Source organism: Manis pentadactyla, chromosome 3 (assembly GCF_030020395.1).
Source record: "Manis pentadactyla isolate mManPen7 chromosome 3, mManPen7.hap1, whole genome shotgun sequence".
Taxonomy (NCBI): domain Eukaryota; kingdom Metazoa; phylum Chordata; class Mammalia; order Pholidota; family Manidae; genus Manis; species Manis pentadactyla.
In genome coordinates this window covers 23,537,058-23,681,236 of record NC_080021.1, presented here as the reverse complement: position 1 = coordinate 23,681,236, position 144,179 = coordinate 23,537,058, and the positions used below count along the sequence as shown (strand labels likewise).

General features: G+C 38.8%; 1 protein-coding gene and 2 long non-coding RNA genes across 7 annotated transcripts; 2 read left to right on the top strand and 1 right to left on the bottom strand.

The window, feature by feature from the left end:
• The first annotated feature begins 44,758 nt into the window (after nt 1-44,758).
• LOC118907549 (uncharacterized) lies at nt 44,759-62,746 on the top strand. The gene is made up of 3 exons (XR_005022863.2): nt 44,759-45,080; nt 56,017-56,194; nt 62,701-62,746. It is a non-coding gene; the product is annotated as an uncharacterized LOC118907549 (long non-coding RNA).
• A 41-nt stretch (nt 62,747-62,787) lies between these two features.
• Nucleotides 62,788-112,750, top strand: LOC118907548 (uncharacterized). Of its 5 annotated transcripts, XR_008996214.1 has the most exons (7): nt 78,048-78,130; nt 80,069-80,797; nt 83,603-84,350; nt 85,802-85,857; nt 90,148-90,587; nt 108,675-108,792; nt 110,568-110,703. It is a non-coding gene; the product is annotated as an uncharacterized LOC118907548 (long non-coding RNA). The 5 variants fall into 5 exon arrangements; XR_008996213.1 differs by lacking the exon at nt 78,048-78,130 and adding an exon at nt 62,788-62,894 and having other exon boundaries at nt 80,069-84,350; XR_005022861.2 differs by lacking the exon at nt 80,069-80,797.
• On the bottom strand, nt 107,273-134,271 carry TNFRSF11B (TNF receptor superfamily member 11b). The gene is made up of 5 exons (XM_036876269.2): nt 134,118-134,271; nt 116,335-116,704; nt 112,528-112,719; nt 110,578-110,802; nt 107,273-108,847 (listed from the first exon to the last, which is right to left on the bottom strand). Exons 1-5 carry the CDS (start codon nt 134,145-134,147, stop codon nt 108,459-108,461), a joined length of 1,206 nt encoding a protein of 401 aa, XP_036732164.2. The 5' UTR covers nt 134,148-134,271; the 3' UTR covers nt 107,273-108,458.
• Between the last annotated feature and the right edge of the window lie 9,908 nt (nt 134,272-144,179).

Below are 144,179 nucleotides of genomic sequence, written 5' to 3'. Positions count from 1 at the left end.
AAAGAGCCTCAGAAAATTCCAAAAGATTGAAATCCTACCAACCAACTTTTCAGACCACAAAGGCATAAAACTAGAAATAAACTGTACAAAGAAAGCAAAGAGGCTCACAAACACATGGAGGCTTAACAACACGCTCCTAAATAATCAATGGATCAATGATCAAATCAAAATGGAGATCCAGCAATATATGGAAAGAAATGACAACAACAACAACACTAAGCCCCAACTTCTGTGGGACACAGCAAAAGCAGTCTTAAGAGGAAAGTATATAGCAATCCAAGCATATTTAAAAAAGGAAGAACAATCCCAAATGAATGGTCTAATGTCACAATTATCGAAATTGGAAAAAGAAGAACAGATGAGGCCTAAGGTCAGCAGAAGGAGGGACATAATAAAGATCAGAGAAGAAATAAATAAAATTGAGAAGAATAAAACAATAGCAAAAATCAATGAAACCAAGAGCTGGTTCTTCGAGAAAATAAACAAAATAGATAAGCCTCTAGACAGACTTATTAAGAAGAAAAGAGAGTCAACACAAATCAACAGTATCAGAAATGAGAAAGGAAAAATCACGACAGACCCCACGGAAATGCAAAGAATTATTGGAGAATACTATGAAAACCTATATGCTAACAAGCTGGGAAACCTAGGAGAAATGGACAACTTCCTAGAAAAATATAACCTTCCAAGATTGACCCAGGAAGAAACAGAAAATCTAAACAGACCAATTACCAGCAACGAAATTGAAGCGGTAATCAAAAAACTACCAAAGAACAAAACCCCCGGGCCAGATGGATTTACCTCGGAATTTTATCAGACATACAGGGAAGACATAATACCCATTCTCCTTAAAGTTTTCCAAAAAATAGAGGAGGAGGGGATACTCCCAAACTCATTCTATGAAGCTAACATCACCCTAATACCAAAACCAGGCAAAGACCCCACCAAAAAAGAAAACTATAGACCAATATCCCTGATGAACGTAGATGCAAAAATACTCAACAAAATATTAGCAAACCGAATTCAAAAATACATCAAAAGGATCATACACCATGACCAAGTGGGATTCATCCCAGGGATGCAAGGATGGTACAACATTCGAAAGTCCATCAACATCATCCACCACATCAACAAAAAGAAAGACAAAAACCACATGATCATCTCCATAGATGCTGAAAAAGCATTTGACAAAGTTCAACATCCATTCATGTTAAAAACTCTCAGCAAAATGGGAATAGAGGGCAAGTACCTCAACATAATAAAGGCCATCTATGATAAACCCACAGCCAACATTATATTGAACAGCGAGAAGCTGAAAGCATTTCCGCTGAGATCGGGAACTAGACAGGGATGCCCACTCTCTCCACTGTTATTTAACATAGTACTGGAGGTCCTAGCCATGGCAATCAGACAAAATAAAGAAATACAAGGAATCCAGATTGGTAAAGAAGAAGTTAAACTGTCACTATTTGCAGATGACATGATACTGTACATAAAAAACCCTAAAGACTCCACCCCAAAACTACTAGAACTGATATCGGAATACAGCAAAGTTGCAGGATACAAAATCAACACACAGAAATCTGTGGCTTTCCTATATACTAACAATGAACCAACAGAAAGAGAAATCAGGAAAACAACTCCATTCACAATTGCATCCAAAAAAATAAAATACCTAGGAATAAACCTAACCAAAGAAGTGAAAGACTTATACTCTGAAAACTACAAGTCACTCTTAAGAGAAATTAAAGGGGACACTAACAGATGGAAACTCATCCCATGCTCGTGGCTAGGAAGAATTAATATCGTTAAAATGGCCATCCTGCCCAAAGCAATATACAGATTTGATGCAATCCCTATGAAACTACCAGCAACATTCTTCAATGAACTGGAACAAATAATTCAAAAATTCATATGGAAACACCAAAGACCCCGAATAGCCAAAGCAATCCTGAGAAAGAAGAATAAAGTAGGGGGGATCTCACTCCCCAACTTCAAGCTCTACTATAAAGCCATAGTAATCAAGACAATTTGGTACTGGCACAAGAGCAGAGCCACAAACCAATGGAACAGACTAGACAATCCAGACATTAACCCAGACATATATGGTCAATTAATATTTGATAAAGGAGCCATGGACATACAATGGCGAAATGACAGTCTCTTCAACAGGTGGTGCTGGCAAAACTGCACAGCTACGTGTAGGAGAATGAAACTGGACCATTGTCTAACCCCATATACAAAAGTAAACTCAAAATGGATCAAAGACCTGAATGTAAGCCATGAAACCATTAAACTCTTGGAAGAAAACATAGGCAAAAACCTCTTAGACATAAACATGAGTGACCTCTTCTTGAACATATCTCCCCGGGCAAGGAAAACAACAGCAAAAATGAGTAAGTGGGACTATATTAAGCTGAAAAGCTTCTGTACAGCAAAAGACACCATCAATAGAACAAGAAGGATCCCTACAGTATGGGAGAATATATTTGAAAATGACACATCCGATAAAGGCTTGATGTCCAGAATATATAAGGAGCTCACACGCCTCAACAAACAAAAAACAAATAACCCAATTAAAAAATGGGCAGAGGAACTGAACAGACAGTTCTCCAAAAAAGAAATACAGATGGCCAACAGACACATGAAAAGATGCTCCACATCGCTAATTATCAGAGAAATGCAAATTAAAACTACAATGAGGTATCACCTCACACCAGTAAGGATGGCTGCCATCCAAAAGACAAACAACAACAAATGTTGGCGAGGCTGTGGAGAAAGGGGAACCCTCCTACACTGCTGGTGGGAATGTAAGTTAGTTCAACCATTGTGGAAAGCAGTATGGAGGTACATCAAAATGCTCAAAACAGACTTACCATTTGACCCAGGAATTGCACTCCTAGGAATTTACCCTAAGAACGCAGCAATCAAGTTTGAGAAAGACAGATGCACCCCTATGTTTATTGCAGCACTATTTACAATAGCCAAGAATTGGAAGCAACCTAAATGTCCATCAATAGATGAATGGATAAAGAAGATGTGGTACATATACACAATGGAATACTACTCAGCCATAAGAAAAGGGCAAATCCAATCATTTGCAGCAACATGGATGGAGCTGGAGGGTATTATGCTCAGTGAAACAAGCCAAGCGGAGAAAGAGAAATACCAAATGATTTCACTTATCTGTGGAATATAAGAACAAAGGAAAAACTGAAGGAACAAAACAGCACCAGAATCACAGAACTCAACAATGGACTAACAGGTACCAAAGGGAAAGGGACTGGGGAGGATGGGTGGGTAGGGAGGGATAAGGGGGGGAGAAGTAGGGGGGTATTAAGATTAACATGCATGGGGGGGTAGGAGAAAAGGGAGGGCTGTACAACACAGAGAAGGCAAGTAGTGATTCTACAACATTTTGCTATGCTAATGGACAGTGACTGTAAAGGGGTTTATAGGGGAGACCTGGTATAGGGGAGAGCCTAGTAAACATAATATTCGTCATGTAAGTGTAGATTAGTGATACCAAAAACAAAGCAAAAAAAAAAAAAAAAGGGCATTTCCTGTGTGGTAACCTCCAACGAGTTCTACACAAGGGTATAAAGGGCATATAAAAGTGTAGGCAAAGGGTCTGTTTGTGTTTATACACAGGATCAAAGCCTAATTGGGCTACCCCGAAAATGAACTAAGATACGATATGAAAAAGAACTTCCAACATCAGCACTCTCTGGAAGACTCATGCCAGAAGATGATCATCAAAAAACCCCAACAAAGATCCACGCACTGCTACAGCTGTAGATGCACACATCCCACCAGTTCCTGGACTTGCCATGGGAATGAGGAAGGAGATATCTAAGCTGGCCTGTGCGTACAGTAAAACAACAAATTTGACTGGATCTATACTGTTGGAACTCAACCAAGAATTTGGAGAAGTGCAAATTGTAGCGCTCCAAAGTCTTACAACTACAGACTATTTACTGTTAAAAGAACATATGGCATGTGAACAGTCCCCAGGAATGGGTTGTTTTAATTTGTCTGATTTCTCTCAGACTGTTCAAGTTCAGTTGGACAATATCCACCATATCATAGATAAGTTTTCACAAATGCCTAAGGTGCCTTAATGGTTTTCTTGGTTTCACTGGAGATGGCTGGTAATTACAGATATGCTTTGGTTATGTAACTGTACTCCTATTATGTTAATGTGTGTGCGCAATTTAAGTAGTAGCTTAAAACCTATATATGCTGAAGTTACTCTACAAGAAGATTTGTCAAAGAAATAATCAATCTTCCCATGTTTTCTTCTGCCTGCTACTTCTATAGCTTTTCTTCTTCCTTCCTAATTACAACCCTTAAATAGAATTCGTGCCTCATATCAAATTTACCGAGTATCATAACTCCTCCAAGTGGTAAAGATACCTCAAGACAAATGCTGGGCATAGAAGCCACAGGGCATAAATATGCAAAGAAGTAAAAAGCTAACCTTTTCAAACAATAAGGCTTCCCTCTCACTTACCAACTTCACATTTCCCTGTATGGCCCCGGAAGATGACTGGTTAGCCAGAGACGGGTAAGATTCCTCAAGGGAGGAACAACCTAAGACAGGCACAGTCGCAGGGGGGCCATCAGGTGAGAAATTGGGGATCAACAGAGGTGAGGCTTAGAACCTCATCCCCCTTTTCTGAGAGAAATCTTCTGCATACGTGGATGTTTTATTGCCCTTGTCTAGCTTGGATTAACACATAGTCTACAGGCACACACCTGATCATCTACATTTGCTCTCTTACAACACTAAACTATGTTTTCTACCTTTATCTTGTATCTACCTACCACTTCAGCATTTTATTAAAAATAATAATAATAGAGAAATGTGGTATCCACATATAAATCAGGTTTAAAAATCAAATGAGTATTCATATTTGAACTGACTGTTTAGAGTTCATAATGCATGAGCAAAACCGAAAGTTTCTGTGATGACTGCCCTTGTACTGTTCACTATGTAACTTATTCACTATGTAAGAATTTGTTCTCCATGTAAGAACTTGTTTGTTATGCCTCAGAAGATTGGAGACTGACGAAAATTAGGCTTGGGGTGGATTAATGATTGTGCATTGAGTACTGACTCCCCTATACAGAATTTTATTGTCGTTAACAACCATTTGATCAATAAATATGAGAGATGCCCTCACACACACACAAAAAAACAAGTACACACTTCCAATGGTAAAATAAATAAGTAACCGGGATGTAATGTATAGCATAAGGAATATAGTCAAGATATTGTAACAGCTTGGTAGGGTGATAGCTGGAACCTAGAATTATGAATATAAATGTTCTACCACTGTGTTGTACACTTGAAACTAATGTAATGTAATACTGTGCGTCAACTACCCTTCAATAAAAAATAATTATTAAAAAAAAAAAAATGACAGAAAAACTATCTTAAAGATAAAGCAGTCTGATTGTCATAGGCACTATGATTTGAAGCACCCTTACCCCAAAATTTCCCTCCCTACTTCCAGTGTCTAAAATTTCACTCTTAGAGAGTTACTCCTTGGACTAAGATATTGATCCTTAAGAACTTTACTATATCAGTTTATTCTGTCTCCGTAGTTCACACATAGGAGACAAAAATAATAATAATAGTCAGTTACCAGAACATCAAGCTCCAAGCAGGTCAACCTTTTACATCACCTTTCATTTTATCTACCTTTGTTTTATCCTTACTCAAGGCTGGGCTGGAGTCTTGATTTGAAATAACAAAGATCTTATTAGAAATTATAGCTAAACAAAAGAGCAGTTTTTCCTTAGGATAGGATGAATTCTGTTCCTTTCCTGGAATCATATTCATAGGATTACTGTGAGATCTGGGTGACTTAACACCTGCAAACCACTTAGGAGACAGCCAGACACAAAGTACATCATTCCTAATAATATTTTGCCATGGCATCTGCATCATTTTATTGCATTTATTTTTGAGGTTGTCTGTCTCTTCTTGTTAGATAGAAGTTTTTTGATATTCCTAGAAAAATTCATAGCAAATAATATGTGCTACATATTTATTAATGACTAAACTTGTTGAACATTCATATGTGTCAGAACCATGCAAGGCACTGGCAGTGCAAAAAAATAATACAGCTAAAACCTGCTCTGGAGGAAGGCATAGTCTGAGAAAAGACACACTTCTACAAATCATAAAATATAATAAGAAAATAGGTAGAGCAGGTAATAGAAAATAAGAAAATATAGCAAGCAGTAGGGGGGACTGGAAGCAAGAAAGACATTTGGATGATCCCACAGTTTTCTCTTGAAAGGCAGGAATGTTGTCTAGGCAATTAAGAAAATGAGTTAGAGAAGTCCTCGTCAAACTTTACATGAATCAAAATTATCTGGAACAGTTGTTAAAACACAGATTTCTGGGCCCTATGCCCAGAGTTTCTAACTTAATTGGTCTGAGAGGGGCCTGAGAATGTGCATGTCTAAGAAGTTCCCAGATGGTGCTGATAGTACAGTTCTAGAGAACACACTCTGAGAACCATGAAGGAGTGGGGAGGTAACACTATAGATAGAGTTCTTGAAACTGTTGTCATACAGGGAATACAGAAGTGCACACATTGAAAGAGGGGAAGGCTCCTATCCTATAAGGTATTCCACATTTATTCTCATATATTCCTCCAGCAATGTTATCAGGTAGGTTTGTTGGCAGAGTAGACTAGGCTATGTTACTAACAAACTAAACATGAAATCTCAATGTTAAACACCCACATGCACATGTACACATACACACTCACACAAATTAGTCTACTTTTATTTCTGCAGGTAGATGGGAGTGTCAGGGTCCAGGGGTTGACTATGAGGTCTTCGGGCAACACGAAGTGCAAAGAAGGCAACGGGAGTCATCATGGAGGGTGCTCAAAGAGGCTGCTTTATTCTGCTTAAAGCTCTACTTCTTTTTTTAAAATTTTATTTTGGTGTCATTAATATACAATTACATGAGCAACATTTTGGTTATTAGATTACCCCCATTATCAAGTCCCCACGACATAATCCATTATAGTCACTGTCCATCAGTGTAGTAAGATGCTAGAGTCACTATGTGTCTTCTCTGTGCTATACTGCCTTCCCCACGCCCCCAACCCTACATTATGTGTGCTAATTGTAATGCCCCTTATTCCCCTTCTCCCTTCCCTCCCACCTACTCTCCCCACGGCCTTTCCCTTTGACAACTGTTAGTCCATTCTTGGGTTCTGTGAGTCAGTTGCTGTTTTTTCCTTCAGTTTTTGCTTTGTTGTTATACTCCACAGATGAGTGAAATCATTTGGTACTTGTCTTTCTCGACCTGGCTTATTTCACTGAACATAGTACCCTCTAGCTCCATCTGTGTTGTTGCAAATGGTAGGATTTGTTTTCCTCTTATGACTGAATAGTATTCCATTGTGTATATGTACCACATCTTCTTTATCCATTCATCTACTGATGGACACTTAGGTTGCTTCCATTTCTTGGCTATTGTTAATAGTGCTGCAGTAAACATAGGGGTGCATATGTCTTTTTGAAACTGGGCTCCTGCATTCTTAGGGTAAATTCCTAGGAGTGGAATTCCTGGGTCAAGTGGTATTTCTATTTTTAGTTTTTTGAGGAATCTCCATACTGCTTTCCACAATGGTTGAACTAATTTACATTCCCACCAGCAGTGCAGGAGGATTCCCCTTTCTACGCATTCTCACCAACGTTTGTTGTTGTTTGTCTTTTGGATGTTAGCCATCCTTACTGGTGTGAGATGATATCTCATTGTGGTTTTAATTTGCATTTCTCTGATGATTAGCGATGTGGAGCATCTTTTCATGTGCCTGTTGGCCACTTGAATTTCTTCTTTGGAGAAGTGTCTGTTCAGATCCTCTGCACGCTTTTTAATTGGATTATTTGTGGGGTTTTTTGTTGAAGCAGGTGAGCTCTTTATATATTTTGGATGTCAGCCCCTTATCAGATCTGTCATTTATGAATATATTCTCCCATACTGTAGGATGCCTTTTTGTTCTACTAATGGTGTCCTTTGCTGTGTGGAAGCTTTTCAGCTTGATATAGTCCCACTTGTTCATTTTTGCTTTTTTTCCCTTGCCTTTGGAGATATGTTCATGAAGAAGTTGCTCATGTTTATGTTCAAGAGAGTTTTGCCGATGTTTTCTTCTAAGAGTTTTATGTTTTTATGACTTACATTCAGGTCTTTGATCCATTTCAAGTTTACTTCTGTGTGTGGAGTTAGACAGTAATACAGTTTCATTCTCTTACATGTAGCTGTCCATTTTTTGCCAACACCAGCTGTTGAAGAGGCTGTCATTTCCCCGTTGTATATCCATGGCTCCTTTATCATATAGCAATTGCTGATATATGCTTGGGTTAATATCTGGACTCTCTATTCTGTTCCACTGGTCTATGGGTCTGTTCTCGTGCCAGTACCAAATTGTTTTGATTACTGTGGCTTTGTAGTAGAGCTTGAGGTTGGGAAGCAAGATTGCCCCTGCTTTATTCTTCCTTCTCAGAATTGCTTTGGCTATTCAGTGTCTTTTGTGTTTCCATATGAATTTTAGAACTATTTGTTCCAGTTCACTGAAGAATGCTGTCAGTATTTTGATAGGGATTGCACTGAATCTGTAGATTGCTTTAGGCAGGATGGCCATTTTGACAGTATTAATTCTTCCTACCCAAGAGCATGGGATGAGTTTCCATTTGTTAGTGTCCTCTTTAATTTCTCTTAAGAGTGTCTTGTAGTTTTCAGGGTACAGGCCCTTCACTTCCTTGGTTAGGTTTATTCCTAGGTATTTTATTTTTTTTGATGCAATTGTGAATGGAATTGTTTTCCTGATTTCTCTTTCTGCTAGTTCATCGTTAGTGTATGGGAATGCAACAGATTTCCTTGTATTAATTTTGTATCCTGCAACTTTGCTGAATTCAGATATTAGTTTTAGTAGTTTTGCAGTGGATCCTTTAGGGTATTTTATGTACAATATCATGTCATCTGCAAACAGTGACAGTTTAACTTCTTCTTTACCAATCTGGATGCCTTTTATTTTTTTGTGTTTATTGATTGCCGTATCTAGGACCTCCAGTACTTTGTTGAATAGAAGCAGGGAGAGTGGGCATCCTTGTCTTGTTCCCAGTCTTAGAGGAAAAGCTTTCAGCTTCTTGCTGTTAAGTATAATGTTGGTTGTGGGTTTGTCGTATATGGCCTTTATTATGTTGAGGTACTTGCCCACTATACCCATTTTGTTGATAGTTTTTATCATGAATGGGTGTTGAATTTTGTCAAATGCTTTTTCAGCATCTATGGAGATGATCATGTGGTTTTTGTTTTCATTTTTGTTTATGTTGTAGATGATGTTGATGGATTTTCAAATGTATACCATCCTTGCATCCCTGAATCCCACTTGATCATGGTTTATGATCCTCTTGATGTATTTTGAATTCAGTTTGCTAATATTTTGTTGAGTATTTTTGCAACTATGTTCTTCAGGAATATTGGTCTGTAATTTTCTTTTTTTGTGCGGTCTTTGCCTGGTTTTGGTATTAGAGTGATGCTGGCTTCATAGAATGAATTTGGAAGTATTCCCTCTCCTTCCATTTTTTGGAAAACTTTAAGGATAATGCATATTATGTCTTCACTAAATGTTTGATAAAATTTAGCAGTTAATCCACCTGGTCCAGGAGTTTTTTTCTTGGGTAGTTTTTTGATTACCCATTCAGTTTCATTGCTGGTAATTGGTGTGTTCAGATTTTCTGTTTCTTCCTTGGTCAGTCTTGGAAGGTAGTATTTTTCTAGAAAATTGTCCATTTCTTCTTGGTTATCCAGTTTGTTAGCATATAGTTTTTCATAGTATTCTCTAGTAATTCTTTGTATTTCTGTGGTGTCCATCATGATTTTTCCTTTCTCATTTCTGATTGTGTTTTTGTGTGTAGATTCTCTTTTTTTCTTAATACATCTGGCTAGGGGTTTATCTATTTTGTTTATTTTATCAAAGATCCCACTCTTGGTTTCATTAATTTTGGTATTGTTTTATTCTTCTCAACTTTATTTATTTCTTCTCTGATCTTTATTGTGTCTCTCCTTCTACTGACTTTGGGCCTCATTTGTTCTTCTTTTTCCAGTTTCAACAATTGTGAATTTAAACTATTCATTTGGGATTGTTCTTCCTTCTTTAAATAGGCCTGGATTGCTATATACTTCCCTCTTAGAACTGCCTTTGCTGTGTCCCATGGAAGTTGGGGCATTGTGCTGTTGTTTTCTTTTGTCTCCATGTATTGCTTGATCTCTGTTTTAATTTGGTCATTGATCCATCGATTATTTAGGAGCATGTTGTTGTTAAGCTCTCATGTGTTTGTGGGCCTTTTTGTTTTCTTTGTACAATTTGTTTCTAGTTTTATACCTTTGTGATATGAGAAGCTAGTTGGAACAATTTCAAACTTTTTGAATATACTGTTGCTCTTTTTGTGGTCTAGTATGTGGTCTATTCTGGAAAATGTTCCATGTGCACTTGAGAAGAATGTGTATCCTGCTGCTTTTGGTTAGAGTGTTGTATAAATGAATGTTAGGTCCATCTGTTCTAATGTGTTGTCAGTGTCTCTGTGTCCTTACTTATTTTCTGTTTGGTTGATCTGTCCTTTGGAGTGAGTGGTGTTTTGAAATCTCCTAAAATGAATGCATTGCATTCTACTTCCTCCTTTAATTCTGTTAGAATTTGTTTCACATATGAAGGTGCTCCTGTGTTGGTTGCATAGTTATTTATAATGGTTATATCTTCTTGTTTGACTGATCCATTTATCATTATGTAATGTCCTTCTTTGTCTCTTGTTCTTTTCTTTGTTTTGAAGTCTATTTTGTCTGATACAAGTACTGCAACACCTGCTTTTTTCTCCCTATTAGTTGCATGAAATATCTTTTTCCATCCCTTCACTTTTAGTCTGTGTATGTATTTGGGTTTGAAGTGAGTCTCTTATAGGCAGCACATAGATGGGTCTTGCTTTGTTATCCATTCTGTAACTCTTTGTCTTTTGATTTGTGCATTCAGTCCATTTACATTTAGGGTAATTATCAATATGCATGTACTTATTGCCATTGCAGGCTTTGGATTGTGTTTACCAAGGTTCAAGAGCAGCTTCTTTGTTATCTAACCATCTAACTTAACTCACTTATTACAGTATTATAAACAGTCTGATGATTCTTTATTTCTCTCCCTTCTTCTTCTTCTTCCTCCACTCTTCATATGTTAGGTGTTTTATTCTGTACTCTTTGTGTTTCACTTTATTCACTTTGCGAATAGCTGACTTTATTTTGCAATTAGTATTTAGTTGGTCTACTTCCTTTGCTGTGGTTTTATTTCCTCTGGAGATAGCTGTGTAGCCTTAGGAGCACTTCCAGCTAAAGCAATCCCTTTAAAATACACTGTAGAGATGGTCTGTGGGACATAAATTCCCTCAACTTTTGCTTATCAGGAAATTGCTTAATCCCTCATACAAATTTAAATGATAGTCTTGCAAGACAGAATATTCTTGGTTCGAGGCTCTTCTGTTTCATTGCATTGAATATATCATGCCATTCCCTTCTGGCCTGTGTGGTTTCTGCTGAGAAGTCTGATGATAGCCTGATAGGTTTTCCTTTGTATGTGATCTTTTTTCTCTCTCTGTCTGTTTTTAATACTCTGTCCCTGTCTTTGTTCTTTGCCATTTTAATTATTATATGTCTTGGTGTTGTCCTCCTAGGGTCCCTTGTGTTGGGAGATCTGTGGACTTCCATGGCCTGAGAGACTATTTCCTTCCCCAGATTGGGGAAGTTTTCAGCAATTATTTCTTCAAAGACACTTTCCATCCTTTTTTTCTCTCTTTTCTTTCTGGTACTCTTATAATGTGAATATTGTTCCATTTAGATTGGTTACACAGTTCTCTTAATGTTGTTTCATTCCTAGAGATTCTTTCTTCTCTCTCTGCCTCAGCTTCTCTTTATACCTGTTCTCTGATTTCTTTTCCATTAACAGTCTCTTCCACCTCATCCAGTCTGCTCTTAAATCCTTCCATTGTTTGTTTCATTTCTGTTATCTCCCTCCTGAATTCATTCCTTAGCTCTTGAATGTTTCTCTGTAGCTCCATCAGCATGCTTATGACTTTTATTTTGAATTTTTTTCAGGAAGATTGGTGATTTCATTCTCACTAAGCCCTCTTTCTCGTGTTTGAGGGATTTTGGATTGAACAATGTTCTTCTGCCTTTTCTTGGGAATGGGAGTGGTCACTGGTGAGTGGCGCATGTGTCAGCTGGGAGAACAAAGTTCCTTCCTGTTTGCCATTTGCCTTGTTTTTCTCTGCTGTTTGTGCCAGTTAACCATGCCCAGGGAGCAGCCTCTGGGTTATTCCCTTAAGCTGCCATGGGTGGGGCTGCCTGCAGGATGGCCTGGGGCACTGGCTGGGTTTTCAGGCCAACAGTATGTGTTCTATCATGAAATCAGAGCCACTTTGTGCCTTCTGGACTCTCCGCCCTTCTCCTCTGTCTGTACCAGTCAACCTTTCACAGGGAGAAGCCTCTGTGTGGTTGCTGTAGGCAGAGCTGCTCCCTGGCTGGTCTACAGAAATGGTGGGTACAGCCTGCTTGCTCAAAGATGCTGGCAGGGAGGAAGGAATAGCAGGCTGCCTATCGACCTGCCATGAGGGGCCTCAAAGCTGCGCTGCCACCCAGGGGGACAGGGCACCTGAAATTCCTTAAAGTTCCCAGCCTGCTGGTCTGAGTATGTCCCAACGATTTTGTAACCTTTGTCCCTTTAAGACTTTTAAAGCGCCTGCTTTTCTTTTGTCCCAGGGCAGCAGGCTGTGGGAACCTGTTTGCAGTCTTAGTCTCAGATTTTACTTTTCCACTCCTCTGATATCGAGAGCACCATGGGATATGTGTCTGTGCTCCCTGGGCAGATTACTAGGGCTGGTTATTTAGCAGTCCTGTGCTTCCACTCCCTCCCCACTCTGACTCTTTTCCTCCCACTGGTGAGCTGGGGTGTGGGGAGTGCTTGGTTCCCAGAGGGTCATGGCTCTGCACCTTACTCTTTTCCGTGATATGTTTGGTTCTTATAGATGTAGCCTGGCTGGTATACTGTATCTCTGGTCACTCTTTTAGGAATAGTTGTATTTGCTGTATTTTCAAAATATATATGGTTTTTGGAGGAGATTTCTGCCACCCTACTCCACACTCCCATCTTTGGGTGGAGTTTAAAGCTCTACTTCTTATACTGCTATAGTGCTAGTTCATGGTTACAGAAGTGTTGAAGATACACATTTGTGTAGCCTTCCTGGCCAGGTGCCTGGCCTTCAAGGCCCTTATCTAGCTCCTTTCTCATGGGTACAATATGCTGTGTTTTCAGCTTTCTCAAGGCCAGACATATCTGGCTCCATACAAGGCCAGACATATTTGGGGTGAAGCAATGGACAGCTGTCCTCATAGAACAGTAGGGAAAGTGGAGAGGGGAGGGCTTCCCTACAGGGATTCTGCTCTACACAGTCACTCAGGGACTACAGTAGATGCTATGGATCATCACCCATAGGGCTTAGATACCCAATGCCCTCAGCAGTTGGGACTTTGAACAGCTGAGGAGAGCTGCCATGCCCAAGGGCTCATTCACCCACACACAACTGGGCAATGTGAGGAATCAAGACCTGGCCCACGTATGGGATGTTAGGGCATTTCAGCTCTAGAACTTGATTGAATTGAACTGATTTAAACCTGGACCTGTGGGCCCCTGTATTCAGCCAGATCCCCAGGAAACAGACTGACATTTTCTTGTTCAGGAATTTTACTGGTAAGTGCTCAAAGTATCACTGTCTGGATGGAGTGAAGAAAGTAGGACTGGGAAGAGGATGTTACTGGGTTTTGAGCCTGGAGCTGAGAAGGGTCACCAGCAGGGGTGCTCAGCTCAGAAGCAGGGGCATGGCCGCAGCAGAGGTGGCTCCTCACCATCCTCTGAGAACAGCAGCACCCATGGATGAGAACAATGGGTTCTGCTTTGGTCGGCTGAATCTTTGGAGAGGCACATTGGCCTTCCCCATGGATTTCACTGTTCTCTTTCTTATAAGAAGTTAATTAGAGCATCAGTACCACCTGGGGAAGTGTTTTGTAGTATATGTAATCTAGGCTCTGCCCCATAAAAATCTACATCTCATATTCACCAGAACTGAGTATTGTGTTTCATTCTAGGCAATCCATTGTTCAGATGACCACTGAGAAACAGAATCCCACATAGAAAAGGCTGACTAGAATAATAAAGAGGTTCTGTAAACCATTTCAAATGAAAATATATAACCTAGAAAAGAGATGCAGCTTGAGGGAAACTGATCATTATCTAAAATGCTGAGATTGTCCTGAGAGAGAGGTATCGATGCACTCTGGCGTGCAAGAACAGTTCTTAGCTTGATGTATAATCTCCAGTAGGTCAGGAACAGTGTCTGTCACAATTGCATTGTATCCCGAGGCCTGGTATAGCAGAGGCCACAAAGTAAGTGCTCCAGAAATATTTGATTAAATAAAAGAAATTGGATAAATATTACATGAGTTCAGATTTTAACTTAGCAAAATGAAGGTCTGCACACTTAGGACCCTCTCTAAAACAATGGAAGAGGCTGCCTTTACCAGTTGTCAGGACCTCATCATACATATGGCCCAGATGTAGGTGGGATGACTTTCTCTCATGGAGGAATGTTGCAAGATCAAATTCCTGTTCTAGATTTTTAAGGCTTCTCTCAATTTTAGGATACTTATTATTTTAAGGATAGAAAATGACTATTTCTTGTAGAAAGAACTGCCAGATGACATAGTGGATATTGGACCCAGGAAGTTTTGAATTTCCTACTCTTACTGAATTCCCACAGGGATTCCAAAAACAAGTTGAAGGAAGTCACATTTACTCTTTGACATTCAACCTAAAATATCAATTATTCTTTGACCTATTCTTTTCCTGCACTCAGAGATGGCTTCTTGGTGAGGACCATGGGATCCCCAGAACCTCTAGACAAGTGGTGATAAAGGTTGTAGATCTAAGGATGCTTCCTGTTGTCGCCCACCCAGAATCTCAAGCTAGTATAAGGGAGAGTATGATTTCTAAATTCAGGAACCTTAATTACATTTGAGGATTTGAAGAAGGCTTGCTTAAATTATATGAAGAAAAATGCATACCTGTATGAAATTTTAATTATGCATTTTTGGGCCTCTTAAAACCCATTCATGAATTAAGAACCCATTGGATAAAGATGCAGATTTTTAGAGGCACCTATGCCTCTAGGCATTCTCCTTTAAGCAAGAAAAGCCACTTCCATTCCTGATATCTTACAAGGAAATAATTTACAGAGATATGATTCACCGCATTAATGAAGTCTAAGGAGAGAGATCTGACTCAGAGTCAAACAAGATGGGTGGGAAACTGATGTCTTTATGTGGCTGGATATATTAAAGCAAGTTGGGCTTTAGCTTACATATGATGCTTCATCATAAATGATATTGATTGGCACCTGGTCTTGGGAAGACTTGCCTGCTGAGTTATAGTTGCAAGTCCCCTTAGGTATGTTACTCTGCACAGGTGGTTGACCATCATGCTTACTGATCTGATGAGTGGGCAGTGATGGACCTGCCTATTGGACTGTGTGTCAAGCATAAATGGATATATGTCTGAAATTACTACCAACATGGTGAGCTCTTCAGGAATTTCTGGATGGATGATCCAGTGAGTAGAGAGCAGGCAAAATGTGCCCTGGGAAACTATGTGGCAAAATGGAAAGGGTATGATTTCTGGGACAGAAAGATCTGGGTGTGAATCCAGCTTCACCACTTGTTAACTAGGTTATCAAGTGGTTGTATCTTAGATTCGCCTACATACTTCATCCACAGAATGAGGCTGAGAGTACCTGTTGCACAATTCTGTTTGGATGGTGCATGTAAAGCACTTAGCTTCAAGTTTGGTGCAGTGAAGATGCTTCATCTTACCTAGTTCTTGCCCTTCTTTCTAGACATTCTAGGTAAGTATTGTCCAATAGTTGCTTTGATTGAAAAAGCATCAAGGAGATCTATACAACCTCTTCAAGAGGAACACCTGCAGAGAAAACTGAGAGTGTGGGATGCCTGGAGGCAGAAACCGGGTAAAAGGAACTTGGGTCAATCATCCGGGACAAGGAGACAAAGTTCACCACCCTAATGATTCTTTTCTCCAGGGCCAGTTCTGAGTTCTTCTCATATCTCAGAGATCTAATTCCAACCCTTAACTTTCCCAGCTGAAACTTCACATTGGTCCAGAAGGAGTGAAGGTGAAACATGACTGATATCCCTGCACACAAACATTTTTCACTTTTATCTACAGTAATCCTCACCTTAATCAGGAAAAAGAATGAGAATGACGAGCTGATTACACACAGAGGAGAGGTGTGTCACCTCTCTAGAGTTTTAGAGAATTGGGAATATAATTGTAGGAAGGAATTTTACATTTGTCTGAGCTAAAATTGACAGTTTCAGCTGGGTAATTCTTTGAGATTGTCCTGTGTGTCCTTTGGGAGCATATTTACCTGCATCGCTATTCTCTACCCACTAGATGCCACTAGTCTCCCCTGCTCCTGAGTTGTGACAACCAACAATGTCTCTAGCCATTGTCAAATGTTCCCTGGGGAGCAAAGTTGCCCCCACCACCCCAATTGAGAAACAACGTTATAGCCCAGTGTTTTATCCAACAAATGGCTTTTTACCTTTAATCTTAGCTCAGTATCTAGATATTTTTCTCTTAGTTTCTATTATATTGCATTGATGTTTGACTAGAAACATCAGGGTGAGGAAACCAACCTTTGAATTGTCGTCAACTGAACTTTTTAGCACAACAAAGCTTTGAGCTAGAAAACTTAAGAGAATCCATTGTTTTCTTTTCTTGGTAGATTTGGGAGTTAAAACCTGACTCATTAAGGGCATTTTTGATGTTCTGTTGGCTAGAGATTTAAGAGAACAGGTAGTGAATCTTGGAGTCTCCTGCCCCCCTTCATTTGACCTTTGACAAACTAACTCTAGCCTCTGAGAGTGTGGACAGTCTTGGGACAGGGATTAATGACCTCTGAAATGGGCCACACAGTGCCACTCCATGGAGACTGAGAATCCACTGCTTCCTGAAGCCTGCCTACAGGAGCATTTCAGACAGGAATGAAATGAGAGAGTACATGTTGAGCATCTTGCGCAATGTCTAGCATGGTGCTTTCTAATCAGTATTGGCTATTATTATTTGTATCATTATTTTTACCACCATCACTGCTCTGGTTAAACTGCTAACCCACTTACCCTTAAACTGTACATCTTCGCTTGCTTGTTTGTTTATTCTACTTCCTTTTTTTTTTTTTTGCCTCTTGGAATAATAAAATTATACCTGACATTAGGTTATAATGGTGAATTTACTTTGATAAATATATTTTTATTATATTTTATTATAGAGTAGTAACCAAATATAAAAGCTTTATGTGGGTCCATCCAATTCACAAAAATTACAGGAGTATGCTGAATAAACACTTGGAAATCCAATAGTCGAGACCCATAACTTATTTCCTATGTCTCATCAGTAGCCTCCAAGCACAAGTAGCTGGTTTACATGGGGGCAAAGAGATAAAAAATAGAAAGTCACCATCGCTAATTGCTAGAATGATTCCAGGTGTCTCTGTGAACATCAGGGCAAAGACAGTTTCTTTTAAAGCCACCTCAAGGGAAGCTTATGGCGTCTGCCAGCCAGTCATCCAAATCCATGTTTTGCTTCTTAAGAAGGGTTCTGTCTAGAGAGTAACTGCACTAGTGAGGGGGAAGATTTAATAATATGCAAAACTGTTGAATCACTGTGTTGTATACTTGAAAACAATGTAAGATTGTATATCAGCAATACTTTCTTTAAAAAAAAAAGGGTTCTGTCTTCTTTAAATCCCTGGGTTACTCATATGCTGAGGCACCGTTCTAGAAAACTAGGGCTGGTAGTAGAATCTGGTGCTGAGAGATCATTACAACTGATTTTTAAGTGGGGCAGGGACTGTGAGCCCCACGGCTGCATTGCTGATTAAGGGTCCAGTGAGGAAATCAGGACACAAAGTTCTTTCCTGTGGAGCTAATTAAAGGAGGAAGTGAGTGGTGGCTAGGGAGAAGGAAGGAGGAAATACACAAGAGTGGCTGCATATACTTCCCCAGGACACAAGCAGCCTTTGCCTGAAGCTGTGACTGTTGGCAGATTATCAGTTTAGCCAGAGACATGCTAGAGATAAAAATAATAATCATAATTATAGCCAACATTCCTTAGCAAGTGCCTATCGTGCTAGACAGAGTGCCAGGGGCCTCTACGTGCATTCTGTCATTTCACCCTCACAGAAATCCTGTGAGGACTATTACTAACTTTCATTGTACAGATGAAGAAACAGCAAGATAGGATCATGAAGGAACTTGTCCAAGTGGTAGAATTGGGTTTCAAATCCAAGAGCAAACCCCAATGCTCTTAACTGCTCCTCTCTGTTGTGAGTCTTAAGACGTGGAGCATTATTCAACCTGTTCTAGAAAATGGATGGCATTCAAAAGGCCAAATGGCCAGTATCAATACCAACAAAAAGCATCACGGAAATGCTTACCTGAGGCATGTGGCAAGTTGTTTTCTGAGGAAACCAGAGGCAAATGGTGCTATTTTGGTGTTCTGTGAAGTAATATGGGACTCTATTTTTGAGAGTGTCAGTATGGACAAACGTATATGCTGTTTTCCATAGAAACATGTCTAGTGCCCTGATAGCATAAAATTTAGCCAGTCTGATTTGTATGGGATAATATTTAATACCAAGCTCAAACCCACCCCTACTGAAATGCAACAAGGCTATTTCCTCCATGCCTAAGCATACCTACTTTCCCACATCTTTATCTGGAGCTGTGAAGATGGTTCATGGGATCACATTTGTGAGAAATTATTTGATTCACTGTGGGAAAATTATGCAAATAAATAATCTGACTTATACTACCTAGAGAGAATTAACTGAAGAGGAAAATTAAATGATCATGGTTCTAAATAGATGATTTATAAGTAAGGACTACAAAATGTAAAACTTCTAGCAACAAAAATCCCTAGGAAGCTTGAGATGGGAGAAAAATGATGTGGGTAGTTAGAAATACGTCTAGGTAAGATTAACAGGCTGCAACTGAAAAGAAAACCATTTGTCCCTATGACAAGTATCAAGACATTCATATTAATGATATATTGAATAACTCTATAGAAAGCCTTATACCCTCTAACCTCAGAGAGGCTGAAGACAAACTATAGCAACATTCAGTATATTTGGGTAGAGGTAACATTCAGAGGTAATGAGGGTAGACGTGGAGGAATATAATAAATAATGCTTTGGGGACCTTCAGAGATGAGACCATTGACTGCTAAGGTTAATAGCACATCCAGTTTCTTTGACTCTACTGTTCAGATTTAGAATGTACTAAAATATACATGAACAGAGTGCCTTTTTAAGACCACCTATGATTTATAGATTCACATGTTGCAATATATAATCTTAGACAGATAAGATAAATATTCCCATTAATACACATTCTGAGTGTTGGGCAATTCTGTGCCAGTGTTACAGAAGGTGTAAACTGTGTAACTCTGTTCAGGAAAATAGTAAAGCAATATTAGACAGAAAGTCTTAGGTAGGTCATGTTATAGCAAGTAGACAAGGTGACCAGTGTCTTACATAGTATTTCTGCCATATACATGATTTGATGCCAAAACTTACAGAGAATTATGATTTAAGAAAAAAGGTGAGTATTGAATATGGAAGCAATAGGTTGTCATTGTGGCAAGGTGAAAGAGAGGGTCATAAATAAAAACAAGTATCGGGTCTTTTGGGTCATCTTGAGACGATTCATTTTGTTGCAACAGCTATCTATTGAGAAGTGGCTCTGTGCATGGTACTATTCTAACAACTGAGAAGGAAGCGAGATGAATATCATCTGGGTGCTCACAGTGTAGTGAAAAGACACAAATCAACATTAAAAATGATTCTTGAATAAAAGGCGGAGATATAAATGGGAGAAGGGGATAAGAAAAAACTCATATGAAATAATTTAGGATTAGTCTTCAAATCCCTCAGGTGATGAGGGATAGCAAGCAAAAAGGGATTTATGATAAAAATTTTCCCAAATTAATTTGCAAGGTAAGTAGAGCTGCCTTGTTTCAGCAATTACCATGAAAGAAATACTTTTTTAAACTTATTTTGAGTTGTGTTTCAGCACAGATGTTAGACACCAATGTACAAGGATGTATGGATAAATGCAGTGTATTTTTAATGCTAGACGAGTGAGTGGTTTTATGAACACTATTGTATAAATTATGCACATACATATAAGAATTTAGGGTCAAAAAGACCTGAGTGAGCTTCAGTTCTGTTGCTTTCTAGCTGCATAACTTTGGATATTTAATGTTTCCAAGTGTCACTCTTCTTATTTGTGAAATGGTGGTAATCATGAAGTGTGTGTCTGTGAAATACTTTAGCACAGTGCTAGATAAAACGTTGGGTAAAAGGAATAATTGAGTAAGATTTGGTGTGATACAACCAGGACTGGAACATCAGCAGTTGTATCCTGGTAAAGGTTTAACAGTTGACTCTTTAGCAGAAAAGACCTAATTTGTAATTTTTGCTAATTCCCCTGGTGTAAACACTCCCACCATGACTCATTTCAAACTAACAACGTGATATCACTGTATGTGGAGTTGGAAACTGATATGCATAATTGGATCTTATTTGTTCCTGCAAACCAGGTTCAACAAACCACTGGATGTCAGTGTTTTAGTTTAATGGAATTTAAAGCTAAATAAGCCTGATGGGAACATAAGTAGTTGATAGTTGAGATTGTCTGGATCATTGTGCCAGAATACACCTTTAAGGAATTTTCAGTTCTCTGGGGAGAAGTTAATCAGTAATGGAAGTAAGTTAGACTGGGTACCATGGAAAGGAAGAAGCTACTTTTCTTTGAAGCTGGTGAGCAGGCAGATTTAGGCTCCACTCTGGGAAGTTGCGTGGAACATTCCAGATGGTGTGAGTAAGCTAGGCTTTGCTGTATGGAACTAGGCTGGCACTAGCCAGGGGATTGTGCGAGAGAATCTTAGGTCTCTTAGATTGGTTTGTGCCATAGGCTTTTAAGAGTAGAGATTTCCTAGAATCAGTTTTAAGTTATGCAGCTATATTTCTGTTTTCCACTCTACTAAATTATTGTGTAAAGTTATAGTGCAGTGATAATGGTGAAATAAGGAATTAGGGGGACTAGGATTGCCTTTTCATAGCAGGAATAGTGCTGGTTCCCAGAAACTTCCAAACCAAATGTAAAACTCAGTTATCGAATCCATCTTATCCCAAATTCAAGATGGAAGCGTCTATCTTTCTTGAATATCAGATTCTTTTTAGTTAGGTCCATGACTTCCATTTGCCTCTCAAAGGGATTCATAGCCCCAAAAGTTTAAACACTTTTGTTTATTACATTCTCTTGTGCTTTTCCTACTAAATTAATTTTTTAAAATAACTAATACCTTGTACTTGTCTTCACCTTGAACCACCTCAGATTCTCTTTGGCAAGAGGGTTATAAATGATGCATGAAAGTGCACAAACAGTGCTCAATGATGATTATTTTTGCAACTTAAATTGCATTCTAGTTCCTCAAAAGTTAAGCAGAATTACTGGATGACACAGGCATTCCTCTCTTAGATATATACACATCTAAGAAATGAAAACATATGTATAAAAACCTGCATAAAAATGTTCATAGCAGTATTGTTCAAAAGTGTATCAGCCCAAAAATGGAGATAGCATAAATGCCCATCAGAAGCTGAGTAAACAAAATGTGGTATATACATGCACTGGAATATTATTTAGCCATAAAAAGGAACAAAGTACTGATACATGCTACAATGTGATGAACTTGAAAATATTATGCTAACATAAAAAAGTCAGACACAAAAGGCCACTTAATGTTTGCTTCCATTTATATGAAATGTCCAAAATAGGCATACCCCATAGCCAAAAAGTAGATGAATGCTTGCCAGGGACTGGGGAGATGGGGATATTGACCTGTTAATAGGCATGGGATTTCTTTTGGGGGTGACAGAAATGTTCTAGAATTCAATAGAGGTTATAGTTGCACAATATAGTGAATGAACTAAAAACTACTTAAGTGTACATTTTGAAATGGGAAATTTTGTTATGTGAAGTATATCTCAATAAAAATTCATATGCTAACTACAAAAAATAAAAGTAAACTAAACTAGAAACCCACATCTCTGGTGAAATTCAAAAGAAGCACATAAACCAACTGAAATAGCTCCGAATGGGCAAATCTGGAACAATTTGAGAAAAATAAGTAAATTATTCATTTGGATTATTTTGGATTATAACCAAAGTATAAAATAAATATCCATAAATTCCATGAATATATACACAGGTGATCTTTTTAAATTACACGTGAACATTTAGAACAAATTAATTCTATTTAAGTATGTGAATGTATACTTACAGAAAAATTTAAGGCTATATGGGCCAAGCTCTGATTTATTATTTTAGTGAGTTTTTGATATGTAGAAAAACATTTTCCATTCTGAGTTTCTTCCAGCTTAAACCCTCAAGAATTTAGCCAATTTATTAAGACCCTAAAAGTTGAAAAACACCAATCTTTTGGTGCTGTCAATATCATCTGGGGTTATAGCCTCAGTGCTGACCCATGCAGACCTGAACGATGGGCACCACTAAATTAAAAGTATCCCAGCATGTTTAGTTTACTGCCATAAACCAACCCAACCACACTCCTGGACCAGACCTGTATTAATATGAGAGACGTGTCTGTTTTATTCGGTGATGTAGCCCTGTCATGCATTTCAGTGTTGGCCATGTAACAGATACCCAGTAGCACTGGTCAAGTGAATGCATGAATCAAATAAAGGAAGAGAAGGGGACTCCATAATTCATTTTTCACTTCAGCTTTTGAAAGTTTTAATGTCAATTTAACCATTACCTTGGTCTCTAAGCAAGGGACGTTTATATTTTTTTAGTTTTCAGTTTCTTCAGTAGTATGAGAGAGGGAAAACATGAAGGAAATAAATGTGGGTTTCTCTCCCTCCTAACACTGAATAGTGTTCTTTTTGCATTCCTAATACAAGGCCAAGAAAATGTAACTTTAGTTTAGTCGGTGGGAACTTTGCCAGATGACAACTTATATATTTGGTTTCTTAACCAACTGTTGAGCATCTGGTGACATACCTGTTGGTTCGTTCTTATTTCAAAAAATATCTTATCTTGATATTTTTAAGAGAAACTCTCAGTAAGAGATGCCAGGAAGATTCAAAAAAATTATCTTACTGACTGAGATGTAGTCTTTAAACACTGAAACTAAAGGATTTTTGTATTTCTGGAATGTTTCTTGAAAACTATATAAAAGTTTCACTTAGATTGATATTTCCAAGGGAAAAGATTGCCCACTTTTATCATGTTTGTCTTCTTAATTCTTTAACTGTATGAAATTTGTATTTTCCTTTCCTAAAATGAGTGTTTATTTTGAGGTCTAATTTAAATTTTCCTAAATAATGTGTTTATAATTCTACTTCTTGCTTATCAACTTTAGACACCATCTATCTATTGATTCCCCATAATGAGAGATGAGATTGTAAATTCATGTGGTAGTTGGATTTAAATTTTAAATAAGTGCAGCATTTTTAAAATGCAGCTGAATATAAAATATTTTACCTTTATTGCTATATTTCTGGTTATAAAAGTCATGCACACTCTAGTAAAAAGTTCTTTGTTTCCTGCCCAGATCTTTTTTATTGAGTCATTGTGCCTGTCCTCCAGCTGCTTTGAGTACTGGTTGCTAATGGCTAATGCCCTGTCAGGTGCTTATCCCCACCCCCAGCGTTTTGGGAGCCTTCTATGCAATGAATGACACTGCCTCAGCATAAGGGTCCAATCATATGGGAAAATAGGTGTGGCTATGGGTGCATAACCATAGGATCACTGCTCTTAACATATACTTTGCAATCCAGTTGCTACAATCCTGATAGAGGTGGTTAAACAGACTTGGAGATAACATCATTTTGGTATATGTCTTAGAACAATGGATATTACAAGTTAAATATGCAGTAAACAGTGGAGCAGAACTACAATATAGAAATAGCAGTGATCTCATTCATTATCTTTCTCAATGTCCCACTAGGGCAATCTCCTACTGTCCTAGCAACTTTGGGCTCTGTGGGTCTCAGAGCAGACACTACAACTTCTGTCCTGGCAACTTTAGCCTCTGAGTGTCTCAGACCAGGATTAAAGCAAGAGTCCTACTAAACTTAAGTTGATGGGTGCCACAGGTCGCTTTAGGATTTCTATGCCAGTAGGCCTGTAGTCAAAGAAAGCAGTCACCATCCAGGCCAGGCTACTGATCCTGATCATTTGGGGAAGGTAGGACTGCTGGTACATAATGAGGGGCAGCAGGAATATGTTTAGCAATCGGATACCCACTGGGACATCAACAAATACTCTCATGGTCATTTGTGAGGAAGGGCAATGACTTTGTCCTGATGCGGCATGCCAACTTGGGGACCAGGCTCTCTGGGGATGGGTAAGACCACTGGGCAAAGTGCCTGCACCACCAGAAGTCCTGTCAGGGGAAGAGGAAACTCTAATATGGATGATGGATGAGGGAGATGATGAATGCCAGTCATGGTCTTAGAATCAACTGCAGGCAGCGGTTCATGGAGGTCCCACTAACTTGCTTTTGTGACCAATGAGAATTCTATAAATGCTGTGTCTTGATGGAGTGAATTTAGTGTGAAAAAGCCAAAGGTTCTGAGCAGTGCATAGACTGTAGGAAATCTTATTGGTGTCCCCTTCAATCTCCTTTGCAGGCTGGTACGTGTGTCCCCCAGCTGCCATGAGTGTTGGCTCTTCATGGCTCATGGTGGCCCCCTTCTGCAGCGAAATACCCTCAGCCCATGGAAGCCTCCTTGTTCAGGAGATTATACACACTCCCAGCAGTGGCTAACAACCAAGGGCTGATTCTCTGGGTGTACAGAGGGCTGGCGCCCTGGCACTGAGGTAGGGCTTACTCTGGTGCCCTTCCTCCTCCAAAGCTCCCCCGGGGAAGAGGCTAAAGCTGGACATTCTGCCCTGACTTCTTCCAGTTTCCTATTCTGCTTTCTTCTTCCTTCCAAGTTCTCTCTGAGAGCCCTCCTTCAATAAAGTATTTGTACAAGAATCTCTGCTTCTAGGATATCCAAAACAAGATATGTGCTCACTACAAAAAATTCAATGATACAGAAAAATATTTTTAAGTCATCCAGAGTGCTATTGTATAATGTTTACCACTGATGATAGTTTGTAGTCTTCCAGAGGTTTCCATATTAAACATTTATGTAAAACAGAATCATACATGTAGCATGTGTTTGCATGCATGTGTGCACATATGAACATAATCTGTGTTTTTATATGTGCATATACAGACACATACAATGTGGTGGATATCTTTTTAGGTCAATAAATAGAACTATATCATCCTGTTATACATATCCTCTGCCTGAATATCTAATTATTTAATCAATTCCATGTTTTTCCTAACAGTTAGCTGTAAAAGTGCCATGATAAAAGTATCAATACATATATCTTTGCACACTTACCTAATTATTTTTCTGGTATAAATTTTAGAAGTATAACTATTAGGTTAGAGTGCACATAATTTAAGGATTTTATTTCCTTCTGGCTACTTGCCTTTCCACGAGCTGTGTCTGAGACTGACAGTTCCCCACATCTTTGCCAACACTTGGTCAATGACAATTCAGTGCTCAATCAGCCTGTGTATCAGAACTGGTAATTCAGAGCAGAGGTTTTAGAATAGATAATTGAATGAAATATTAAAAGTATGGACTAATTTAAACTATTAAGTATCTACATGCTCAGTGCTTAAGGTAACTTCACTGAAGTTTGATGACTTCAGGAAGTGAGTTTGTTCTTTTCCAGTGTAACAATGAACAAACCTTCTGTGTGACAGATTAACTAACTTGCTTATGTTTACTTTGCTATTAAAGACAACTCGGTCTGACTCCTAAACTCTGATTTTTTTTTTGACACAGACATTCTGACTTGGCTTCTCTCATGCATTATCATAAACCTCAAAATATTATAGTATGAAATAAAAGTCAACACAGAAAAAGATCTGATGAGTGTTAATTAGGCTTCTGATCTCTGAAGGATTAGTGGAAAACAGCCCTATGCCTTTCCCGTATGACCTGCTAAACCTTTCCCCATCTCACCTGTTACCCCTTTCCCCAAATGTAATCTTTGTTTCGGCAGATGCTCACTGTCAAGAGCAAAAGTGCCAGACCCTAAATAGATAAAGCCGAAAGAATACCACTCCTAATGTGACATTAGATGAGCATGGATGGACAAAAAGAATTCTTTTTCTGTTTTTGCACCACCCCAAGGAGAGATTACAAAGAGCTTGCAGTATTTCCTTGATAGGTCTTTCTCAGACGGGGATTTAAGGAGTAGGAGATTGTTCTTCCTCTGCTGGAATCTTCTGAGCCACAGTCCCCAGGTTGTGTCTGGTGTGACTGGTGAGCAGTAGGAAAGAAGTTTCCTCCAGGGGTTCAGGCTACATGAAATCCAAAGAAAGCATCCATTAGTATTAGTATTTTCAAGACCCTCACTTATGTTGCCTTTTCCATCCTTTACTGCCACAGCCAGGCAAGGAATGGGGATAAAGAACTGCCCTTTTAACAGACTTAAAGTATTAAGACTTATCTAAATTGACTGATGAACCACTTGACAGCACTGAATTTGCTGAAAGCAGTGTAGATGTAATTGCAGTAATGTGGAATGTGTGTGAGTGGGTGCCATGGAATGGAGTGTGCTCAAGAGCAAATTACTGCATTTACAGAAATGTACTTTAGGGCTTGTCTCCTGCCCTACCTTTAAAATATCTGATTGGTTACAGGTTGTAGTAGTGACATCTCAATACTAAATTTAGTAAAAGTGAAGCAATCCCATGTTATTTTATTCAGAACATTGAAGTAGATGATTGAGGAGCAATTGAAGATATGAGTTGGATCTTGGTTATGCCACGTGAATTTTTTTTTTTTAGAATTGGCTTTACGATCTAAATGCTAGCTTGAAAACATGCTTTTTCCAATAGTTTCATCAGTGCAACAATTGCTGTGTTGTAATAGATGTTTTTAGGGAATAATAGAGGCCCCAAATCTTATAACAGTGATTGGGATAGAACTTTATCAAACAACCATCAGCTAAAACAATAAGTTTACCCACAATACAATATTTGAAGAAAGACAGGAAGTTTCATAATCTTCCACCCCACAGCACACACAAAATTGACTCTATTCATAGAGGAGGTAGAAAAATAGAGAGGAAGATGTGCTATTTATAGAATCCTAACAGGGAAAGAATTCTTGTCTAAAGAGAAGCAGTTTGGTTTAGCAAACTAACAGAAAAAGTTTTAACATGTCATATTCTCAGGTCATCTAAAGCCTATATGCTCCTTGGCCAACATATCTGATAAGTTACGAGAAAGTATGCAAGTATATTTGTTTCTATGTGTTTTTACAGGCTCACTGTAACATTTGGACATGAGAGGTGTCCATTTTTTTTCTTAAGTCAAATTAAGTCTAAGTCCAAATTCTTATTCATCAGACCAAAAAGAAATTGCATCTCATTGTTTTGGAGAAGAGAAGCAGGTGAGAAGTGGATGGAGGCTGTTTTCTAATTTTTGATGATATAATAATCCTAGACAAGTACAAATAGCTCCAGAAATGCAGTAAAGGCCATATCCTTATTTTATGGTACCTGATATAAGGGGAAGTTTTCAGTGTTGTCACTTCCTGCACATAGAGCAGAATGAAGCAAACGCTCTACTTTTGTCACTCAAGGGGCTTAGTATCCCAATGAGGAAAATGAGACTTACATACATGTGACTAGATAATGTTAAAGTAATTGATTGAATAATCCATAATACAAGGGCTTTAGGAATGCAAAAGGTAACTGCTTTTAGGTGGGCTGGGAGATTGGGTTGGACAAGGCAGGCTGGTAGCAGAGGAAAAAAGTTAATGTTAGATTTAAGGAAGGATAATGTGATATATTCCTTGTTCTCCTTACATCAATGAGAGGCATTTTTCTCCTTCTGTGTCCCAAGTACACAGAGTTTCCTATTCTAACAGAGGCTGGCCTTCTTTGCTTTGCAAGTTCTTTTGCAGCTTTGGCCTCAGGGTAGGAAATAGAATTTTCCAGGCCTTTTACTCCTCCTTCCCAATCAAGTATTCTTTTATTAGAGGTGGGGAGCTCACTGGAGCAGAGAGGCTGGTACTGGGAGTTGACAAGGCCCAGGGATAGATAGGGTTAGCTTTGCAAGGCCACCACGATATTAGAGGTTCTGAGTGAAAGGCCTAGCCTTGCTTGCAGGCAGTGTCCTGAATGGGGATGCTTCAGATGTGGCTCTTTGCCCTGATCCCTTGAAGGCCAACAGCAGGGTCAGTGAAGACAACTGTTGTGAAGGGCACGTCTGATCTTGTTCTTCTTCCCCCATGCAAGTCTGTGACTCGGCAGATGTCAGAAACAGCACATCTGAACTTCTTTGTGCACCTATCTGGGTATTCAGTGCATTCCCATTGCAGAATGGGAAAGCCTGAGCCCATTACTCAGACGCCTTTCCTGGCCGACTCTGCCAGGGGAGGGGACTCTTACTGCTGATGAAGAAGCAAGGAGAAAATTTTGCCCACTTTCCACTTACCCATAATATTGCCACTTATATCCCAGCGGTCTCCCACCCCCTCAATTTCAGAGAAACCAAGAAGTGTTAGGGCTCGGATCAGTGGCTCCTGTACTGACAGAGCTAAATGAGAATAGTCAAACCAGGCATATCTGGATTTGAAAAGGGGAAAAAAGATAATAAAGTTCTCAGAACAATAAAAACAAGAGTTCATTTTATATGAAGCCTCTTGGGATTATTCATAAAATGCTTCTGAAATCCCAAGGATTTTAGACAGAAATAGAGATTTGGAGGACATCTGGACCGGCCTCTTTCCATTGTCTTCAGCTGTCACCTCCATTTATAAATGGAAAACTATAAAGAGGCAGATGTCAGTGCGATAGGCAAAAAATAGTTTATTCACAATGCAAGGCTCTAAAGGGAATTGCTAAAAACTTAAGTCATCCCTTCATGCAGGTAGAAAGTTTTCCGAATGAAATGGAAAATCAAAACTCCATTAAAAGAAATTCATTTAAGATTGAAAGTAAAAGTGGGGCAGCGGTTTCTCGGAGCTGAAAGGATGGCCTCCAGTTAGCAGGCTGTGACTAAAGCCGGATGCTAGGGAGGTTACAGCCCCGAGGCGGAGACTGGCCCGAACCTCGGCTCTGGCTTTTATACACCCTGACCTCCTTGGGCACTAAGCTAAGAGAAAAGTCCAGACGGGATGACGAAGCATCTTGAACTGTCTAATCTTCCCCACTTGAGTTGAACCTGGCTCTGTCTCCTTGGTCCTAAATCTTGACATACTTAAAATCATTTGGATACTTTTTATTTCTGCATTCCAGACCAATTGTTCTCTGGCTTTGAGACCCAGGTATCAGGGCTGAGTGACTCAAATATGGGGCTGGAGTTGAGATCAAATATTAACTTGTCTCTACTTTCTCCAATGTCATCACTTGTACCTTGTAGAATCCCAGCCCAGAATGACTACCAACTATTCAAATGAAAACTTTAGGCAAGTATCAATATTATTTCTTTAAAATAATAGGAGAAAAAAGGTGAAAAGATACAATATATTGGAAGTGGGTAAGTGGAAACTCTACTTTCTGCTCAATTTTGATGTGAAACTAAAACCTCTATAAAAATAAAGCCCATTAAATACATTTTTTAAAAATCTTGAATATTCTGGTAGTTGGTTTGGGCTGCTCTAACAGAAATACCATAAGTTAGGTGGCTTATAAACAAAAGAATTTATTTCTCACAATTCTTTAGGCTGGGAAGTCCAAAATCAAGGCATTGGCGTATTTGGTGTCTCATGAGAGCCTGCTTCCTAGACAGCCTTCATTTTATGGTAACCTCACACAGCAGAAGAAGTGAGGGGTCTCTCTGCAGAGACCTTTTAAAAGGGCATTAATCCTATTCATGAGGACTCTACCCTCTTGACCTAAGCACCTCCCACAATGGCCCCACCTCCTAATACCATCACCTTAGGGTTTACGATTTTAATATATGAACTAGGGGGATATAAGCATTTAGGGATTATTCATAAAATGCTTCTGAAATCCAAAGGATTTTAGAAAGAAATGGAGATTTAGAGGGCGTCTGGCCTGTCCTCTTTCCATTTTTTGGCCACCCAAATTCATATCCTTCTCACATGCAAAATACATCCAATACTCTCCAAAGCTTTAACTCCTTCCACCATCAATTCTAAAGTCTCAAGTTCAAAGTATCTAAATATTATCTAAATCAGATATATAGAATCAGCAGATTCATCCTGAGGCAAATTCCCCTTCAGCTGTGAACCTGTGAAATCAAATTAGCTGCTTCCAAAATACAAAGGTAGGAAAGACATTCCCATTCCAAAAGGTAGAAAGAGGAAAGAGGAAAGGAAAGACAGATCCCTAGCAAATCCAAAACCTCAAAAGTCAAGAGTAATCTTCATTGGCTGTATGCTGTCCTCCAGGCCAATGGCAAACATCCTCCGTTAAATTCTGCTGGGCCCCCAAGGCTCCAGTGAGCCCTGCCTCCACAGCATTATGAGGTCCACAGGGACAGGCATCGCCACAGCTCTCCTGGGTTGGAGTCCTGTGCCCATGACTCTTCTGAGCTGGAATCACATGCTGGTAGCTCTGTTGTTCCAGGGCCTGGAGGACAACCCTGACTCCAGGCTGTACTGGCCAGCGCCCTCATGGGGCGCTCTCTGCAGTGGCCTGACCCCATCAGTGGTTTTCTGCCTGCATGGTATGCCTATGGCTCTGAGTAGTTCCAACCTTCCAAAGCTAGATGGGAGGTAGCCATGTCCCCCATTCCGTGCACCAGCACAGAGGGTATGGGATGTCAAAGTCCGCTGCCTTTGTCCTCCAGATGGGTGGCCACCATGGACTCTGCCTTACTGGGGCTGCCAGAGCCACATCTGAGCTGGAAGCTGTCACTAGCATGTGGGGAGTGGAGACTGTGATGTGAGCTGACAACTACACAGGGCAAGGTTCACGCAAGGACTGCACATACAGTGGCCCCTCTTTGGAAACTGTTTCCGATGAGCTTTGGCTCACCTTGAGGAGAAAGGGAAGGACTTCTTGTGCGTCACAGTGTGGACAGGCTGAAAACATGCCACCACTTTAAGTTTCACTTCATTTCTGGTTAACAGTTCTAGCTTTATGTCATTTCTCTATCCTCTCATTTTACTATAAGCTTACAAGAGGAACCAGGCTGCTCCTTCAACACTTTGCTTAGCTGTCTCCTTGGCCAGATACCCGATTTCATCACTCATTCACTTCGTTGTGAGAGCTCTACCTTCCACAGAGCACCAGGACACAAACACAGTTCAGCCAAGGTCCTTGCCCTCTCTAACAACGTTCACCTTTCCTTGATAAGATTTTCCGATAACAGGCTCCTCATTTCCATCTGAGACCTCTTCAGAATGGCTCTACCATCCGTCCACATTCTACCAACACTCTGTTCAGGATTACTTGGGTTTTCTCTAAGACGACTAAGGCTTTCGCTACAGCTCTTGTCTTTTCTTTCTGGTTGCTCGCCAGAATCTCCCTTCATGGGCCATTCCCAGCAATGTAGGCTTTTTCAAGTGTTAACCTTAAAAATAAAACAGTCAATTTACTAACAAAAATGGGTGTATTTGGGAATAGCAGAGAATTGCAATCCCAGACATGCAAGCTACAGCAAAACTATAGGCATGTCCTGAGAATAAAGGAGAGGAACACTCATCTATAGGGGAAAATGGCTGAGCTGGGAGGGCTGCTCTAAGCAGAAAGGCTGTTGGAGTAAATCTGGAGTCCCACATGTCATAGCTTCTCAATGGTTGGACGGTGACAGTCTCTCATTGGCTCTGTGTGTTGGGTAAACTGAGTTTCCTTAAAACCCAACTGACTGCATCCTGTATGTGCCGTCTAACATTTAGAAATAGGGTTCTTCTCTTTACAATGTCTGTGAGCCACCCATTAAAGTCCTTCTCTCCTGTCTAAATAAGCCATTAGCCTTCATTTGCTGAGCCAGATGACTCCCTTACTCTCAGGCCAAAGGACCACATCACCTCACCTGGACCAGGTTAATAGCACTACCCATTTGATAAACTTAGGTGCTCCCAAAGAGTCATTTTTATACTTACCACCACAGGTATGAGGTCTGACAATTTCAGCTGCTTGTAAAGTAAGAAATTCTGCCCATGTTTGGGAAATCACTGGGAGCATTTACAGTACATTCTTTGCATATTCAACTCTGTGGCTGCTCTGGAATGTCAGAATATTTCAATAAGGTAACTTGACTTATGCTTCTGTTTCAGTTTTTTTCTCCTTTGCTGCATTAGAAGGATGGAAAAAAACAACATTTCCCTTCACTTTCAGGGAAAGTTAAAACTAATCTCTTCCTGCCCTCAAGGGAAAAAGGAGCTCAGATTTTTCAGTTGTTAATAATTCTAACTTTGGGTTTAATAAGCCGTAAAAGTTTGATGTGGAAAAAAAAGCAACAGAAGAGAATGAGAGGCAAGAAAAGGAGAACGAAAGTGCCTCTTGAGACACTTGAGAAGAGAAAGGGCTTTTTTCCCCCAGGATTAAAATATGTCAAAGCATGGAGGGGGAGTAGACAAGGAAAAGGGGCCAGGTGAGTTGAGGGGCCCCTTCCTGAAGCTCCATGACCCCAGGGTCCCCCGCAGTGAAGGGGGCCCGGTACACTGTGAGGGCACAGGGTTGGTGAGTGAGCCCCTGCACCTGTACCTTGCCAAGTGGTGACACAGCAGAACCAATCCCTGAGCTGGGCCCCTGGTTTACGATACACATTGTGGCATTTCACATTCGTCAGTTCTTCCAGTGAATAGTAGCCTTTGATGATTGGAAGTAAATGGAGGCTTAATCTTCTATACACACACACACATACACTTATTTGCTATTAAGTGTTATATCACAATGATAGCAAGTCACACAGTCGCTTTGCATGAGAGATTTCATCCAAGATGAACAAACAAGTTCCTGTAAAATAAGACCATCTTCTTGTCCATATTTGGTGATATGGTTTTTACAGAGAAATCAAATTAAAATGAGGCCATTAATGTGGGCTTTAATCCAATCTAACTTGTGTCCTTATCAGAAAAGGAGATTAGGCTTACAAGGACACTTGAGCACACCGAGCAAAGGCCACGTGAGGACACAGTGAGAAGGCAGCTCTCTTCAAGCCAAGGTCTTAGGAGAAACCAAAACTTATTAGAGACCCTTAGTGGGGGAATATTTCTCCTCCACCAAGGGTGTGTGTGTGTGTGTATGTGTGTGTGTGTGTGTGTCTTTTTTAGAAACTAGCTACTATAAAAATTAAGACTTGTTCTTCATTCAGTAATTAAGGGGCTTCTGGCATCTCCATCTGTCTTACTCTTATGTTTTACCTTCCATTTAATTCAAAACTTAGGCCAAGAAAAGTGAAATGTTTTCTGCTGATCTTCCCATATATCAGCAACAGCTATCATCTGTCCTAACAATATGACTTGTATCAGAAATATCCTAATTAAAGGCAGTGTTCAAAAATTGCTTGCATGCAGATAAGAGGATGTAAGTAGGTGCTTGGGGATTGGTATGTTGTCTAATACCATGTGTTAGGTACAGATTAGCATCACCTCTTGGTTAAGGAATAAATTCTAAAAACAGAAAGGAATTCTGAAAACATGAAGGCTAAACCATCTACTCCTCCACCATTCCCAAATTCAACTCTAATCCTTATTCCTCATGAGCCAAAAGGCTGTTGAGCCTGAGGCAGCTAGAGTCTGGAAGATGTGAATAAGAAGACTTTTGCAGTTTTCCAAGCTTTGCACACCATGAGAAACTGGGACAAGCACAGGGATAAAGATTTGACTAGGCCTAGATCCTGGAGTGGGTCAACCAATGTTTGTCTGTCATTTATGATCACCTGATGAAAAAATGAGCAGATGAACTGGGTTCATTCCATCCCAGAGGCTGGAAATCTTGAAAAGACCAAGGTGCAGATGGGTTTCCCCAGGTTATCAGACAGGAGTCAGAAAACCTGCTGGCTGCATCTATCTATCTATCTATCTATCTATCTATCTATCTATCTATCTATCTATCTATCTATCTATCTATCTATCTATCTATCTACCTACCTACCTATAGTCCCAAGGGAGCAGAGTCCACTATGTCACTTAGGGTAGTCCAGCAGCTGGTTCCAAATGAGCAGACAAAGAAAAACTATACACTAGAAGATTGCCCAGAGAGGGGAAAAAAAGCAGAACAGAGAGGCAGCCCTTCCCCATGCAAGAGCTAGTAGACAATATGAACAGCAACTTGAATAATAACAAATAAGAGCAGATAAGGAGTTTCATTACTTTGAAATTATTCTGGGAACTAAGTGACAGTATTTTTGAAGTAGAATATCAGTGGGTGAATTGAAGGAGAAAATTTTCCTTACTCAACTTTGAATTAAAGGCTGGGAAGATAACAAGGAGGAAAGCTTCAGAGATACAGAAGATAGAAATCAAGGGCAACAATGAGTCGTATAGTCACAGAAGACCTAACCTGCAAATAGTAAGAGTTCCAGAAGGAAAAAAAACAATAGGACCTAGCAGGAAGGCAATAATTAAACAATAGAAGAAAAATGTCCTAACCTGAAGAAAGACCCAAGTAGGCAGAGAGGTACGTTAAGTCCAAGAACAAAGAAAAAAATGTATAGACTTCTAGGTAGAAAGAACAAGTTATTTGGAGTTAATTGAAAAACTCAGGTTGACATTGGACTTCTCATCTGCAGACCTAGAAGCTGTCAACCACAGAATGTTGTTCACAAATGACTTAGAAAAAGAAAGTGCAACCGTGGATCCTGTAAGCTGTCAAAATTCCATTCCACTAGCATAACGAAATAAAAATGTTTGTAGGATTCAAAGTATACATCATCCAGCTATTCTATGAGAGGAAAATTTTGGAGAATGAATCACAGCTAATGACAAATGAATATTAACAAAGATGAGAATGAGGTTTTTAAGGTGGCTAGGGAAAGGCTGAATCTGAGTGGGGGTGGGAAGAATGAGGATCTGAAAGTCTCATCCTAAGAGGTACCTGGGAGATACAAGCAAGTAGTAGATGCGAAGAGCACTTGGGGAGAGCTTTTGGAACTCAAATGAATATTAATAGGGAAATAGCAGGTTTAACTGTAACTGCCAAGAAAGGGAAGGAAACCATTAATATCTTAGCAAAGAACAGTAACGATCCCAAATTAATAAGCAGGTCTACTTGTAAATAAGCTACAAACATGAAAAGGAGAAGAAAAATATCAAATTAAATTAAATTAATTCACATAGAATATGATGGGAAATATGTAGAAAAATATAGTTGTGTGTTAGTTATACACAGCTGCATTAAAAAAATGAACCCAAACTGGGTGGCCTTAAACAACAAACAGGTATCATCTCACAGTTTGTGTGGGTCAGGAATTTTGGAGCAGCTTTGCTGGATGGTTATGGCTCAGGGTCTCTCGTGAAGTAAGGGTACCGGCAGGAACTGAAATCATGTGAAGGCTTGAATGGGACCTGAGGATCCACTGTCAAATGGTTCATTCCCACGGCTCTTGGCTGTAGCCTCAATTCTTCACCAAAGGCCTGCACAGCAGTTCTGTACAGCTAGAATGACATCTAAGCCTCAGTTCCCTGGCTGATCTGACTAGAAGGTTAGCAGTTCCTTCCACAGGAATGTTTTTCTTTGGGAAGAGGTAAACCTTCCAGACAAAGGTATCGTTTGGAGTTCTTAAAAGTTGAAGAGATGCTGGGACTTCATTGAGTTAAAAAATATAGAGTATGTGACTACTTGGTTCCTGATGGCTAATAAATGGTTGTACGATTATTTTCATTTCAGGATAGAATTGTGTATGTATGTGGGGAAGTAGACATTTAGTTCTTATTTACCTTTAATTGTTGGATATGATTAGTATTACTTTGGAAAACACAGATAATTATAAATGATAAAAATAGCTCAGTGAATAAGAAGTGATTGTTTACCTCTCAGACACTCCAAATACAAATATCATTCTAAATGGTCAAATATTAAAACTGTTTCAATTAAAATGAAAGCAACCATTTTGGAAGTGAAGTTATAAAAATATATCTTTATACTGATGAAAAACTGTACAACCAGAAAATCAACAAGTACCCTATATATGGTGCATTAATAAAATTCAAGAATAAGAATAAATATATAAGAAATAGTAGATTTTCTCTATAATAATGGTAACCAGAATGAAAATAGGAATATATTCCATCTATAATGCTGACAAAAATAATAAACTAATTAGGAATGAATTTAAGAAGACAAATATCACAATATGATAGGAAATTTTAATGGGAAACTTAGGAAAAAAAATTAGTTCTTATTGAGAGACATGAAAGGATAATCAGGCAATAGAAAGACATGCCATATTTTTAAATGGTAACATTTAATAAATAGAAGTATCAGTTCTTCCAAAACAGTATGAATTCCAGTTATAATTGTAAGGTGAGATTTTGGGAATTTCATAAAGGCCATTCTTATGAAAGAATAACTAACAAAAAAGTACAAGAAAAATATGAAAAAGAAATGTCATGATAAGGATACTGCCTTGCCAGACATTAGAAGGTGCTATAGAACTTTGGCATATAAATAAATAAATAGATCATTGGAACAAAATAGTACAAAAATAAAGTCTAATATTTATGAATTTTGAATATGTAATAAAGTTGGCACTTAATTTCATTAGGGGAAAAGATAGTTTATTTAACACAGCTGACATTTCATTTCATCTGGGAGAAAATGAAGTGGGAACCCCTTCTCATACCATAACTGAAAACAAATTCTAGCTAGATTAAAGATTTAAATTATATATTTATATTTAAAAAGTTTTTTAAAGAAATTAATAAAAGTCTTTAGAGAAAGTCTAGGAAGCTAAACTTATAGCCTATGTGTGGGAGAGAACTATTTAACCAGGACAGGAAATACATACATATATAAATATATACATACATACATACATATGAAATATGGTAGAAGATACTAAAGTCAGTGTATAGATGATAGATTTATAAAATGTATTTGCTACACAAATGCAGTAACAGTTCCAAATCTATAGAATGCAAAGAATATAATAGGATTCAAACTGAGAAAAATCTAACTCACTAGAATTATGAACAAAGTATATAAATAGGAAATGCTGAGAAACACAAAGCCATATAATAAAATCCTTAAACTTGCAATTAATAGAATGAATCTGAAGATAGGAAAGGAGAGAGGAGGCTTGAGAAATAAAAAAATGAAGAAAAAAATAAGTACTAAGCAAAAAATTTTTTTAGAATGTTTTGATATGAACTTAGGTGTATAGAATTTTCACTATATGTGAATATATATATATATATATAAAGTGGTACTGGGCATTTGAAAAACAGTACAGATAAGTGAGTGAGAAAAGCCCACACTGCATAGTAATTTGGGTGCTATAATTCTATTTTGTTACAAATAGCAACAATAGAAGTCCTAAGGGTGTATATATATATATGCATGTATAAATTTGTTGGAGAGAATGATTTGGAAGGATACACACTAAGCTGGTTACTTTGTGCTTGTGTGTGTGTGTGTGTGTGTGTGTGTGTGCGGTATTGTTGAGAGTAGTGGGCAGCCAGAAGATTTGCTTCTCTGTTTTTTTTATAGTGTTGTTTTTACACATTATATCTTACACTGGATATTTGAAAAACATCAAATACTAAAAATGTACATATATTTACATTTCAGTTTCTGATGCTATATTAAATAATAAGCATTTATTTAAAAAACAGAGTTCTTAATCATTGTATAACATAAAAACTGAGTATAGTTAAAATTCAAAAAATTCTTTGTGTCACTCACAAAGTACATAATACTTCATTTTCAGCATATAAACCTATAAAATATTTTTCACATTAAAGGTTACAAATGAAACTTCCTGAGGAGGAATTCTTTGCAGGTGTCTAGGTGTGTAAGCCCTCCGCTCTAACACAGCAGAACCCTGGAGGTGAGAAGGAATGGATATAGAATTCTAAGCAATTTCTTCTTGCCTACAGAGTTTTCTACATTAATTAAGTTTCTGAACCACTATACATTAGTTTATTGTAAGGATAAAAGTAGTCAAATTGCATTTTTAGTATAGTTTAGGTTGTAAGTTTACTCTCAAAGTTATACGATCTTGATGGTTTTATATAATAAATGTGTAATTGTATAATCCAACCTGGCTGACAGTCAAGAACCTGTCTATATATCAGGTGGTTGGATTAAAATCTCCATCTCACTAAAATAAAGCCAGTTCAGAGGCTTTAAATAATTTATACAAGGACACATAGGTGGTAAGAAGCACAGAGTAATTTGAATATGTACCTGCCCCAAATCTAAGCCCAGCCAGTACATTTCTCCACCTGTGCAAACCTTCATTGGGAAGTTGATAGAAAATTAGCAAAGCAATTCACAAATCCACCTGTCCATCAAGTCAAAGAACAGAAGAAGATGGAGGGCCAACATTTGTGTTTATGGGGATGCAAGTGGATTGAGGATGAGGTGTTCATGTAGAGTAAGTTAAGTGGAAGAGGTGAGAGGAAATTGACTTGACCCAGGGAAATCTAACAAGCTTGGGAGTGAGAATTGTGAGTGACTTAAAGACTGCAGGAACCTCTAACTAGTAATTTCTAGTAATTTGTACTTCATCCCACCTTTATTTCTTGTCCAAAGGGAGGGAAAAGGCCTTGAAGCTTCCGAGTAGGAGGGAGAAGAAAGGAAGAACTGGTGGGAGGTGAAGCCAAGGTTAGTTTCCTTCCTGACCTCCCCCACGTTCTCCCACTCTTCCTGTCTGTGCCCAGCTGCTGCCCGGGCACAGGCTGCTCAAGAGAGCTGGTTTCAAGTAGGCTTCATAGGCAAATAGAGATGTAAAATGGAGCAAAAGGTCCCGGGTGAATCTTAGGGAGTCTGTGTCTGGGATTTCCTAGGAAGCAGTTGCCCACTCCTTGCCATCTAAGGGCTGCCACATAGGGGCAGCCACAGGAGCTTCCTGTGTGGTAGGTGTCCCTTCACGGGTAAGTGAATGAGACAAGATGACCTTAATCTTATTTGCCTAGCAGAATATGGATGTTTTTGATTCTACAATTCTCTGACTCTTTAAACACCAACTGGTGTCTGACTATTCAATTCTATTCTGACACTACTCAGTTAACACTGGACTCCACAAGTCTAAGGGCTGAGTCCTAAAGATTGTTTCCAGTTTAGATGCCAGTTACAGGTGTCTGATACCTCCCATACTTCTGTCTGACTTGGCTAAAAATTCGGGAGTTCCCACAATCCCCTCCTCACATGGGATAATTCCCTAGGATGACTCAGGAAAGCACTTTACATAATATTAGCAGTTTATTATAAAAGATACAACTCAAGAAGAGCCAAAACAGAACAGATGCACAGGGCGGGGTACGGGGAAGGAATGTGGAGCTTCCATGCTCTCCCTGGGCATGCCACCCTCCCAGCAGCTGGACGCTCTCTAAGTCCCATTGCTCAGGAGTTTCTATGAAAGTTTCATTATGTAGGCACGATTGACTGACTCACTGGTCACTGGTGACTGAGCTCAATCTCGAGCCGCCATTCTATCCCCAGAGGTCAGGTGGTGGGGTCGAAATTTCCAACCCTCTAATCATGTTTTGGGAGAGCAGCCCCTATCCTGAAGCTATCTAGGAGCTCACAAGGGTCATCTCATTTACTTAAACTCAGGTATGGTTGAAAGAGGCTGTTATGAGTATCAGAAGACACTCCTATCACTTGGGAAATTCCAGGAGTTTTAGGACCTCTATGCCAGAAACTGGGGACCAAGACTAAATATAAATTTCCCAATTATACCACAATTACATGTTTTGATATGAAAAACTGAACTTTTTAAGGGAGTAACTTTTCTTTGTTACATTGGAATAAGTCATTTGGCTCATTCTAGGGTAATCTGATCTCCCCCCATGCACAAAAACAAAAACAAAAACAAAAATGAAGTCCAAACAGACAGACCAACCAGCCAGGACCTGCTGTTCTGAGTAAAAGCTCTCTCTCCCTTAGGAAGGGCTGCCATGCCCTGGGGTAGCTGACACCAGGGCTGGAGGCCCGAAGTTCAAAGGCAAGGTGCCGGCAGGGTTAGTTCCTTCTGAGGGCTCCGAGGGGGCTTCTGTCCCAGGCCTCTCTCCACGGCTGGTACCTGACCCTGTTGTCTCTAGTCGTCATCTTTGCCTTTGCTCTACCTTCTATCTCTGTCCAAATTTCCTGTTTTCCTAAGAATAACAGTCATATTGGACAGCCGTCCCTAATAACCTTTTTTTTACTTGATTAGCTCTATAAAGGATCTATCTCCACAAAAGGTTGCATTCTGAGATACCAGATGTTAGAACTTTAAATATGAATTTTGGGGGAACACAATCAGCCCAAATTGGCTCTTAATACGAATCAGTCACTAAGGACTCTTAAGGGGATTTTGGGTGGAGGCATAAATGGGACTTGTTATAGACTAAGTATCTGTGTCTACAGAGTGTGGACAGTCTAAGGAGAAAGCACCGTAAGTTATGTCTTGCTCTGGAAAATCCCTACTTGTACACACCAACTGCCAAGCCTTGTTACCTGTTCTTGGCTGTATGCCCCTTGATACTATCCTGCACAGTTTGAGACTATCCTTCCACATCCCCTGTTATTCAATCATTGATTTGGCCTTAGTGTTTTACATCAATTCCACCCACATTTCCCGGATATGTTAGAATAGAGTAATCCTCGGCAGTTTATTTCCCAAATTCTGGTATCTTCCAATCTGGAACAAATCTGTTCTGTTTCTGTTGTGTTTAGGAACAATGGTCTATTTCTATCCAATGCCCGGGGCACATTCCAGCCCAACAAAATCAGAATTTGATTGTGGGACCCTGTTTTTTTAAGCTCTCCAGGTGATTCTATAACACAAAGCACCACTGATCTGGAAAAGCAACATGATGAACGGCAGGAGGAAGGTTTGACTTTGCTACTCCAAGTACAAGATGCATTTACATTTCCCAAAAACAAAAGTTAAGTCTCAGAGACGGTATAATCTAAATACGTATCGTGACAAAGAAAAATTTTCCTAATTGCAAAATAATTTAAACAATTGCCCCTGCCCATGGTGAATGTAACGTCTTACTTCATTATGAAAAGAAGTTGTAGTTTCTCTTTGTTAATTGGATTCCTGTTTACAGACTGTGTCTTGATGGCTTTTGGTACATGAGTAGAAAAATAAGTTCAGAAGTAGCTACCCTTAATTCTACCCTTAACTGCACAAAAAGTTTGCTGAGGTTTTAAAATTAAAATCTCTTCATTACTTTTTTTTCTATTTAAAATAGACTTTTGAATTAAATTATACATGCATAATTTAAAGGGGTAAATCATTCTAGAACCATTTACTGAGAACACTGTACCTTCACGTACCTCATCTCATTTCCTTCTCCACAGCAAAACATTTTTATTATTTGCTGCCATTTTTACAAGTGCTGCTTTGTAAATAACTTCATTGCCATCTTTCCCTCTCCTAACTGAGCCCTGGGGCTCTATGTGTATCTCACGTTGGTTAAGTGATAGATTCAGTAAGTTGAGTAACTTGGCCAAATTTTGATCATAGCTTTCATTCTTTGTGTTGCATTGTTTTTCTTGTGGGGGTTCTTATATAAATGATTATTTTTCTTTTTCTCTTCCTATTCTTCTCCTAGCTTTTTTGTCTAGGTATTGTGCTGCTTCCTTTTAAAAAAATACTGTGGTAAATATTTCACAATACACAAAATTAACTGCTTTGAAGTACACGATTCAGTGGCATTTAGTACATTCACAGAGTTGTGTAGCCATTAATACTGTCTAGTTCTAAAACATTTTCATTATCCTAGAAGGAAACCCCTTACCCACTAAGCCGTCTCATTACTTTTTGGTAAGAGCAAATATTGTTACCTATTGCTGTGTAACAAATGACTCTGAAATATAGCAGCTTAAATAATCATTTATTATCTCATAGTTCCTGGGGGTCAGAAATCTACACACAGCTTAGACTTCAGCTCAAGATTTCTCATAGGTTATAACCAAAATGTCAGGGGTTGTAGTCATGTCAAAGGTTGACTGGGAGAGGGCCCATTTCCAAGGTCACTCACATGTCTGTTGGCAGGTTTCAGTTCCCTGCAGGCTGTTGGACTGAAGGCCTCAGTCCCTTTCCATGTGGGTGTCTCCACAGAAAATCTCACATCATGGCAGCTGGCTCCATCAAGACAAGCAAGTGGGAGGATAATGGGGCACTCAGAGAACAGGAGCTAGCAAGCCAGAGGCTGAGGGCAAAACAGAGGGCAAAAAACAAAGAGATCTTGCAAGATGGAAGTCAGAGTCTTTTTGTAACCAATTTGGAAGTGACATCCCATCACTTTATCTATACTCTGTTTGCAAAAATCAATCACTAGATCCACCACACAGAGAAAGGGAAGTGTCACACAAGGGCATGAGTTACCGCTGCGTCAAGGGGTGGGGATCGCCGGGAACCATCTCCGAGGCTACCTACCATGTTTGGTGTGGCTTTCTCCGGATATTTTGAGCTTGAAAATGGTGGCACTTTGAAGATCTGTTATCCAATTGTGAGTAATCTTTGGTAATTGAGGGGTGATTTTACTTTTAACATTGCATATCTAGAAGAAATTGCATTAACTTAAAAGAAATAAAACTTATACAGGCAAAATTTATAGCAATTAAGACAGAAAACAATAAAATTTTGAATATATGTACCTTACACATGAAAAAGGCAGGCAGGCAGAGTTGAACAATTATACTCCGGTGCCCAAATCTATGTATTCATAAATCTATATTGTACATATGAGGTATGGAGCAAAATTATATTGAAAAATAAGAAGGGGAAAGATCAATGTTGGCTGCAGCAAACTTGAAAAATATCTTACTTAAAGCAGAGTGAACACCATGGCGAGATTTTAAAACATTATTTAAGCAACAGGAATCTGGCAATATTTACCATGAGGAAAATAAAATTTTGTGAGTTTTACCAGCTGTTTTGAGAACTGTCAGAAGAGTGTGATGTCTTTGAGTTTCCCTTAAGGCAAAGGTAGAATCTCAGTGTGGACAGTTTCCTGAGGTTCTAGGTTTTGTGTTCTGGATTCCCCCTCTAATTAGCTATGTAACTTAAGGCATATTACTCAGTATCTTTAATTCTCCACTTCCTTATCTGTAAACAGGGATATTCTAGTATATATCCCATAGAGCTAACAGGATGATAAACTATGTAGAAGTTCAAAGATAGATTCTATTCTATTTACTTATATTAAACTAGGGCTGTGGGATGGGAACGTTATGGAATAAGTTTCGGCTTAACACTAAGAATCATCATCACAGTTTAGAGCAGGACCTGACACACTATGGCAGGTAGGATTTCACCCATGGCCTCCTTTTTCTTTTTTTCCCAGTTTTATTGAGAAACAATTGAGACATTGAGAAATAATCACTATATAACTTCAAGGTATACAGCATGATGGATTTACATACATTGTGAAATGATGACCATAATAGGTTTAGTTAACCTTCATCAAATCATGTAGATACAATAAAAAGAAAAGGGAAAAAATCTCCTTGTAGTAAGAACTCTTAGGGTCTATTCTCTTACAACTTTTCTGTATATCTTACAGCAGTGTTAACTAGTGTCATCATGCTGTACACTTACTTCCTTAGTACTTATTTCTTAACACTGGACATTTGCATCTTTTGACTACCTTCCTCCAATTTGCTTTCTCCCCACCCCCAGCCTGTGATAACAATAAATCTGATTTATTTTTCTGTGAGTTTGGTGTTTATTTTTAAAATTAAATTCCACATGTAAGTAATATCCTATATAGTATTTGTCTTTTTCTGTCTGACTTATTTCACTTAGCATAATGCCTTCAAGCTTCAACCATTTGTTGTAAATGGTAGGATTTCCTCATTTTTATGGGCTGAATGATACTCCTTTGTGTGTGTGTGTGTGTGTGTGTGTGTGTGTGTGTGTGTGTGTGTGTGTAACACAATTTCTTTATCCATTCATCCATCAGTGAACACCTAGGTTGTTTCCATGTCTTAGCTATTGTAAATAATGCTGCTGTGAACATGGGGGTACAGATATCTTTTTGAGTAATGTTTTTGTTTCTTTGGGATATATTCTGAGAAGTGGAATTGCTAGAACCTATGGTAGCTGTGTTTTTAATTGAGAAACCTCCATACTGTTTTCATGGCCTGTTTGTATGGGCTGTCTTAGTTTGGGCGGCTATCACAGAATACCATAGGTTGGATATCTTACACAATAAACAGTTTTGAATCTAGGATGTGCAAGATGAAGGTGCCAGCAGATCTGGTGTCTGGTGAGGGCCCATTTCCTGGTTTGTAGATAGTCCTCTTCTCTTATACCCTCATATGGAGGAGAGAAGAGAGAGAGAGAAGAAAAAAAGCAAGCTCTCTTGTGTCTCTTCTTATAAGGGCAAAAATGCAGACTCCACAGTTTATGACTCCACCCTCGTGACCTAATTACCTTCCAAAGCCCTACCTTCAAATACCATTGCACTGAAGGATAGGATTTCAACATATGAATTTTGGGGAGACATAAACATTGAATCCATAGTAGATTATAAGGTTTGAACAGTTTTTATACTTTCAGAGGATTATTGAAGAAACAGCAGCAGCAGCTTGGAGCAAAGGAGACTGCTCTAAGCCAAAAGCACTTAATGTCTGTCCTTCACCAAGACAGGTCTGCCAAGCCCTGGACAGCTTTCTCAGAATGGTATGTTGTCCTAGGGGAGTGAGTTTCCTCTGCCTAAGAGTTTCCTAGCAGTGCTTAAGAAGGAAATAGAATCTCTCTTCAATGGTATAGAAAGAATTCAAACCTGAGAGAATGAAGGAATAACTTCTGAAATCTCCTTCAACCATAAGATACTATTAGTTTTTGCTTGCCCATTCCATACTTTAACAGCTCTGGTTGTTATAAATTCTTCTTTATATTCAAGAAATTGTTTTGTTTTGTTTTTTAATAAATTCTATCAATTGCTGCTCTGTTTTCTGCCCTTCATTCTTCATTGCTCTGTGTTTTATTAGAGTGTTTGTCAGAAGGATGTTTGGAGAATTGAGGCTGAGACCATTTCTGATATCTTGATACTATGAGTCCATGTTTTATTACAAAGTGTTGGAAAGCCATACCATTGATAACAGTCAAGAGACAAAGGAAGATGAGCCAATCTTCCTATTAATAATAAGAAGAATAACTGCAGGAAGGAAATATTGACATGGACTTATTTAGATTTTCAGCCTGACAGATGGTACCAAGACATATTATAATCATAGTAGGAAATGTCTGTCGGCCATCTATGCTCAGGCCATATACACATACATAAATATATACACACACATATATATTCTCATTATATATATATATAATATACAATTATATATATATATATAAGATTATGTATATAATATATGTATCCTTATTTAAACCTCACAAAAACACTATGAGGTACAAATTATTATCACAACAGTAACTGAATACAACAAAAAATCTATATACAATAAGATAGGTATTATTATTATCCCCATATTACAAATGGGAACATGAAACTGAGAAACATTAAAAAACTTAGCTAAAGTCACATGAGAAAGCAAGTAGCAGGCTCCAGACTAAAAAGCCTAGGTAAGCCAGACTCCAAAGCCTCTTCTCTCACTGGCAATAGTGCCCAACAAACGGTTATCTCCTGTTTATAGCAGTTGTAAGTACTGTGAATACATACCACTGGTCCAAAACCTCTTTCCTTTCCCTGTCATAATAATATAAAATTCTATTGTTTCATTTTATATGTTTCCCTCCTCTAAGCTATAGGAGGGAGCAATTAAAACAGATGAGTGTTTTTTTTAATGTTTATTTTGGATATCTAGTTCTGTGTGCACAGGGAAATAGGTTGGTATGAATTCCAACATTCTTTCTCTTTGGAAGTCTAGAAAAATGGTTTTCAGATCTCCAGGAAAGTGTAATGAATATTTTTAAAAGAAAATATTATCCTTGAGCTACCTGCATCTGTTATGTGTGGTAAGATTCCACATTCCTTCCCGCCGTTTTTCTGCTGCACCAAGAATTTGGCTTTTCTGCATTTCTTTGTTACTCAGAAGAAAGCCTATGTCTCTCTGTCTGTTTCCTTTATGTTAAAAGTCATCAAGTCATGAAGAAATTGGGTAGCATGTGCACAGGGAATGACCATTAAATCTTTAAAAAGATGATCTTCCAGAATCATCATGTGCACAACAGTGAAAAATGACCCCAATGTAAGATGTACACATAGAAATAACTTTTCCCTTTTTATTTTTCCTACCCAAGAGAAGTGAATTTGGCTAAAGAACAGAGAGACTCTTGGTCTGAGATTACGGTCATGGAAAAAGGTTGAGACAGAGGCAATTTTTAATTTTTGCCAGAGTTGGTAGTGAAAGTACAGAGGGTAGAATGCTAATGCCTCAGTGGGGGCATTTTTCTATCAACGGGTGCAACTCTATGTGTTCTCCATAGGCTTGGAATAAACTAGGATCCGAATAGTCAAGGTGGGCTACATGTGATCCCAAGTCAGTTAATCAAACTAAGTCTTCCCAAAAGTTGGATCCTAAGGCAAGTGTAATGACTCTGTGTCATTCCAAAGGTGGCCCTTGGAAGAAGCTGCCCTCACCTCCTGGGAGCTCCCGGCTCTGGGCGGCAGAGCCGGCTGGGCTCATATTTGCTTGCTTTGACTTGAGGATGGGAAAAGCCTTTATTGACAGAACAAGTAAAACTATAGGGAATGAAGAAGTATAAGCGGATGAAAGTTATTACAGGAAAAGGGGGCATTGTACAAGTAAGAAAATACGTCTTAAAGCAAGCATTGGTCATAATTGTTTAGTTTTCTTAGTAATCCTCATCCTAAGGCTAAGACATATCTTACTATTTACTGATTCTTTTTTTAAATAAAATATTTCCACCTCCCCATCTTTCTGACATACTTTTTTTTGACAGTGCCTGTAAGGGATGGTGATGCTCCATCATGTTTCGATGCAATGGCTTCTAGGTGTCTCTGGCTTTAGGAGATAATATCTGCTTGTGGCGCCAGAAATGAAATGTGAATAAAGGAGACTATGAGCCAGTATACCCTCAAGTATTAAAATACATGTGAATTAATTAAGTGTGACTAAAGGTTTTGAGAGAGATGATATCTGATTTGGGTGAAAGATCAGCCCGAGCAATAGTGGGGATGAGATGGAAGTTTGCTACAGCGAATTCTTTCAATGTCACCATCCTTACTTCTAAACCTACATTCCATGGCCTTGCCTCTGAGTTACAATTCAGTTAGCAGACTGTTGGACTGCCAATTTGCTTAAAGTGTATCAAGGTGTCTTTTTGAATATATTTTCTCTATCTCACATAACCTTCTTTTCCTAAAGCCACTTTGCTTTATGAACATTTCTTAATCCCTTAATACAAAAAAAACCTGGTATCACCTCTGTTGAATCCCTCTCAGGCTGCTCAGCTTGGGATAATTGCATTCCTCCCAAACACTCCATGCAAATATGTATCCTGGCATTTACCATATGTTATTATAATTTCCTGTTTATATGTTTACCTCTTTGAACTACTCGTGGCTTTTTCTTCTCTTTGCAGAGAGAAATAAATAGTTTTGAAATTCTACAGATTGACCTAAGTCCCTTTTCTTAACAGGCCTGGTTTCAGATAAACGAACACATGATCACATAACTGATTCTTGTTAAATTATCTAGGAAACCAGACAACAAAGGCCATATATTGTATGATTGCATTTATATGAAATAACTAGAATAAGCAAATCCATTGAGACAGAAAACAGATTAGTGGTTGCAAAAGACTGAAGAAAAAAGAAAATGGGGAGTGATCACTTACTGAGGATGGGGTTTCCACTTTGGAGTGTTGAAAATTACCCTAACTAGGTAGGAGGGTGTGGCTACACACATTGTAAACATTCTCAGTGTGCTCTTTAAAATGGTTGCAATAGTAAATTTTATGTATGTTTTACCATAATAAAAAAAAAAAAAAGAAAAGAAAACAATAGTACAAACAACAAAAAAAGTAGTAAGGCCATTCCCATTGTCCCTATACTTTACTAAATCTCCCGTGCACAATGTCCTGACTTCTTTGCCTCTCCAGATCCTGATTCCTGATGCTATGAGATGGATCTATAACCTACAGATTTGCCATCATAACTTTCTTCTCTATCAAAGCCCCCATGATGGAAGTAAAAAGAGAGAGGGTTTTTATACAAGAAAAATGGGACTAAATATTATCAGAATCAGGTAAAAGTCCTTATCAGGCATGACCAGAGACTGTGTTTCCTTCTTTATAACATTACTCTTTCAATTTACAAAGTAATAACAGTAGTTTCCAAAAAAAGACAGGTGTATAAAGTAAAAAAGGAAAATCAGTTTAAACCATCCCCTCTGATGAGACAAAGATATATGTAAAACCAAATTAGGATTTTGTTTTCCTTTCTGGGCACACACACTACATTTCCCGCCTCTCTTGTGGTTGGTGGAGGGACTGTGTTGGTGCGTTCTGGCCAATGGGGTGTTAGTGGAAGTAATGTAAGCCACTTCCAAGGCTGACTATAAAATCCCTGTGCAGTCATCATACTTTTTTCTTTCTGCTCTAATTTTGGAGATGAAGTAGAACCACAAGTTAGCAGAAACCTGGATCCCTGTCACCGCTTGGAAGATGAGCTGCCAAGGAGAGCCAGGCAATTGCATAAGACTGTGATGTGAATGAAAGGAAATCTAGATTATAATTGCATTAAACTTCTAAGATTCAGGGCCTATTTGTTACTATAACATAACTCCTCCTGTTTAATTTACCTCTCAGTCTTACTCAACAGAGATAACTATGTAATCCAATTTTTCAAAGTATATGATTACTTCCATGTCATGTCTTCTTCCTATTCTGTTAAAGCAGATTGCAGATGTAGTTTGGGTGACCTACTTATGCTAGGAGCTATGTTCTTTCTTAAAACCAGTAAGGGAATCCCACCCCCTTGCCAGGCATTTGCTTGGAAATGGATATGTGATATGACTCGGGACAAAAGGAAATGAGAGAAAGTCTAACAGAAGGTTTCTTAGAAAGTAGTTTCCATAGGTTATGAAAAAATGGCTGTTTGTCTTTGGTCAATATTGTTACAAAATCTGGATTTGTGGTAGCAATTATTGGCAAATGGAGTTACTGTGAGAACAAAGTTTACATATCAAGTAGAGGAAAAAGATAGTAGTAACCATTATTCTTGACAAGCAACAGCTCTCTATGACAAAATAGAGCCAATAAATTAACCAACAGTTGACATATTCTTCCATTAAATTTTTGGCACCTGAGATAATAAAAACCAATTTTTAGAATTATCATTAGAATTATATTCTGGGGGAAAAAACATATCTAGAGCCCCTATCATAATGCCTAGCACACAGTGCTGAGATAGTAAAGCTTTCTTATTTTTTAGCCACTTGGAAGTATTTTTCTGTTACTTGCAGCCAAAGCATCCTAAGACATATTCATATTTAAGTTATTTCCAATGGTTTTAATATTTCAAATAGTATTACAGCAAATATCCTTATCTATTTGTCATTGATTATGTCCATAATTCTTTCTGAAGCTACATTTCTGGATCAAAGAGTAAAAGCTTCTAAACTTTTTAGATAATATTATATTTTCCTCCAAAAATATTGTCTTCCCTTTAGCTTTTAAGTTTGTCAAATATTACTCTACTTAATTTTGCTATTTAATTGGCTTTTAAGTTTGTCAGTTATTACTCTAATTTTGCTAATATGATAAACAAAATAATATTTCATTAATTTACTTTCTGTTTCCTTTGTTATTGAGTTGAACATTATTTTTTATGTGCTTAGATACTGTGGGGCTTTCATAGATTATTGAAATATTTTCATCATTTTTCCATTGGTATTTGTATTTTTCTTATTGCTTAATGGGATCTCTTTAAAAGAACAGGACTATTAACCCTTGCATTGCAAATAGTTTCTTCCAGTTTGTTGTTTATCCTTGATTATGCTTATAACATCTATTCCCATATGGGAATTTAACAGTTTTGTCTCATCACTTTCCTCACTATTAAAATTGAATGCCTTCCCCATTTTTATATCTTAAAACCCCAAGTGGTGTTCTTCTCAGTGGTATTTTCAAGGAACAAGTAATCTTTTTTTTTTTGTAGATAATTATTTTTTATTGAAGGGTAGTTGACACACAGTATTATATTAGTTTCAGGTGTACAACACAGTGATTCAACATTTATATACATGATAATTCTAGGTACCAGCTATCACCATACCAAATTGTTACAATATTTTGACTATATTCCTTATGCTATACATTACATCCCGGTTACTTATTTATTTTACAATTGGAAGTGTGTACTTTTTTTTTTTTTTTTTTGTGAGGGCATCTCTCATATTTATTGATCAAATGGTTGTTAACAACAATAAAATTCTGTATAGGGGAGTCAATCCTCAATGCACAATCATTAATCCACCCCAAGCCTAATTTTCGTCAGTCTCCCGTCTTCTGAAGCATAATGAACAAGTTCTTACATGGAGAACAAATTCTTACATAGTGAATAAGTTACATGGGGAACAGTACAAGGGCAGTCATCACAGAAACTTTCAGTTTTGCTCATGCATTATGAACTATAAACAGTCAGTTCAAATATGAATATTCATTTGATTTTTATACTTGATTTATATGTGGGTACCACATTTCTCTCTTTATTATTATTGTTTCTAATAAAATGCTGAAGTGGTAGGTAGATACAAGAAAAAGGTAGAAAACATAGTTTAGTGTTGTAAGAGAGCAAATGTAGATGATCAGGTGTGTGCCTGTAGACTATGTGTTAATTCAAGCTAGACAAGAGCAATAAAACATCCACGTATGCAGAAGATTTCTCTCAGAACAGGTGGGGTGAGGTTCTAAGCCTCAACTCTGTTGATCCCCAATTTCTCACCTGATGGCCCCCCTGCGACTGTGCCTGTCTTAGGTTGTTCCTCCCTTGAGGAATCTTACCCGTCTCTGGCTAACCAGTCATCTTCCGAGGCCATACAGGGAAATGTAAAGTTGGTAAGTGAGAGAGAAGCCTTATTGTTTGAAATGGTTAGCTTTTTACTTCTTTGCAGATTTATGCCCTGTAGCTTCTATGCCCAGCATTTGTCTTGAGGTATCTTTACCACTTGGAAGAATTATGATACTCGGTAAATTTGATATGAGGCACGAATTCTATTTAAGGGTTGTAATTAGGAAGGAAGAAGAAAAGCTATAGAAGTAGCAGGCGGAAGAAAACATGGGAAGATTGATTATTTCTTTGACATATCTTCTTGTAGAGTAACTTCAGCATGTATAGGTTTTAAACTACTAATTAAATTGTGCACACACATTAACATAATAGGAGTATAGTTACATACCAAAGCATGCCTGTAATTACCAGCCATCTCCAGTGAAACCAAGAAAACCAGTTAGGCACCTTAGGCATTTGTGAAAACTTATCTATGATATGGTGGATATTGTCCAACTGAACTTGAACAGTCTGAGAGATATCAGACAAATTAAAACAACCCATTCCTGGGGACTGTTCACATCCCATATGTTCTTTTAACAGTAAATAGTCTGTAGTTGTAAGATTTTGGAGCACTACAATTTGCACTTCTCCTAATTCTTGGTTGAGTTCCAACAGTATAGATCCAGTCCAATTTGTTGTTTTACTGTATGCACAGGCCAGCTTAGATATCTCCTTCCTCATTCCCATGGCAAGTCCAGGAACTGGTGGGATGTGTGCATCTACAGCTGTAGCAGTGCGTGGATCTTTGTTGGGGTTTTTTGATGATCATCTTCTGGCATGAGTCTTCCAGAGAGTGCTGATGTTGGAAGTTCTTTTTCATATCGTATCTTAGTTCATTTTCGGGGTAGCCCAATTAGGCTTTGATCCTCTGTATAAACACAAACAGACCCTTTGCCTACTCTTTTATATGCCCTTTATACCACTGTGTAGAACTCATTGGAGGTCACCACACAGGAACTGCTTTTTTTTTTTTGTTTTATTTTGTTATCATTAATCTATACTTACATGATGAATATTATGTTTACTAGGCTCTCCCCTATACCAGGTCCCCCCTATAAACCCCTTTACAGTCACTGTCCATCAGCATAGCAAAATGTTGTAGAATCACTACTTGTCTTCTCTGTGTTGTACAGCCCTCCCCTTTCTCCCACCCCCCCATGCATGCTAATCTTAATACCCCCCTTCTTCTCCCCCCACCCTTATCCCTCCCTACCCACCCATCCTCCCCAGTCCCTTTCCCTTTGGTACCTGTTAGTCCATTCTTGAGTTCTGTGATTCTGCTGCTGTTTTGTTCCTTCAGTTTTGCCTTTGTTCTTATATTCCACAGATGAGTGAAATCATTTGGTATTTCTCTTTCTCCACTTGGCTTGTTTCACTGAGCATAATACCCTCCAGCTCCATCCATGTTGCTGCAAATGGTAGGATTTGCCCTTTTCTTATGGCTGAGTAGTATTCCATTGTGTATATGTACCACATCTTCTTTATCCATTCATCTATCGATGGACATTTAGGTTGTTTCCAATTCTTGGCTATTGTAAATAGTGCTGCGATAAACATAGGGGTGCATTGGTCTTTCTCAAACTTGATTGCTGCATTCTTAGGATAAATTCCTAGGAGTGCAATTCCTGGGTCAAATGGTAAGTCTGTTTTGAGCATTTTGATGTACCTCCATACTGCTTTCCACAATGGTTGAACTAACTTACATTCCCACCAGCAGTGTAGGAGGGTTCCCCTTTCTCCACAGCCTCGCCAACATTTGTTGTTGTTTGTCTTTTGGATGGCAGCCATCCTTACTGGTGTGAGGTGATACCTCATTGTAGTTTTAATTTGCATTTCTCTGATAATTAGCGATGTGGAGCATCTTTTCATGTGTCTGTTGGCCATCTGTATTTCTTTTTTGGAGAACCGTCTGTTCAGTTCCTCTGCCCATTTTTTAATTGGGTTATTTGTTTTTTGTTTGTTGAGGCGTGTGAGCTCTTTATATATTCTGGACATCAAGCCTTTATCGGATGTGTCATTTTCAAATATATTCTCCCATACTGTAGGGTTCCTTTTTGTTCTATTGATGGTGTCTTTTGCTGTACAGAAGCTTTTCAGCTTAATATAGTCCCACTTGTTCATTTTTGCTGTTGTTTTTCTTGCCCGGGGAGATATGTTCAAGAAAAGGTCACTCATGTTTATGTCTAAGAGGTTTTTGCCTATGTTTTTTTCCAAGAGTTTAATGGTTTCTTGACTTACATTCAGGTCTTTGATCCATTTTGAGTTTACTTTTGTATATGGGGTTAGACAATGAAGGACCAAGTAATCTTTAAAGTGTAAATAACCTAAATTTTAAATGACTGAGAGAATATTTAGAGGGCTAGGATATATGGACAAATACTTTTTAAATCACTTGATGTAGATAATTGATTTTCCTATGATGATACCTGAGAGGCTCTATGCTTTTGTTGAGTGCTTGCTGTGTGCTAGGCATTATAATAGGGGCTCTAGATATGTTTTTTTCCCCAAATTTAATTCTAATGATAATTCTGTAAATTGGTTTTTATTATTACTACTTCAAAAGAAGCAAGGTTAATAGCCTGCCAGGGTCACATAGCCAATAAAGACTAAATCTGTGTTGTAAGTCCAGGTCTTCTTAGCTTCTAAACATTGCCCTTAGCCAAGATGCTATACTGACTGAAGGATAGAGATCCTGGATAAATAATGCAAAATAAATATAATTCATACTTTCCCTTTTTATAGTTCTCTTTATACTATTATTTATCTTGGAACCAGGAATAAAAAAGCAGATATATATGATTAAAACACTATTTTCTTTTCATTGTACCATGAGGTCTTCCTTTGAGCTTAAAAAAAAGAAGTGAAATTAAAAAAAAAATAGCTGTTTTTATCAGTCACTATTCATCTACAAAGCTGAGTCAATCACCAACACTATCAGTAAAATATTCCATGATGTTTGTGGGCTAGATCCATATGTTTTTGGAAACATTGGTAAACGGGTGATAGCTTTGTCTCATTTATCTTTAGGGCTTATTGTTAGGGACTTACCTTGCTGAATCCCTCCCTGTTTGAACAGTCACTTCCTCTTGTCTCAGCTGGCTCTTTGATGTCTACTACTGTCTGGTATTATTTTTAAGATGAGAGTGTGGGAAGAAAAGAGGAAATGTTTCTGCATATTGCACCAACCTCTGATCCTAGAGAACTTTTCTTCTGAATTTTGAGATGTACTCTACCAGGGGTTTAAGTTTCTTTGCATACTGATCCCAATTTGAGCACTGTCTAGTGGCCTTGTCCTAAATGAACATTCAGAATAACCAAAAATCAAATAAACTTTAATTCAAAGACTGAAAGCCTTGAAAATAAGATCTGGAAAAACCCTTAACCAAAGCTCCTAATCTTGAGAGCTGCCTATGTTTTTTTTTTTTTAAACCTAATAAAGCAGGTGGGGAGTTGGGAGTCCAGTTTTCTAATCTTTATTCTGTCACTTGCTGAATGGACTTGAGCAAGACACTTAAATGCCCCAGACTATGTTTTGTCTACATATAAAGTGAAGGAATTGAAGTGGGGTATCCCTAAGTTTGCTTCTGTTGTTCATTCTCATTCCCCACTGCCAGAGCAGCCCTAGACCAAACTAGAGGGTTGCCTGAATTGGTCTTATGTGCTCTTCACATTCTTTTTCTCACCTGAGCACTCTACCCAGTAGATACTTATTTTTATCTTGGTGCACAAAATTCTTAGGGTCTGATTCTGGCTTTCTTTGTTCCAGTTCTCAAACATAATCTCTTGTTCCAAAACTATTCATATTTACAGTCTCCTAAGGCCTTTTCTTCTGTATGGAAATGACCTATTAATCCATGCTAATCAATTAATGAGTTACTTCTTCTTAGTAACACACTTGTATTCCAACAAGGACTTCCAATAAACAATATATTTATTCCAAAGAAGTGACCCAAAAAGTGGAAATTTCAGGCACTCTGGTTGGGCCAGTGGGCAAAGCTGCAGGTGGGAGCTGGTACAAGGGTCTTCTCAGAAGTCACTGGAAAGCAACCACTTGATCTGTCTTGTTGAACCGAACATAAATGTATTTTGTTTCTGATCTCCTTATAGAGACTGAATGACTTTGACATCCTTTTTCCTATTTGTAAAGCCCAATATGATTTTTTTTAAACCAAGAGTTTATGTACCTTGAAGGGGAGACACGAGGACCAAAGTTTTCTGTTAATTCAGACCTAAAGTCCTGTTAGATGTCAACTGATTCCCATGGCCCTGTTAAGAAGTAGAGCCTAAGAGATCTGGTGTCTTTCTTAATTTTAAGATCCTTAAGCTCTAGTTGTTGCTGATGGAGACGTTCTTTTCCTAAAGAGAATTTTGAATTCTCTGTGGTCAGTGCTTGGCCATTAGAATTCTTTTTATGCTCCACAGTGACTTGCACAGGCTGGAGACATAGAATTGCTTAATAAATACTTGCTGATATATCGTCTTTCTGGAAAAGAGACTAAAGCAGTTGTATATTTATTACCTCATTTTTCTGGGATAAAGCAGCCTTATATCCACAACATCAGAGTTTTTATTTTGCAGAGAGAAGAAAACAAAGAAATTTAAATGACTTATCTTATTTCACAGCTAGAGAGTGTAACACAGTTCGATTTGAAGCTGAATTTTGACAAGTAACTAAAACAGGAAACACAGAAAGGATCATGTCTCCTGTGACTGCTCTGCTGGTCCTTCTGCTCTGATGAGCAGTTTTGAGCAAAAGGTGAGAGAAGAGGAATGCCTGAGAATGTGGGCAGGTTTCATAGGTATTGGGACCAGACAGATTCTAGATATGCCGGATGCTGGTAAATAGAAGAGAGAAAATGGCAGGACTTTGTTGTGGTAGATGCCATCCAGGGTCTTATCTGCTTACCTAAGAAACCTTTTTATGTGTCACCCACTCTGATTTTGAGTTAGAAGACTCAGAGTCATGCCCTAAATCTGCCACTTAGTAGCCGACAGCTTTTTGGCAAGGCGTGTGGTAAAACTCCAAAGCTTTTCCAGTTGCCTGGAGGACCCTACCTTATGAGGCTCCGGCTGCCTCTACCCATCCCCATGGTCACCACACTGTTTCCCCTGACACCAAGCATATTCCTGTCTCAGGGCCTTTGTGCTTGCTTCCCCCCCTCCTTGCGATGCTCTTCCTTTCGAAGGCTGCATGGCTGATCTGTCACTTCACTGAGCTCTTACTCACGCCACCTTATCAGTGGCATTGGGCTTCCCTGATAGTCCAATCTAAAGTATTCTCTGTATCATAATATGTAAAACAAGAATAATAACCCTACTTTCCTACCCATGAAGAGTTCATATATGCGAAATACCTTGATAAACCTTAAGGTACTATACAAATAAGGATTTTGGTTTTGGTTGTTTTTATAACTCTGAGAGATCTGCAAGAAATTTACTAAGGGCTTTACATTTAAATATCAATCAGTTTTTTTTCTAAATTGGACTGACCTCTTAAGAAACTTCTTGTTGATTTGTTTCTTCACATTTTAGGGATTACAGTTATGATGTATATATGTTGACTAATAGTGATGACCAGATTTTATATATATATATATATAATCATTGTGCTGCTCTGGATATATATGTATGTGTGTGCCTGTGTGTGAGTGTGTGTGTGTATATGTGTATTCATTGGTTCTATTTTTCATTTTCCTTAGTCTTTAATTGAAGCAATCAAATTCAGATTCTAGCTATCTTTGAGTACAAGAGGATTTTTCTAGTTTAATAATAGTTGGTAAATCAGAAGAACTCTTTTTAGGTAGAAGATGATAAGTTTGACTTCAGACACAGCAACTTTAATGTGCTGGTGTAACTTCCATGTGAATAACCCCTAATGTTGGATGTTAGCAACTGGTGGGGCAGGAAGAAGTTAGCAAAGTGTTATTGATTAGGTTTCATGTGAATAGAGATAATAGGGTTATATGTGAAAACTGTCTGTCTGTTCCCCTGAGCAAGTTCAATATTAAAACACTGGCTTCAAATAGCACTATAGTGCTAAATCTTTACTATGTGCTAGACATAATGCTTTGTGTTTTTCATGCATTATTTCATTTAATTCTTAAAACTCCCCTGTGAGTAGGTGCTGACATTATTCCCATTTTTAGCTGAAGTGACCACGGTTTAATAAGATCAATTAATTTGCAGAAACTCTCAGAGCTACTGAGAGTAGGAGCTGGCATTCAAACCAAGGCTCATCTAATTTGACAGCCAAAGATTTTAATCACTATATTAGATTGTATTATATGTCACTTATGCCATAAAAATTAAACATACATTCTCAGTTGGAAGGCTGCCCCCTCGTAGTGAATTGCGTGACACACCCATGAAGTCCCAGAAATGGCTCCAGTTTTAGTTACTTGGCTCTCTCAGACTACAGTCCAATATGAAATCCAGAGGGAGATTTCCCATTTCCTACTTACTCGTTGGGTATTCATAACATGTCCTTCAGAAGACACTAACCCTCTTTGCTTAACGTGCCAGTGCAATTGCATATGACACAGGCTTTTGTGTAGAGTTCACTTTTATCTCTGCAAGTATTCGGTATATACTATATGAGTTTTGTATCTCCTTGAAATAAATATAATGTGCATATTATAACTAAACTGAAATATAGTTCCTGGCATGAAAGCAAAGAACGATGAATGAAACTTAGTATGATTTGCCAATAATTGTGCTCCTCTGTGCCTGTCTTATGCCCTTTCCTCATTTTATTCCAAGCAGGTCAAACACAGAGTAAATAGCCATGCTAAATCTTACTAAATAATTCAATTCGGCACTTGCAGATGTTTGTGGAGTATGTATATTAAAGATGATGGTAACTTACTAGGGAGGAGAAAGACCACAGAGCTTCCAAATATTCAGGGAATGAGTTTAGACATGCATTTATATTCTTTGCTTTGATTCTTTTAAACAGGTAGTTTCTTTCAAGCTTTTGTGAGTGTTTTATGAGAGGATTTGGCAAACGACCCTTTTTTTCATTTTCTCTATGAGATATTTAGGGAAGAGCTACCATACCAAAGACTTTAGCAGCAGGGGAGATAGAGTGGGTAGACAATGGCACTGGGGGTTCACACACACACCAGGAGGGGCTAGAGAAGAGAGAGATTGAAGGAGTAGTGTTATAAATCCTTACAGACCAGCAGCAATAGGCAAGGCAAATAGCTGGTAGCCACCTTTGCACTTGGTTAGGATCTATGGTCAAATCTCCAGTTCTTGACAGCTAGGACTGCTGGGGATAAAGCAATTTAGAGTCAATAGGTAGATTATCATAATTGAGATGGAGACCCAGGCAGAAGTACAATTTTCCAAATTAAGACAGAGGGCATGGCTAAGACTTATGGGTGCTGAATTCCCAGTATTTAGCAGACGTGGGTTGAGTTTCTCCTGTCCTCTGGTAGGACTCATACAGACCAATGAGACCACTTCTGCAGGTGGGGTCAAATAAACCCAGGCACAGAGAATGATCTTTTACTCCATGGATTGCACTTGCTGCACCTTCAGTGAACAAACCGTACACAATGATAATGGCCCGGACTAGCAATGCAACTGATTGATACTGGGCAGTAGAGCAATTCTGTGAGAGTTGCTGAGTTAATAATATATACAAATAAATAAATGTTTATCCAACTCGTAATTATCTTTATTAGTTAGGGTCCTAATAAGAAATAGAAAAAAAAAAAAGAAATAGAGAGTATGTTCAAATGGGGTAGGGGAATGAAATTTATATTAATAGATTATTGAAAAGGTTGTAGGCAGGGAAGGAAATCCACCCACAGGATGATGAAGCATTACTAGTAACAATGGGGAGCATCTCCATCCCTGGACCTAAACGGATGGACATTGAGAACAGAGACCACCTACACCCGCACAGCTTGGTCTGCACTAATGTGACCCTGCTTTTTCAGGCCACTCATGCTGAGGAAGATGAAGTTTCAAATGACTTCATTGCCTGTTTCAGGAACTTCCTGAAAGTGCCTTCATCCCAGTGCCATACTACTTAACATCCTCATTTGCATAAATAACCCCTTTCAAGATAACAGCTCATCCCAGCTTATCAAGTAATTTCTTATTCTTTGACTCACCTGGAGACCCTGTTTTGGTGCATGCACCAATTCTTAACTATTTTGTCACAAGCTTTGCCCAATCCTAAACAAGCCCTCACATTCAAAAATCCTCCTTAAACCAGACCTGCAGAACCTCTTATATATCCTGACTTTGCTCTCTCTCCTGCAAGTACCTGCTAAGACTGTGTTCAAGGTAGCAGTCTTTACTCATATAATGAGCAAAACACTCAGTTTTGCTTATCAACTTTTCTTATTATGAGCTTTATTTTTTTTACGCTTATCAAAACTATTTTGGTAATATTTTCAGGGGCCAGCATTTGGCAAAGTCATTGCAAGAAACTAGGACAAAACTATGGCTGTTGGACATGGCCGCCCAACAGGAGCTTTGGCCTCCACAGTAGGGGGAGGAAGCCTTTATTAGCTAGGTCAGGGGAAAGCCCAGGAATAAATACCCAGTGTCACTGGCTCTCTCCCTCTAGTCTCCTGCTGATATTTCCCCTTGGTCATATCCAAGTGGAAACCAGAGGGCAAGGAAGCTTTGGATGCAGCCCCTATATTCAGAGCAGGGTAACAAAAGTTGAGACACAGATCTGGAAAAAAAAAGGAGACTGCCCAGCACACTATGACCAGAAAGAAAAATCAACACTGACCTGAAAATGGTGTAAACTGAATCCTTAAAAATTTCAGTCTCAAAAACTGACCTGGAAAAACTTCCCTTTCTAGAAATACACTGAAGTAACATTTAAGAACTGATTTAAGTTCTAAAATAAGTTGAAAATCATGTATAGTAAAAATGACCCTGGAAAAATCTCTAAATTGTGTGTAAATATAGAGCACAGTGAATCCTGGTAGGGAGCCCTGTGCAGTAATATTTATGCATACCTGGATAATACATGCAATATGCAATTTCATAGAAGGACCATAATCAGCAAGTAAATAATGCATGTATTTTCCAACACTTCCAAAATTTTGAGGAAGATCCCAAATTGCCAGATCTGGTATTATCATTATTCTGTACATCTGATTTTAACAATTCTTCCAGTTTGGTCAGTGTTTCTCTAAGGCTTTCTAGTAATTTTTTTAAGGAAAAACTTTATTTTGCAGTAATTTTCAATTTAAAAACAAGTATCATGAAATCACAAAAAACAACACTCCTGTACACAGATTCACTAATTTTGAATATTTTTCTAGATTTGCTTTTTATTTTCTCACTGTGCATCCACACACACACACACACACACACATGCACACACTTATACACAAACACCTTTTTGCTGAATCACTTGAGAGTCGATTGCATACATCATGATTTTTTATCATTAATATTTCAGTGTGTATTTCCCAAGAACAAGAGTATTTTCTTATATAACCACAGTCTAATTACCAAATTCAGGAAATTTAATATTGCTACACTGATTTTATATAATGTATAGTCCACTTTCGCATTCATCAACTATCCCAGTAATATCCTTCGGAGCCATTTTTCTTCCAGTACAGAATCAAGTCCAGGATCATGTATTGCACTTAGTTATCACATTTTTTAGTTTTATTTAATTTCAAGTGGTTCCTTACCCTATTTTGTCTTTCCTGTCCTTGATAATTGTGAAGATTACAGGCCCGTTATTTTAGAGACTGTCCTCCATTTTGGTTCACCTATTGTTCCCTCACAATGTGATTTTGGTTATGTTTTGGGTCAGGATTGCTAAATAAGTGATGTTATGTCTTTCTTAGGCTGTCATACTTGCAGGCATATTATGTCTGCCCTTTATTCGTGTTATTTTTTTTTACCACTTGGTTAAGGTGTTTTGTTCCTCCACTGTAAATCATAATTATAAGGAGATAGTTTGAGATTATATTAATAGCCTGTTTCTCCTCCCCCCATGTCAAGTTAATTCCTTAATTTCTTCTTGGAGGGATCGCTACTTGAATCTATCCTGCTGAGTATAAAACCTTTTAATGTTTGGAAATCCCTTAGGGGCAGATTTGGAAAATGACTGAAACTCTTATTTTTATTTTAATTTTTAGCCAAGCTCATTGAATTCGTGTAAATTAAATGTATGTAAGAGGGTCTGTTCAAGTTCTATTATAATAACCATAAAAGAAAAGTCCTATGGGTAGAAGCCATAATCAGTCACATTTGATATGGACAAAATGATTGACCAATAAATCAGATGTTCAGTGTACGGATTACACACAAATGATCCTGATGAATATAATTTCAATAAAGTAAACAAAAATATTTTAACTGCGCTTAACAGAATATTCAATAATAAATTAAACTGGCCTAATGATATTTGCTCTGTAAAGTGCTTGCTTGACAAAAATTTTCAGTGGTGTTGTAATTCTGGATTAAATGTTTGCATTTATAAAGATGGAACCCAGATGTCCATGGCATCAAAAAATTGTAGTAAAAAATTGTAGAGTGAGGCAGTATAGGTAGGTGTTCAGCGCATGGATGCTGGAACCTGGACTCGAGGATTCACATTTAATCACTTGAGTTGTTACCTAGATGTGATCATGAGCAAGTTGTTTAAATAGGAATAATAATGCTGTGGTAATTTATAAACTGAATAAAGTAGCACTATGGATGTTCCTGAGCATAGAACACTAGATGTCATCTTTAAAATGTTTACATTATATTTCTCAGTTGAGGTTTCATCCCTGGAAATGCCATTTTAAAACCATTCTTACTATTGTAACTACCTGGTTGTCAGTTTTAATGCCAAAGACATGCTATGAGTTTAAACCAAATTATCTCATTTAATCCTAGTAACAACTTTATGACAGGGAGATTATTACTGGTCTCGTTTTATTAAGAAAAAAACAGGTCTTGACAATCTTTAAGATTTGCTCAAGTTCATGGACCTATGAAGAGTCAGAATCAAAATTTGAACCCCAGTATGAAAGGCCAAGTACTGATCTGCTACATCACACCGCTTTTTGGGACTATACCCCCTTGTCTGTGGGATTGTGTTGATTGCACTTTGCCTTGACTTGGTTTGTAATAGACTGATGGTTCTTTAGATTTGGTGTTGCAGTGAATGATATTTCTTTGCCAGCTTTATTACTCAGAGTTCTAGAAGGAAAGGAGATGCTGTACATATAACAATAATTTAAGAAAATATAATAAAGAGGCTCTATACTAAAGTACTGGCAGGATTAAAGAATTCAAGAAAGGAGGGAAAAGCCCTCAAAAACTGACAGTGACACCAATCTGTTACCACCATTAGGGCAACATGAGCAAGGCCAAAAAAGCTACCGCTGGAACCGCGAAGGAGCTGCAGCCACATGACAGGGGCCTCCCGAGATGCTCCCTCAGAGGAACACACCTACTGCTAAGCTGCTGACCAGGTACAAGAGAGTGGGGGCAATAATACCCCAGCCTCTCTCTCTCTCCCCGCTGACTGATCTCATGTCTGTGCTTCCTACTGGCCAAATCCAACTAGATGCCGGGGGGCAAGGGAGCCCAGGGACCCAGCTGGCAGAGGTCATTCTCCCTGGGCACAAGTTAAGGCTGACATGGGTGGACAGTAAACTTGAAGGCAAAAATGGAGACTCTAAATTATGATCATTTGACATTATATTAATAAAGAAAATAGGGCAATTCAAGCAAAAAAAGACAAAACAATACATAAATGACAAATAGCATACTCTTCTGTGTGTAGGAGGGGAAAAAAAGACTTCATTAAAAGAGAACATCCTGAAGGTAAAGCACTTGTGTAAGTGCTTGGCATGTAAAATGCTCAAATGTGATCAGAAATCTTCTCCAAGTTACGTATATGTTAAACCTATCCTTTGATCAGTGGCTTCAATTACAGTTTAAAGAGTCGAGCAAACATGGCAAATGTGCTGCATTGCTTTTAAACGGACTTCCTATCTTGGTGCCATTAGAGTTTACCAGGCTGGTGTGTGCGCAGTTCTGGTTTTAAATGGCTCCCAGCCCCAGGAGACCCTCATGATGTTTCTTTGGACACCCTGTTTGCTGTACTGCACATCATCTTCAGAGGAATCACACTGTCACCCATTCTCCTCTTGTGTCCTGTCTTCTTGCACTTCTGTGTAAGGAAACCTAAGCCATGATCCAGCTTGGCAGAAGTTGATTTAGGTGAAGGAAATCGAATATGAGTATTAACAAATATTATTCCCTTACTTGCTTGGAAGAGACCTTCAGTTTGGTGTGGTGTCTGCTACCCTTCTTTTTAGAATCCTAGTTCTGAAGACCACTTCTGAATCGAGACTTTTCTGCTCTTGCCTCGCAGCACAGAGTGAAACAAATGCTGCCTTGGTCATGTCCTAACAGGCCATGAGGCTGAGCCTAATCCGCAGGTGGGAGAGAGCTGAAAACTGAATTCTATGGATGATTCTCAGAGCTCCATCTTATCACATTTCAAGCAAAGTGCTACAGTTTAAGGACCATGAAATCCTTTCAAGCAATGCCTTCAACTTATGTTATATATGAAACTGGGGAGCAATTCCAAAGAACAATGGGAATTTATGAATTTGAAAGTTAAAATAAAAGAAAAAGATGCTGCTGAAGCTGAGTTGAGGGAAGAAAAAGAAAGGCCTGGGGTTTTTTCTTTCTATTGTGATCTATTTTGTCAAAATTCCCTATTTTCAGTTCCTCTTATTTTAATTTTTCCAAAGATTGAAGCACTTTGTTTAGGGTAAAAAAATATGAATTGATGGGTAATTACTTAACTAGGAAATGCAAATCAATAGCAACTTCCTTCTGCAAGAACTTTTAGGTCTGAAATGCTTAGCATATGCTATTTGTTCTAAAAATGTGGTTTTAATTAGTGATAGCTTGTACTTATGCTATTTACATATCAAAACACTGTACAATAACCCTTCATTTATCTCAGGGCACAACCAACTAGCATTTTTTCACGCATTCTCTATCTATGATAAAGAGTTAATAAGAAAGTAAACAAATCACATCAGAATAGCTGAAAAAAGGACAGTTTCTAGTATGAGTTAATACATAATACTAATATGCGTTTAAGCTAAATGTCCTGTTTCTCTTAATCAGTGTCTAATGCCAATTGATATGTGTAATTTAGAAGAACTTTAAGTGGCTTTTGAATGAAAAAGCTAAGATTATTTTGTGTTTGATTTTGCTTTGGTTTGGTATTCTGATAATTTTTCAGGACAAGAAAACAAAAATTCTGAGTCAGGAAAATCAAATTTTTTAGTATTTGCTTTAATAATTAAAGGAAAGAAATTATGCTGGAAATTGACATTACTTTATGATCCTAAATATAGCCCTTATTAGCTATTTAGCATTGAGCAAATAATTTATGGAGTGATTGTTTTGTCTTTCCAGATTCTTCTACGCAGAGATCCTTTTCTGTGCTGACTCTTTGCCAGTGGTTCCCCCCATGTTTTCATAAGATTCTGCTCCTCTGACAATAGTTGACTCAGGTCCAACGTAACCAAGTAAGGTCCTCCCCTAGGATTTGGTTTGGCCCAGAGAGAGTATCTCAGCATCCCAGTGGTTGAAGCTCTACAATGCATAACTTATGAACTATCAGTAGTTGAATTTTCCCACTTCTGAGGAGTGCTGGTTTACAATGAGAGGAAATAAAGTCATGGTACAGAGAAAAACAAAGGCAGAAACAACCCTGGTGAGGTTCCTGTCTCTGTTCTCAGGTGTCCCTCATCTCCCTTTGCTTCCTTGCTCCTCCAGGGTCTGTGTTGTTCAACCCTTACTTGACTTTTGCTTTCTCAAGTTGGGTTTTATCCTGATCAGTTCTGGTTAGAATATTAACCTTTCACTTTCATGAGCTACACCAAAGTTTTGTAGGTAATTTTGTGTCCATAATTTTATTCTATTTTTTAAAAAGATGACTCTCAAAATTGTATGTTTCATGCTTCCTTAAACCTGGACTCACTTTTGATCCTAATTAATACAACTTAACTTATCTGATTTTCAGTTAACTCCTTTGTAAAAGTTAGGAAGTCAATCTTCAATGTCACTAAAATTCTGTGACTTTGGTACTATATAAAGTGTAACTTCCCTTCATGTTCCATTCATTTTTACAACCACTGGGAAAGGCTCCTTTTGTGCAAACTTGCACTGAGACTGTACCAAAGTGCCATTGATTAGTAACAGGAAGGATTTTGAGGAGGAAGTAGCCATGAGCACTGGAAACTTGAGGGGATTTCAGGTAAAATTCTACCTTTCATTACCCCTCTGGAACAGACAAAGGGTCTGAATATTAAAGGGACAATTGCCGAAATGGAAATTCTAGGTATTATACATTGGGGATTTTTTTCATTAAAATATCATACTTCTTCCCTAGTGATTAGATGATACTTGGAAATTTCGTGGTCTAGTATTTGCTTCTTGGCTTTACATTTTCCCATTTTATTCATATATTAAATTGTAACCGCTTTCAGATGTATTACATATACTGTAAACACTTTACTATCAAAAGCTTTTATTATCTAGAGATGAAAATTTTTATCACTGTTTTTTGTTGCTACATCCAGCTCAGCTCTGTGTCACTAAATCCTTGTCATATGGTTCTGATTGCTTCTTATATTCCTACCTTTTTTTAGGGCAGAACACACCTCAACATTTTTTGGTTCTGAAGGTTATTACAGTTTTTCTGTTGATATTATTATGGCTTCAGTCTCTTTCAGGGAAGAACTTAAAGTCACAAGGTGGTCATCAGCAAAAGGATTTTTAACTTTAAAGAATCTACAACATGTTGATATATGGGATAATAAAATGCAGCTTTAATTAGATGTAATTTCTTTATTTTCATTGCTATGTCTAGTATCAAAATTATAAGACAAGTACTGTATTCAGAATGGGGGGTTAACTAAGGCCAATTATATATATATGAAATTATCTAAGGTTAAGATGAACTAATAGAATTGGTCATTAAGAATCTAAAGTCAGTGGAGGAAAATGTCTGCCTAACCCTAAAAGCTATGTTTGGGACTTAGAAGGACTGGAGAGGAACCAGTGAAGAGTTGTTCGTATTCAGAAATGAATAAGATCCACAAGCATAGCACAGGCAGTAATGGAGGCCCAACCAGTTGCATACGTGGCTTTGTGGAGGTGGGGAGAGCAAATTATAACCCAAAGATTTTGCAGCACATGTAACATAGAGAACCTAATTGACAGTAGAGCAAAATAGCCATTTGACATATAATAGGTGGAGGGCCAAGAACGAAGCATTCTGACTTTCAGAAGAGAGAAACCCGTGGGGAGGTGTGAGGTCCTGGTGGCCTGGGCTAGCTCAGGATCTCAGCAGACGGAAGACTAGGGTTATGCAACCAGAAGCTAGTCTTGAACCTCCTTGCTAATCATTCTTCAAACCTGCACATTTAATCATATTCCTTCCCAGTGTAAACATTTTAATGACTTCCATTGCCCTAATTCCTTAGCACAACCCCAAGAAATCTTTCTCCAACTGAGTTATGCCATCCTCACCAGCCTCATTGCCCATGCTCTATATTCCAATACACCCAGATATTACAATTACAAAAGAAAAACTCTATGCATATATTTTTGCATAGGTTATTACCTCTATCTTAAAGACTACCTTGAAAATCTTACTTAACCTTCAAGTCTTAACCCAAATGGTACTTCCTTTATGAGGTTTACCTTACGCAAGCTTCCAGTCATGTTGGTCCCTATTGTCTTTGTGTATTCTCAAATTATAGTAATATTGCACTTGCTGAAATTATTTTACATGGTTATCCTTTAGTACAAGAAATATCATCTCGTGGCTAAATTTCATGTATTATTTGTTAACCTTAATCTTTAATTTTGTGCCTGGCCCCTATTGGACTGTCAATGCTAATTAAATGAATAACAAGACAGGTTTTCAGTGAATGAGTATGTACATCAGGTGGAGGATTGAGAGAAAATTAAGAAAATAAGATATAGAAAATAGAAGAGAAAATCACAATGTACCCAACATTAGCAAGGACTTCTGCTAAGTTCTTGAGTGTGACCCTCCATAACTTCCTTCAAGCTAGAAAGAGGATTATTTTCAGATGCAGAAGCAGAGTTAAACTTATTTATGTATTTGGAATTAAGTAATAGCAAAGGCATAGGTTAGAAGGATATAAAAAGAGAAAATTAAGTCTAATAAGCCAGCTCTCAGAAATGCAAGCTTCCCTGACTTGAAAAAGCAGCATATAGTAAAAAGAACTCAGGCTTTGGAGTTATAATGAACTTGGTTTACGGTTATTTACAAGATGTTGAACAAGATACTTTAATTCTCTGATCTTCAGTTTCCCCAATTCTAAATAGGAAATAAGGATACTAACCAGAAAGGGTTTGTGAAAATTAATTAAAATCATAAAGGGCAAATGTGATAGATAGCATGGGCTTCAGAAATGTTTGTTCTCTCCTTATATGCCAACTCACAACTACTTACTGGCTCCTTTTGACCTTCCAGAATTATTTTGAGAAAAAGTCAAGTCATAGATAAAGATGCACATCAAAAGTGGTATACAAAGTAAAATATTAAATATTAAATATCAGCTACTAAGAATGGTAATATCTCATAGATAATGTCAAACAATGAATTTATTTGAAATGTTAGCCATGAATGTACATGAATATATACACAAATATAAGCTGTTGTGCTAATTTAGAAGTGTGTGGCTGGTAACTTCAATAACATGGATAAAGTTATATGATGATACCAAAGTTCTTAAAAAGAGCTGGCTTAACCTTTGTTATGCATTGTGGAGAATTTTGTAGCAATAGGACCTTAGCTGAAGGCATTATCCTGAGAAATTAAAGATTTATCCAATTATTTTCCCAATTTTTCCCCACTCTAATACCCTTACCCTGTGTTTCAGTCAGAGTTTGATCAGAGAAACAAGCTCTCTGAAATATACATTAATATCTAAATAAGGGATGTATTATGATGGCTTCACCTTACACAGTTGTGGGGTATCACATGAGGCATTTTCTTCTGGGTCAGGTGGTGGCGACAGAAATCCCCCGGGGGGCAGCTGAGTAAGAGGAGGGATGTGAAGCCGACCAGAGCTCATGAGGACAGGCTGAAGTCTGTGACGGTCTCCCTGCCTTTACACCGGCACCACTGATGATGGGGGTATCCTGCAGGGGACGCTACTGCCCGTCATCATGGTACCAAAGCTGCACATAGCACAGGAGCCGGAGAAGCCAAATGAGGATCTGGCAGGAGCTGCAGGGGGGGCGGATACTACGTCAAGGTGATCAACCAGCAGTAGCAACAATGTTGCACGCCACAAGGAGCCTCATTGCCCGCTTTGGCCTTCTGAATACAAAACGAATGTGGCTCATACTTCGTACAAACCAGGAACTATGCAGGAAAGGGAATTCTGAGAAATTTAGTTCCAGTTTAACTAAACTGACATAATAGAAATCCACCACATTCTGAATGATTGTGTAAAATTCCGTCTCTGTACTTTTCACTTTTCTTAAGCTCACTTGTTCTTACCTACATCCTTGGGATAAAAATCCTCTCTCCAGATCTCTGTACTCTCCTTGCCAAAATTGAGCTCTATTTGCTATTCAGTAGATAAATTGGTTCAACTCACTGTATCAATTTTCCAGTGCAATGTCTAAGTTTTATTTGTTTGATAATGAGTTCCAAGAACTAGTGATCACACTCAGCCAACACGGCCTGGCAGGCACCTGTTTAAAATGAATTCTGGTTTAATGGTTTTTCCATGTTACCCTAAAGTGCAGCCCTTGCTTTTTTTCCTCATTTCTCTTGCAGCAAAGTCTTTTCTTTTACAAATGTAGACAGATCTACATTATACTGAAAACCTGAAATGGGTTACTGAGGTATACTGGTATTGTAAAAATGAATTTATTGTTTAAAATAGAAGTAGTTTGTCCTGGTTCAACTTTGAAGAGGACTGTGGAAAGCGATGCCATTAGCAAAGATTTACTCATTTGTACATTGTATATAGATGTACTAAGTCTTTGCTTTAAATTTGGCTTTCATATGGAGATTACGAAGTGCTTCATCAGGTGTGCAGATACAGTTTGAAAGCTTAAACTTGATTAATACACCACAAGGCTGTTTTCCCCTTCTTTCTACTTCCACATGATAGAAGCAGGAGCTGAACACACATAAACTCGAACATTAAGGGAGCAGAGGCTGTGAAAAGTTGATGAGATGGAGGGCCAAGGAGAAGGCAGATCCACACTGTAAAATCACCACAGAGCACATGTCTAGGCCAGGTGAATGCTGTGGCTTCCTACAGAGTCAAAACAGTGCACCAAAACGATTGGGCAGTTGTTGGAGGGAGGTTGGGAAACACCTCTGTAGGCTTATTAGAAGCTCCTCTAGCAGGAGGAGAAAAGACAGCAGTTGGTCCATGAAGCCCTGGAATAGGGAGATGCAGGACAGTCCAGATGCAGCACGTGGGAAACTCTGGCTGTTGGAGAAGGAAAGTGAGGCCAGGCCAGAGCTTGCAGAGGGAAGGGGTCAGGGAGCAGTTGTAGCTAGCCATGTTCCCAAAGGACCTCTGGCTCATCTCCATACAGTCACCTCCCCTCACACACAAACCACTTCACCATCATCAAGGCAAAGCCTGAGGAGGTGAACTCTACCCGTTTCACACAGGTCATCTACAGGCTAATCTTTGCACTTCCAATTCAACTCAATAGTCATTTTGTTCAGACCTCAACTGTACAGAGACTCTGGTCAGCATTCAGAGGAACATGAGAGATGGATTATATAGTGTGACAGGCAATTTCATTGCAATACTGGTAATAGAATTTATTTCCAAAATTGTATTGTGGATACTGCCATTTATAAAATGAAAACAGTAGTCTCTTCTGAGGTGACTCATTCTACAAATGTTTATTGAGCACTTACTATGTGTAAATACTAAGGAGATATAGAGGAGAAAAATCTTTTCATCCCATGCCATTTATGTTCTAGTCACCTTGTCACCTGTCAATCCTTTATCCTATTCCCAAGATAGTGAATCCAAACCCATTTGAACTTTACAACTCTCTTTGCCTCACATCCTTCCCTCTTTTAGATGACTTTGTAAACCACCTAACAAAAAAAATGGAGGAAGCAGGCCAGTTTTCTCCCCACCTTCCTTCTAGAGTAGAATCCAGCCTTGCTCCCTTTCTTTCTAACTCAGACACCCAGCAGTAATTTGGGGACTTCCCCGGGGCTTCGGAAGTCATGGATTAAGGACCATGACTAAGTCTACTGTGGGCATTTGTCCACAAAACTGAAAGAGAGCCAGCATTTTGCTTAATCTAAGAATGTCTTCATTTCCTGACATACTCCAAAGCTTTAGCATGCCCTCAAAGCATCCACTGCATTTTGTTAATTTATTTTGATAAATTTTAAAGAAGACAGCATCCTCTTACTCAGGGTACAAGATTGCTTTTTAGAACAAACCTTTTACTGTTAGTTAACAAATACTATATTAAGAGGAAGATAGGATTATAAATACTGGTGCCATAAAGAAAAAGAGTGTCCCTGAAAACTCTCTTTTTTTCCTGAGTCACAGAGATGCCAAGATTTAAGAACATGGTGAAAAACAGACCCTTAGTAAATACTAGCTACCTGATATAGAATGATGAGGTCGAAATATGACAGGCTTTGAAACAATAGTCCTTGGTTTGAATTTCAGCTCTGCTACTGAGTAGCTATGTGTCTTTGTAAAAGCTTTTTGGTATCTGTAAAATCAAGTTTTACCACTTGTGAAATAAAGATAAAGATGTAGCCCTGTCAGGGTTATTGCAAAAAGTAGATGAGATTACATACACAGCATATCCAGCACCTCGCATGGGGGCAATGGCAACTGGTTCAATACTGAAGGCTGGTTTTCTTTAGAATTTGTGTTGTTTTTCTTCTGCCTCCCTCCACCCACCTCATCTCATTTGTTTTGTTCGTAAATCTGCAATTGAGATATGATTGATGGCTGGTGAGTCCCAGAAGAACTAACCAAATACAAATGTTCCTAAACCGTTAATCCATTTAGAGGTGGTATTTCAATAATTTTTTTGTTGTGTTGAGAGGTGGAGCTTACCTGTTTGACACGCATTTGAGTAATAGAAACCTAATGAGCCTTTTCTCATCAGAAAGCTGTCTCGACCTCAAAACAAAATGTATTTGTGAAAAGCCAAATGTTGGCCAAACTTTGAGATGATCAGTTAGTAATAGGAATTCTAATTAGAACCTTGAGAGTTTGGTTCCATTTTCTACCCAGGGAAACAGAGGCTGGACTAGAAACACTGATGGAGAAACTTGTGTCGTCACATTAATTTAGATATATTGAATGTTTTTGATTAATTAGGAGGTTTGTGCTCTTCTTGAACTAGTTAATTCATTTGTTATATTCTGATCTGTCTTCCACAGTGAAGAGAAATAGGATCACTTGCAAGGGATACAACAGAGACTAGAGCCCCACATTTGTTTTAAGCTCTGGTGGTACAGTGTTCTGCAACTGAACACCCCATCTTTATTTCCTAGAGCCGGCTTGCTATTTACCAACCTAATGCTGATTAGGGAGGAAGATGAAAATAAGGAATGGAAAATATTCTCAGAGGAACCTGAAAAAGGAAATTCTGTTTTGATATATGCTACTGTTAATGACTATTTTCAGTTGATGAGGTACCACTGTTTACTTATCTGCAATACTTCAGGCATAGAATCTGGAGGAGGGGCTCTGCACCCCCCTTACTTCAGAGCATACTAGTTCTACCAACAATTCATATTCATTTGTTCTTAGAGAAGGGTTGTTATTAAATAATAATGATGATAATAATCCTTAGACCCATCTCATTCTTTTCCTGGGATTTATCCATTCCTAAATGGGTGGGCGGGGGTGGCAGGAGAGGAGAACACAACTTCTCAAGAAAGCTGGCCTTCAATATTGAATCAGTTGCAAGGTGAGAATAAGGAATGAGGTAAATGTACTCACAAATTAATTAAAACTTACAATTTTTTTGAGTGTTTACTTGTTTACTATCTGCCAGGCACTTAATTAGATATCAGATATAAAAGGATGAATAAGTTATCATTTCTGTTCTTATGCATCACAGCATTCAACTGGAGAAAAGGACAGTTTGTCCCAGACATCAGTGCACTTAGAGCTGTATCTTAGGTCAGATTTCCCAGAAGCACAACCTAAGATGGAGGTCGTTGTGCAAGTAATTCATTGATGGAGTGTTTCCAGAAGAAACCTAGAAGGAAGTGGGGGAAGCAAATTAGGATAGGGAAGAAGCCGAGCAGAGATGTAGGTTCAGCTAAATCTGGCCTCAGGCTGACTTCCAGGGAAGCTCTGGAGTATGAAGAATACCACTGACTCGTCCCACCTTGAGTCACGAAGCCGTGCCTGTATGCTCTTGAATCATCCAGTCAGTTAATGAGGGCTTTCCTCCTAGGCATTTCTGGGCTCCTGTTGGCCCAAGACAATTCTCTGGAGAAAGATAAATATGGACCATTAACAGCCAAGACTTACAGTAGCTCAGAGATACGGGCGTTGGCTCAGTAAAGGTGGCCAGGGTAAGGCAGGGGCTTCCACTGGGTACAAAAATGAATACAGCATGGCTTTGCACCCGGGTAGGTCAGTCTCATTGTGTTGGGTGACACTAAAGAAACAACTACAACACAGTGTGACAAGGACAATCTAAGAGTTTGTCCAAGCAGGTGTGCACACAAGAATGATTATCTAAGTATATGTTCACTGTCACTTTGTCTCATTGCACAAAATACTGGAGATGTTTTTTTAAATAGCTTTATTTTTCTGGTGGTAAAGATCATGATCATGGGAGTCCCTTCAGAGAAGGCAATAACCAAGGTAGATTTACAAGTAATGGACTTTTAAAATATGGTACAGGTGAATGGGGAATTATTAAGAGTGCAGTGTCGAATCTGTGATCCCAAAGTAAATTTCAGCGAGAACTCTTTTTCAACTCTATTGACATTCTATCCCATAATGGCATAATTAAGCACTTACATAAAGATAATAAAATATGTAATATTGTATTACAATATATAATATTTAATTATATTAATTTTAAAATAATATATGATATATTAATTAACTATATATTATTATATTATATTAACTGAGACTTCAAGAAATGAATAAGATCAGATTTTAAGGAAGCAGGCCACTTGTAATCCAATGATAAAAGCCTTTCCACTATAGAAAGCACATGGTGACAGTATTCTCTTCGGGAACTAGAAGGGAGCTATCAGCATGCATGAATTTAATGCCACCAAATATGAGTCAAGATTTGTCAAAAGATATAGATTAAAGACTTTTCTTTAATAATGGACTTGGCCTGTCAAGTTAAATGATTGAGGTGTATTTTCATGAAACATTTTCCAAAGGTAGTATATGATATCCAGTGATATTTTCATTTAACGGTACATTGTTTGATTTGATCCATCTTGGAAGTAATGTTGGCTCTGAGCTCATAGAACCTCGAGTAAAAATAGACCTAACCCAGAACCAGGAACATCTCTAATTAGCAACAGGTTTTCATTTCTTATCATGTACTCCTCCAGAGCTTATTTAGTCCCAGTGGTAATAAGTAAAAAAGTTATGTTTCAGTGTACTTATCTGATGCTCTGCCTACTCAAATATCCATACTCTAAGAACACAACAGAATTAAGTGAGATTTCTTGTATGTGTGCCTTAGTATCAATTTCTCTGGTTTCTGTAGTCATTTTAAATCCTGAAATATAGTGCTTGGCTTAGAGTTTGAGAAACTGGCAGGCCATTCATTTAATTGTGTTCATTATTTATTACTTGAGATTTTCATATTTCATATCCTTTTTTAATATTCTTCCCAATATCTTCCTAGAATTTTCTTCTAATGTGTAACCTGAAAATGTATATTTCATACAAAAAAAAAGAAACTTTCTGTGATCTCCACAATTAAATTACCTTCTATATTTGCTTATTTTACTTTTCATGTGAATGAACACTTTTAAAAATTGCTTATATATCTGACATTCTATTTAAGAGACAAAGTTACGTTGTCTTAAGTGTGGCATCCATTCCTCCATATTTGACGGCTTGGGTGGCAGATGACCACAGAGAGAATTTCTTATGATGAGAGAATAAAGGACACACAAATAGACACTCAAAACACAAACACACACACTCATGGTTAAATGACTCTAGAACAAAAGGCATGGTTGAGGTAATACTTGGAGTTTGCCAGCAATAGACTTTTCCAAAGGTTTCTGGAACAAAGCTACACTGGGAACTATTGGCAATTTATGTCTCTGTGAATTTTGTTATTCTTATTTATTCTTTCCTGAGACAAGGGAATACAAGAGGTCTTATTACATATAACAAGGACAGACAGGCACAGGAAAATCAATCATTTTATTTGCATAATTTCTTTCCTTTTATTTGCATGCTTTCCCTAGGGGTAAGTGAGTAGTTTACACTTTGGGAGCTATGCCTCTCAAGGTTGTGTCTCTGTAAGCAAAGTGGAAAGTTTGCAGTAAGCATCTGGGTAATTTATGAGAGAGGGTAGAAAGAATTCCTGCAAGGGCATTCTCTCTTAGCCAAATTGGCTAAGAAAACTCTGATTAACCTTCTTGGGTATCTGTTCATTTCTATTTCACTGACAATACTTAGACCCAATAATTCCTCTGTGGTTGCAATTAAATCAGAATAGGTCTTGCATTGGCCTGTTTCTCTTTTATATCTTAATATTTTGGTTTTGAACAGGAGAAAGCAAGCATTTGGGGGCACTTTCATCTCTTATGGTCAGTAACATTGTCCTATGTTGGTTACCCCAGTTTATTTTTTCCTTTAGGGTGCATGGCAGCTTTTAAAGCTTTCTGGTGACAGCACTTCGATTTTCCTTTAGTGAGTGTCTCCTCTTTCACTCTCCAGCCATGTGGTTTGGATAAGACAGTGCTCCCTCCTCATCCCCTCACCCATTCTGGACCCTTGAGGAGGTTACCTGACCCACCTGATCACCAAAACACCCCATCCACATCACCAGGATGGGAGCAAGATCCAAACTGGGCCAAGCCACAGTATTCCTTTCTTTGAAACCAGGCAACTCAATTGATATTTTTGTAGGAAGACAGAGGGGATTTCTCTTTTCTCGTGGTTTTAGTTAATAAGTAATTATAAAATGAAGAGACATTTTCTCATTCTCATTCTATTATTAAAAATAAAACATTAGGAGCCATGCTCACTATGTTTGGTTCATCAACTAATACAATTTCCACAATAATTATCTGAGATAGGTACTTATATTATCCTCACTTACATGTGAGAAGCTGAATCTTAGACATATGAAGTAGTTTTTTGAAGGTCATATGTTAATAAATAAATGGCAGTCTGGCTGGACTCTACTAGTCTGACCCGAAATTCATGTTCTTAACCACCACATGTTATCTATAGGCATTCTAGTGAGCTGAAGGAAGGCCTACATTTAACATTTTTACAAACATCAAAATGAAATGTGTATTTGGAACAGAGAAATGAATTGGGGGAAAGTCTGCTCTAGAGAATCAGAGTCTGAGTGACCTTAGTCTCCCAGTTACTGGAGGTCAAGATCTTCACATCTTTGGTAGTGGTGGGACAGAGGTGGGCAACATTCAGTTGAGCTGAATCTTAGCTGCATACCTGTCAGGTTAAATCTACAACTCGAGGCAGCCTGGGAGCATCAAATCACCTTCAATGTGAGTACCATATTCTAGAGTATTCTTAAATGTGCCAAGAATAAGTAATGAGCTTGGCTTGGTGCCCTGCTGTTTCATGTGTTTGTTCATTCATTCATTCATTCATTCATCTATTCAGTCATTCATCCTTTCACTTTTTATTGAGCACCTGCTAAATGCCAGGTATTAGATGCCTAGAATATATTAAAGTATCTGCTCTCAAGCAACTCCTAATCTAGAAGAAGAGATAGTTGAGTTAAAAATAAACCATAATGAAGCAATAAATGTTCAATAATTTTAGCCCAAAAAAAGATAAAAGAAAACAAATTATATTAGAGTGGATTTGGTGACTGGCCCTGTACTGGAATATACAGTTGAGTCAAGGAAGATGTCTCTAATATTTACTTTCATTAATCTTATTTATTTAATTATGGATGCATTTAATTTTTGGAAATATTCCCAGATGCCCGTTCCTGCTGGGGAACACAACAGTTTCTTAAGTAGTAGCCTTTCCCTCTTAAGCTGGCAGGAAGCCATCTAAATTCTTCAGTACCTCTGCTAGAGGCTACATCTAAAGGATTTTATGCTAAAATACTGTGATGTATTTGGGAAAAATACAAGGAATCTGGGCTCCAATTCAACTTAACTGATTACTAGGTGTAGAATATTGTGTGAATTATTTGATATTGCTAGGTCTAAGTTTCTTGAACTATAACATGGGGATGTATATGTAACATTTAGATGAACTTATAAACATGAAGTGCACCTCAGGTTAGAATTCACTCTCAATAAATGTTAGTTTTTTTCCCTTCCATGGTTTCTCAGTTTGTTTTCTCACTTATCAAATTGGAGTAACAATATTTGTAGGACTGATGATTCAGTGGGAGAACATATATTAAAAAATGTTTGGCTTCTTAGATGTCTAATAAATGTCGAATTCCCCTGCCTTTCCTCTTGCATTCTTAAAAATGTAAGCGGCCTCCTACCTTTATTGGAAAAAGTATTTCTCTGGTAAATTCTAAGAAAAAAATCCTACATACTTAAATAATTGCATTCTTGACTCAGGGCCAGTTACAGCTCCCCACTTTGCCTGGAAAGACACAATAAAAACTTAAAGACAAAGTAGGAAGCAGATCACAAGGATATATGTATAATGGAACTAGTTAAAACTTTAGGTAGGATTTTATATATATATATATATATATGTCCTCAATAGGCTTGATCAATATTATCCTGATCTTATGAAAATCAGAGCAATGCTTTGGAATCATAGACAGTACAAGGAAAAACCAGTTACCTTATTTGTACTATAGAAAAAGTGATTTAGAAATAAAATTTTTATTCGTTTGTCACATATATTTTTGTAATATTGGGCCCAAACCTTGAATTATAAAGAAGCCCTGCTGAAAAGTAATTTTCTACTCTAAGTCCATTCTATTTTCATGTATGCTAGAATGACGAATAATGCAGTGTAGAATTGCTTTTTTGATTTAATACTAGCATAGGAACTCCTCTCTAGAATAATATCAATTAAAATTCTCTGTGGCAGATGTGGGTTGTGGGCCTGGTCAAAAGGCATAAACTCCCAACCCCCACTACGATTGTTTTCATAGAGGATTTCTAGGCAGTACTTTGAATGATCTCAGCCATGCACTGCAGTTAATGAAGGAGGCACAATTTCATATCAGGCTTCTTAACTCCTTGGCTGCTGTGGAATAAGGCGTTATTTTTCATTTGGTGGACTGGAACATCCCCTCAGATTAGAGAGAAGGCAGCCCTTTGCAGTTTACAAGCACGGCTCTGTTAGGAGTAAGTAATAATGGCATGGACTCTGATTTTTTATAGTCAATTTTATTTCTGCTTTAAGGAACAAATTCTTCATTACATTTGGAAGCAGAAGCAGAATGGCTGTTGGTAAAAGTTAAAGCATGAACAGCATCAGTGAAGGTAACTGAAATCTACACATTTAAATCTAATTCTATTTGAGGTATTTTTCCAAATAGGTATTAAGCCCCTACTATATGCAAAAGAGTATGCTCAATGCATACGAGTGTATCAATATCCATTATCCGGATTGGTCCACCACTATTGACTATGATCTCCCAATATTATGTAGTTACACAATTCAACTAGTGATGGATAACTTTGATCTACTTCTTGTCTTCTTTTTGTTACCCATAAAGTTTTAGAGCCAACTTACACTCTCAGAATATATTTGCTTAAGTAGAAGCTAATTTCATGAGGGAGATCTCCTGTTCCAACAGTATATCAAGGAATCAAAAAGAAATGTTTTCTGTTCAGCCAGCCTTTCTTTCCTACCAGGATGATCTAGAGTTGACTAGGGTGACATGCATATTCTCCCAGTGATCCCTGCCACTGGTGTTCACCTTTTCATGCAATCCCTTCCCATTGAATGTGTCCTTGCCCAGTGACTTGCTTCTAAACATTAGAACATGAAAAAATAATGGGATGTTATCTCTGTAATTAGGTTACATAAAATTGTGACTTCCATCTTGCCAGCAGATGGAAACTAATGCCTTCTCAATTTGTATATTGCCATGTTGGGAAGGTACACATGGCAAGAAACTGAGGTACACTTCTAGCCAATAGCCAGCTGAACAGACCCTGAAATGACAGATCCTGAATCAGACAATCCAGCCAAGCTATGCCTGAACTCCTGACCCACAGAAACTATGAGATAATAAATATGTATGGTCTTAAACTGCTAGATGTGTGATAATTTGTAAGGCAGCAATAGACAAATAATACCATCGGATAATCCCCAAACCTTTGTTTGAATTCTCCTCAGCCCTACCACTAACATAACTAATAAACTACTAAATTTTTACTTTACCTTATCTTGCCTTTGCTCTTATGGAAACACCATTAAATAGTAAAATGGTCGCAAGACTAAGGGAGCATAAGCATTGTTCCTAGAGTTTCTGGTGTCTTTTCCTGGGTCAACTATTGGGGAAGTTCGGTTGTCTAGTAACACCCATGGGTGATGCAGTGAGGGAACACTCTTTTACACTGCTTATTTCACTTCTGCTAATGTTACACTTAATCCCTTTGAGCCTCTGTTCTTTTATTTATAAAACAAAAACAGTAAGAGCAAAAAACGGACCTTTGTTGAGGTCTACATTGTGTTGAGCTGAGTGCTTTATATTCATAATCAATTTTAATCATCACAATATATCTTAATCTCTGTGCCCAGAATTTCTAAGACAAAGATTTATGGGGGGAAAAAATTAAAAGTATATTATCAGAGTGACGTCAGTGAGATGGCAGAATAGAAAACCCCCGACTCTTCACGCCCCCACAAACAGACAAGTTCAACAGCAAAACATGGACAAATTTTCTTTGTCAGACAAGTTCAACAGCAAAACATGGACAAATTTTCTTTGTAAGAAATTCAGAAACTAGTTAAGAGGCTTGTGGACCCTAGGAAAGCATAAAACTAGCCACATTGAAGTCAGTAGGGGAATTTAAGGCACCTCTCACTACAGTCCCTACCCCCAGCACAACACCATATGACCAAGAGGAAATCCCCCAGATCCTAGCCTCTCTCAGGAAAGAGGAAGCATTGGACCATACATCCAATGCCCCAACTTTTCCAGAGGCTTCCTAGAAGGCTAGCTGCTATCTTGCCTGTCCCAGAGCGCTAATGGGACCTGGCATACTCTAGCCACCTCAGTACCAGTGAGAACAGAGATGGTGGTTTAGGTTGGCATTACCATCGCTCTCACCCGTATCGGCATAGAGTGAGCAGAGGAAAGCATGAGTTCCTGGTCTCTTAACATGGAAGGAAAGAGTTGAGTCACACACTCAGTGCCCCAACCTTTCTGGAGACAAGCCACAGGGCTGACTTCTGTCTTTCTGTCTTAGAGCAAAAACAGGATCTGGCACACTCTTTCTGCCTGGGAGCAAGTGAGAACAAAGATGACACTTTGATCTCATAGCTGCTGTAACGCCTTCCAATGCAGAACAGGACAAATGGGCAAAGAACCCCAGATTCCAGCTTCTCCCTGTACAGAACATCCAGGGATCCAGCTCGTCTGGAGGCTGGCTTCCGTCTTCTCATCTTGGAACACTGATGGGATTTGACATACTCTTGATGCCTATGGGCCACTAAGGACAAAGAAAGGGGGTGCGACTAGCAGGAAGACTGGAAAGGCCACCAAAGTCTCTGGCCAGCCTGAGACCCAACAGGTCCCAAGTAAAATGAACCCAAAGAAATCCATACTGAGACACATTGTAATCAAACTGTCAAAAAGTCTAAGACAAAGAATTTTGAAACCAGCAGGAAAAAAATGACTTGCCATGAGAAGGAAGGAATCCATTAAACTACCACTAGATTTTTCAGCAGAAACTTTGTAGGCCAGAAGGGAGTGGAGCAATATATTCAAGATCCTGAAAGGACAGATCTTGCCAACCAGGAATACTATAGCCCTTCAAAAAGGAAGGAGGGAGAAAGTCTTTTCCAGACAAACAAAAGCTGAGAGAGGTCATCACCACATATATGCTTTATAAGACATGTTCCAGGGAGTTCTTCAAGTTGAAACAAGAGGACTTTACCAAGCAATCTGAAAGCATCTGAAAGTGCAAAAATCGCTGGTAAATATATAGACAAATACAGTTTAATAATGTGATGGTGTGATACTGTGATGGTGATGGGTAAATCACTTTTAATTCTAGAATAACAGTTAAAATACAAAGATTTTATAAATAGCTAGAAATATAAAAACATGTTAGTGGATACATATTTTTAAATATGTTCATGTGACATCAATGGGATGTGTGCCAGATCCTGTTTGTGCTCTAAGACAGAAACTAAAAGTATAGAGTTTTCATATGTGTTTAAAGTCCAGTTATCAGCTTAAGAGACTATTAAAAGATATTTTTGTAAGCTCCATGGTAACCACAAAGAAAATACCTAGAGAAGATACACAAAAGAAAAAGATAAAGGAATCAAAGCATATCAATAAAAAAAAATCAGTGAAACACAAAGGAAGACATAGATGAACCAGAGGACATTATGCTAAATGACATAGGACAGTCACAGACAGATAAATACTTCATGACTCAACTTACATTAGATGTCTAAAATAGCCAAGGGCATAGAAGCAGAGTAGAACGGTGGGTTTAGGGGAGGAGGTTGCTGGGGATAGTTGTCCAATGGGTATGAAGGTTCAGTTACACAAGATGAGTCAGTCCCACAGATCTGCTGTACATTGTGCCTGCGGTTAACAGGACTGTATTGCACACTTAAAATTTTGTTAAAAAGGTAGATCTCACGTTAAATGTTCTTTTAAAAAAATTAAATTGTCAAGGGCACTCCTCCTGAGGGTAAATAGAATTTAATCCTTCTGGGGAACAAGGGGAGGTTATATAGAACAAACACCTCAGTTATTTTGCTCAGGGGATGAGGTAGCTCAGTGATTACCATGCATTCCTCAGTCATTTTTACTTGAAGGCCCATGGAGGAAGCTAGGGGGCATTAATTCCCACAAAACTGCCAGCCCTTCCCACATGTGAACAGAAAGGGTTTCCTGGTCAGAGGAAACCTGAGGCAAGTCAAAGGTGCCGGCTGGGCAGTTAGAAGTTGGGCAGAGCAGGCATGGGTGTGGTTAAGTCTGAAGGATGTAGGCAGAACACCAACAGTATGACTTCATAGGTGTGATACTTGTTCCATTTTGCAAAAGGAGAAACTGAGCAAGGAAAGGTAGAATCCTTGCTCAGTCTCTCAGTTTCACTAGAGCAGAGCTGAGAATAAAAATCCAGGGAAGATATGAAATAATACTTATCCTACAGGATTGTTATGAGCTTAACTATACTTCAAATGCACCTAGCAAGCAGTGAGCATTCAGTAAATAGCAGGCTCCCCATAATTGTCATGCTCCCATATGCCTGGAGTTTTCCAACAAAAGACTGGACAGCTTGGTCCATAAAGGACCAGGGGTTGGGGACCTGTGTTTTAATCTCAGCCACACCAGCAATAATAATGATTTGGAGCATTGTGATACATTTACTCACTTCTTTGTGGTGTGGTAAAAGAAAAAAAAATCAGTTCTTCCCCTTTAAATGTAATTTTGATGAAACAGTGAAATAGTAATCTTTCTTAAAAATCTTGAAATTAATGAAAAATGAAGTGGCACATTCTTTTGTATGACTCAGCATTTTTTTTGTATCATTAATCTACAATTACATGACGAACATTATGTTTACTAGGTTCCCCCTTCACCAGACTCTTAGCATTTTTGTACCCTCCTTATCTCTTTCACATACACCTATTAATGCCTGGTTGCTACCATAGTTAATATACATTGCTATATACAATATTTTAATTAAAGTTTGAGTAATGTAGGAAAGACACTATCTTTAGACAGCCTTGAGAATCCAGTGTGATCAAATTTTTAAAACTTTGACAGATGAAAAGGATACCTCAAGATAATTCCTTTTACTAGTAAGATTGAATATCTTTATAGACATTTTAGGGCCACTGCTATTTTCTTCCTTTAATAATATGAATTTTCCATTGAGTTAGACAGAATTTTAAGGTGAGAATCAACCTAGGTGACAACTTGATTTCAGCCTCATGAGACCTGAAGCACAGAGCCCGGTTACACCATGTGAGACTTCTGATCTCAGCACTGTGCGAATATGTGATGTTTTAAACTGCTGAATTGGTGTTAATTTATTACACAGCAATAGGAAAGTAGTGTATCCATGTTTCTACATAACATTCATATTTATCTTTAAGACCATCACAGAATATGCCATCATTTGCCCCTGGCATAATTATTTCTTTACAGTTGATCATTTAGGTTGCTTTTAATTGTTCGCTATTATAAATACTGCAGCAATGAACATGTCCCCACACATAGCTTTCCCCATATTTATCTTTTATCATTTTATTTGCTTTTGTATAGAGCAGATAATATATTACCTGTTTCAAAATCCAAATGTACAAAATGATGAACAGTGAAGAATTCTCACTTCCATGCCTTGACTATACAATTTCCCAAGCCCCAAACAATCCAAGTATTAAATTATTTTGAATCCTTCTTGAGACATTTTGTCTTAATGATCACATACCATATCCATTCTTCTGGATCTTGCTTTTTCACTAAACAATATATTTTGAAGACTTTCTATATCAGCACCTAAAGAATATCCTCTCTCTGGCTGAATAATATTTTATTGTATAAATATACCAAAATTATTTAACATTTTTGTTATTTAATCATAAATATGCCATAATTTATTCTGCTGTATAAAGTACCACAATGTATTTATGGCTGGACATGTAAGAGTTTTGAAAATTCTGTTCCTGGTCACAATGGGCAGATAATATGGACAAAATTCCCTTTTGGACAACCCAAAAAGCAATAAGTGCTTTTCATTTTGTTTTGTTTTAAGATGCCTGCCTGAAGATAGCAGAGAGCTAAGAAAAGAGTTCTGAGGAATTACTTGGTCAGTTGCTGAGTGGAATAGATACTCACAACTATGAGCCCAGCATTTGAGGCTGCTTTACACCTGCTCAGTGAGAATGCTGAGGACTTTGGGGCAGTCTCGTGGGGCTAAGAGGAGTCTGGGCCCCTCCGAGGCAGCAGAGCCCGGGTCAGTCCCTCGGCTTTGGGACAGCACTCCAGGGACGGGAGTGAGACAGTCTGGAAGTGAGAATTAATCTCAAGTGACAAACCTCATAAGGAACTGGCCACATCCTCTTAATTCCTGAAAGTGGATTGAGATAATCCAACATTGTTAATAGCTCTTGGCTGAAGCAAAGGTAAACCTTCTCTTAACAAGCTTGGCTTCAGATTATTTTTAGAAACAATTTTACAAATACAAAGTCCCCACCACTAAAACCAGCCAAAGTAAACAAACAACACGGGAGGAGACATGACAACCTGAGAAAAATTATTAGAAACCAAAAAAAAAAAAAAAAAGAAAAAGACATATCCACAGGGGTCCCAGAATTTCAGAGACCAACTTGAAAATAAGTTTCTACTGTTACTATGTCCAAGGCAGCAAAGGAAAAAAAAAAATAATGATTCAGTGGAGAATTGGAAACAATATTGGTTTTAATCTTTTGCTCTAACAAATAGGGCAACACTGGATGTACCTGTGCAGGTGAATTTGTATACAGGAGGAACATGTGGACCTGGTATTTCTGTTACAACTGCAAGCAATTGTAATTTTGATAGCTACTGATAAATTGTTCTCCCTAGAGGTGTTACCAATTTACATTTCTCACCAGCAATATGAGAAACTGGCTATTTCCTAATACTTTATATAATCCATATGTTAACAAATTTTTAAGTATCTTCTAATACGGGTGAAAATGGTATCTTAGTGTAATTTTTGTGTGAATTTATCTTCTTGTAAGGTTGAAAATGATTGCATATGTTTAAGAGCTAATTTTTTTTCTTTATATTCCCCTCTTTTTTTGGATTATTGATCTCTTTCTTAATGATTTATGGAAGCTCTCAAGATATTAGAGAAATTGACACTTGTTTTCTAAGATACAAATTGCAAATACTTTTCTCATTTTTACCTTTGAGAATTTTGACTTTTGTTACTGGGAGTTTTGCTATGTCAAAAGTGTTCATTGTCAAATTTTCATGTTTTTTGTTTATTACTGCTGTTTTTTATGTCATGTTTAGGAACACCTTTGTCATTCAAAGATTATGCATCAAAAATTGCTACCATGGTTTTTCTTTCACTTTTATGGTTTCCTTTTTAAATTATGTTATTGCTCCAACTAGACATTTTTTTCAAATGGCCATCCAGTTATTCTGAAACCATTTATTGAATAATCCTTCTGTTCTTCACTGACTTGAAATCCCACCTTTATCATAGACTTAATTGCTGTATACAGTTAGGATCATTTTTTGAGTTTTTTGTTGTTGTTGTTCTTTGGATCTATTCACAGATCTCTAATATGCTTTGTAAATTATTTTCTCTTATACAATATTTTATTGTCTATTAAGGCTTGCCTTTTTCAACATTCTTCTTTTTTAGAATTCCCTGGATATTCTTACTTATTCTTTTACATTGACTTTGAAATCAGCTCCTTTGTTTCCTAAATAAACCTGTTTGTATTTTTAGTAAAGTTACACTAAATTTATAGATTGATTTGGAAAGAATTTGACATAGAATATTTTCAACCAAGATCATTGTATGCCTTGCATTTGATCAAATGTTTTAGTCTCTCGAAAGAATCTTAACAGTTTTCTTTATCTAGATTATAAACACTACAAGTACTTTCTCTTAGTTTTTTTCTTTTGTTCCATTGTGGATGGAGTCTCTTTCCTCTATGCCTATAAACTGGTTTTTGTTTCTATCTGGAAGGCTATTAATTTGAAGATATGAAATTTTTGCCCCATCTTCTTGCCAAATTTGCTTGTTCTTTATAATAGAAAAACTACCAAAAAAAATGGAAGAAAATCTTTTTCTGTACATTCTCTTTGGTTTTTAAAATATACAATAAAATAATAAATATTCCTTCTTTCTAATTTTCATACTTTTAATTTCTTTCTTTGGCTTCACTGTATTGGATTACACTTCCAGAACTCAAGTTAAATAGCAGTACTGATTGTTATTTATTTATCCTAGATGAATAACAAGAATGAGGCTACTGATTCAAGTAAAATAAATCATGTATTATTTTGGTAAGTGAGAAAATGACCTTCTGGTTTTAATTTACATTGGCTGTATTACCAGCAAGTTTTAACATTGTTTTTTCTTTACATTTCCTGTTTTCTTCTGGGCCTCCAGTGTAGGGTAGAGTTGATCATGTTTGCTCAGGTCATGGAACATTATCACTTGTGGGCCATGCAAGCTCCCTCATATTTTTAAAAATTATTTATCTTCATTTACCACTATATTCTATATTCTTATCCATTATAAGTTACCATCACTGGGATGGGTGTTTTACCATGTGTCTTACTAAGTACTATGTTTCTAAAACCCATCCTATTATTATGTGAAAATCTGATTTGTAGCTCTACTGTCTTATTAAATTTCCTGGTGTGCATGCATCATGTTTTACCTACTCGTACTCCAGCTGATGGACTCTCAGTTTGCCCCTAACTCCCCGCCAAATTCTTTCCCTACACCTATGGAGATGGTCTGAGTATTTCTTTGGGATCTTCACTCCAGATCTTCGGTTATATGAATATATACCAGTAGTACCAGCTGGCTCCTCAGAAGGACATCACCAGTCCTCACTCTTATCAATAGGGCATGAGAACTGTTAAACGCCCACAATCCCCACCAGTACTTGTATAAAAGATGGTGTATACGCTGATTCCTTGCATTTTAATTTCCTTGTGTAATAATGATTATTCATATGTTTTTTCTAAGTATTCATTTTTAAATATATCATCTATATTCTTTATAAAAAATACCAGTTTCATATTATTGCTATGCAGGTTTCTCAATATATTATTAATGTTTGAAAGATTTGTAGGGTTCCTTCAAGCATTATAAATTTGTTTATAAAACATTTTTTTAAAAACTTCTATCAGGAGTTTCTACTTTTTGTGAGAGGGATTTCCTTTTAATTTTTCCACAAGCTGCTTGTCTAAATACAACAGAGAAGTAGCTAAGAATTCCAAAAAAATCTAGGATAAGGATGAGGGGGCTCCAGGAAGTCAATGTAGGCACGACGATCATTTTAGAAATACATTTACTCATCATTTAATAAACATCTAGTAAACTTATTATGTGCTGGGCACTATACTAAATGTTGATGATACAGAGATGAGTAAGACAGTCACCTCCCCTAAAAAACACACGTCCAGGGAAAGAGAGAGCCAAGTAAAAACAAATGAATTGCAAGTATGACTACATAAGCATTAGAAAAGCACAGAGCAGAGAGGTTTCTTCCATTTTATGACTCAGATTTTCTGGTGTTGTTAATATGTTTATTATATTGATGACACATTTTCAGAATCATATTAAAGGAGAAAAAAAAATACAGATGAATCCATTGATTGTTGGATTCAGTCAACAAATATTTAATGAATGACTCATTTTGTCATTGTGCCATTGTAGGGAAACAAAAACGATAACCTTCAAAGGGCAGAAAATTAGTGTCTGATTGTAAAACTCCCAGTAGAAGCAGTTCGCTGTGATTCACACAGCACAGTGATACAGAGTGCTTAACATATTCCTCAGTAATTATGTTGGGAGTCAGAGATCTTAAAGTGTGTGTGTATGGGAGTAAGCACTTTCATTCTGTGGTTGTGGCTACATAATGCTAATTCCATCTTGTTTTACTAAGAATAAACAAAGATGCATTACACAGAAGAAATGTTTCCCTAAGGCAGTGGTTTTGCAGGCATGGATAGTGACTTAGGGGCTTCATGATGTCCTCGGTCAGAGATGTAATGGGAAAAGTCAGTGTTCTTCAGTAATCTTCCACCACTATCCCAGGCTAAGGGACATTTTCCATGAGAGGGAGTTGGGTGCATGCAGATTAAATGGTATGTGACAGCAGATCAGAGGCTGACTATGGAAAAAATCTATGAAGAATCCTAAAGGCTAGAAGTGATGTAGATTTTAAAACTAGAAATAGTCATTTTATTTATAAGTCTGTAAGGAGGTATTTTGAAGTAATTTTGGACTATTGTTTCTCTCACTTCCCATGAGGAAATATATTGGCCCCTGCGTTGCTGCCCATCATCCATTCTAGTCTTCTCTCATTATGTAGCAGCCTAAGGTTTAGATGGGACTGACTCCATCCTTCAATCAACTTGAATAATCCCATCCTCCTTACCTACTGATCGGCTCATTGGCAGCCAGGGAGGTCTGCATAGAGGAGGAGGATTGACTAGACTTTGAAAACAGAGCAGAATTTTGGTAAGTGGAAAGCAAATCCTGGTAAAAGTAAAGAAACAGCAGTATGCAAGGTTTGTTCAGGGACTATAAGCAATCCTTTTTAACTATGCCATACTGTCTATCTCCCAGAGCTGCCCAAGTGATTAAATTCAATTCTTACATTCAGTAAGCAATTATTGAATGGAGCATAGGACTGAACTAAGTAACAGACTGGCTCCAAAGGAAGTTGCCTTAAGGTTGAAAAACCCCACTGTAAAGATGAACCCATTGATTTTGGAACTAAAAAGGTTTAAGACATAATCTAGCACAATCCATTCAGTTTCAAATATAGAAACTGAGGCTCTGAAAACTTAAGTAAATGGAAGCAGCAAAGCATCCAGGGAAAAGTATAAGTTGTAAGAGTCATTTGAACCCTCTTACTTTATTTTCCATCACAGGAAAGTGGCAATACTAGCAGAAAAAGATGTTGCAGTACAGGGACATAGCATAGGCAAAGCACCTCGGACAAAACAGATCCTGAATACATATCCCCTTTCATTTCTCTATTTCCTTTATTGTCAGTAACCTAGTATTTCTGTGGCAGAGTTAGGACTAACTCTCTCTTGACTCCAAAGACATCTTCCTGCACAGGGCAGTGATCCATTGTTGGAAATCCCATGAGAAGGAACCACAAAGGCCTGCCACTCTCTCCAGAAATGAGCAGCTATCTTTCCAAACTCATCTTGTTGTCCTGTGCATATACCAAGCTCACTATCTTCTCTAGACCTGTTTCCTAAGCTCTCTCCTATAAAAATGGTTTTCTTCTTCCTTTCCAACTGTCCAAATCCTCTCATTTACTTACTTATTCATTCATACAGTCAGCCTGAATAGAATCAGTGAGTCATCAAACATTTATTGAGTAGTTATGTGGTCAGCCCAGGGCTATAATTTGAAATTACAGCTCCAAAGAGAATAGCCCTGCCTTCAAGAAGTCCAGCTGGAGTCAGTCTAGTTGGAGCACAGATACGTCACTGCACAAGTTCAGGGATAATGTTATAGAGGTATGGGTATGATATCTCGGGAACATTGGCTGAGAGAAGTTGAAGTCTGCCTGAAAGGTCTCTGCCATTGTTCTACTCCAGTTACATATTCATCGTGCTCTTCTTTGCCTCCTATGACACAGAGAAGGCCACACACAGTTGATCCCATAGTTTGCGTGCTGATTCCTATCATTGCAGTGGTGCCAGACTGTGCACAGGTATAAGGCATAGCCAGAAAGGACCAAAGCAATCCATGCAAACAGAGTAAATCAAAGAGGTACCTCAGGTTTATCTGGAAAAGCAATGGGTCATGCCCAGGGGTAGAGGGTGGATAATTCCTTCCCTAACAAACTTTACGAAGGGCCTGCTATAGAGTTCCTATATCGTGGATGCAGTCAGAATTATCTGGAGAGCATCTGAAATATACAGATGCCTGGAGTCTAAACCTAGATGATGGAAGCAGGATCTTTGGGGATGAAGCACAGGCACATGGAATTGTAAGTGACATATGATTGATTCTGGTGATTAATCAGTAGGGGTTGGGAAGCACTGGTCTATTTTGTGCAACACATTTGCAGAACACTGAGAATACAAACATGAATAAAACACAACAAGCCTTATTCCTCAATTAGAAGACAAGTCTCTGCTCTAGCAAAACTGATAGTCAGGTGGGAGAGAGAGGAAATTCAAGATACCCAGTCCCAGACAAGATCTTAGAGATAGGTACAAAGTGAGGTTGAAAGAGAGATGGGAAGGGACAACTCAATTTTGGGAAGGAGAGGAAGCTTTCTAGAAGAGGTAGCATTTGAGATGAGACATGAAGGATGTTTAGGGATCTTCCAGATGAAGGAGGTAGAGAAGGAGATGCATCCTAAACATAGGCCTGAGCCTCCAGCTGCCGAGGGACTTGGCCAGCAGGTCAGATAACCCAAGAGAGAATCCTGAGAAATGTTAGGGTGCTTACATCTGAGGTAGGGTTCTTACCTGTGACTGAGGTGGAGACTGTGATGCTACAGCGTGTGTCACTGATTGACAGCCTTTTCATACTCCACTTTCATTTCTTTCAACCAGACATTTTCTGGATGTCTTTGTGCCTAGGAGACAGCCATAAACAGAATTTGCAATGGGAACACACCAGAGGGGCAACACTTCCCTCAAATTTGAAGCCAAAGAAAAGCTCCCTGAGGAAAGTCTGAAGAATTAATGAAACTAACATAAGAGGGGGGAAGGGCAAAAGGCGCCGAGTCGTTCTGCAAATGCAAGGCCTGGAGATGAGAGTGAGGTTGCAGATTCAAGGACCTTCAAGTTCAGTGTTTCTGGAGCAAAGTAGCAGGGAGAGATAGTGGCTGTGGAGAAGGCTGGGGAGGAAGATGTTCTCCAAGCTCTGAAAAGGCTTCTTAAGCTCTGCTGGAGTGTAGACTTCATCTAGTTGGCACTGGGGGCCCTGATTGTTTTATGCAGGCAGTGACAGGGTCTGATTGACTTCTGTGAAATTCAGAGCACTCTGAGCATATGTATTTTCTTTCTCCAACAAAATTGTAAGCATACTTTCAAGGATCATATCTTGATTCTTTCTTTCTTTTTTTTTTTTTTGTATTGCTAGGAGTGCTTAAAGAGTTTAAAGACACATGTTAAAAGATCAGTAGTTAATGGATTCATTAACTAACTGAAAGGCACAGACGCGTACTTGAGTTAATGTCATAATATGGACACAGCATTCCTGTGTGGTACCTGATACTTAGAGATCTCAAGCGTTCTTAAGCTGTGCTTCTCAATTTTAACATGTACACATCACCTGGGCCTCTTGTTTAAAATGGAGATTCTAATTTATTATCTCTTTGGTGGGGCCTGTGTTTCTGCATTGCTGACGAGCTCCCAGATGCCTTTGCTGCTGTTTTGGATTTGTACAGTGTGAATGGCAGGAATCTTAAAATTCAGTTGTCTTATTTGGAAACATTCTGGTGGTAAGGTCATCAATGAACTGTGGAACTTTCTGCAGGGATTGTATAAATGGAGAGACTGCACCACGAGAGACTATGACTCCTTGTCTAAGACCCTCTACAGATGCTTTGGGACCAGTTTGGAAGGCAGTCGCCTGTGTTTGAGGCCCCTGGGTAGACATAGGTGTTATTTGCCTTTAAGGGAATTTCTGATGCTGCAGCCAGTTTCTCCCTGACACGGCCAAATATTGAGTTCCACAAGAAAATCCATTAGTAACAGTGGAGTTGATAATAGAACAGAAGATAAAGTCAGAGGGCTCTAAAAACAGCATGCTATCAGCGTGTAATTTGTTTAGCCCTATGTAGAATAGTCTTTTCTTGGGAATTATCAAGTTTGAAATTTGATTATGAGCCAGTTTGTAATTTCTTGATACTTTCCTCTTTTCCTCTGTTCACTTTCTCATACTCATTGTCATATAAGGGCAAGCTGGGTGGCCCTTACACCTCACTAGCTTGTAGTTATAAAGACAGCCACATGCATTAGGCTGAAGTCTGCTGGCTGGGTGCCGCTCGTGACTATGAACAGGAGCTTGGTCTTAATGTTGAGGACCTTTGGCCTTTCTGCTGGCTCTCAGAGAGGCCCCAAGTTTCCCAGTGTGCACGTAGTTGTTGCCTACACTTCTCCAATCCTGCAGCCGTGGACCCACCACAGCTGCACCGTCTCAGAGAGCTCCCCACCACGCTGCTGGTCTCCTTTGCACCCTCACCAGGCATGGGTGTGACCATTGCTCACTTGGACCAAAGCTGCCACACCCTTGTGAGCCTAAGCTAAAAGATAGTCTGGGGTGGCAGCAAAGAGGATTATTTCTGTAGACAGAACACAGGGTATCAGCTGTGTGATTTGGGTGAGGTGTCTAACCACTCTAAACTGTTGATTCCTTACCTACAAAATGAGGTTAACTAGAGTTCTATAATCTCAAGATTGTTGAGAAAATAAGGTAGTCCACTTAAGCTCCTAAAGCTTCATTCCTGGCACACAGAAAATGCCCAGTAAGTGTTCACCTTATTCTCACTGCTTTTCTCCTTATCACTATGGTTTTGGCCTGAGTGAGCTACATTTTTACATCAGTTGACCAATTGGTCTATAAGGTTTCCAGGACATGGCTGATGGCTCAGATAAGAGAAGGGGATTAAAATCGGGGGAAGTGCAACTGATACTTAATATGAGACTCTCAGAAATAATAGACCCAAGTGTGTTCTCCCATGGTCCCTTTTAGGGACCTCCTTGCATGTCTGCAGGACTGTCTATGTCAGAAGACATTTTTCCTGCACATCAAAAGAATGTCCTTTGACTAACCGAGATTCCTTTAAGTCCAAGCTCAGATTAAGTTTTGTCATCCTGTTCCATTTCCTTTTCCAGCATAAACTCCTTTTTGGGACTGACAGTAGGAGTCTCCACTCCCTTGAAAGAAAGCCTTTATCCTACTCAGGGGTGCCACCTTCCCTTGGAATGAAGGCCAGTGTCTCTTTCCTCTTCCCAGTCTTGCTCCAGGATCAGTCTCTTTCCTTTGCACACAGGATAACTGAACTCTGGGCTCAATTCACACTTAATTTCTATTCGGGTTCACATGAGAGATAACCTTTTATAACAATGACAACGAATGTTTCTCTTTTCCTTGCCCCGCTGCCTCTAAAATGATCTTTCTAAATCATGCTGATTATTTCACTTTTTTGCTTAAAGCCATCATTGTCCCCACTGGCACTTAGGAGGCAAAATTATGTTAGCATAAGAGGTTCTTTGTGTGCTGTCCTTCTTGAGATGCCCTCTGCTCCTCTGTTTTCTCAGAAAATGCTCATGCAACCCTCATGATCTGGCTCAAATCTGACTTCCTCTGTGGATTCTTTTTAGATCCTGGCTGGCACCTCATATCCAAGACAGCAGCCAGGCTCCCTCCCCGATTCCCCCACGGCACTGCGCATTATCCCATCACATCAGAACATATAATAATCCAATAAACCACTTCCAGTTCTGCTTCCCCATTTTAAGGCGAGCTCGTGAGCACTCTAGTCACAGGAGTGGCCCATGAATGAACTAATGTTCCCCTTGCATTTGACCAAGTTCTTTCTCATCTGCTTTTCCCTCTGATCCGTATATAGGTTTGTAAGATAAGTAGGGCAAGTATTAGTGTGATCTCCTCTCTATGCATGAGAAAAGGAGGTCCTGGCAGCCAGGTGACTAGTCCCCAGTCACTCCATCACCCGAGTGAGGGAAGAGGGAAGTAAACTCAGACTGAGTTCTTTGAACTTTAATTCCATTGCCCATTTTCATTAAAACTGAACCCTGGTGGGAAAATGGTAAGATCTCAAGGAAGATAAGATCATGGCACCAAGGAAGACTGAGAGGAGATGGTGACATACTGAAAAACCACAGCTGCAGAATTACTAGGACTTGCAGGTAAAGCTGTTGGGTGTAATGAGAAGCCTGGGGTGCACTACTGGCAGACTTTTAGACTTGAGAGAAGATGCTCTTTGACTAAAACTGAAAAATGGGGATGGAGGTGGAGAGAAACACCATGAAAAATATTTTTATGCAAAACCAGATTACACTTAAAATCTGGTTCAAGCACCACCTCGCAGAGAGAGCATCAGTCCTTTTCAGCAGGCCCCTGGATTGCTCTAAGCGACCATGGATAATTTTATGAAAATCTTGAATGGCTTCTAAAAGTCCTTTCAAAAGCTGAAAGCAAAACAAACAAACACGAAGTCCTACAGAGCCGAGAATAAGCCCCAGAGAGACTGAGAGCAGTGGAAATAGTTACGGGAGGGAAAAGGAGACCGCCGTGTACCTTGTTTCAAACCCCACCCACTTGCAAGACCCATGGGCAGCCTGAGCTTGGCTGGGGGGCTGCAGGGGAGGCGCCAGGACGGGAGGGCTCAGAGCTCATTTCAGACTCAAGGCCAACATCCACGGAGACCTTGAGTTACATCATTGAAACTGTCTGGACTTTAGGCCCCTTATGCCAAATGCGGTTTCCAGAAAAAGGATCCGCTGCATATTTGGAAGCCCGTCAACTAAAAGTCATCTTGTCACTTTTGCACATGAGATTTTTTCATTTGTCAAGAGCATATTATTTTGCTTAATTATGGGCTTTGAGGAGATGGCATAGAGGAGAGGAAAAAGTATGAGCTTGGAGTCAGACAGACCTGGATCTGAATCAGGGCTCTGCCATCCACCAGCTCTGTGGCACTACCCTGGTGGGCCTCAGCCACCTGGTGCCTGAACTGAGAATAATCTTGTAATAATGACCTATATTGTAGGGTACTTGTTAACACTGCATTGTTAACACATATCAAGAATCTTGTGTTGTTCTGCTTTTCAGATATTTAATAATCAATAGCTAGTTAATTAGTAAAGTGTCTGACTTTTAACACAATAACATTTGGCAAATGAGATTTCATATTCACTCCAGAAGTATATGTCTGGTGGTATTATATATATATATAAACAGGTTTTGCTTGTAGAGAACAGTATTTATATTCAATTTCCATTGCCAATGGACCTGCTGTTATTCAGTATCAAAATTCCTCCCCAAGCTCATCCCTCCTAGGAAGCTTTCTTAGATGGAGCCTTAATGGTGCCCTACTGATGCTAATTCAGCACCTTAACATGTAGTTGTTTTTATATACTTGTAGCTTATTTTTTAATCATCTATGCCATGATTAATTACACTCTTCTTAAGGAAGGGGAGCATCCAGAGAGAGATAAGGTCAGAACACTATTTCCATCATTCAATCTCTCACTACTGGAGACTTCACTCTTCATTGCAGTGTGGGGATAATATCTGGTCTATCTTAAAAAAGCTTTCTTTTTTCCTGAAAAACAAAAACCAAACAACCAGGTAAGATCATAAGTGGAAAAAGATTTTATAAATTATAAAAGACATGTAAATGCAAGCTATTACATGATTTTTGCTATAGATCCTTTTGCAGCAAACAGGAGAGGTCTTTGTGCTGTGGCCACCTGTCTAATGCTGTTGGGTGACTGGTGTTCAATGTCTGGGAGTCACCTTGAGGTTACTAAAAGCTTCCCTCCACCACCGGATGTTGGGGGATTGAGCAACATTCTTGAGTAACTGTCTTCTCTGACTCATGTACCTTGCAGGCCCCATGGTGACCTATGTGTTACCCAGGTTAAGCAAGGAATTTCCTCTTTGGAGTTGTTTAAGGAATAGCCCCAAACTTTCAGCTTAGTATTTTGTTTACACGTCTCCCAATACTACCTACCCAGGTAGCCACAAGACAAATCTGTGCTGCTGTTGGATTCAGCTTTGCAGAAATGTGTCTGAGTACAGACTCTAGGAGGGGCACAGAATCTCCACTCCTCTTATGAGATTCTATTCATAGATACCCATTTCTCCTTAAAGACCCAGTTGGGATGGAAGAGCTTAGATTATGTCGTAGTGTGAGTGCCAACAAGCAGTCAAGAGATACCTTTTGGATATACTTGGCTATCTTTATTTCCTTACTTTCTCTGTTTCTGGTTTCTCCTTTCTTTTTCTTTAGTCCTTTCTCTTTCCTAACTTTCTCTTTCTATACTCTCTCCTAATCAATAGACCCACCATGGCATTCCCAAATGTAAGTCATTAGCTTCATTAAAAGTCCTGAGAATGCAACTGTTCTAGACACTTGATCCAAATCTAAGTCTCTCACCCCTTGCTGTGTTTTGTAATTATCTGGGGAGCTAAAAGATACTGATACCTGTAACCTGACTGAGTTAATATCTCTTGGAGGTGGATCTTGGGCCTGATATCTTTTAAGAGCTTCCAGAATGATTCTAATGCACATCTAGGTTACATTAGTTGAAGTTACTTGGAAAGTGAAGATATGACAAAACTATTCTAATAACAAAATAAGATTTTTGGCTCAAAGTGCTGCAGTCATGTGGTTTGGCCACACTTGCTTATTTCCTATCCACCAAGCAACAAGTGCTTTTTGAGAACCACAGAAAGAAGAGTTGGTTAAGCGTAGGCAAAGCTTCTAGGCGAATTTCAAAGATAAAGTGAATAGCCATGAAATGCTTCAAAGCTAGTATTGGTTGGAAGCATACTCTGAGCCATCTGCTACACCAACACCTTTATATATTTTATATCATTTATCTTCTCAACATATGAACATTATTATTCTTCCCAGTGGGCAGACGAAGAAACAGAGGCACTAAGTGATTGGTTAAGTATCTCAATATCAGACCACTAGTTAGAGGTGGAGCCGAGAGATTGAATACAGGCAGTTTGACTGCACTCTGCCTTTTAATCATCATATGATACTTCCTCTCTATATTGACAGAAAAGATGAAAATGAAAAATTTACTGAGTTTTCAGTTAGAATCACTGGGGACCTATGTAAAAAGTACTTTGCTCAGGTCACACCTTGGGCCAAGTTACTTCATGTATCTCAAGAATGGGACCCAGACATTAGTATTTTTTTAAGTGCCTTAAGGGACTCCAAAGTGCAGGCAAGATTGAAAACTATTGGATCAGAGGAAAGAGAACAATACAGATGAGAATTGTCAGGGAAACTTCATAGGTAATATATTACTGAACTTGGCATGCAACAGAACAATGCCCTCCCTCTGCCAGATGTGTCCATATCCTGATCTCTGGTACCTCTGAATATGTTACCTGATGTGACAAAGGAAGGAAGGATGCAGATGGAATTAAGGTTGTTAATCAGCTGATGTTAAAATGGGGGATTAGTTGGGGTTACTGAGGAGGACCCAGTGTGATCACAGGGGGCCTTAATTATGGAAGAAGGAGGCAGAAGAGGAAGGAGAAAGGTGGCAGCATGAGAAGGACTCGGCCCAGTGTGGCTGGCTTTGAAGACGGAGAGTGGACTCAAGGGGTGCAAGTGGCCTCTAGAGACTGGAAAAGGCAAGGAAACAGCTTCTGTGAACCCCGGAGCATCCAAAGTGAGCACAGGCTTGCCAACCCCTTGATTCCAACTCAGTGTGACTCATTTTGGACTTCTGGTCTCAAGAACTGTTAAGAAAATGAATTCACATTACTTATGGTGATTCACTCCGCAATAATAGGAAATCGACATAGTGCCTTAAAAAAAAGAGAGGTTTAGAGAAATGTGTGGTGAGAGTGAGAAATGCCCACTTAACTGCAGATTAGATTTTCTGTGTATAATCACCTATATACTGACCACCTTACAGCTCTGGCCTAAACACTGCCTCTTCAATGAAGCCATCAGCAGCCTGATGTTGAACCAGGATTCAAACCCCTGCCTCTGGACTCTAGAATCAAGGCTCATTCCAGTGACCATACTTTGTACTCTTTGTGAAACTCTGGTGGCTTTTCTCATCTCACTTAAACAAAAGGCAAGGAAGGATGATGTCACACAGAACCGTCTGCTTGTCACTACCAAATACTTGACTGTTTAAAGATTGATCTGATAGTCATGTGCAAGAAGGATGGAAGTAAATAAAGCTGGGGCAGTCTGATCAGTCAGGAAACTGGACAACAAACAGGCTCCTGGGGATTCAAATTCCGATTGGCAGCAGTAATGGTGGCAGTGGAAGCGGAAAGGAGAGGAGGAATACAGGAAACCTGGGAAGAAAATTAATCCAAGAGAAATTGTCCTATCGAGAAGGACCACAGAAGCGCAAAGCCAAGGACAACTCCAGGCTCTCAGGCGCAGCAGACTCAGAGGGTAGGTGGTGGTGCCCCGGACAGATGTGAGGGTGCTAGACAAGGGAACTAGTTTCTGGCCTTTGTCCTGGGAGGGAGACTTTAGATCCTGGGACTCTCCCAAGTAATAAAGAGTGTCTTTCTCATTCAAACGAACTCACTAGGCCCCTAGATAATTTCAGCATGGGGGCTGATTGCAGAAGACCAACCCAACCGTGCTGATTAGTGTTGGGACTTTGAGCTATCTTGACTTCTAGGGCATGGAAGAGGGTTGGAAACTGAGTTCAATCAGTCATGCTCATGAAACCCCAGTAAAAGCTCTGGACAGTGGAACTTCTGGTTGGTAAACATATTATTGATGTACTAAGAGGGGGGTACATCTGATTCTACAGGGAAAGGGCATGGAAGCTCCAAATCCAGGACCCTCCCCATCTGGCCCCAGGAGTATCTGTTGTAATGAATTGTAATGCTAAGTATAGTGCTTTCCTGAGTTCTGAGAGTCATTCTAGCAAATTATCAAACTGAGGCCATTGTGGGGACCCATTTTTTGTAGTCAGTTTGTTAGAAGGGCGAATGGCCTGGAGAACCCTGAGAACCCACCAGTGGCTGGTGGCTGAAGCGAGGGCAGTCTTGTGTAGGACTTTGCCCATAACCTACAAGGTCTGCACTAACTCTAGCTAGTGTCAGAAATGAATTTCTGTTCACCCACTTGGAGTGGAAAGAGAATAGGTGGACACTAGCATGACATAAACATCTGTGCACAAAATTCAGAATTGTGTGAAACCAGCTTCCCTTCAACACTAGGGCAAAAAGGAAATAGAAAACATTAAATGCAACTTTTAAATGCCCACTTCTTAATTCTTAATTAACTGTTCTTTGACTTCCCCAGTGTCTCTGAGCCAGTATGATAGAATGAAATATCAGAGGCTTTAAAAATGGTGTTAAAATTCTGTCTCTGTTACTCACTTGCTGGTGGGCATGAAACTTGTTCTCTTTGGACCATAGCCCTTTATCTTTAAAATGAAAATATTAAGGCCTATTTCACTAGCTGTTAAGAGAACAAACATAAAAAGGTAAGATCTTGGCACATGACAGATGCTCAATGACTGTTATTCTCAGCTGTCCTTTAAGATTATTTCCGAATGGAATGGGGCTTTCTGAGAGAGATTTTCTTTCATCCGGATTCATCAAACGAAGTCCAAGTGACTGATGTGGCTTCACCGAATGAACTGTCTGGCTTTGGGGAATGTACTGACTCAACCTCTCCAATGTCAGTGGCTGTTAGAGTTTTGTCTTAAAGGGGGTTTCACCCTAATTGAAAAATTCATCATCTCTGCTGGGAATGTGAAGGAAGAACATGTCTGTAACACCCCATCTGCTTGGTGCCACTTTGTTACAAACCCTCTCGTCTGCTGGTGCACGGTGCCCCGTGCCCTGTGCCCTGAATGGTATCACCATAGCCCCAGGCACGCCATGAGCTTCAGTGACTCTTCCAAGGAGGCCAGCAAGTCTGGGGCTCAGAATGAAACCCAAGCCTGTGGGTGCTTCCTGGTCCCCTCAACTGCCTTCTGACTTGCCTCTTGTCCATTTTGTGGTGAAGCAGTTACAACCTTGAACCAAATAACCAGCACAGTTTTCTAGAGGAATGCCCATTTATCATCTGCCAAAAAGATCACACAAAATGGTTGGGTGCCATCCCTTGTGTGAATTCATCTTGGTAAAGGAGCAAGTTTGAAAAACACTTGTTTATTGTGTCAAGTAATATGATAGAAACTTTAATGGTATGTTCAAATAAGCTTCTGAGGTTTTATTCTATCAGTTATGCAGATGGGGGCCAAGCCCCAAGATCACAGCAGTTAGGAGACAACATAAGATTTGAAATCAGGGATGTCTTACCTCAAAGCCCCTTTTCCTTCGCTGAAGGTTTATAAACACACATACCTCTTCTTCTGAAAAAGATGGCTACTTATTTCTAGTTGGAATCTGCTCTTATTTTCCTTTTATTCCCAGGTCCAGTCAGATTTTGTTTTCTCTAAAAACTTGATTATGACATTCCCTATCTTTAAATGTGGCTTAGTCAACAGAGTATATTTTTAAATAATTAGGAAAAGATACAGTGCCAGTTATACCCAAATGCCAGTCTGCTGGCTTTAAGCTTTTTTTTAATACCCAGTTTCAACTTCATGACTTAAACAGAAATTTATTCTGGAGACTTTAGCAAAGCTTGCTTCTCTTGCCATCTCCTCTTAGTAAGCAAACCCTGGACACTTTCCTCACCACAAGTGCTTGATGGCAGAGTACATCTTGTCGCCATCCAAAGCAGATCCTCTTGAGCAGCCTGTTCTCCTGGCTGGAGGGGAAAATATGATCATGACCCCACAAAAAGCAGATGGAGTTTTCCATGCAAAACCATTACTTGTGGATTTCTGGCTAGTGGCTTTCTGTTCTTTAGAATAGTGACTTTTTTCTCCCTTGCCTCCTGCTGTCATCCTATCTCAGGAGTGATGTTTGGCATCTCAAGCTTAAATCCAAAGATGTAATAAGTTTAGATCATCACTAGGATGTATAAGACTGGAGATAGCTATGACTAGGTCAGGCAAACATTGCATCCAGTCCAAGCAGTAGATAAAAATAGAGGTCCCAATAAAAGAATGACAGTGTCAGGGAAAATCCGCTGCTAGGCTGTTAGGATTTAGTAAAATGATGATAGAAGTGAGTCAAGGAGAGTCAGCTGTCTGGATTGTTGGGATTTAATGAGATGATGTCTGTAACAGTCTGAAGTATGAGGCTTTGCTTCTAGCAAGTTCTCGATAAAGGGCATTTACTCTGAGTACCAGGGTCAGTGTAGAAACAATGGTCAATCAGAAGATGAATCAGTGACTTTCTAGCTTTTGGCTTTATGGAGCATTGTTTTGTAAGAATCTAAATGGACCCAAAGTCTGGAGCTAAAAGGAAAGTGTTTAATAAATAAAAGTGATTATTTTTATTGCTGCTTTTATTCCTACCATCAGCATTAGCATCAGGGGAGACAGTTAAACTGTCAGGTGATAAGTGCAATGATAGATACATGCACAGTGTGATTAAATGCACCCAAAGAGGCAAAGCTAGTTATTCCCCATCTTCATTAAGAGAAGCACAAAATTAAACAAGTCTTAGTAGGACTGAGGAGCTCTGAGCTCTGTCACCAGCTGTGCAATTGAATTTCTTGCAGCCTCATTGGCTCCTCAAGGATTTAGATACAATAAAAGTTCCCAAAATTTCCCAGTATGAATTCTAGCATCCCATCCTAACCCATGGAATCAAAATCATCCTGGTGGGTGCTAGGAATGTGCATTTTGAACAAACATCGCAAGTGATGCTCATGATTAGGTAAGTTTGATAAACACTGGATTAGAACAATCTATAAGGCCCACGTACTCTAAAATTCCAATAAAGCAGGAGTTTCTGTTAAAGGAACCATTTTTGCCCAATCTCAATTTCAGAGTAGGAGCTATTAAATCCTGGAATTGGATCCCATTGGCTGTGTGTGTGTGTGTGTGTGTGTGTGTGTGTGGGGTGGGGTGGGCGGGAGTCAGGGAAATCATTGTAATGATAAAATATTTAAATCCGAGGTCCTCACTCTGCAGGAAGATTTAGGAATAGCTGGAGGGAGGTAGGAGAGATGAACAAATAACCTCATGACATTTCTCAGAAGCCTACGATTCCAAGAGAATGGCACAGGTTTTATGCATGATCTGCCCTGTTTACCTTCTCTTGTCTGAGGTCAGTGAGTCATGAAAGACTAAAATTGTTATAGAAATGTCAATTTAGAAGATGTCTTTGTTTTAGTTAGAAGGATTTTTGTGGAAATATGACTTAAGATTTGGTGTCTCAAAAGATGAGGTGGATTTCCCTGGAAAAAGACTCAAGAAAACCCAAGGAAATGGGAGATTTATTTTGTATTAAATACTTGGAAAAAGACAGGAATCTCGATCCATTAGTCATACCCAGATGCCCAGTGATGGTGCTTCTCCTCTGCTGACTCTCCTGGAAAGATTAATGGTTCTTTAATGTGACCTTAACTTTCTGCTCTGGGCTCTCACCTCCAGTCTGAGTTGTCTGTTTACCTCATGACTGAGCTGTTCTAATAGGCAACTCCTCTGGTTAATTGTCTCTAGCCTATTTCTCTCTAATCCATTGTATACAGGCCTGCCAATAATATTCTTGAAATGCTCCTTTGCAAACATCAATACCTTTTTAAAAACCTCAGTGATTCCCCTTGTGTTTATATGCAGGTATTATAAAGTTAAAGATTCTCAAGTGGATAGGACCTCACGGTCATCCCAGTTAACTCCTCAAATCCAAACATTTCTGTCTGGCATTCAAGGACCTCTTATTTATTGCACATATTCATCAGGGCTCTTGTTTATTAATGACAGAAACTGGCTAGAGTGAGAAGGAAAAGTCAAGGTTCACAAAACTAAATAATAGTAAGAAAAGACGAGGCTAGAACTAGAGCCTTGAGCATCATCAGAATCCTGAGGCTTCCTAGGTCTCTCTGCTAGCTCTCTTTCTTGCTGGAGCCTGGAAGCCTTAGGCTCACACTTTTTCAGCTTTTCATTGGACAGAAGAAAGTCCTCTGTAAGTAATTCCAAGTGCACAGATCCTAAGAAGTGTCTCTCATTGAATCCCTTGGGATAACTGTAGGGAAGAGTCAGGGTAGGCATAAAGAGAGGGTATTACTATCAGTCTCCATTGGGACTACGTGGTTAAGTTGAGGGTGGGATGAGAAAGAGCAGTTGCCTAAAAGGAGGTGCTTTCCAGACTAAAATGAAGAGTTCTAGATAGATAAGGCAATTAGTTTTATCTATTACAACCCACAGTGTGTCAGTAATAAACATCTATGAGCTTATTTTATACTATTCTTTGAATTTGAATATAAACTGTATGAATTTAGACAATGTTCCCTCACATGTTATATACAGTTCCACCTCTATGGCTTTTCCAATATAATTCCTTATGTCTGAAATATCTCACCTATTTCTCTCTGCCTAGATGTGTCCATAAGACCTGACTGAAGCTACTGCTTCCTGGCCTGCCCTGGGCTTCAGAGATGACATTTGATGACTGTGTCATGTTTGTACAATCCAACTGGCACAAACTATATACTGTCTGGTATTAGCAATTGCTCTTTAATGTGTTTATCCTGTCTCCCCACCTAGATTACAACCATCTTCAGAACAGATGGATTTAAACTCAACTATGGAGATAATTGCTGCTAGATATTATTGTTAAATCCTTGTCATCGTTGCCTAGATTTGAGGAGAGAAATTTGGAAAAGAAAAACAAAAAAAGAAATTTGGAAGACAAAAAGAATTAGAATATAATTATATTCAATATCAACAATCATAATTATACTAATGAACTGATAACAGCGACTGTTATGCACTTTGATCAAGGGAAGAGAATAGTACAAGTTTATCCCTCAGATTGAGTGTGGGCATCCATTTAGGAAACACCTCCAAAGGTGCTAAATGTTTTTAGAAAAAAGCCTCTTCCAGGGCTATTTCAGCATTGGTAAAGAAGAGCATAATGTTCTCTGTTCTTAGAGCAATCCCTTTCTATCAGACTCACCTCTACACCTGAGCATACATGCCTTTGTGTTTGACAAGATGGTTTCACAAATAGCAAACTAAAACAACCTAAGACTGTACCTCTGAGAGTAGTGGTGGCTTGCCACTCTAGTTCTTGGTTAGAACTGGGTATAAAGTGCATTGTATTAAGTTCTCTAATTTGGCACTCAAAAATGGTTTTATCAATTAATTAACAAATTAGATTTTCAACATATAAACAGAATACTGAAGATAATCTATTGAATAAAATGCCTAATAAATTAGATAGAATAGAAAATCATGGCTCTATAAATAAAAACTTCATAGAATATTTCCATGACATGTCTAGAACAGTAATTTCAAAATTATTTCTTGGTCTGCATCCTTTAGTCTATAATACTAATTCATCAAAAATACTTCACAACTTATGTAGGTTTCTGGATGGACAAGAGATGACAGCGGGTCTGGATCCATGAGGGCACTTATAACTCCCATCCCCTCTTTCACATCACGTCTTCAAACAATAAATTGAATTTTGGCTTCCTCCTGGGAAGAATACATGTTGGAGGATGTAAAGAACTGGCATTAGAGATAATCTCAAACTTAAGACAACAAAAACAAATTAAATTCAAATTCATTATTTTTAAAAAACACACTGGGTGTACAGTACCAAGAGTGAACCCTAATGTAAACTGTGGGCTTTGGGTTGTGATGATGGGTCCATGTAGGTTTGTCAGTTGTAATGAATGCCCTGCTCAGATTGGAGATGTTGATGACGAGGAGGCTACGCTTGTGTGGGGAAGAGGGCTTATGGGAAATCCCTGCACATTCCTCTCAATTTTTCTGTGAACCTGAAACTGCTCTTTAAAAATAGTCTTAATTTACAACGACCAAGCAAACATTCATTGGAGACCTGAGGTCAAAGAACAAACAGCTGGTCCAGAATCTAAGAGAAAGTGATTTCAGGGAGAGAGGCCATACAAATACCTGGGGTAGATATAACTGGACATTTAGAAGACCTCAGCTAGGACAGCTGAAAAATTGATGAAGGCTGTGTGTGAGCTGGTGGAACAGTGTGAAACTTTTGGGTTGCTGCAGAAACTGGGGGAGAAATTTGTTGGTACAAAACCTCAGGAGCTTCCTGGGTAAATCTGAAATTGGTGCCCATACATGGAGGGATGGAGGGCGAGCAGAGACCAAAGAAGGAAGCAGACCCCTCCAGATTGGTAGGTGGTGGTGATAATAGCAAAGGGAACTTATACAGGAAGCTTGTCTCGGGCAGCTGCAGGAGGAGCAGCTCTCTACACCTGGCCAGCTGAATCTTAAAAGTTTATACAGAGGCCCTAGCGGGGTTTAGTCACATATTCACTCCAGATGGTCACTGCAGCACATGGCTCTCTCAAGGCTGCATCTTTGAAATGGCTCCCACTGTAGGCAGAACCTAAGTTCCAAAGGACAGGAGAGGGGTTGCAGGGCCTCCGATTGCCCAGGTCCAGCTCTAAGGTCAGTTAAGTGTCACATCCTCTTGAAGACCTCCTCCATCACTTTTGCAAGCTCTTTCTCCATGAACCCCACTGAGCAGTCACAGAGTAGATCAGAAAGCACCACAAGGTCTTGGAGTTAGGTGGGGGGGCAGGGGAAGGAAAGATACCTCGCCCAGAAGAATAAATGCACTCATCTTGCAGGGAAAGGGCAAACTTCTGGCTTTATTCATGAACATTCATGACAGCTGAGAAAAGGGAAGAGGAGTGGGGACAACATCTATTTTGGGGACAAGAGGCAAGATTAAGTGCTGAATCCACAACTGTAGCAGTGGGGAAGAACTGGAGAAATGAAAAGGCCACACACCCCAGGGACACAGCCATGCCCAAGAGTCTTAATCAGAGCAACAGAGACCACACCTTCCACCCCAACCACGAAGCTAAGAAGCTTCAAATGGCAAGTAGCAGCAAAATATTCTGGGCAATTCATGGGAGATGAACAAGAATGTGCACAGAGAGCCTCGCTGAGGCATAGGTCAAGGCAAGGACCTAAAACTCAGAATCAAACGGGCATTGCTCTGATACACATCTCATCTGAAGGAATTTGAAACCCGTGATGCGCTATTAAAAAAATAAGCACAAAACTAGTCCAATTACAAACTGGGCTAATGCAAAGCCTTCCATTACAATTCTAGCAGAAGGGAAGACATGTCCACATCCAGGTATAAAATTTGTTTACCTCAGTTTCTACTAACCTGTGCAATATGTTTAGCTTTAAACCAAAAATTATGAGTATGAGGCATACAAAAAAGCAAGAAAAAAACAGCACCCTTCCAAGTGACAGAGTAATCATCAGAAATAATTTTAGCACTTACTGTAAAATAGCAATAAATAATACAGTAAGTATTGGTGAAAATATAAATTTATAGATAAATAGAATGGAATAGAGTCTGGAAATATATCCACACAAATCAAATCAACTGATTTTTGACAAAGATGTAAAGGCAATTAAATGCAGAAATGGTACTTTTTTCAACATGTTGAAGTAACTGTATCAGTGTATGTTTAAAAAAAAAAAAGACTTCAATACATATCTCACATCCTGTATAAAAATTAACTCCATTTTCATGGTTAATGTCAACAATAATTAGGGATGCTGCTATCATCTGCCCCTGATATGAGAAGGGCCATCACCTACATGATATTCTTCCCCCAAATCTATAACATCAGTCTATTCATGAGAAAACTTCACAGACTGAAACTGAGGCCTGTTTTACAAAACTGTTCACTAGATACACTTTAATACTATCTTTTCAATGATTATGTATATTTAAAATTATCTCAAAATTAAAAATTTTTTAGAGAAACTGACTTGAACCTATGTATTTTTATCTCCCTTGGAGGAGAAGCTTGAGGTATACTGAATCCAAAGGAGCAGTGAGGGAAGCCAATCAAATTAGCATTACAATGACTATCCTTAATGCCAATAACTTTCAACCTTTTCTTAAACTTAGGGGATGTGTGTAGGTCATTTCATTTCCTGTAAATAAGAACTGGAGCTTCTGAACCAAGTGCAGGCTATTAGTTAACTCCTGTCCTCCTGCGTGCACCGTCAGCTCTAAGTACCACATTCTTTTTCCACTCCAGGTATTGCAATGCTAGGACTCTGATTCTCCAGGTTTGAGCCTCTTGACCTCACCTTTGCTTTTTATTTCCCCAGGTTTATGAGTTGGTATGATGTTTGCCTGGATCTGCCCTTCTGTCAAACTGGCCATACCTGGCCTGGTTTCACCAAGGTAGGGTTGATCTATGCCAATGCTGCATTCTTAAGTTACTGTAAAGTGACAGAATAGAGGCACACACACTTGAAAGGAGGGATATCATGGTTCAATGATACCTCCTTCTTGGGAATTGTAACTGGGAAACAAAGACCCTCACTGGCCCTCTCTTTACACCAGTCCAAATCTAGGACAACCAGAATCTCTCTCCTGGGAATTTGAAATTTTGAACTGGAAGATACAGAAATGTAAGATGAGGAGGAAGTATAGCAACTTCTGCTCCCCAAGGGACCCAGAGTTACCTTAATATTGCCATTTCTGAGGCTTGGATACAACCTATATTAGTTTCCTATGCTGTTCTGACAAATTACCACAAACTGGGTGGCTTAAAACTACAGATAAAAATTCTTTCACAGTTCTGGAGGTGAGAAGTCCAAAATCATGATGTCAGCAGGGCAGAACTCCTTTCAGATATCTAGAAGAGTGTTCCTTGTCTTCCCTGTCTGCCCCGGTGTGTGGCTGCATCCCTCCCACACTGCTTCTGTCTGCAAACACCTCCTCTTCCATGTCTCCCCTCTCCATGCCTCTTCTAAAAACACTGGCCACTGGATTTAGGGCCCACCTGGGTAATCCAGGGTGATTTCCTCATCTCAAGGTCCTTAACTACATCTACAAAGACTCTTTTTCTAATAAGGTAACATTCGAAGGTTCAGGGGATTTTGATGTGCACCTAGAGGGGGTGGGCACCATTTAACACAATACACCACCATTTCAGTGAATTTTTTCTTAAGCTAGAGACCAGTTTCTCTTACTGGTAACCAAAAGAACTTTGATACTTTGGTGTCTCAGTGCTCATGACAGCAGTTACAAGTGGTTTGCACCATCTGTATTAGCTTGATTTCAAAAGTTCTTCCGTTTTAGTGTAATAAGAATTACTTTGAACTTTTTAAGCAGGTTTGTGCTCTCCTCCCCAGAGTTCCTCAAATTGGAATCTGAATTTTTAACAATCCCCAGATGTTCCTGATGATAAAGAATAGGAAAAATTGTGAAATCTCAGACCAGTTAATGTCCCATTCAAAGAAAAGCAAGAGGAAAAGCAATGAAAAATAATTTGAAATTTTTAATGGTGTTTATATAGTAAAAACATAAAATCTTTTAAATAAGGTACATTCAATTTCTCAGAGCATCTAATATTCAGATAATTTATATTTCATACACTTTCCAACATTAAACAATTGACTAAATAATGCATTTTCTATAAAATGAAATTATAGCTTATACAGGAAAAGGTATTTTACAAAACTATTCCACACAGAAAGAATGGCAGTACCTATTAGGAAATGCTACAAACTTTCCATTAAAAAATATATTTTATCTCTTTTATTTGTCATAATAATAAACAGAATATATATATTTTTCCTTTCTAAAATTAAGTCTTACACTACTTTTTCCCCTTAAGATGATAATATGTACAAATCATATCTGAATGAATATAAATAGCAAATACTGCAATAGTGTTACAGATACATTAGTAACTTTTACAGAAACAAATTATGGCTTTCTAATAAAAGCCTCCAGGACAGCTGAAATCTCAAAGCTATTTAAATTAGACATTCCCATATTTAGTAAGGCACAATAGAGTCTATTTTTGTATTTCCAGTTGAATTTATGCAAGCATTAATAAGGGAAAATACAGTCAGTAGATACTGGACCAGAGCTATCAGTTGGGTAAACTATTTGCAGTTCATTGAACTTTGGGGGGTGATATTCTTTCTCCACACCATAGTTTCTTTTTGTGCACTGTGGCCAAATCGGCTCCTTGGTGATGAGAAAGAAATCATTGTAACCCCAAGGCAAGTGACTGAGAAACAGTTTACTCATGCACTGCATCTGGTCCATCGAGAGGAAACAGCCCAGTGGCCATTTCCGGTTATAAGCAGCTTATTTTTACTGACTGAACCTGATTTCCTATCATTTCTAAAAACAGCTTCTGATACAGTCTGTACATGGTAAAGCTGTGAAGGAACCTGATGGTTTTCTTCAGACTCTGAGTGACAGTTTTGGGAAAGTGGTAGGTCTTCAAGTGCTTTAGTGCGTGCATTAGGCCCTTCAGTGTGTCTTGGTCACCATTTTTTATTCTCCACAGGCTGAGCAGCTTCAGGATCTGCTCACTCGGTTTGCATGCCTTCGTTGTTTTCTCAATGTCTTCGCTTGAGACTTTCTTTCCTGGCAAGCTTTCCATCAAGCTGCGAAGCTGCTCGAAGGTGAGGTTTATGTGTCCAATGTGCCGCTGCACGCTGTTTTCACACAGGTCGATATCTGCATAAAGGCAAAAACCCAAACAGATATTCACATAATGTGTATTCTAGCATCACCTCAAAACTACCATAGGCAGAAGAGGTTCTCTCAGAATTTCATGACTTTGTTTTAAGGATAAACTTCTTTCCTTTTGGGGGGCTTGGGGGCAGAGGCTATGTGACACTTGTTACTGTCAAGGACTGAGCTTAATATTGTTCTGTATTTTAATAGGAAAAAAATGCTTTATACATTCTAGGCATCCAACAAAGCATTGTGAAAAGCCCTAATTTTGAATTAATGGTAGAAAATGACAGATACATCACTCTGTTTTCTAAGAAAAACTGGAGAAATTAAAACCATAACATTTCAGAAAAACAGAAATAAACGATTCAAGTTAGTATTTTGTAATATAAAACTTTCATTAGTTGATACCCAATATGTGTGCTATTTTAAGAGTTAGGTGCTTCAGTTTTTAATAAATAGCCTCACATTACCACCCTGGAGGAACTCTGAAAACCCAATAATGTGGGGTCAAAGAACAATAGGAGATACGCAGCCTAGAGAATATTTCAGTAATGAGCTAGGACATAAGCATAAGTGGGAGTAACTAACATTTCTACTAATGGCAGGAGTCATTTACTATCTGTGAGCCCTAAGGCAAGTCAGTTCATCTTTCTGGACTGAAATGTCCTCATTTATAAAATAGGGAGTTTGATCCTTTCCAGTTCTAACAGTCTCTAATTCTCTACTTCCCTTTCATTTTGCCTCAGGGCTAATTATACTTTCAAAGAATACGTTTTGTTTGCCAAAAACAGAAGAAAAGTTCACTCTTTGCACAAGTGAAGGCATTCAGCTGTCAAAGATGTTAGTCTCCTAAAATCTGTTGCTTCTGTTTCAGATGTTCCAGGCTTTCAGGTGGTATATGACCTCCTTAGTCATTTAGCTATAAGTGAGGAGCAGAATGGATTTCTCATTGACATTATCTGCCCTAAGAACACCTCCCTCATTTTTTCTGGCATGTCCTCCAATGCTAATTGAAACCAGAACTCTTTCCACTGTACATCCTAAAGCTTACAGTCCACAATGGATGCAACTTACTTTTCCCCTTTTTATTCTCTCCCATCATAACACACACACACAGTTTTTAAAGGGAGATGCCTTATAAAACTCTAAAACATGCGAGTACTTGGCTTTAACTAGCTCTTTCTCCAAGAAACTCAAACACTTTACAGAACTTATCTCTTTAATTCTCACGTGTGTTATTAAAATGGTAATTTTAAAATAGGCTATGTTATGAGGATTAATGTGAAGATATCTGTTAAGACACTTAGAGGTTCCCTGCAGAGAATTACCAAATAAGTACAACATACTTTCTTAGTGGAAATGCAGAGTAAGATCCAATGTGGTTAAAGAACAAGGTAGGTTAGAGTTGGAACACTAATAAAACTGTAGGGGATCTAGAGGCAGGTTTCTTGAGGTCTAGTCCTGCATTTGACATGCACTGTCCCTTCTTTTTGAGCATTCAGAGCACTTTGAAAAGAATTGGGATATAGAACAGGTGAGAATAAAACCTTGCATGGCTGCTCTAGGTGTAGCTCCCACAGTATCACTGGGTGAAAACTTTTTCAGCCCAATAATAATTCCACAGGGAAAAAATCCATTTACACAAGAGGTACACAGTCTTGTTCCTGATTTATGATAAATGAGTGTCTCTGATTTCTGACCCACTTGTTCATTTCAGGTTACCATACCTTGGAAGATCTTCTTGACCATATCTTGCTCTTTGTTTTGATGTTTCCATAACTTCAGCAGCTGGAAAGTTTGTTCTTGTGAGCTGTGTCGCCGTTTTATCCTCTCCACATTCTCTGCATTTATTTTGGTGCCAGGCAAATTGTCTACCAAGACACTGAGCCAATTAGGAGTCAACTTTGTAGGAACCGCAAACCTGAAGAATGCTTCCTCACACAGGGTGACATCTAAAGGAAGGTCAGAAAACCAAGAAGATTTGGTCAAGCCTTGGACTCTTGAAAGTCTAATGGACAAAAACAAAAAAAACCTCACATAATTGAGTTTTCTAAGGTATATAATATGCTAAAACCTGAAGTTTGAATAAAAACCTGTCAGCTGGTCTTAGTGGCAGATTGCGAACCCAACAGGGCTTATGTCCTCTCTAACATTCTTCTAGGGCATTTGAGGGGGAAGAGGTGAAAAAATGATTAATAAATATAATACTACTCCAAATAAATCACAGCAAAAATTCGATGATTTAACATATACATAAATGTATTTTAATGTAAATATTAAACATTCTGTTAAAGGTTTAGGTAATGTTCACAGGTTACTTCAAGATCAAAGTCAAAACAAGCCTAATCCCCGCCTTTTAAAGAGCTTGAAAAGTAATGTGGAATAGTATCTTATTTTAGGTACACACAAACACATAGTTTACCTTTGAAAACAAGGATGGAGAGAGATGAGTAATTAAGTGGGAAAATAAACAGAAAACATATCCCTTGGAAAATAGATGCAAATCTGGTGAGGATCCATATATCTCAGGATTAAGATTTTGTCTTTGGGTTTATCAGGCCTGTGTTTGAATCCTGGCTCTGTCATTAACCACATATTTAAACTTGAGCAAACTTCACAGTGGTTTTGTAAAGGTTAAAGACTAGGGTAAGTGCTCAATGAATGATAAAAAGAAAATTTATAATTAAATACAGAGAATGTTAAAACTAGAAGTCGCTCCTCTTACTAGCCTTTCCCTCATTCCATTGTTTGAATAAGACAGCAGAAAGGAGAAATGACTTGCTTAAGATTTTGATTACACAGTGAAAAAATGTTAGAACTGGGTTTGAATCTTAGATCTCCCAACACACCTTCTAATGTTTCATATACTTCTATGTCATACAAAAGATGGACAGTGACGGTGAAGGGGTATGTGGGGGGGACTTGGTGAAGGGGGGAGCCTAGTAAATATAATGTCCTTCATGTAATTGTAGATTAATGATGCCAAAAAAAAAAAAAGATTTTTTGGGGAGAGTCAAGCTAATTAAATGTTAAAAGGCATATCATCCTTAGTGTGATGAGCCCTTGGTAGAAGGTCTGAGATAAGTCCAGTAGTAGGAATGACAAAGGAGGACACCAGTCTTGTAAGTGTCATGACTATAGGGGATGCATTCAGATAACTTGAGGTTGGAGCTAGTGATCCTTCCTAAATAATGCATTTAAGATAACCAGAGGAACTTAGAATTCCATGTATTAAATGAAGTAATACCATAGGTGATAAAGCCGGTTCTACATTTCTAATTTGTCATCAGATTATGTCATGGTGCTTCTCAGTCACCAATTTATACTTTGGCTAGTAATATAGATATTCTTAGAAGTAATAAAAATGTATAGCTTTAAAAAATTCTATAACTTGGACTCTAATAGTTTGGCCTTTGACATAATCTTTATGCCACCCTTATCCCCATGTGAAGATTTGATTCAAGTGGGAACAAGACCAAGTCAGGGCTAAGAGTGTGATTGCAGGAAGACGAGATTTTTTGAAAGTCTGAGTTGTGGCTTTAGCATCTGCACAGAGCAGTCCTACTTGGTTAACATTCAAGAATGGGTAAATATGAGTTTCACTAAGAAGGTGGCCAGAGGGCCTTGTATTCAACTCAGAAGGGGTAGAAAGACTGATTTTTTTGAAATACAGTTACCTATTCCACATTTCTGCGTCGATTCACTGTTTCCAGAACATATATTGTCATGTGTTGCATTTCCTTTCTGAGTCAGAAGGAGACCAAATGTACTGCAATTTGTGTGTTTTCTACAGGTTGCTTTAGATGACGTCTCATTCGAGAAGAACCCATCTGGACATCTTTTGCAAACTGTATTTCGCTCCGGGGTTCCTACAGAAAATACCAAGCAATTTAGCACGTTCTTCTCAAATCCTTGCATAGCAGATACCCTCTTCACACAGTTTTGGAGAGACTTTTCACTTGGTTTTGACTGCTACTATTATGTTGCACAAAACTTCAGGTGTTTTCATTTTCATTTCATTAGAGAGAACAAAATGTCTACAGTTGGTCCCTTAGTCAGTCTCCCCTCCTTGTAGTACAAACACCAATTTGTTCTGCTGTTACCTATGAAACACTCATGAAATGTGACAGGAGAGGAGAGTAGGGTGTTCATTAGTCTGCCTGTGCTTAAGTGTCAGTGAGGTCTTGTTGCCAGCCATACTCTTCACACAGTTATTCCTGGAAAATCATGAAAATAACTGCTGTGTAACTGCTGTAGTATCATTCTTCAAAATCATTACCCATTGAACACTGCATCGTTAAATTCCAATTGGTTCCTACTGAAGTTCTTTCTTTTCTGAATCCTAATTGCGCAGCGACTCGTAAGTATGCTAACCTTGCGAAGTAAAAATTTACAACATTATAATAAACTTTTGAAGGTAGCAATAAAGTTGGCCACTGATGCAAAAGCGTAAGCCTGCAGTTAAGTTAAATAGTAAATGGAAGACGATATACCATTTGCTTAAACTGTTGAGTTTTTAAAGAGCATAGTCATTAAAATTTCAGGAAATGTGACTGCAAGGGCATTTTATTTCATGGTGGAAAGATACTTGATAAGGTTGGAGAAATCATTGGTAGGAAAACTTGAACCAGTCAACAACTAAAGACACTATTCAAAATAATACCTTCAAACCCTTGACTCTATCATGCATGAAAAGATGTACATTGTATTTGCATATGAAAATACCTCCACCTAGTGTAAGCGAGCTGAACAGATTTGGACTTCAATATTCAAATGTAAAAACAGGCCAGTTCTGGTTTGTGCAAGATATCAGACAAAAAGGACAAATGAAAGCTGCAGAAAGTTAATAAACTTCATTTATTCAAAATGTGAAACTCCCACCTCATTGTATCAGAATGAGAAAAAAAGAAAAAAGAGCAAAATGGTTTGGTTCTAATTTTATCTTCTGCTTCTTTTCAAGGAATTGATGGTGCACTGACCAGCAAAAATGACAAAGGGCTGGCAGAAAAAAGGAGGAGGGGGAACCACAGGCCTGAGACTTTCAGGTCTTAAATGCCATTTCCAGCATTGCAGTGACATTCTCCTAAGAACCACCCTACAAAGAGGCCCTTTTTTTTTTGTACTTTCTTATTACACCTCTCTCCTTAGAAGGAATCCAACTCCACATCAAATTCTATACTCTCATAAGCAGATATTTTGGGTGAGGATTCCACAGTATTCTTCCATCGCTAACATTCTGGGAGTAAGTGGATGTGGCCATCTGGGTCCAAGTCTCCCTTTGCCAACTGCCACATGTTCCGGAAAGCCAGTGCACAAAGAATTATTGTGTCATTCTTCAGAGACACACGGTCGGCTGGAGTCTTCTCATGCATCCCAATGAGAAATCAAAGGTACAAGGCATTCCCTTCAGGTAATTTAGACTTTAAAGTTCTTTAACAAAATAATCTACTAATGATAAGAGTATAAATGTCTTAGTATATTTGGAGGCTTTATGTAATGACCTTTCTGAACAGGACTTGACTCTTTGGTAATTCATAGAACTTTTTATAAAAAAAAGATTTATCCATCTAGGAAATGAATTTTGCCTTATTAATATCAGTGGAAACATCACAGATGTAATCAGGCTGGCAAAATGTGAAGAACCAAGTGACGAGAAGACCTCTACTTTTCAGCTGAGAATGTCGCTGTGCCAGCCACACTAATGACACAGGAGTGACAGGGCTCACGGAATGAAGTACAGTAAAATATGGAGAGGAGACAGCCTAACTCCAAAACAACAACAAAAGGAAAGGTTGTTAAATACTTTTTAGAATAACGCTACATAGACCTTCCTTCTCTTTGGGTTGGAAACCTCTTATTTGCCATCAGGAGCTGCTGTGTGGGTTTTTAGGGAGGAAGAGGTAAATATTCCCCACTGCGGTGCCACAAATAAAAGGATGGGCATCTTTGCCCTAAGTCTCCTGGCTCAGGGCTTACTGTATTCTACAAACAGATTTTCATCTTCTGTGAGAAAATTCCTTGCTATTCCCATTATTTTTCAAAATTTTCTTGTTTCCAAGCTGCACAGTCTCTGCTTAATTAATCCTTCTGCATATACAACTTGCTGAATTGGATTAATTTGTTTTTGTTGGATTCCCCCACAACCTACCACCTACAATTTGGCTTAGCTTCTGAGTCCCAAAATATCATCCAAAAAAAGCTAAGCAGTGTCACCAGTTCCTCCTTCAGATACTCATACTAGAGACATTGTAAGGGACACTCATGCAGTTTGCACCTTCTGAGATTACTCTGACAAGATTCACAACTTAGGAGACCTCACAGATTTAAATTTCTGAATCTGTTCCCTCTGTATGCCTTTGCACCTGAAGTGTTTGTCTTCTAATAATCTAGACACTTTATATCATAACTTCTGAAAGTTAAAATAATTACAAATAATTAGCATCCTCTAAACCGGTGGTTTTCAACCAGGGGCGATTTTGCCCTCCAGGGGGTACCTGGCAATGTTTGGAGACATTTTGGGCCATCATGACTGGGGGAGGAATGCTACTGGCGTCTAGTGGCTGGGAGCCAGGCATGCAGCTGCCTCTGAAGGAATTATCCATCACAGCTTGACATTAGTGCTCAGGTTGAGAAACGCTGCTAAAAACTGAGTCATCAGCATCTATCCTGATTACTCCATCCTCCAGTGACTTCAGTGAATACTCAATTTTCCCAACCCATGGGAGGATACAAAGTGCACTAAAGCCGGGTGAATGTGGTAGGAAAATAATGTGAGTTACAGCTTTAAAAGATTCAGTGTGCACTGGCCTTAACCTATGCCGTTCAAAATGCAAAAATAAAAAGGGCTTTGTTTGTCGACAAGTACTTACTCTTGGCTTGACAATCTGTTTTGTCTAAGATACAGGAAAAGCTCATTGAAGAGATGCTGCTACAGTCTTTACCCTCCCAGACACTCAACTCCCCTGCCAAAGGAAGGCCCCACTTCGTTTTTCATAATGAAATGCATTTCCCCTCACCATTCTCACTTTTTACATAATTAATTATAACTGCTCGTTGTTAGTACTCCAGAGACTCATTAATATCAGCGTAATTATTCTCTTGGTATCAATTAACAATTCTGATATTTGTCGGAAAGCACTGCAGTTTGAAGCTGCCCATGCTGAAGTGAAACACAGGGGTATATATCAACTATAAACCGGGTAATTCAGAGTGTGTCCCCTTAAAAAAGGGCAATTCATCATGTGTCTTATTAGAGAACAATTTGCTGCCTTTGAGATTTGTCACGAAACTGCCCCGAAGTGGCAAAGTATCCCTCGGAGAAACAGTCCTTTGGCAGCAATGCAGACACATGGTGCATCTCTAGCCGACTCCAATACCTTTACAATTTGCTATCCCTTAATGTTATCGGTGTTCCCTTCAACTTTCCCTACTGCCTGACTGACCGATTCTGCTTAATTCTGAGCACGCTGGAAGCTGATACGTACCAGCATGGAGCACTCCAAATCCAAGGGGACAGGTCCGGTGCTTCAGGCAGAACTCGAGCTCCAGGTAGCGCCCTTCCTCGCATTGGCACACGCGGTTGTGGGTGCGATTGCACTCCTGCCGGACAAACTGCAGCTCTTTGCACACCGGGCTGCAGTACAAACACTCATCGCTGGAGTGCCACCTGTCTGCGTAGTAGTGGTCAGGACAGGGGACACACACGGTCTTCCGCCTGGATGTGCAGTGCTGTTTCAGGGAGGTGCCAGGGGGACATTTATCGCACATCAGCTGACGAGAAGTTTCTGGGTCATAATGAAGGTACCTGGGAGGAAAGACTTCCTGGGAGGTCCATTTAATGGAGATGTCCAGGAACTAGAAGAAGGAAGGGAAACAGTGGCCTGTCAGCATGGAAACAGGGTGGTTCTTCTGGGCAAAAGCATCATTAAAAGTCCTTTACTACCTGAAGCCTCATGACTTTCCTGCTTACTAAGCTGCACCACAGAAAGTAAGCTCAAAAGCCACAATTCTTGCCTCTAGTAGCTTAATCTCAAAGACCAAGATGGTTCTGGTGGCACATGTATTGCATAAGTCCAGGCTCATAAATGACAGAGTGGAAAACTCATCAGAATAGAAATTATTACACAGATGAAATGCTAAATGACCCATTGGCCTAAAAGATGCTTTATCTCCCTGGGCTTCAGGATTATCTTTAGATTATAGAGTCAGTGAATGAATTTGTGGTTCTCAGAACAGCTACATCAGAATCACATAGACTCTTCAGTGAAAATGTAGATTTCTGGGGTTCACACCCCTAAACATGCTGATTCTACAGGTACAGAGTTAGGGTTGGGACTTAAAAAAAACCCCACAGTGATTCCGATGTGTGGAGTCCATCTCAATAATCATTGTTTGGTTGTTCTGCCTGGCAAATAGTTATTGAGCCCTTAATATGTGCCAGCCTCTGTTTTGAGCAACTGGAATATAGCAATGAATAATCAAGAAACCCAGATCTTGTGGGGTTTGCAATCCCATTGGGGCAATAAGAAAATCAATAACAAATTACAGATAAATTAACTGTTAGAAGGTAAGTGTAAAAAATGAACAAATAAGAGATTGGAAATATGGAGGGCAAGTTGGGGAGATTACAGTATTTAAGTAAGGAGGTCAAAGTAGCCATATTTAGAACTAGAGGATAATCTCTTTTAGTTTTCCCCTTCTAAGACTTGATTCCAAACACACAGTGAAGTAAAGAATTAGTGATGTGTGAATGTTGCAAGATTACATCAGCAGTCATCCTGGTCATTCAGTCATTAATTCATGCAGCAGGTATGTATTGAATGCCTACCTGGAATATACCAGGAATAGGCTGTGAGTAAAATACAGTCCCTGCCCCTATGGGCAGTAATCCACCAGAAAGATTCCTAGAAGATGAAACCTGGTATTTCTCCCAGAATATCATGTGGCCCAGTCTTGATGCTCCTATGTAAATGATGTCTAGAAAATTAAAGGACCACCTCTCCAGTTAACTGGGAAAGACTTCAGGAAGCAGGGAGGGTTTTAATAGTTTCCATATGTAATGGCAGAAAGAGGATTCTGTGGGCAAGGGTGCTCCTTGGAAAGCAGCTCCAAATGGGCATTCTATCTTGAATTCCATGTCATAAAAGGTCTTCAAGGGAGCACTGGAGTAGTTTCCACACTAATTCCAGGAAGCATATGCTCAAAAGAAACTTGTATGTAGGGGATGGTTTGTTGGGTTTTAATTGTTTGTTTTTGCTACAGGGATCAACACAGTATTTTCAGGCTTTGGGGAGGTGGCCGACCAAACACAACAACTTTTTCCCAACTCTTCTTTGCTGAACTCAGGAAATCTCAGAGAAACCCACTGGCCTGGGAAAAGCATGCAGAGCGACGGAGTCAGCCCTCTCTTTTGAAATAGGAGTGACAAAGGTAAAAATGGCCTTTATTCATAAGCACTTGGGCATTTTAATCTAAGTAATTTCATTCACTTCATACTGGAAAATGACAAGTGTCAGGGCTGACTAGATCTAATATGAGCTGGTAAACCAGAGGCAAGTATCTAACCTAGTGCGATGGAACTTTTAACCAAGGGCAGCTTTCAGAGTACCGTGATAAAAAGGACTCCTAGCCATCAAAAAGTAGAATACAGTGCAAAACTGGGGCTGCTTTGATGGTCTTTTCAAGAAACCCTCATGACCTGAGGGTGTCTGGGGAAAATATGTTCTTGAATTCCCCTGGGGCTTTTAACTGGCACAGATGTAGTGCATCACCATTAGGAGAAGAAGAAAGGGACCAGTAGTGGGTGAAAGCTCTGGTTTGCTCTCAGTCTTTCAGAAATAGATGGAATGTACTTATTCCTTCAACACACACTGCCTGAACACCCACTGTGTACCAGGCATTGTAGAAGGAAATTAGCTATGGTGGTGCACAAAGCAAAGATGGTTCTTGCCTTCGAGAAGCTCATAGTCTGTGGACGATACACATAGCAAAGAAGTGAAGAAATAAATAATTACAAATAAACATCAGTGTTTTGAAGGAAATAAAGTAAGATGAAATTACTTTGTGCATTTTAATACACTATGCTACATTTTTCAAGTTTCCTTGTATAGATGTGACTCAAATATTTCTAAACCCTTTAATGCTTGGGAATAAAGTTTTCCTGATGCAACTTGCAAAGACATATGAAAGCTATGAGAAATGCTTTTTTTCTCTTGCTGTCACTTTCAATTTCCTGAAAAGCCAGTTGAGAGAGCTCTGTTGTTCCAAGAGGCCCGGCTGTGAGGTCCAGAAGGGAGTCTTGCACATGACTGAGTGAGCCCCATTCCAGTAGAGCTACAAGCCCCGAGTCTTCCCCTAGCCGGACTGCCCCTCATTCCCCCATTTCCCCATTCAATGTGGTTCGGTTCTGTCCCTTTATTCATCAGCTGATCTTTTCTCCCTAACCAGGAGGGGATGAGGATGACCTGGGGAAACCACACAGATCCAGCTTGTGTTCCTCACCAGAAGGAGCCACACAAACATAAAATCTGACCAAGAATGCTGATGCAATTTGTGTTTTTCTAGGCAATTGGACATGACACCGTTGGTTTCTTGAAACCATGCCTTGGGAATTACTTGCCATTTCTTCAAAATACAGGGAAGTTGAGGTGAAAGGAATCCACAGAGAAAAACATAAATAAGGTTGACTGAAGGATTAGAGGGCAATTATATTAGTGAAGGTAATTTCTCCAAGGCTACTGCATGGGATTATCATATATAGTATTTTTAAAAACCAGAAAGCCTGGGGGAGCTGCAGGCCTGCCTTCAGCAAGTTCCACTGGTCCTCTGTGTTTTATTTGAAAATTTTCCACTTTGGTAAAAAGACAGAACTATGTGGCCAAACTTGGATATTTAGGTCTCAATCTCTGGTTAGCCCCAATTGCCGCACAGAATTTCTGGAACCCATTACTGGACAGAGGATGGGCAAGATTAATAGAGTGCTTCATGTCAGTCCTCTTACTTTCTTTGGCATTTCCCGGAAAAGCAATGAAAAGGAGAACAGATCATCTTCACATTGGTTCTGTCTCCTTTGCCAGCTGGTAATATTTATAATCCAGTATGAGTTCAAAAGCAAATTTCTGTGTATACTGCATAACCACTGATGAATATCTTCAAAAGCAAGGACACATGGGTAGATGTGTCTGAGGAAGCATCAAGTACTTTCTGAAGAAGAGGCCACTCTGTTTTTGGTGCTTTATGCTTGCCTTTTGAAGAGAAATGCAGTAGAATTTTCTCTCCGTTTTTTTCTTTCTCCCTCCTCCTCCCTCCTACACCTGTCCTTGGGTTTAGACCACTTGTGCTCGAAGGGGATCTGAGAGTCCCCTGCTCTAGCGCTTCCCACCAGTCCCAGAATCCTTCCTGAGGCCCCATGTGTCTTCTCCAGAATGGAGAGTTAAGGCTCCAGCTCTATAGAAAAATAGCTTTATTCTCTCCTTACCTTCTATTTTTCATGTTGGACAGTGGTGGTTAAAGAATTTTCTATTTCAAAGCCAACTATTTTCCTTCATCTATCAAATGTTAGCAGAGGATGGTGGTGGGTGGTTTGAATCAGTTGTTCCCTAAAGCCTTCTCGATCTCCACCATTGCAGTGGTCTGTGGGTTGATGGTTTAATTCGCTAATGGACTTGGAAACAATTGCTTTAACCCCCTTCCTGCTTCTTGCTCCACTCTGTTTTATTTGTGAAACCTCTTCTAACAACAGAACTCCCTTTACCAATCTCTACTTTCAGATTCACCTATGCCTCCCATTCCATCAGTATAACCAAATGAAGCCCTAGCACCCTGAATTCTCAGCGATGCCTTTTCCTCTAACACACTATTGTCCCATCTGCTCTTATCAGCACAGTTCATACTTAGCAAAAGTCAGTTGTCTGTTTGCTGCTGAGTCTGTTTTATGCTAGTTGCATACATGTATCTGTACATGCTATAGTTGTAACTATAGTTAGGTAGATCAATTAAATATTATGTAACCAACCACCATGGGTGTGAAAAACAATTACTTTTCTGTGAAAATGCTTTGGGGATGACTTGATAAAGATGAGCCACAGAAACAAAAACAAAAGCAAAAATCCTGTATTAGAATTTAGAATAGCTGAGGCAGTAGGGAAAACAAAATGGGGAAAACATACAGAAGTATCATATAGTCAATTGTTTCATAAATGTCTTTAAGCTCCAAAACTGAAATGAATGAGCCACACATTACAAATAAAAGTTTTAGAAGAAATACAAGCATGGGACCCAGTTAACAAACACAGATGCCAAGAAAAGCCTTGGCCAGATCTCAAAATATAGGTGAATGAATATTTATTTAAATGCTTTAATTTAAGATATATGTGTGTCATTTTTATTATTTAATGCTTTAAGTGATTTTCCAATTAATCACCTAACTCTTAGTGCCAGACATAAATAAACATCTAATGAGAGTTCCATATTTAGGAAGTAGAATGGTATGATAATGGTATGTGTAGGGTAGCAAAGAATGGGCAGTTGGAGATGGAATTCTGTTTTACTATTCCATTCCAACATATGTGCATTAAATCTCTGCTCTGTGACAGGCAATCAACTTAAAAATAATCTTTATAACATTTTGGTTTATACATACTTTAGGATGTCGTACCATATTATCACTAAATCTACACCAGCTACAAAAATGAGTGTTAGAATGAGTAATTAACCATCTTAAGTCACATCTTAAGTAATTAGTGGAGGCAGAATTCAAACCCAGAGTATGTGCCATAAAATGCTGTTTTTGGGTCCAATCCTTTAACATTTATCAAATGCTCTCACTTATGCTATAGCCTTCATGCACAGTCAAAAGTAAGCCCTAAAGTGATCATTTTTCATTCAGAATCCAGAACCTAGAATTAGAAGATAACAAAAGTTAGGAAATCAACCAAAGCTCCCCATAGCCCAGATGACCTGATGCTGACTTTTCTTTCTTTGTGTTAAGACTAGCTCTCATCCAGAGCTACTGAGATGGACGTTTCTCAGATGATAAGTGATTTGACTGAATCATCCTACTGGTGTGTGCTTCTTCCTAAAGGATAAAAGAATATACTTCCTCCAGCAAGTTTATTTTTACATTATGCAATGCAGCCAATTCCATACTACTGGGCTTGCTCTCTGGTATGCAGAACCATGAGTGACCCAGTGGGTTTCCATTTATGGAAAATTCATTAAAAGGAGCCCACACAAAGCTTGAAATAGCTCCTTGGTTTGGGAGTTCGTTTTGTGATCCCTCGTCATGATCTTTGCCACAGAGAACTATTTGAGGACTAGCCAGAGTTAGCTAAACTTCTGGCCAATTTGGAAACCATGCCATGTTACAGTGCATCTTAGCCAACAAAGGAAACATTTACATTATATATCATGGTGACATTCCTAAAGATGTCTTGTAGTATAAAGCTTATAAAATTAAACTAATTTTTATGAAGATTAGTGTATTTGATTTTTCTATGGTCTTATAGTAGCTCCTTCCTTTTTCCTCCATTCCTTAAGTAATTCATTTATTCCTTCATTCAGAAAACACATATTGAAACAATTACTATACTCTAGAAATACTGCTAAGCAATGGAATTGAATAAGTTAATGTTTTTCTTTCAGAGGAGCATTCATCTAAAGGCCTAGTATGATGCAAAATACTCATAAGTCCCTGCAAAACTATTGGAGGCAGAGAAGAGGAGAGAGAGGATCAAGAAAAGACTCAACAGAGAAACAGGTCAGATATTATGAGGGGCTGCAGATGGGCACTGGTAATGGAGGAGAGGAATGGATAGATATATGTTGGCTGATTGCATTGGGAGGGACTCCTAGAAAAATCAACTGTTGGGTATGTGGTGTTACTATTAATTACTGACAGCAGGAGGAGGAAGACAGTTATGGGAAGGACAATCAATTTAGTTTGAAACATATTGCATCTATGAGACTTAAGTGATGATGTCTCGTAGACAGCAGACAATTACACATATATTGTAATTTAGGACAGAAATGCCACTAAAGATGCAATTTTTAGGATTATGAGCATATTAATGTCTCTAGAAGCAGAGAGATAAGATGGCATTTCCCAGGGAACACTACAAGCAAAAAGGACAAAAAGTTAACTTTTGGAACTTAAAGGCATTTGCAAAATGCAATGAAAATCAGAAGGTAAAAAAGTAGGGATATCACAGAACTTCGGAAGACTGCTCAGAGGACAATTAATAGCAAGTTCTAAAAGGTGTACACCTTGGCAATTAAATCAATGCTAATTAACAAAAGCACATGCAGATAGGTACCTACATTTAGAACATACATATCAGAGTTCCAAACTCAGTTTGACAACTGAGTCAGTAACTCCAGATCACCATCTTACCTCTAAAATAAGAATAATCCTTATTTGACCTACCCCTGTACAGTTGTTATATTTCAAATAAATAAAGAGACACAAATAAACTTGGTGAAGAATAAGGTTCCAGACAAAATATGAGGCATGATTACATATGTTAATTACAAAGGAGGTAGGAAATGGGAGACATTTTGAATCAGATTCATTTCTGGAGACATTTCGAAGTTTCCTGCTCAAGAGAAAGTAACAAACCTAAAATGTGCCATGAGTTGATCATCTACCCCATTTTTAATTGTCGCCAGAAAAAGTATCTCTGATTTGTTTTAAAAATCAGTTTCAGTATCTTCCCAACAGGTATAATTTTCTTGGTTTAGGTCAGGTGTCGCGAGGCAACTCCATGGGTTTACGTAGAGGGCCCAGAGAGAAAAGCCTTTGTTTCCATATTCCTTAAATGTTTAGCATGGTGTCTTACTCATAGCAAGTATTCAATTTATCTAATTTAGTTTTATTCAATAGATATACTGATATCTGCTACGTGTAATTAGGATCACTGATGATAATACAGATGCAGATAAATATCCACTACATAAAGGATACATTTGCAAGGGTGGGAATGAAATCTGCAATTTTCTCTTGTGTAAAATGACAGTAATGACAGAATTCGCCTAAAGGAACATTTTTTGAAAGCATCTTTCATCTTGCATGGCATATTGCATGTACTGTGCCATTTGAATTTAGCTTCCATTTTAAAGATAAATGAGTGAAGAAAGCAAGTAGTCCATTTGAGGGGTTTACCTTCTGCTGCCAGTTCCCCACCTCAGAGGCTACCACTGCTTAATAATTTTCACAATAGCTAGGTGTTTGGCTGAGGATTATGTCTTTAGGTAAGGGAATAAGAGCAAATAAATCAAATGTGTTCATCTATACAGAACTGATTTGCTGCCAACAGCTTTTGCTAGGCAAACAGGGGGAAGGAAACCAAGCAATTATGATTTATTAAATGACTCACTGGGCCAAATTCTACACTATTGTGCTTCCCTTGGGGCTGAAGAATTGTCTCCAGATAAAATTGAACTCTAAATGTATTTTTGTAGTTGTTCCCTTCAGAAGTTTCCTTCAGTCATTTGAAGGGTTTTACATTAATGAGTGGTATCTTATTTATGTTTGGAATCACCGAGAACTGTCAGGATAGATTTGCTGGATACTTTTGATGCTTCAGAGGAGTTTTATAGGCAATGAACAGTTGATAGATTCACAAATAAAGGGGAAATAAATCTCAGAGAAAACAGAACTTGTCATACGAGTAAACGCTTAAAACTTCCTAAGAAGGATGTGTGAAATCTAACATATTTTGGCTCCCAAGTCTTAGTATTTCTGTTCACCACCAGATCTGAGAAAGAACATCAGTTGTGAAAGCCTCTACTCAACAGCACGGCTGGTTATAATTTAGGGCTAAGAATTGGCAATACCTTTTAGTATGTTGATATTTTTGAACATCAATTTTTAAATTCCATTTTATTTCTACAATGCTTTTCTTTGAAGATGATACATTGTTCACATAATTTCATTAATCCCTTTTGGTTGCTAATGATCTGGGTTGAGGCTCAATTAATGTATGGTTAAGGGCAGCTCGCAAGAGAAATACAGAAAGACTATGGTGATTATAAAATGGAATAGAAACTAGAAAAAGAAATGGAATAAAAAGCAGCACACTGAGTTAAACATATGGACAATTATGTGTGCCTACGACATGTGAAACATCACACTAGAAGCCATGGGTGATATGGTGAGTAATAACAGCTTACTTAGCATTATATTACCATACAGGAGGCTCTATGCTAAGCCTTTTCATCACATGATATTATGAACCACTCCTCGACCACCTCTAAGGAGGCAGGATTACCTCCATTTTATAGATGAGGAAACTGTCTCAGAGAAGTTGAGTGACTTGTCAAAGTCATAGAGCTAATACACATTCAAGCTGGGATTCAAATTCAATCCTGCCTCAATCTAAGCCTTTAACAACTGACTCTTCCCTCTGGAGACTGGCAGTCTTATGAAAGAGATAGGCATATAAATGATCAACTACAGCACAACATAAAATTCAGTAAGATCTATGTTTTATCTATCCATCCATTATTTATCTATTTTTCTATCTATCTATCATCTATCAATCAATCTATCTATCTATCTATCTATCTATCTATCTATCTATCTATCTATCTATCTATCCATGCATCCATCCATCTATCTATCTATCTATCTATCTATCTATCTATCTATCTATCTATCTATCTATCTATCTATCCATGCATCCATCCATCCAGCTAAATGTTTCTTCTTCCTCTCTTGTCCTGTAATGCAGTAGTTCTCACAGTAGTTCACTCTCAGGAAGATGGTCCTGTGAGACTAGGCAATCAGTTGTACTTTATACTAAGCAGTAGCTTCTTAGGAATGCACCTCTTTGAATTTTGCCTCTTCCTTTTCTCCCTTACTCTTCTTTTGCTCACTCTAGCTTCCCTAGGTTTGCACTTTCTAATAACACAATAAAACGTAAGTGTTTGTCTCGTGCTCTTTCCTAAGGAATCTGGGCTAAGAACCCATGTGCAGTAAAGAGGCCAGGGCATTTATTTCAAAAGAAAAAAAAAACATCATGCATGCTCTTCTGGAGCTGAAGGAGGAGCTAGAAAAGGATAAAAAATATATTGGAATCACTTTGCCCAAGGATTTGACTCTCCTGAGCCCCATCATGCGGCATTCTTAACCCCAGCAGAGAAAACCCTTCTCTGGGTTTGAATGGTTCCATAGAAGCTTTGATCTGATTAATGGATATTTTTCACTGGACTCAGCTACTAGGTGTAGGCTGCTATAGGCAGAAAAAATCTCAGCCAGGTTCCCTTAGAGAAAACTGTTTAACTTTTCTGAACCTTGGTTTCTTTTTGTATAAAATAGATCTCTGTGTCATAGTATTTTTGTGAAAAGTAAGCGAAATATTCTGCGTGACTTTCCTAGACAAAACATATTCTGAGAATCATTAGTGTGTTTCTATTTTCTGGTATCCTCCTGTGGCTTAGCTAACTAGGTAGAAGGGTTCCTGATGAATGATGAAGATGAGGGAACCTCTACAGAGGGAAGGTCGGTTGTAATTGATGAAGAGGAAAACTTCATCCCTATTTGCTTACACTTACATAATAGAGTGTTTGATTTAAAGTATACTGTTAAGTACCTGTTGATCTTCCCATTTTGCAGCCCAGCTAGGTTTTAATGTAATCTCAGTTTCCAAAACTTTGAATTTTCAGCATCAGAAGAACAAAGAGGTTCTTCCTCATAAATTCTTCTAACATTATCTTTGACGTCAAAGGAGCTTAAACTGACAATCTAATAATCGCAGTTTTAGTTATTTGTAGTTTTAAATGTCCCTTGCACTTACTGCCCTTCAGCGATGAGCTATACTGAGGTTTTGGCTGTTATCAATGAGGACTGGCTAGGCTTTAGACTGTGCTAATGAAGAACTTCAAAATCTCAGTGAACAATCTTCAAAACAAACATAACAAAGGTTTATTTCTCACTCATGCTATGTCCCTGTGGGTCCACTGAAGGCCTTAGCATTGTCCTTTGTCTCAAACCTAGGATGATATAGCAACTAATACCTGGAACATGGTTGGTTTGCTGTGGAGAAAGGAGAGAGAAAATAAAAAAGTTGTGGAAGGATCATATATTGTCAAATAAGTGCTCTAAATTGGAAGTGACATATCAGTTTAATTCACAAGTCATTGGTCAGCCCTATTCACATCCTCACACTGTTAACCCCACCAGAGGAGGCTGAGTACAATCTTACCATGTTTCTGGAAGGGAGAACTGAGAATAGTTCACAAACAGCACTAACAACTACATCATTACTCAATAAACATCACTCATACTTTCTACTTGACCTTTTTTTTAGCACAACCTATTTTTTTTCCTTTTTACTGAATATTAAAAGAAGAAATAAGAAACAGAGTATGTGGGAGCAGAGCTTTCCGTCTATCAGCCTGGGGTAGTATTCAATTGTAATATTTAATGGTCAGGCCAACCTACCCATTAGCATGCTTATGTGGCCTGAAGGTTTGACATTTCTTCCAAAGAGCCACGTGCATTTGTCATGTCCTTCCCTGTGAATACAAATTCAAAGGCAATTCTGCTCAACGAATCTAAGGAGATTGCTAGTTACCATAATTATACCTCTTTAGGAAGTCCTGAGGGAATGTCTTGGACCCGGCCTCTAACTAAATGGAATATAAAAAATGCACACCTTAAGGACTTCTATGCATATTAGCTAAAGACAAGACGGACTTGTTTCAGAGTGAAAAAATATTTTTTGGCTTAAAAGAATAATCTGTAATCTAAAAAGTAGCTAACCTTTCAAATGCTGCTTTCTCTTGTGATCTCATTGACTTAAACAGAATTTCAAATACCTGAAACCAAACGGGCAGAAGAAACTTCGACAATTGCCACAAAATGGATTTTTCAGAAACATTCCTTTAAGGTCATTGTTTTCATAGTTAAATGAGTCCGTTTGATTTTTATATGTTTGGAGTATTAAAAAGTGTATAATCAATATTTTTTTAATTACTTTTTTAATGACAAAAACTTAACACTAAAGCAGACCTTCCACATATCACCTGGTCCAACACCCCTCTCTTAGAGATGAGTAAAGTAAGATCTCGAGATGTGGAGTCACCCACTGGACCTCAGTCTAAGACAGACTGAGAAACTGGAGCCCCTGCCTCCTGTCTGCTGTTGCAGAGATCTTACGCCACTATGCCCATGAATTCCGAAATGACATCTTTTTGTTGGTGGTGGTGCAAATTGACTGTGGGGGAAACTTTTTAAGGAATAGGGTCCTGATATCCATATTTTCTACGAATATAATAGGGTTTTTTTGTTGTTTTTAACAAAAAAGTAACATTACATGGGAAGGGAATTGACGTTTTTGGATCAAAAACCAGGGAAGAAAATTGAATTTACCAAAGGCAATCACAAAGTTTAGATGAATTACTGTCTTATTTTAAATCTAAATCCATCTTGACATGTACTTTCCTATTGTATAGTTGATTATTTAAGAGGCTTTTACAGAGAATGCTTCCAAGGTACAGACTAAATGGAAGTGAAAATCCTAAAGCTATTCTTTTTGTTTGTATAGAAGCTTCAAGGAAATTAAACAATGTTTTCACAGTATTTAATCTATAATTTTAGAGAGGTGCATTTAAAAAATAGTAAAGTAATAAATCAAGGCCATCAGGAGCACATCACTTTTTAAAAAGGGCTTTACAAATGACATTTCATTTCCTCCTGCATTATCTACCCATTTATGGTCTGGCTGATTCTGGTGCTTCTAAGAAACTGGGGTGAAAAACAATCTATCCAAGCACTTGGGAAGTTATGTTACTTTATGGTTGGGAGAAATCATTACAGTGTGTCTGTAGACTCTTCTGGCCTTTGGAACACTAATGTAGACAGCCAGGTAAATGTGAGAGGGAGTGGGTACCACATAGCTTCTTACCTAATGTGCTTTAACACTATTCTTATCCCTTACAACTGTCTAAAAGAATTCTTTTTTTAGACTTTCTCTGCTAGTTACCCCAAAATATTCTGTGGTAGTGAGTTCCAAAAACTAATTATATGTCACATAAAAATACTATCCTTGTATCTATTTCAAGTTGGCCATACCTCACTCTTTCTTCTTGCATAGATAGTTTACAGATGTTGCTAGGATTTCCGATTCACTAGTTCCTGCTATTGTGGGTTGCTAAGTTTTATTTTGATTTTTGTTTTCTTTTCTAAACATGGCTGCTATTACTGTTCATATTTGCATTTTGTTTACCAGACTATCAGTATCAGAAATGCATCCGGGGGCTGCTTCCCACTCTCCTCTCTTGCTCAGTGAAATCTTCCTTTCCTATGGCTTTAAAAACTTGCTCTAAGCTAATGGCCTAGATTTTTTTCTCCAGCCCAGGCTTCTCCTGAACTTTTTTGAATCCAAATGCCTACTTAACAATCCACTGGCACATTTCACAAACAAATAAAAGTCATCAAACCAAAAATAAATACTTGATGCCTGAACCAACCAAATGGAAGGACAGAAAATGGGTTTAGCTGAGCTTAGATTGCACTTCCAAGGGTCCACATATGAATGTAGCTCAATTTTGTTGCTCACTTAAGAAGGGGCCTTCATAAAGGTATTGATATGAACCTTCATAGTATAAATGTACAAAAGAATATTTAAAATATTGGTCAGATGAGTGGGGTGCTATATTTTGAAAGAGCTCAAAGCCAGCATCAGAACGTTGAATCTCTGGCAGTAAGTTAAATTCTGTTGGACCATCCTTGGAAACTGCTGGTAGGAACTGCAACACCCAGGCAAGTCTCACCATAGCCCCTTTGACCCAGCAAACACACAATTTGCATCAGGCACTGTGGAGACCTGGGGGCTCCGAATATGAAGAAAATGGAAATCTATGTTTGCAAAGAGCTCATACCTTATTTACCACAGGCAGTGGTGTCATCCCCTCGAGGTTTTCAAAATTCTTGGCAGATTTTTCTTGTCAGAATGACTTCGTGCTACTGAATGTCCAGAACAATCAAGAATAATCTCATGTCCCACAAACTCTCAAATGTCCTATTGACAGCTGATGTAAGTGACCTAAGTGATAAAAGCCTATCTGTCATTATCAGAAACTAGATTCTAATTCCGTTTTATATATTGTAAATGAAGTGGTTTTTGCATGATTTTTATACGTACTGATTTTCCGGGAATTTAACAACATTAAATTGGATAGCAGGTTGTACTTTGCTTTGTTTAAAACCTTAGCAAGATTTGTTCACCATTTCAGGAAGTAACAACACTAAAGCCAACCACTGATCATAGTTTTGAGCCTCAGAGTGACACAAGTGTTCTTACTGATCTGTTTGTGGCAACTCCATGTAAAGTCACCAACATATCACTACTTCTTCATGACTTGTAGTGAAGCTTGTTTTATTATAAATTCCTTTCCTTTTATTTCTCCTTTATAGTTTAGTTGTGCCAATATATTTAAAAGATTGTGTAAGTAGATAAAATATATATCCTGCAAATTTCATTTCAGGAGAACAAGAGAGTTGTTATAAAGGGGTTATTTTTAAAGTCAAGGAAGAAGTCTGATTGGGTTGAGAATTACTACCCTACAGGGTGAGACATACAAATACACTGATGATTTTGGCATCTTTGCTCCCTCCATTACCTGAAGATGTTGGGCAACCAGTCATCATTAGGCAAGGCTTTGAATAATGCAAACATAACTTTTTTTAAAACTACTATTTCTCTGAAATAGTCTCCCCAGTCCTCTTGTTTTTGGCTGTAAAGGAGAAACTTGGGCTAAAATGCTGTTGGTTAATGAGATGCTAAAGGAAATAATGCATTTCATAGCTTGCTTTCAAAAAAGGGGATATGCAGGCAGGGGGGCTAAGCGTTGCTTAGAGCAAAACCCAGCAGGCAAGTTAGGGGCTAGAAGAGCAAGAGGACCTGAGTGTGTGTTTAGTGCCCCGTCGACAGACACCGCCATAGCTCTCCTTCTGGAACTACGTGGATCAAACACTGGGCAGAATGCTTTCTTCCCCAACCAAGGGAATCTGACAACTGTGGTTTAAGACCAAGAAGTAAAAGTGATGATGAGATTGAAATTAGGAACTGTGCTGAACATTGCTAGGGACAAGGATCAGGACTGTTTTGGACTGAGTATATATGCCAGACTCTTCTAGAAACTTCAGAGTGAACATTCTCTTAAAATAAACATGTAGGCAAAGAAGAAGGCTAGACAAATATGTACACTCAATCACAGGGGATGGGAAAGATGCCAAAATAGCAATAAAACAAGAACAACAAAATCAGAAAGAGCATTATCCTAAAGGAAGGCAGACAGATAAGGCAGTTGTCTTGAGAAAAAACATTTACTTTCCCCTCCCCCTCTCCCTTCCCAACCACTACCCCAAGTCCTATCCTCATAACATTAATTCAGAGCTTAGCTTTGAGAAGGCCAATGGAAGTTCCTCCTGCCAGTGAAGATCTAGGCCTTAGCCAGGATGTTCCTAGAGTGTCAGGTGGCCTCTGGGCACCGAGGAAAAAAATAACCTGATGATGTGACTACCTCACCTTGAAGAGTAGGTCTCTGCTTACCTACCTTAGGGAGCATTCCAGAAAGCCTGTAACTGCGGCTTTTGTTTTAATGACCAGAACCTACCAGCATGTCCTCACTGCTTGCCTACCAGCATATCCTATGCTCTTACAAAAAGAATCTAGAATTCTACTTTGCTACACAGTTTTACTTTCTCCCACTTCTTTAGGTTCAGGATGCCTTAATTTTATCTCTAGCAGTAAAACCTTCTACCTCTTCTTCGAGGTGATAGCAGTGCTGAGCATCAAGGGCATTTCTTTTACCTAATTCACTTGGGTCTAGTTTTCTTGCCATTATCTGTGAGCACAATGCTAGGTGCCAGTGAGTACAGAACAGGAACTTTATGTGGGTGTCTTGCACGTGTGCATATCATTATCTCTATTTTATGGAAGAGAAAATAAAAATCAAGAGAGATATAACTTGCCCACCATCATTTATCAAGTGAGCCATTGCACTGGTATTTGATTTTGGTCCAACTGATAACCACCGCACCACAGCTTCCCTTAAAAGGTCCTGGAGAGCAAGATCCTTTATATTCCCAAATCACTCAGTACTTCTCCTTTTGTTACTCCCATGATATGTACAACTATTTGTCCAATATCTGCCCTTTTCATTAGGCTGTGAGGTCTATGGGGACAGGAACGATGTCCATCCTATTTTCCACTCTGTCCCTAGTGCCTAATGTCATGTGTGATACAAAGGAGGACGTATCCAGAACGCTTCCAGTTCCTGAAACTGCACTTTGGTGTTTTCAAAAGAACATCTGGACTCTTTATGTGTAAGTACATGGTGCTCATTTCCAGTCATTTATAAGAGAAAGTCAATCTCAGACACTACAGAGAAGGAAAGGGAAATCTTCCCTATTTAAAGTATTTACTACGCTCAAGACACATACCGGCTTCCTTTTAATAATGCTGTATCATCTACAATTAGTATTATCTATACACTTACCTATCTTCTTATACAGACCACATATCAAAACATTTGTCTATTTTCTACTTAGTTACAAACATTATTTAGTGGAAATTCTAAAATTTTAACATCATTATGTGTTCATTAGTAATGAAATCTTTGACAGAATACAAAGGTCAAGGTAAAATAAAGTGTCTCCATTTAATAGCAGAATTATTTATACTAGCCAGACACTAGAATGATTAACTCAGTTGTGGTATATCCATACAATGGAATGCCATACAATGAAAAGTGGCTGAGTTCTTACTTCCAACAGTGGAGACAACCTCACAATGGAACCTTAAGTGAAAGTAGCCAGACACAGAAAAGCACAAAAAATCCATTTATATTAAGTCCAAATACAAGAAAAACTCATTAGTGGTGTTAGAGGTCAGAGTATTGATTACTGTGGCTATGCACATAATAGTGACAGGGAGGGAGCCCAGAGAGCTACTGGGACACTAGCAATGTAGTTAGTATTCCTTGATCTGGGTGCTAGCTCACAAGTGTTCACTTTGAGAAACTTCATTAGGCACTTAGGATCTGTGCAGTTCTCTGTGTGTATTATATTTTCATGAAGGATGACTTTTAAAAAGTTTTCCATAGCATCCATATTGGTGGAATTACTTTATGTATTTTATATATATATATATATATATATATATATATATAGTGTTAGGTAAGATTAGCATACTTCTGTGTGGACTCCAGTCCAACCTATGTTTACTTTAGTGACCTTGCTATTTATTTATTTACTTATGCCTATGTATACCAGGAACTAATTGGAAGATTTCTGGCCTTCCACTCAATACTCCTGCATTGAATGATGAAATTCAAGCATTTACTGCAATACAGTCAAACATGTATGTGGCTTAAATATGGGTTTTCCTATCCTTTTGTAAATGTCTGATTCATATCTCAATGTATTATAATAAGCTGTTGGCCATAGAATAATCTACATACAAATCTTACTAACTTGATTGGCCAAAAATCTTAATTTGAAAAAAAAGCTTAACTAAGTCATAGTAATTCCTTTTTATCCAACTAGTGTATTAAAAATAACTTTTAGCCCTATTTAATAATGAACTTCAATTATTCAAATACATTTTAGAATAGTTAACATGATTAGCCCACCAGTATTTTCCACATTAAAGCTGAAAACTGAAATAACCAGTTTATTATTAAACAATAATATTTTAATATTAAAATGTTAAATTGCACAGTTAGTAATATGTGTGAGAGAGACATCTTTTCTCTGGTGCCAATTATTCATAATTTCCCGTAACTTTTGCTTAAGTGAGGAATGGGCCTAATGATGTATCATATTCACTTCATTCAAATGTTATTCTAATTATAAAGTTTTAAGAGGACTGGCACCTCCTCCCAACTTACTCTGATTCTAAGGGACCGCTTTATTACTAATAAAGATGAGAGATGATACCCGTCATCTGAGCACAGATGGTATGAACTGCATGAGGGCATTAATAATCTGAGATGAAGAAAGATAGTAAGTGGATAAAAATCATTCAAACAAATAAGGTCTAGAGTTCCTCTCTCTTCTCCACAAACCTAGCAGGAGCTTCTTAAAGGGACACGATTGAGAAGAACGATTAACTTGAAAGAGGTCTCTTGTTCCAACCTGTCCCCAGATCTCTCCTGGGAGAGGAAGCAAGTTGAGGTCCGTCCCCGTCAATTCCCGAGGAGGGGCCGGAGACCTGGAGGCAGGCAGCCTCGGCCGGCGCAGGGTGCCGGGCCAGGGACTTACCACGAGCGCGCAGCACAGCAGCTTGTTCATTGTGGTCCCGGGGAAACCTCAGGCGCTGGGAGCTGGCGGCTGGGCGAGCGCTGCGGTGCGTCTCCGCAGCCCGTGCCCTCATCACCGTATATATAGCGCCCCGGCGGCAGGAAGTGTCGGCTTGGCTTTGATCATTCATTCCCTATCTACCCAACTTTGCACCTTTCTTTTTTAGGAACCTTGGGCGGGAGAGGTGGGGGTGCGGAGAGTCTCGGGTTAACGCTTTCAGAGCCGGGGCGGAAGGAGTCGCCAGGGGCGGGGGTTGGGGCGGGGCGGGGAGGTCTGGCCCCCGGAGGGGAAAAAAAAAGGCCACCGGGCTGCGGAACAAGGCGGCTGCTGTCTTTGCGAGGCTCTGAGGTTTCCCGGCCTCTTCCCGCCAGCGGCCGGCCCCCTGGCAGCCGCGACCGGCGCAGGGAGGGCTGGGCGCGCGCTGGGGAGCCGCCGGCCGGTCTCCTCCACCCTGAACTCGGATCCAGCCGAGGTCCGGGCGCAGCCTGGAGGCCGTCCCAAGCACTTTATCCTCTCCGATTTGACCCCTTCTCTGCGGGTTCTGAGAGCTCCAACAAGAAGGCCTGTCATTTATGCACTGCGTTGTCTCAGAGCACCGACCTGGGAGTTTACAATCATTCATCTCCAAGGTTACCCAGACCCTGTAGAACGAACTTCTCTCGCTTCGATCTGTTTGGTTCTAAAGCCCTTACTTTTTCCCATTCACTTCTTGTTGTGTGGGCCAGTTAGAGCCAGAGAATCAGCCGGGAAAACCCTGCCGGCGAATACCTGGGTCACAGTTTTCTTCACCAACACAGTCATCATCAGAGGGCTATTAGTACGTTAGAGTCTTACAGACAGAACTTCTGGTTTCCTTTTCAAGGTTATTCCACTGCCCTGAAGCTGTTGACAGAAGTTTGGTGTTTGCATAGAGTTCTTGCCTTTCTCATCCACTCCCACAAGTCGACTGTCTGAAAGTTCAGTTACATGTCTTTCCGAAAAGGACCAATTCTGCTCTTTGCCAGAGTTCAAGGGTGTAAAGTGAAGAATCAGGAAAGACGCCCCCTAAGGCAAGTACTGCCAACAGGACTCAGGCCACCTGCCCCTTAAATGGACATGGTTCCACCAGGAGTTCAGAGGGGATCCACAAGAACCAGGGGGGAAATATTTAGGAGACAAGAATGCCGGAAGACAGAGGTTCTTATTCAGCTTTATCTCTCCAGTACTAGAACATAACAGCATGAACTAATGAATAGTCAATGAGTGAGGGTAAACCTCTACGATTCCAAACCTGCCCCAGAGCTTTTGAACTTCAGTTTTGACATCTACAACCTGAGTTACTAACACATAGACTTACCATGGGATTCGAGTACATTTAAATGTTAGTAGTAAAGGACTATATGTGGCAGTATTATTATTTAATAGGGTACTGTTTCTCTGGGATGTTATTTGAAGGCATTTTTCTTGAAATATAATATAAAGCCAGTATGTAGGAGCCAAATCTTGGAGAAAACTGATCAAGGATTAAGTTCTACAGATTAATCCTGGGAAAGCTTCATGTCTCTCCAAGCCTCAGTTCCTTCATCTGTAAGATAAAAATAATACTGGTATTACAGATATATAAGAGGGAGCAAATGAAAATATTTTTAAAGTATTACATAAATGAGGTTAATTACTAATTGTGAGCATTAAATAAGGTAATGCATGTAAAATAACTTAGCACAATGTCTGGCCCATAGGAAATATTTACTAAGTTATAGCTATGAGTGCTCTAGGGAAGTTCCTAAGATATGGGTCTTTAAAGATACACCTAGACTTGAAACCCAGATTTACTATATCCTAGCTCAGTGGTCTCAGGCAAGTTGTACTTAACCTGTTTGTGTTTCTCTTTGGTTTCTTTATCTGTATAATGAGGATAAAAACCATACTACCTCAGAGGATTATAAAGGTTATTATGAGGATTGAATTGGATAAAACATGTAAAGCCTCAAAATAGTGTTTAGCACATAGTAAGTGCTCCTTAACTGCTGGCTATTATTATTTTCTTAGCTGAGGAACACTTACATGAGCACAAGGTGAGTCTAGATGATAAGCTCTGAGGGCAGGAATCATGTCTTTTCCAATGGTATTCCTTGAAGTTCTTTGCTCAGAGTCCGGCTACATGTAACTATTTGATAACTAATAGTAATAGTGGTGCTGGTTGGTGTGTGTGTGTGTGTGTGTGTGTGTGTACTGGGGGGAGTTGTAATTAGCTGTAATCTTAAGAAAGTTGGGGCACCATTTAGCTAGAGTCACAAAATAGACTGTATTGACTGTGTATTTCAGGGCTCTGACTGTGGGCTGTTTATTAATCTCTGCCTGACAGAAAACAGACAGACACTCTGAGTTACTGGTCATTTCATTTGTTATTTTCCTGGAGCAATCTGGCCTATCCCCCTGGGTCTTCCCATGTGACCCACTCACCACTGTGGGCATCAGGCTCTGAATGCTCTGAAGCTAGAGTTCATCATAAGCTTGAACTGGAATGGACCCAGGGATTCGGGACTAAATCCAAGGGGGGACATTCGAACATGAGTTTGGCAGACTACATTCATCTTCCTATGACAGATCCCTCATTGGCAAAGGCCATCAGTGACATTAAATGGAGTGCCCTATAAATTTAACCTTCTGTTTCCAGGAACCAGATATGTGTGGTGCTGATTTTCTGGGTGACACCTCACCAGATAACCCGTCATCTCTTCCCTGAACTCATCTCAGTTAGGCCCCACGTTTTCACTGCCCCTATTTCTGATTGTCCCTGCCCCCTTTTCAGCTACTCTTGAGACTTAGAGAAATGGCTGAATATAGGGAGCGCCCACAAGGAAAACACTTCATTTCTTTAGCCTAGCAGCAAAAAGCCTTATATAGAAGCCCATTTTAATCATCATCATAAGGAAAATGCCTGAAATTCGGGACAAGAATTGATTTAGGTCATTTGGGAGAGAAGGCATTCAATGGGTTCTAACATGACTAATCAAGTGTCTAGAACATTTTGCACCCAAGTTCTTCACCTGATATTGGAAATAATAGTGCTGAGGTTAGGTATATGAAAGGTTATTAACTTGAAGAACAAAAGCATAATCCTTCTTATTTCATTTTTATTAAAATGAAGCTGCTTCTGATTTCATAGAAAAAGCAAAGTAGGAGAAAAATATAACTAGCATGTTGATTTTCTTTTATTAATGTTTGCCAGTTTCTTCACTAAACAGACATACTTAACTGTTTTAATATTCTAGGCAAAAGCTATTTGAATTTTAAGGTGTTAATAGACTATGTACAGAAATGGATGTGTACTTGCTTTAAAAAAAATAATGCACAGAGAAGATTGGTTGATTGTATTGCTGAAGCACTTTCTGATTGAATACATCATTAGTTGCTTAAGAATCTGCTTCAGAGTATTGGACCAGGGGTCAGAAGTGCTAGTTATGGTTGGTAGTATGGCTCCATAATTGCCATCCATTCATAAAAAAACAGTGGTAATGTGACTCCAGCATTGCCACCCATTCATAAAATAACCCCTGCATTCAAAACTGACATTAATCAAGTAATCACACAAATATAAACAGGACTGTGTGCTACATGGAAAGAAATAAGTTACCATAGGAGCATCTGACCCAGTATAATTTTAAACCAGGCCTCTGTAAAATAAGTGTCTTACCTAGTGGTGAGAAGATAGTGTTGGAGGGAGAACATTTGAACAGGGAGGACAAGGCATCAGCAGACCTTGAGGTGGGAGTTCAAGGTCTGATTTCAAGGAACTAGAAGCCCAGTATGTGCAAGGAGAGTAAGACATTGCATTGGCCAGAAGAGGTTGGAGAAGTGAGTGGAAAGGGGTCAGGTTGAAAAATACCATGAAATCTAATCTTCAAAGGAAGCACTGGAGGGTTTTAAGCATGATTATTGTAGCTTGATATTCATCATGCTAAACTCTTATTGTAAATCCAAACACAGACATGTAAGAAAAAGCCCTCATAAATTAAAAGTCATCACATAAATGCAAAAGTTTTATTAGCTTAACTAAGTTTCAACATTTTTTAATGCCTGCATATGGTAAAAATTCAAATAGTATTAATACATATACAGCAGAGGAGAAATCTCCATTTCACTTCAGACCACCTCTGCCTCTTTACAAAAGCCACTACTGCCAGGGATTCTTGTCAGATCTTTCAGTGTGTCATTTGCAAGCACATGCTTATGGATAGATAGCCTGTTGTGTCCTACAAAAAAGGAGCATATTCTATGGTCTTCCAAAGGTTGCTTTTGCCACTTGGCATTGTTCCTGTGTCTGAGGTTACCAGCTTCGTGTCTGAGGTCTTCAAACAAGAGAACTTAGTACATGGGATAGGTTTTCTTTTGTTAATGTTTGCAGGTTACAGAATCTCTGAAAAGTCAAACAGAGGGTGATGAGCCAACCAAGAGATGAGCAACAGCATAAGGCTATTAGCTGCCTTAACCTGGAGGGCCAAAGGGGAAAGTTGGGGGATTGGCTCACCTGGAGGAAACTGGCCCCACAGTGGCTCTGTCTAGTGGGATCTGAGCTCTGAAGAGACAGAGTTGTTATCAAAAACACTGCCCCTCAAATCTCCTGCCAGAGCTTCCCATTGGTCAAACACAGGCAAGCACCAGCAGACATGGGAACCTGAGACCACAGCATGCATCGGTTGGCTCTCCTCTGATACAGAGAACCGGGGGTGCAAGGATGGTCTGTGGGGCCAACAGACCAAGGATGAGCACAAACATGTATAGAACTGGCTCATTCTTTCTCACTCTAGCACAATGTGCTAGTGTATGAATATATCGTAATGTATTTAACTTGCAACCTACTGATAGGCAATCCAAATACTTTCAGAATTTTTTCTATTGCAAACAATGTGGCAATGATTAACCTTATGCATACACCTTTGACGCTTAGGTGAGTGGATTCTTTTAGGATAAATTCTTTGAAATGTAATTGCTGCGCCAAAGGTATAGTATCTTCCATTTTGATAGGTGCTGCTAAATTGTCTCCCAAATAATTTATTATTCTGAATATTAATCTTACCATTTTTAGAAAGGAGAACTAAAAACCAGTTGATACTATTCCCAGTCATGTAGCATTGGAAGAACTGCATTCTTTAAGTGGGAAGTCTGGTCTTTCAAATGAGATCCATAAAGAGAGCTGTCTCATTCCAATTCAGAGCTTAGCAGCTGCCATCAGCCCATCAAGAGAAGTGGAAGGTAAGAATATGTCTTAGTCAACTTGGGCTGCCATATCAAAGCACCACAGACTGGAGGGCTTAAACAACAGACATTTATTTTCCTACAGTTCTGTAGGCTGAAAGACCGAGACTCCAGCTTCTGGTCAGTCGTGTCTTCCTGGCTTGTAGGTGGCCACCATCTTCTCACCGCCAAGTGCTCACATGGCCTCTTCTTTGTGTGTGTTTGGAGACAGCTCTCTCTCTCTCTCTTCCTCTTCTTATAAGGCCACCAGTCAGATTGGATCAGGACTCTACCCTTACGACCTCATTTAACCCTAATGACCTCTGAAAACTGGTACCTCCAAATACAGGTACATCGGTGGTTAGGACTTCAACCTATGAGTCAGGTGAGGGATACAATTCAGACCAGCAGCACAGTTCTCATTCTTTCAGGGCTCAGAATCTCATACTTAATTTTCAAGGGAATTTTAGGCTTCTGATATACTTGCTACATAGTGCCCAACAGATGTTATAGATATATAACTGTAATGTCACTCTTTCTGTCCCTCAAATTTATTTTTTCCTTCTTTTCTGGACTCTCTGCCCCTCCTCTTCAAGTCTAATGAGATAACCTCCATCGTTTTCAGGCCCTTCTGATTTATGCCTCCAGCACCTTCTAAAATGCATCACCAATTACAGATTCTCATTTCTCTGTATGAGGTTGGGAAGCTCCTAGCAAGGAGGAAATCTTGTCCATGTTTTGATAAAGACTGTTAGCAGAAGAGCTCAATTACATTAAATGACATACAACACCCTGAACACACGAGCAAAGGGAAAAGTATGTCGAGCCTTTCTGCACATACAATGCATCACAGTTTTCTCCTTAAAACTTCTGTCAAGGCTTGTGCCCAATTTATGAAACCTCTGGTTGGGGAAGCTGGGGAAAAGGAACAAAAATCTCAACAGACCATAACAGAGTGTCTGTTCTCCGCAGCCAGAGGAAGAGACGCAACTCCTTGCTTATCCACCCTTTGACCTTGTCTGCCAATCAGTCCAGTCACTTCAGCTGGGGTTTCCTGAAACTCAGATACCAATCTAGTGCCTCTGCAGTCCCAAGAAATTGGTTCCTTAATTAAGCAGGGATGAATATACAAAAACAGCCACTCACCTGGAGGCTTCTGGACAAAAGAATGTTAGAGAATATGGCATGCCCATTCAGAATTCCTCTTAGCAGAAATCCTTCAGGAAATTTGGTCATCTCTAGTGTCAGTTCAAAGATTCTCCCTCTTTCCAACCTGCAAGCACTTTGCTGCACCTGGCTGATACAAATATGATAGATAAGAACCTGTAGAACTATTCTAAATAGTCAATTACTTGCTTCTATCTGGGAAACTCCCCTCCTCTCACTAAAACAAACCTTTAGAAACAGAAGTTTTGATGAGAGAGCTTTCAGAGAAACTGGCCTCCAAGGAAGGATTGCTTCCTAAAACAAGAGTTTGTCTATAAAAGGCTTGACCTAAAGGAACATCTTTAGATGAGTATAAAGCTAAACAAGGGAGTGAAGTTATTTAATCTTCAGCTGAAGGAACACCATTAACAAAAAAATGAAAAAAAAAATCTGTTCTTGTGCAAATAAAGTAATTTATCATTCTTTTTTCCAACAAATATTTACTAATACCTAGTAAAAGTCAGACACTGTATCCCTGATATAGACAGAAATAGTTTCCATACTTCTGAAGGTTACAGTCAGATTACAGTAATAAAGTAAACCTAGAAAGAAACAATTCAGATAATTTCAGAGAGTGATAAGAGAATTGACATCTATACTACAAGTTAGTGTAATGGTGGCTTAAAAGGGGCTAAGTTAACTGAGCTTCTTAGGAAAGGACTCAACAAAGGAGTGACTTCTAATTGGACAATGGAATAATGAGGACACTGCCCGTTCTGGAAGGTGGGGTCAAAGCCAGGTAGAGTGAATAGCAAATGCAGAAACCCAGATGAGAAATGCCAAGAGCTGGAGCTAAGGGAGTAAGACCAAGACTTAAACCATATATGGCCAGAGAGGTGGGCAGGGTCAGACCATGCCATATCTAGAGGGTCAGGATATGGATCTGGCCCTTTAGTTGAAGGACACCGGTAAGCCTTTGGCATGTCTGAAGATGTGCATGAAATGATTTGACACACATGCCAAAGGATCATTTTTGGTGGTGCTAACATAGCTAGAGCAGAAACAGTAGGAAAGCAGGGAGCAGGAAGTTCATTGTCACAGGGCAATCATCATCAAACCCTTTTGTCCTGAGAAGCAGGAGTCTTCATACCATCACTTATGTCCAGCATCTTTGGTCAAGTTGCCTAGTTTCTCTGAGCCTCTGAATTTCACAGCCTGTAAAATGTATGTTCTCATTACCCAAAGAAGCTATACATTCTTTATGATGATACTAGGAGAATCAGATAATGTATATGAAAGAGTTCATTAGTCCTAAAATGCTATGTCAATTTCCATTACTACTAATAAAGTATACTTCCTTGGATACTACATTTAGAGTTAGTACCTAACATATCAGAATGACACAAGAGACCTAAAAGGGAAGATAGGCACACATACAAAAAGGAGCACTCATGCTAAGTGTACATGAATTTTTACATTTTTTTACGTATTTTCTGGATACTTGAAGATTAATTGTTCCCCAAAGTATTGATGATATGATACTGATGATAATAATAACAACATTTTTGAATACATACAATTTCTAAAATACTGAGCTAAGTGTCCTTTATTAGCTTCCATGGTATAGATAATATTATTCTTCCCATTTTACTAAAAAGAGGATTGGGACTCAGAGACTTTAAGTAATTCGCACAAGATCAAAAGCTATTGAATGGATTTGAATCTGTACAGTCTAATTCAAGGGTCTGTGCTTTTAACTACTAGTTCTGCTGCCTATAATAAATGTAAGTGTTTTCTAAAGCTAGAAGTAAATTTTTCCTGCAGAACAATTAGGTACTTGGTATATCTTGATAGTAGTCAACAGTTAAAAGTAGATGAGGGTTAACTTCTTAGATCAAAATCTGCTATAAAAATATTTATTAGCAAGCAGACTCCAAATGGCCCCACTTAGACGAAGTACCAGCTGTCATCAAATTTTTGGTCTTCTGAACACTATTTGCAACATAGGTTGAACTGAAGCAAATGTGACAATATCCAGTGGCAGGATGTAACAACAATGCCTCCATCAGGCAAACAAGTATTCCTAGAATCAGAGATAAAATAGAGGACAGTTCAGGGATCGAATTTAGGACACTGATCCTAAAAATATTTTGTTCCTAGATATTTAATTGTTTTTGATGCTATTAAAAGGAATTGCTTTTTTAATTTCTCTTTCAGATAGTTCACTGTTAGTGTATGAAATGAAACTGATTTTTGTGTGTTGATTTTGTATCCTACACCCTTTACCAAATTAACTTACTAGTTCTAAAAGATTTTTGTTGGAATCTTTAACCTTTTCTATATAAAAGACCATGCCATCTTCAAACAGAAATCATTTCACTTCTTCCTAACCAATTTGGTTGCCTTTTATTTCTTTTCTTACCTAATTATTGTGGCTAGGACTTCTAGTACTGTGTTGAATCAAAGTGGTAGTGGGCCTCTTTGTCTTGTTCCTGTTTCCTTAGAGGAAAGGTTTCTAACTTTTTACCACCAAGTAGGACAACTGATACCAAATAAATACAAAGGATCGCAAGATGCTACTGTGAAACAATTATATGCCAACAAACTGAACAACCTACAAGAAATGGAAAAATTCCTGGAAACATACAAACTACCAAGACTGAATCAGGAAGAAACAGAAAATATGAACAGTCCAATTGTTGGTAAGGAAGTTGAATCAGTAATCAAAAATTTTCCAACAAATAGTAATCCAGATGGTTTCACAGGAAAATTCTACCAACCATTTAAAGAAGAATTAATACCAATTCTTCTGAAACTCTTCCACAAAATTGAAGAGAAAGGAACACTTCCAAACTTATGTTATGAGGCTGCCATTTCCCTGATAATGAAGGCCAGACAAGGACACTACAAGAAAGAAACTTTTAAAGACCAATATCCCCGATGAATGTAGATATAAATATTAAGAAAAACAAAACTAAATACTAACAAATGCAATTCAATAGCACATTAAAAAGATCATAGACCATGATCAAATGGAAATTATCCTTAGGATGCAAGGATGGTTCAACACATGCACATCAATACATGTGATACACTACATTAACAGAAAGAAGGATAAAAATTATGATCATTTTAATAGAAGCAGAAAAAAAACACTTGACAAATTTAACATCTTTCATGATAAAAACTACCAAAAACTAGGGTACAGAAGGAATGTACTTCAACATAATACAAGCTGTGTAGGACAAGCCCACAGGTGACATCATACTCATGGATCCCAAAACTAAAGGACGAAGAATTTTCTATATTTTGTATTGCTTCAGAGGTAGAGGATGTTTAGCCCAGTGTTTCTCCACATTTTTTTCATTATTGCTCCCAAAGGAGAAAATTTTAAGTTAATTAAAATTGATGTAAGGAAAGTAAATAGTAAGGCATAAGATTTTTTCAGGTGGGGTTGTACTTTGGAGGAACATGAAATCCTTGCAGCATCTCAGACTTTTTTCACTCAACCCCCCAAATGAATTTTGTCCCCTTGTGGAATATATCGTTCCCATTGAGAAAGCATGCTTTAGCTAAAGTGATGCCTTGAATGCCCGTAAGTTCACCAATGAGAGCCTATTTTACCACCATTATGCTAAGTAACAAAGTCTCTGGTGTTGC

What these genes read in the sequence shown, in the direction of transcription:
- TNFRSF11B (XM_036876269.2), bottom strand. Translation starts at nt 134,147, where the DNA reads ATGAACAAGCTGCTGTGCTGCGCGCTCGTG. An exon ending in ATTTGGAGTGCTCCATGCTG is followed by an intron (nt 112,720 to 116,334) that starts GTACGTATCAGC and finishes TATTTTCTGTAG; the next exon opens with GAACCCCGGAGCGAAATACA. An exon ending in GGTCAAGAAGATCTTCCAAG is followed by an intron (nt 108,848 to 110,577) that starts GTATGGTAACCT and finishes GCCTTTATGCAG; the next exon opens with ATATCGACCTGTGTGAAAAC.